We start from the raw sequence: 136505 nt of genomic DNA on the forward strand, positions 1-136505 counted from the left end.
CGAGGATAAACCAGGTTGTACCCATGCAGTGGACATCTCCTTTCCTCTGAGATGTTCTAGACATAGCCCTATACCGTGGGAGTGAGAACTATGTGCATTACCTTCACTTCAGGCTCCCAATTTTCTGCATCTTGCCGGTTGCTAAACTGTCTTAGTTTCCGCCAATTTATCAAAGCCCCATGGGTTCTCCTCTCTCATCTCCAAATGTGTCCCCGTGCTTCAAGACTTCAGGAAGTGCCCACTCAAATGCAAATCTGCCAGGGACAGTTCTGACATTTCCCTCCCCACAGACATCTGTTCCCACAGCTCAAAACTCCCCTCTTCCTCAGTCCTTATATGTAGGTCTCTGGGGGTAACCCAGCCCCTTCCATCCCATTATCTTTCCTGTTGGAGTGAGTGCAGGGAGTGCAGGCTCCCTCATTGGGATCAAGACGCATCTCTAAGATATTGGTCTGCATATTAGAACCACCAACTTGACCTGGGCTTGAGTACTCATGTGATCCATTGGCTGCTTGGTCTCTACTAGTCTGGCTCCCAACCTGAATTTCACTATTACCCTTAGAACTGGAGGAACATGGGAAGGAGAGCAAGAAAGGTGACCTCAGCCAAGTCAGAGAATAGCCTTGGGAATGGCATGGCATATGTAACCAAATACTACAAAAACAGGACAGTGCTCACTAGCCCACGGTCCACCATCCTCTGGGGAGCGCCCCGGGGTTCCTGACTACAACTTGAAGCAAAAAGAAAGAAAAGAAGATAGTAGGGCAATGTTGCAGCTAAATGAGCCTGGCTAGAGGTGGAGAACATTTGCTGAGTATCTGTGACACGCTGGGCACTCGCCATTATTCTCTCACTTAATTTAGTCTTTTTTCCAGGAAAGTCTTAATATGATCTCTAAAGGTCATGTAGTATCCCTCACTGTATGCCTTTTACACGTTATTTTTAAAAGAGTTTAGCCCATAGAAGTGGCTGGGATTCAAACAGTACAAAGGATATGAGAAGAATTCTTTGCTCCCTCATCATTGAAGTATCTGCTCTGACCGATTTGAGATATCCTGCACCTACTCACAAATGCACACATGTGTTATGTGAAATGTGTGTCTAGATGAGAGGTGCTGTTATGTTTCACGTGTATTATAATACAATTGACCATACAAGGATATGTTCCTCTGCACAAATAAGTGTGGATCTAATGTCCCTTCGCTATCACATCATTTCCTTCCATTCTGCACATTGTCCTGTCCTTGCAGCATTGTACTCACCAATAAACAGTGGCAATGGTGTCTTATCAGTGATCCTCAAACTGCCTTGTTGTCTTTAAAGCTGCATTGAGTGGTTATTTCCAGTCTCGTGTTGGCATGCATGTCACCCCTGATTACAGTACCACAAAAACTGCCTCTTACCTCATAGACACTGGGAAGTTAGGGGGCCTGTGGGCGAAGCCCCCATGTCCATGGCTCTGCAAAACTCTGCCAAGAAGAAGGAATAGAGTCCAGTGGATGGTGATGGAGGGATCTTGGTAATAGGAGGTATTTTGCTTGTTTGGATATTTTGGGTTTGGGGCCACACACAGCAGTGCTCAATGTTTACTCCTGGATCTGCTCTGTAGGATCACTCTTGAGGTTAAGGGATGTTGGGGGGACCATATGGGATGGTAGGGATCAAACCCAAGGCCACTGTATGCAAGGTGAGTGCCCACTCTGCTCTGGTCTGATGTGTTGGTATTTTGGTAGTGAGTGGGGCAATGTAGTGTGAAGCACTGTAAACTTCTAGCCCTAAAACAAATAGTCTTGTAAACCAATTTTACAAAAGTTAATAATAATGTAGAAAAGAAATACTGGGGATATGATGCCACCGACAGGTTATCCGGTAATGAGAGGTGAGTACATCAGCAGCCTGATGGTGTCTTCAGGCTTTCTGACACCCTAAAATTGTCTCTATGCCTTTGGCCGGACCCCAAAACTTGGGATCAATTTTACCAAGAAATTAAATGGCCAAATGTTAGGTATGTTGGAGCCATTCCCACAAACCACCTCCAGCTCAGTTATACAAGGTCATTTATCGACCTTATCTCAGAGACCCATAGACAAATCTCGAAAGAGACCAAAAGCCACAATTAATCTTGGACCCGCGCATGATTGAACAAACCGGGATAAATCGGAGGAGGAAAGGTTGGCCTGTGCCTGCCCAAGCAGAGTCCCCAGCAACCACTTGCTTCCACAATCCAAAATCACCACAATACCTCTGGCCTGACTCCACTGTCTCAGGATGGACCTCACCAAGATATAATCTGCTCAAAATGCGGGTATGCCATTTTTATGACTGAAATCTCCATGCTTTCAACAGAGTTGGGGTAGGCTACCTCCCCCAACTTTCCAATACACATGGAAGCGCTTGACAATCACCCCCACCAACCAACTCCAGCACCACCCTGCAAACTCTATTACTGGCCTTGCTTCAGAGATCCAAAAATAAATCTCGAAAGAGATCAAAAGCCAGAGACACAGCATAGAGTCCTAGAAGACACCACAGAACCAGAGATCTCTCCAGGTCCCATACTGGCCCCAGGCCAGTTTCACCTGTGCACCCCAGGTGGAGCAGGTACAGTCTCCCTGTCTACCCCAAGATGGAATCCTGGTGAAGAAGAGCTTCAACAAGCAGGGCCCAGGTATGTGGGTTCCAGGACTAAATCTCCATGCCACATGGTGTCAGCGTGCTGTCCTCCCTGGCCTCCCTCCTGCTTGTTGGACTGGCTGTCACCCCCACAATGTGCCTCCAGGCACCATCTTAGTGCACAAACAGCCCTGGTCCAGAGACGCCCAACTGAATCCCAAAATGGATTAGTGCCCAACAGAAATGTCTCTGGAACCCAACCATTTACAATCTAGGATTCCAGAAGCACAGCACAGTGCTGCGACATCCAAGATATTCAAGATGAGCAAGAGACAATAATTTATCTAGCATCTGCCCCTGGCAGCTGGCTTGAATGGTGGTGGGAAAATTCGAGCAAAGCATAATGCCCAAAAGTAGAGAGAGAGTATTGGGTAAATCGCCTTCCATGGAGGCAGGATGAGGACTGGGATGGGGGATACATTGGGGACACTGGTGGCGAAAAGTGTGCACTGGTGGAGGGATGAATGTTCCATCATTGTACGGCTGAATCTTGAACATGAAAGCTTTGTAACTGTATCTCACGGTGATTCAATAAAAAATAAAAGTAATGTGGAGTTCATGTCCAATTCAATCAGCTTAATCATTGACTGAATAAATAGCAGTACTCCTACATTAAAAATACTCTTTGTAGTATTTATCTATTTTGTGCAAATTTAAAATTATATTAGCATAGAATTACTCAGACTATAATTTTTTCACTTCTATAGCTATAAAAGATATAAATGAAAATGCTATATCAACTTATCATTAATTTACAGTTTTGTGGAAATTCAGGAATTTAGCTTTATTCATCTGTGTGTAGGTATGCCATCTCCACAGTGCAAGAAGAGCAAGATCTGTCTCAGAGGTGGACATAAGGGAACCTAGAGGCGGAGCGCCTGGTCAGTCATCTACAACCAAGACTGTCTCCACATCTAAGCTTACATGTAAGGGGCGATCAGGGGCCCCTTGGGACCCTGGTGCAGGGAAGCGGTGATGGGTGTGTTGGGATGATGAAAAACACAATTAACCATATCATAAATCTCAATACCTCAAAAATGGTATTAAAACTCTTTAAAAACAATATTAGACATACGACCAAAAGAGAAGCAAAGAAATACAGACCCAGGTCCCCTTCCTGTCGAATGCTTCCTGAGGCTGGGTGTCCATATCAGCAGTTTGTTTGTGGGAGACTGTCAGGGCCAGCATTTATGAAAAACTGTGTGGAGAAACCCTTAAAGAGTTTAAAATAAAATTCCCTTATGAGCCTAAAGTTTAACTCCTTATCATCTACCCCAAAAACTCAAAACATAAATTCAAAAATGCATATTCTTTGGGATATAATTTTTTTCTCTTTCCTGGGGAAATATGTTGACCAAAAAGTAAAAAACAAACAAAAAGAAAAAATTGGACTGATAATACAGAAGGTAAGGTTTTTGCCTTGCACACAGCTGAGTCAAATTTCTTTTCTGGCAGCACATATGAAGCCCTGAGCCCTGCAGGAGGATCCCCTGAGTTCAGAGCCAGGAGTGAGCCCCCAAGCACTGCAGGTGTGCACTGCCCTCCCCCTCCCCTCCACAGTACAAAGCAACAACAACAAAACACCTACCTCTCTGGCAAGGGAAAGCAAGAGACCTGAAAGAGCCAATTGAAGACATTTGGTTTTGTGTCCCTGTCACAGGACCCAGGACAGGTGGGAGCCGATAGATGTGGGGCCAAACCTGGCACTGGGTAACAGTGAGTCTGGACCTGCGGCTCCCTCAGATGGGGACAAGAGTCAGACCAGCAGAAGGCTCTCAGACCCTCTGACCCGAGGAGCCTCAAACTGGCCAAATGTCAGAGATACAGGAGGTCTCAGGGCGCCTGCTGACAGCAAGGTCAAATTGGCGCACCTAGCCTCCCGAACTCTGTCCAGCCCCAGAGATCACAGAGAGCAGCAGGGCTGACTTTGATCCCCTGAAGTCTGTTCTCTGCCTGGGGCTGCAGTGGTCACCTTCCAGGGGTACCCCCAGCCCTTCCACAAGAATCCGCCCTCTTCTTTCCACAGTTCTCCCTGCTGGCCAGGCTTCTGTCCTCAAATTGACTTTTCTTGCATCCATCCATCATTCCTCTTCTGTATCTGTCTTTCCTCTCCTTGTATCTGCCCACATTCCCCGCACCCATATCTGTCCATCTTTTCTCCCCCTGCATTTATCCATCTTTCCTCCCCGAGTCTATCCATCTTCCCCACCCTCAGCATCTGTCCATCTTTGCTCCCCCTGTGTCTGTCCGTGTTTCCTCCCTGCCCCTGCCCCAGACTTACAGTGTTTCAGTCAGCCAGAACTCACAGCCAGCACCTTACGGTCCAAGAGGTGTTTTTGCTTCTCTCATGTAAGAGCCAATGAATTCCAGCAGCGGTGTTGCAATCAGCTGATCTTGGTTCAATCCTTGACACTGCATAGGGTCCCCGAGACCTGCCAGAAGTGACTCTGAGCACAGAACCAGAAGTGAGCCCCAATAACAGATCCAGGAATGATCTCTGAGCACTGCCAGGTGTGGCCCTCCCAAAAGAGCCAAACAGAAAGATTCAGAAGAGAAGTCCCACATGATGGAGCCCCGATCTCTCTGGCACAAAAGTTGTGTGGAGAGCAGCACAGTGGGCTGCAGACCGGATTCTTGGGCACACAATTGGGTGACCCCTGAGTCCCATACCCATTGTCCTTCTACTCTCAACTGTCCCTTCCCCTTCCACCTCTCCAAACAGAGGATCCCTCAGCCTCCTCACCTGATCACCTCTGTCCGATGGGCCTGGGGGCACACACAACCCTTCTTCTTCCTTCCTACAGTGTCTGACTTAGGAGTCCAAGGACGGGAAAGCCCCTGAGCCTGTACAGGGAAGGAGTGGTCTGGGCAAAGTCCTCCAAACAGCTCTCAGCCAGCCAGATCTTAAGACAGAGTGAATCCCAATCTCCTCCTCCCGAGGGAACTGAGCTACAACTTCTAGCTTCTCCACTGGGGTTCAGGGAAGCAACAAACCACCCCCTGAGCTTTCACCAATTCAGTGCAGCAGAACTATCCAAAAAATAGGTGTGGGGCAAGTGGAAGCAGAAGGAGGTGAGGGTCAGAGCATGGGGAAGTCCAGGTGCTGATAGATCTGGACCTAGAAGCTAAGCAGAATTGGTGCCTGAGTTCTGAAAGATTCTGGAAGCATCTCATACAACCTTCACGCAGTCCAGACAGAAACACTTCACAGGGCCTGGAGGACATGTTACTTCCTAGGCCAGACTTTCTTTTCTCTCCAGGATTGCTGGATCAGGTGCTGCATTTCCTGCCCTCCACCCAGCCTGCCCTGGGACATCAGCTCCCACCATTCTCCTGTTCTTATTCCGCCCTGGGACATCAGCTCCCATCATGCATACACACATGCATACACATGTGCACACATGCACATGTGCATATACATACAGAACTACCCGAGAACTCCCAAATGAATAAAGCAATTTCTAGGACAGGGGCTGGTGCCTGTAGTAAATGGGGTTAGTGACAACTTTTCCAAGCAGGAGAGGAAGAACCAATGTGTGCGTGTGTGTATATGCATGCATCTATGCACACATGTATGCACATTCATGTGTACCTACAGGCATACTGTCCACACTGTCTACACTGTCCTCCCGTTGTTCATCGATTTTGCTCGAGCGGGCCCAGTAACGTCTCTATTGTGAGACTTCTTGTTACTGTGTTTGGCATATTGAATACTCTTGGTAGCTTGCCAGGCTCTCCGAGAGAGGCAGAGGAATTGAACCCGGCTCGGCCGGGCTGGCTGCGTGCAAGGAAAACGCCCTACCGCTGTGCTATCACTCCAGCCCTATGTGTATGTTGGTGTTAAGCCAGATCATTAAGAATGATTCCTTGGACGCTGCCATGCAAGCAGGAAGCAGAAACAGGACCCCACTATTTTTTTGAATAAAACAAACTTTATTTAGTTGACATGCTGTCCATTTTTTTAATTAAAAAAAATTTTAATAGTGAGACATCTCCACCAGGGCCCAACAGCTGAAGACCACCGAGGCCCAGCCAAGGCCATGCTGAGAGCACTCTCCACACACTTGGATGAGCCTCACGCATTAAAGAACTGACAGAGGAACCCAGGTGTGTGGGACCCGGGACTGAGATCTCCAACCCTATACAGTTTGGGACTGGACCTGCCAGTAACTAGACAGTTACACCCACCAACTGCCGTGTAACTCCAACAACGGCCAGGATCCAGAGATCATCACACTCAGCTCCTGGGAGAGAACAAGACAGAGTCTCCTACCCTATGCCTGACTGTCTCCACCAGGGCCCAACAGCTGAAGACAACCGAGGCCCAGCCAAGGCCATGCTGAGAGCACTCTCCACACACTTGGATGAGCCTCACGCATAAAAGAACTGACAGAGGAACCCAGGTGTGTGGGACCCGGGGCTGAGATCTCCAAGCCTGTACAGTTTGGGACTGGACCTGCCAGTAACTAGACAGTTACACCCACCAACTGCCGTGTAACTCCAACAACGGCCAGGATCCAGAGATCATCACACTCATCACACTCATCACACTCGTGCGACATCTTATCATCTCATTCCTAATTCGGTCAAACTGGCAGGCTACCAAATGTAACATGCCCACACGGCAGAGTCTGGCAAACTCCCCGTGGTATACCCAATATGCCAAATACCAGTAACAATGATGGGTCTCATCCTCCTAACCCTGAAAAAGCCTTGAATATGGCACTTTAAAAAAAAATCTCAGGGCTAGGACGAAGAAGACGTTACTGGCACCTGCTCGAGGCAATCGACGAACAACAGGATGGTCGTGATCGTCGTGATCGTGAGACATCATGAGGTACAGTTGCAGACTTACATATTTTTGTGCTTGGGTTCCAATTATACAATGATCAAATACCCATCCCTCCACCAGTGCCCATTTCCCACCACCACGGATCCCAGTATCCCTCCCACCCCCCATCCCCTCCATTCCACCCTGTCTCTGTGGCAGGGCATTCCCCTCTGTTCTCTCTCTCCTTTTGGGTGTTGTGGTTTGCAAAAGAAACATTGAGTGGCAATCATGTTTGGTCTATATTCTACCCTCAGCATGCTTCTCCCATCCTGGGAGGATCCTCTCAACACCCTTTATTTGGTGTTCCCTCTTTATCTGACCTCCCTTTTCCCCTAGTATGTGTGGTTGGCTTCCAAGTCATGGGGTAAAATTCCTGGTACTAATCCCGGCCATTCTTGGGTGTTAGTTTCCTATTTTGTTACTTTATGTTCCCCAGATGAATGCAATCTTTCTATGTCTATCCCTCTCTTTCTGACTCATTTCGCTTAACATGATACTTTCCATGTAGTACCACGTGTATGTAAATTTCGTGACTTCATCTTTTCTAACAGCTACATAGTACTCCATTTTGTATATGTAACAAAGTTTCTTTAACCAGTCATCTGTTCTTGGGCACTCAGGTTTTTTCCAGATTCTGGCTATTGTAAAGAGTGCTGCAATGAACAAACAAGTGCAGATGTCACTTTGACTATACTTTTTTGCCTCTCTGGGATATATTCCCAGGAGTGGTATTGCTCGGTCAAATGGGAGCTCAATTTCTAATTTTTTGAGAATCATCCATACTGTTTTCCAAAAGGGCTGATCCAGTTAGCATTCCCACCAACAGTGAAGGAGTATCCCTTTCTCACCACATCCACGCCAGCACCGGTTGCTTTTGTTCTTGTGGATATGGGCCAGTCTCTGTGGTGTGAAGTGATATCTCATTGTGGTTTTGATCTGCATCTCCCTGATGATTAATGATGTGGAGCATTTTCTCATGTGCCTTATAGCCATTTGGATTTCTTCTTTGTGAAATTTTCTATTCATTTTATCTCCCCATTTTTGATGGGGTTGAATGTTTTCTTTTTGTGGAGTTCAACCAGTACTTTGTATATCCTTGAAATTAACCACTTATCAGATGTGTAGTTGGCGAATATCCTTTCCCATTCTGTAGGCTGTCTTTGTATTTTGGTCACTGTTTCTTTTGAGGTGCAGAAGCTTTTTAGTTTAAAATAGTCCCATTTGTCTATCTCTGTTTTCACTTGCTTGGCCAGTGGTGTGACATCTTTGAAGACACCATTAGCGTCTATGTCATGGAGGGTTTCGCCAACTTTTTCCTCAATGTACCTTATAGATTCCTGTCTGATGTTGAGGTCTTTAATCCACTTAGATCTTACTTCTGTACATGGAGTTAGGCAGAGATCTGAGCCCATTTTTTGCATGTAGCCATCCTGTTTTGCCAGCATAATTTGTTAAAGAGGCTGTTCCTGCTCCACTTCACTTTTCTTGCCCCCTTATCGAAGATTAGATGCTCGTATGCTTGGGGGGAGATGTCAGTATATTCAACCCTGTTCCATTGGTCTACAGCTCTGCCTTTGTTCCAGTACCATGCTGTTTTAATTATTACTGCCTTGTAGTAGAGTTTGAAGTTAGGGAGGTTGATTCCTCCCATTTTCTTTTTCCCAAGAATTTCTTTAGCTATTCATGGGGGCTTATTGTTCCATATAAATTTCAGGAGTGTTTGCTCCACTTCTTTGAAGAATGTCATGGGTATCCTAATAGGGATTGCGTTGAAGTTATACAGTGCTTTGGTAAGTATTGCCATTTTGACAATGTTAATTCTCCCGATCCATGAACAGGGGATATTTTTCCGTTTCCTCGTATCCTCTTTTATTTCCTGAAGTAGCGTTTTGTAGTTTTCTTTGTACAGGTCCTTTACTTCCTTAGTTAAGGTAATTCCTAGGTACTTGATTTTCTGGGGCACAATTGTGAATGGGATTGTTTTCTTCATGTCACTTTCTTCTCTTTCACTATTTGCATATAGGAAAGCCATGGACTTTTGGGTATTGATTTTATAGCCTGCCACTTTACTATACAAGCCTATTGTTTCTAGAAGTTTCTTGGTAGAGGTTTTAGGATTCTCTAAGTATAGTATCATATCATCTGCGAATAGTGAGAGCTTGATTTCTTCCTTTCCTACCTGGATGCCCCTAATATCTTTTTCTTGCCTAATCGCTATTGCAAGTACTTCCAGTACTATATTGAACAGCAGTGGAGAGAGTGAACATCCTTGTCTCGTCCCTGATCTTAGAGGGAAGGCTCTCAGTTTTTCGCCATTGAGGACGATGCTTGCTGTAGGCTTGTGGTAGATGGCTTTAACTATATTGAGGAAAGTCCCCTCTATCCCCATTTTGGCTAGGGTTTTCATCATAAATGGGTGCTTGTCAAATGCTTTCTCTGCATCTATTGATATGATCATATGATTTTTATCTTTTCTTTTGTTGATATGGTGGATTATGTTGATTGATTTCCGAGTGTTAAACCAGCCTTGCATTCCCAGGATGAATCCTACTTGGTCATGGTGTATGATCTTTTTGATGAGTAGTTGAATTCTATTTGCTAGTATTTTGTTGAGAATCTTCACATCCGTGTTCATCAGGGATATCGGCCTGTAGTTTTCTTTTCTCGTGGTGTCTTTCTTTCCTTTTGATATTAGAGAGATATGGGCTTCATAGAAACTGTTTGGGAGAGTTTCCATTTTTTCAATTTCTTGGAAAAGCTTGAGAAGGACTGGCAGCAAGGATCCCACTTTTAACTAAGTGGGCAAGCTGAAGCTTGTGAGTCTGGATGATGTGGAAAAGTACAGCATGCTCTCATATGCCCACCTGATTATACACTATCTTGGCAGTACAAAGCAGCATTTCCCCCTCTTACACATCCTTAATCTGGTTTGACCTTTAAGTATCAGCATGAAACTTCTCTTTGTTTTTTTTTAATTTTTACTTGTGAAACACCATGAGGTACAGTTGTAGACTTACAAATTTTTGTGCTTGGGTTGAGCATTTTCTCATGTGCCTTTTAGCCATTCGAATTTCTTCTTTGAGAAAGTTTCTGTTCATTTCGTTGCCCCATTTTTTGATGGGGTTGAATTTTTTTTTGGGAGTTCAATCAGTACTTTATATATCCTTGATATCAACCCCTTGTCGGATGTGTATTATTAGGTGAACATCCTTTCCCATTCTGTAGACTGTCTTTGTATTTTGGTCATTGTTTCTTTTGAGGTGCAGAAGCTTCTTAGTTTAAGATAGTCCCATTTGTCTATCTCTGTTTTCACTTGCTCGGCCAGTGGCGTGACTTCTTTGAAGATACCATTAGCTTCAATGTCATGGGGGGGGGGGGGGGTTGCCAACTTTGTCTTCAATGTACCTTATGGATTCCGGTCTGATGTTGAGGTCTTTAATCCATTTTTTCTTCTTATATTTATTTATTGAATCACTGTGGGAAAAGTTACAAAGTTTTCAGGTTCAAGTCTCAGTCATACAATGATCAAACACCTTTCCCTTCACCAGTACTCATTTTTCACCACCAAGAACCCCAATATACCCCCCTCCCACCCCTCCCAATGCCTGTGAGGCAGACGATTTCTATTTAACTCTTCTCTACATTGATTACATTCATTATTTCGACAAAAGATGCACCATTATTGTTTAGAATTTCCACCCCTCCCAACAATCAGAATTGCTGAAAAGACAGTGTGAAATACTTTGTTTTCTACAGCTGGTATGAGAATCATATAATGTCATATAATGATTTTGGATTTCTGCAAAGAGCCAGATCATTATGAGATTGGTTTCTGTGCCTCTGGTGTTATGGCTGTGCCGGAGAACCACTCATGGGGGGCAACTCGTGACCTCAGTAGGGCGCGAAGGATGAGCCGGTACCGCCTCCCTTCCCATGAGACTGCAGTTTCCCCGTCACTGCTGGCTCATACCTGGCTTTCCTATAAGCTCTGATGTGGCAGCCACCTTGCTGCCAGGGGTGGGGGGGAAGGCGGAAGGGAGCAACACTCTTTCCCGCCCGGGGAGGCATGGCGCCATAGTATAACGCATGGTCCATTCACTTTTCTGCCGCAAGCTGCCGGGCTCTGGATTAAGTTCTATTGCCTCTGGAGCCATGGCCGTGCTGGAGAGCCGCTCGTAGGGGGGGCAACTCGTGACCTCGGTAAGGCGTGAAGGACAAGCCGGTACTGCTCCTCTTCCCATGAGACTGCAGTTGCCCCATCACCGCTGGCTCATACCTGGCTTTCCAATAAGCTTTGAGGCGGTGGCCACCTTGTATTCAGTCCACATGCATTTCTGCCAAAAGCTGCTGGGTTTCAAGATTTGTTTCTGAGTCTCTGGGAACATGGCCGTTAATCTGCTTGATCAGGAGCCAGAGAGGCCGTTTGTAGGTGGTGACTCGGAGTCTCGTTGCGATGGGGAGGAAAGGGCCGGTTCCACCCACATCTGGTGAGGCCCCACGTGTCTCGTCACTGAAGGCCCAAACCTGACTGTCCAATGGCCTCTGGAGGATAGCAGTCACCGGGCCTCCAGAGGGAACAGGGCAAGGCACGAAACCTAGTCCCACCTGGATTGGCCCAGCGCCAGTAACCTACTGCAGGAACAGGATGAATTTCTGCCAAAAGCTTTTGGGTTCCGAGATTCATTTCTGAGTCTCTGGGATTATGGCCGTTAAGCAGTTCAATCAGGAACCAGAGAGGCTATGCCTCCAATTATATAGTTGAGCCGGAGGTGGTTTGTGGGTGTGTCTCCCACATACCTAACTTTGACCGTTTACTTTCTTGGTAAACTTTGCCCCAAGTTTTTGGTGTCTAGTCAAGGGCACAGCAGCAATTTTGGGGTATCTGAAAGTCTGACAGTGCCATCAGGCTGCTGATGCACTCGCCTCACAGGTACAGATTGACCTGCTGGCAGCACCATACCCCCTAGGTCTTTAATCCATTTTGATCTTACTTTTGTACATGGTGTTAGGCAGAGATATGAGCCCATTTTTTGCATGTAGCCGTCCAGTTTTGCCAGCACAACTTGTTAAAGAGGCTTTCCTTACCCCACTTCAAACTTCTTGCTCCTTTATCAAAGATTAGGTGATCATATGTTTGAGGGGAGATGTCAGTATATTCAACCCTGTTCCATTGGTCTGCAGCTCTGCCTTTGTTCCAGTACCATGCTGTTTTAATTATTACTGCTTTGTAGTAGAGTTTGAAGCCCAAGAATTGCTTTGGCTATTCGTGGGGGCTTATTGTTCCATATGAATTTCAGGAGTGTTTGCTCCATTTCTTTGAAGATTGTCATGGGTATCCTTATAGGGATTGCATTGAATTTGTACAGTGCTTTGGGAAGTATTGCCATTTTGACTATGTTAATTCTCCCGATCCATGAACAGGGGATATTTTTCCATTTTCTCGTGTCCTCTTTTATTTCCTGAAGTAGCATTTTGTAGTTTTCTTTGTACAGGTCACTCTTTGCTTTTTGTATAACCAACCACAAGAATATGGGGGACATAATCTGTAGAACCTACCTGTCCAGCTCCGTATCTTCCTCTGATGTTTTAATCATGACAACATATCTTTGACAACATAGCTTTGACAAGACAATGTATAACCTGATGTTCTTTTAATGAATGCTTATCATATAACTGCTTGTACTCTTGTTAGTGCTTATTTCTCTGTAATGAAGTCATTACAATGTAACTGATAAAAATGGAATAAAAGGAAGCCTCTGGCAGCTGCTCTTGGCCTCAAGCATGAGCGAGCCTTGGCCCTCTGTGCTTCTAAACATTCCTCTCGTGTGTCTTGACTCTGAGCCTCGACTGAATGATATCACCAGGCAACGCAGGCCCATGTGTGTATGCATGCACATGCACAAATGCATACGTATGTATTTTCATGTGCAGATGAGGCAAATTTCAGCTGCTTAGCTCTTCCATGCTGGAAACCACCAGCACTATCCTTGCGTGTTTGGGGGTATCCAGGGCTAACCTGGAAGTGCTCAGAGCCCCTGAGGTACAAACCCAGATCCTGCACCATATCCCAGCCCCCAGGTTGTTCTCCTGAGTAAGATTCGCTTGGCTTCGGGCAATGCAGAGGGCACTATCATCTAGCCTGAGAAGCACATGTGTCCCTTCCATGAAGATGAGCTGATACCTGAGAGACAGATGGAGAACAGACAGGACCTCCATTTATCCTCACACAGGGAGGCTAGACACAGTCTCAGGCCCCCATCATGTCTTGGTAAAACAGGAAGGTAGGGCTAGCTCTGTGGGTATTCAGGGAGCACTTGGTTCTCTTCTGAGGACCACAGTTATTCATGGAGCTGAATGCCAGGGTTTTGATAAAAGTTTAATCTGAAATAGATTTGATGAAGTGGGCCAGAAAGATAATACAGCAAGTAAGATGTTTGCCTTGAACACAGCAAACCCACGTTCAATCTGGGCACTCCATAGAGAAATCCTAGCCCCGCCAGGAGTGATCCCTGAGTGCAGAGTCAGGAATAATCCCTGAACTCAGCTAAGTGTGCCCAAAAACAAAAAATAAAAGAAAGAATAAAAGAAAGAAAGACAGGCAACACTAGTTTGAGGGGAAGGGCTCACCAAGTGGGAAGCAATCAGAGCTCTGTTAGCATCAGGTACATCAGGATCTAGGAGTCAGGTCAGAGATTTCTCATCTCAGTTTTATTCATAATTAATGGATTCCTTTCTCAGACTAAATACAGAGTCCAGAAGAGCAGCATTTTCAGACCCTGAACCAAGTTTACATGAATTGGAAGAAAGAACAGATATTCCTACAAAAATTCAGAAATTCATATAGATCATGCAAACTCCTTCTGGTCTTGGTCAGACCAGTTATGTCGTACTTGATCTTTCATGCTTGTACCATAAGGTCCTTGATGGATGCATACGATGCCAGTGTACATGCATTGAAAGTACAGACAGTCATTTTTGTCTTTCTTCGTTTTGGCAGCCTATTTCGGCCTTGAGGTTTTATCAGCCTCTCCTTTCTCATCCTTCTTAACGCTGCAGTTTTGGTAGCTCTTTCAGGGTCAGGGGAATGAGTCCCATGGTAATTACTGGTTTTGGCATATTGAATACGCCATGAATAACTTGCTAGGTTCTGCTTGTTCTCAGTAGCTCGCCATGCTCTCCAAGAGGGATAGAGGTTTTTAGGGTGGCCTCTAATCCCCCTTGCAGGTGTTCTCATGGTTCAAACCATATTTGAACCCTGTCAAATATGGTGCTGCAAACCTGAAATATGGGTATTAAGTGTGATTAAGGCATCAATTACATCACGCCATTTTCGACACGGGAGAAGAACTGTTCCTCGGAACATATGACAGAAGAGGCATCGGTGGTGTCGGTGACCTTGTCAACACAACTTGGCCATAAGCATTAATTTATTTGAATGCCTAACAACCCGAATCAGATTATTACATTTGAATAGATGTGGCTCACTGCTGGCAGTTTCTATCTTCGTTGTCTATGCACCTACATCCAATTATGACGAAGGAGAAATTGAGAAGTTCTACATGGAGCTGGAGAAGTTCTATAAAGAAGACAACACTTTCTACAAGATCATTGTCAGTGATTTTAATGCCAAGATAGGACCGAAAAGATCAGCCAAAGAACTCCACATTGGGACCCATGGCCTAGAATGAAAAGAACAAGGTGAGAGACTGTCTGAGTTCATCATGTCGACCAAGACCATCCATGATAACTCACAGTTCCAGAAGGCTAAATCTAAACGTTGGACTTGGGAGTCTCCCGGTGGACAGTTCCACAATGAAATTGACCATATCATATTCAATCGACTGTTTTGTCTGACCGATGTCGCTGTTGTCCCAAAATTCCAAACGGGATCAGATCACAGTCTTCTTCATGCAAAATTCTACTTCATCATTAGTCATCACAGAGATGCAGATCAAAAAAAAACAATGAGATATCATCTCACACCACAGAGACTGGCACATATCCAAAAGAACAAAAGCAACTGTTGTTGGCATGGATATGGGGAGAAAGGGACTCTCCTTCGCTGCTGGTGGGAATGCCGACTGGTTCAGCCCTTTTGGAAAAAAGTATAGACATTTCTCAACAAATTAGAAATAGAGGTCCCATTTGACCCAGCAATACCACTTCTGGGAATATATCCCCGAGATACAAAAAAGTAGAAATGACATCTGTACTTTTTTGTTTATTGCAGCACTGTTTACAATAGCCAGAATCTGGAAAAAAAACCCGAGTGCCTGAGAACAGATGACTGGTTAGAGAAACTTTGGTACATCTACATTCCATACAGTGGAATACTATGTAGCTGTTAGAAAAAATGAAGTCATAAATTTGCATGTAAGTGGATCAACATGGAGAGTATCATGCTAAGTGAAATGAGTCAGAAAGAGAAGGGGAGACATAGAAGGACTGCACTCGCTGGTGTAATATAAAGTAACAGAATGGGAGACTAACACCCAAGGATAGTAGAAATTATCTCTACTAGGAGTATTGCTCCACTACTTGGAATCCAGCCTCACATGCTGGGGGGAAAGGCAGCTGGGATAGAGAAGGGACTACCAAGTAAAGGACGCTTGGAGGTCTCGCTCTGAATGGGAGATGCGTGCTGAAGGTAGACTGTAGACCGAATATGTTGGCCACTTAATTCCTGCATTGCAAACCACAACACCCAAAGGGAGAGAGAGAGTAAAAGGGAATGTGCCTGTCACAGGGGCGGGGGTGGGAGGTATGGGGGTGGTTGAGAGGGCTACTGGGACCATTGGTGGGTAGAGAATGGACACTGGTGGAGGGATGGTTACTCGATCATTGTATGACTAAAATGTAAGCACGAAAGCTTGTAAATATGCAACTGTACCTCGCGGTGAATCATAAAAAAAAAGGTACAGAACACCGGGAGAGCACCCAGCCAGCACGCAGGTGTACAGAGGAAGGTGCGGTGAGGAAGGCTGTGCATAGATGCCCACCAAGCTAGGGATCCCCTTCTCTCTCTGGCTCAGAGTAGACTTGGGGAGCAGAACAGCTGCTCCCTTTCCTCTACTAAGAAGACATTTGTTTCACCCTTTCTCCCCTGAGTTTCAAAGGCCTCTGGGTCAGAAAGTGTAGAAGGGATACTAGCTCCTCCTGGGGACCCCCACCCTGCTTTGCACTGATAAGACCCCATGGAGACTACACAAAAAAGCCATCCCAATCTCTCCCTTCATCACATACTAAGCACACATGCCTAATGGCCTGACTGTTATTTTCTGTCCGTGTGTGTTCCCATATGTTCCTCAGCTACATGGTCACCAGTTTTCCCTCAGGAATATGCATGAATTTCCAGGAAAAAAAATTGCTGAAATAATGCTGAGCCACACCTGCCTTTGCCTCTACCCGGGTCCAGCCTGACTCCCTGTTGGGAGAAGTGGCCACACGTGGCTCCTGCACATTGACACACATGTCCTTGGTCCCTATTGTGTCTGTGTTTGGGTGTTTCCTCTTTAGGGATACAAGGAAGCACACGGTACTGTCAGCCTCAGGAGGTGACGCTGCAGCTAGTAGCTGCACACAGGAGCTTCCTGGCAGGAAGCACTTGCTGTGCGTATGTAGTGCCTCCCTCTACTCAGAAGCAAGTGCTCTGCAGAGCTACTTCATAGTGACCAGGAAGGAGTGGCTCTGGTCAGCTGGGAAATGCCACTTCAACCCTGTTGCTCAGCTCTGTGACCCCTACTAATAGTGAAGGCACTGGGTCCCTTTTGAATCCCTGCACCAGCCATGACTCATGTGAAGTGCACTGATCATAGTATTTGATTTGTTTTTGGAGCCGCACCTCCATGGTGGGACCTTGTATGGTGAGGGTAAGGGCAGGGGTCTGGGAAACCCAGGTCTGCTGCATGCAAGGCCAGGCCTTCCCAGAGCCCTATCTTTGCCACCCTCAGATGAAATGAAGAGAACATCCCCCTGGTGCAGACGCCTTAGAGTTTGCACCACCGCGACGGGCATACAGACAGGGTGGGACAGGATGCAGAACCGTGGCTGCACACAGAGGGGCCCCATCAGAGCAGGCCAGCCTGGCCTTGGCAGCAGGTGGGGACTCGCAGTTCCAAAGGCTGTAGGTGAGCAAGTGCAGCAGGGGCATGACCACCAACTAGAAAATGGCCACCAGCTTTTGGCGCCTGGGCGGGGTGTTGTGGGTCATGAAGCAGCTGCAAGCTACAGGTGGACAGTGCCTTGGCAGCCCTGCGCATGGGCAGCATGGCAGGCAGAATGAACCATAGGGGCAAGGATGAAGGCGAGTGGCAGCCAAGGATGGTGTGCTCAGGCGCACAATTGAAGGCCATCCGGGGCACGGCAGGCAGCTGACGGAGAAAGTGCTCACTGGGCGGCCAGCATGGGCAGAAGGGCAGATGAAACACGGGCAGCTCCAGGCGCAGAGCCCAGGTCCAGCTGGCCAGCACAGGCAGCATGAGCACGTCAGAGGGCAGGGGCCAGGGCACGGCCAGGGAGCGGTCCAGCGCCATGGTGGCCAGCAGGATGGCTTCGGTGCTGCCCAGCGTGATGTCCTGGCTGTGAGCATGTGCGCCAGTGCGTGTGGCTGCATGTTACTCATGTCAGCAGCGCCCAGTAATGGCAGGCGGGCCAGCAGCAGTCAGCGCCACCAGCGTGCCATTGCCCAGAGCGCTGCCCACAGCATGGGCTGCAGGGACAGGGGGGCAGTTCAGCACTCCTGACTCATTCCAGCAGCTAGCCCTGCCCTGAGGGACGGTATTCCAGGGGCCAGGGCGGGGATTAGAACCTGGGCTGCATACCTGGAGTCTATCCTTTGATTTTCTTCTCCCCTTTCTTCTTAGTCCTCCCTCACACCTACTTCCCCCCACCCCCTCTTTCTACAGCCCCTTATCTCTCCCTCAACACACTCACACACACTCACAGGCACCTTCACACAAACACACCCACCTCTTCATGCTCACATACAGCTCACCCACCTCATATCCACTCATACATACACACATCAGTCACTGAAACACACACCCTCTCACATTCACTCTCACACACGCACAATCTCATACACACAGAATCACACACTCACACCCTCTCCCACACACCCCTACAGTCTCACACTCACACCCACACACACTCACACATTTTCACATACAATCTCAAACACACATTCACACTCAAACACACACTTAGACATTCATACACACATTCACATACACATTCACAGACTGACACACTTTCACACACAGACTCGCACACACATTCTCAAACATACACTCACACTAACTCACCCACCTAATCATGGGTAGAAGCCCCCCAGTAAAAAAATAAACTAATCAAATCCAGCTAAAGAGCTAGCACAGCATGTGGGGTGGCAACCTTGCATGCTGCCAGCTCAGGTTCAATTCCTGGCACCCCATATAGTACCCCAACCACTGCCAGGAGTGATTTCTGAGCACAGAGCCAGGAGTAACTTCTGAGCACAGCTCAATGTAGCAAAGAGAAAGAGAGACAGAGACAGAGAGACAGAAAGAGACAGAGACAGAGAAACTAAACTAATATAAAAATCTACTGTCTTGAGCACAGCAAGGCCATGGGGGGGTGGGTGTGCAGAGGCCATGGGGATCTTTGGGGTCTTCATGTTGACTTAAACAAACAAACCTGCCCTTGGGGTCTGCAGCTCACAGTCCAGAGCCAGGGGCGCCACAGCTGGAGATGTACCTGCACCCACGTGTCCTACCTGCTCCTTCCCCATTAGGCAGCAAGACCCAGCCAGAGTAGGGACATCAGGGGCTCCCCAGGCCCAGAGGAGGGGGGCAGGAGGGAGCAGAGAAGCAGCGGGAGGGGGAGAGGTGGCCACGAGATAATGTGTTTCCTGGTTCTTGTCACCTGGAGCCAGAGGCAGTGCCAGGCTGCTCCATGCTGAGCCAGGCCCAGGTTCTGGGCACCCATGCTCCCCGCGGAGCCCTAACTGGCTGCCACTAATGAGGCCTGACAGGGTCCAGGCCCAGGAGCACTTCCTCCCTGACACCAGACCTCCCTGCTCTCTGCATGCATGCGAGCCTGGAGGTCACTGGGGTCTCTCTGCCAGGCCTCTCCAGGGCTCCTCCTCCCAGCGCTCCCTAGGAATCCGGCCCCTTTCTGCCAGGGGTCTCCCTGTCCCTTCTCTCCCTTCTGCCTTTCCTCCCTTCCACTTTCCCTCCAAGCTCAGGAGATTCAGGGGACATGCTGGTGAGTCTCAGCTACCTCGCTCACATTCAGCTCAAAGTCCAGATAATGTGATGCAACCTGGGACCTGTGGTGCTGGGCAATCCCTGGATGTGCCCAGTGCTGGCAACCTGGGTGGGGTGACTCCTAACACTGTGCTGCTCCTGTCCCCCATGGCTGATCTTCATGCAGAGACCTGGGTCCCCTCGGAGCTCTACCCCCTTTCTGATCCCCATACTTACAGATTTAACAGTCTTGGAGGAATCATTCTATTTTTCTCACATACCCAAAACAATGATAATAGTGATTGAAATCCAGTTCCCTCCCCAATACGGGAGGGCATTGGTGCCAGGATTCTCAGCTTTGATTCTGCAGACCCTCCACATGCTCCAGGCCTGGGCAAGGTCTGACTCCCCACTGTGGAAGCTAAGTCTCCAGTCGCTCCAGCTGGCACCTGCACTCCCATCACCCTTCCCTGGGGTTTGATCTAACATGCTTCCCACTACCTCCTGCCCTAGCTCCAGTCACTGTCTGCCCTGCTGTCTGCCATGCCACCAGACTGTCCTGTCCTTGACCAAACCGACTGCCCAGTCCTTGTTCTTTCTGTCTGCTATTTCTCTCATGAGTCCCTCAAAGTCTTGCCAGGGGTGTCAGCCTGCTGGTTCTCTGTAAAAAAAAAAAATATGCACACACGCGGAGGGGATGTGTTGATGTGTGTGTTCGTGGGCTCTCCAGGCAGCTTTCTCTCTTGCCATCCACATTTGGTGCTCTTGAGACGCTGTGTATAAACTGGATCGGATGGCTGTTGGTAATGCGCAGGCTAAGGAAGGAACGATGGCCAGGCTGGTCAGTGTCAATTGCAGTTTTTTCCAATCTCCTCTCCATTCTCCTATGATTCCCCTTCTGCTTCTCTCTCTGGAGCCCCCTCACCTGCTTCGTGCTCCGATGACTCCCTGACTCTCTTTTCTACCTCCCACTCTGACCCGTTTCTCACTCGCCTCAGATCTTACAGTCTTAGTTTATATAACAATAACATAGGGTGGTGATACAAAGGTGGGTAGAACATTAACAAATCAACAAAGAGGGGTAAGACCACTCCTCCAGGAGATTAACTCAAGGATAAAATCTCATCTAAGGAGATTGCTCCAGATTACTAGGAGATCTGCTCAACAGCGAGATCCCACCCGGGGTATGTTGCTTTCTTCATTCCTCAGCTAGTAATCCACTTAAATAGTTGTAGTAAATCTGCTTTTAATATTTCTAGCAATGTCATTCTGCATGAGCATAGTAAGAAATATATCAACTTAGAGTTTGGTTCTTCCTGAAGACATCTCACTATATGTTCCAGACCACAGTCCTAAGGCAATGTTAGTCTTCCTAACACCAGCAGGGTCCTAATCTCATGGTTACCTTTGGATCATGACAGAATTTGCCCATGACCATGCTTTCAACTTATAGTTGAGTATTGTGGCACTTTGACCTGGCCCATTTCAATGCCAGGGTAGCTCACAGTTTGCCCTGGGTCCAATCAGTTCCTCGTTAGAACCCTGCTTTGGGGGTGCTAGGAACTAAGGGCAACTGAGTCTAGAAAGCAGATGCCCAGGAGTAAATATTATTCGGAGTCAATCAACTCCCAAAAGCATAATATTAACTGTCTTCCTTTGTCCATACAGAAGGGACATCGCTCTAAGGAAAACCAAGTTCCCCATGGCAAGGCAAAAAGGACGAACCCAATGCTATCCTACAGTTCTCCATGTCACCCTGGGTCTTTCAAGCAGCCTCTGAACCCAGTGCATTTCCCCGGGTGCATCCAGCAGGTACTCAGTAAGTGCATGTGCACTTGGAACAGGAAGATCTTGAAGGTGAAATGTGACTGAGAAATCATGGGCTTGTGTTGATTTGCAGCCATGGAGGGCACAGGTTGTGTGACTTGGGAGGTCCGTTCAGTGGACTGGGACCAGGGCAGGGTCTGTGTGGGGACAAGTTTAAGGAGGCACAATACAGAGGAAGGAAGGTGAAGGAATGATGAAGGGGTGTTGAATCGAGCCTGCGGAAATACTGAACATCCAGAGTCTTGATGTGCCTCTCACCAGATCTCACTTTCCCTCTTTGGGAACCACTGCCAGCAGGATGGCACTGGGCAGTGCTGAGGTTCCCTGCAGGGCCCTTCCACTCAATGCCTCAGAGGGCTGCCCAGAGCCCTGCACTTTATTCTCCCTATTTTTCCAGGGACCAGGCTCACAGCCCCTCGCCTGTGCTGCTCTCAGGGACAGTGCTTCTGTAGGGTGAGACGCCGGTCAAGGCCCCCAGCAATGGTGTCTTTCTGGGCTCCCGGTTATGCTCAGCTGCCAGCTGGGTATGCTGGGCACAGAGAATCTCTGGGATGTATATATAGTTGTGAGGCAGCACAGCTCTCACTCAGGGCAGGAAGCTCCAGGGTTGGACCATGAGACAAGGACTAGACAGCAGCACCATGTATGGGCTCGCCGGGTGACAGGTCATATCCTGCCAGGTGTAACCTTTTTCCAGACAACATTTGTTTGTTTTTGTGTGTATGTTTGTTTTGGGGATACAGAATAGTGTTCTGATGGGTATAGCCCATCACTCCTGATGGGGTCTGGGACCATAAGGAATGCCAGGGATTGAACCTGGATTGGTCACAGCAAGGCAAACACCATACCCACTGTACTATCGCTCTGGGCCCAGGTAACATTTTTAAGCTTATAAATGTGCATTTAAATGTAATCTCATGCAGATCAAAACAACAATGAGAAGTCGGGTATATCGTGCCGCCAGCAGGTCAATCTGTACATGTGAGGTGAGGGCATCAGCAGCCTGATGGCACCTTCAGACTTCCAGATACCCCAGAATTGCTGCTGTGCCTTTAGCCAGACCCCAAAAACTTGCGGCAAAGTTTACCAAGAAAGTAAACGGCCAAAAGTTAGGTAGGTGGGAAATACCCACAAATCACCTCCGTCTCAGCTATATAATTGGAGGCAAGGCCTCTCTGGTTCCTGATTGAACTGCTTAATAGCCATGATCCCAGAGACACAGAAACAAATCTCAAAACCCAGTGGCTTTTGGTAGAAATGTGTCCGGTCCCTGCAGTAGGTTACCGGTGCTGGGCCAACCCAGGTGGGAATAGGTTTTGTGCCTTGGCCGGTTACCCCTGGCGGGCCGGTGGCCACCATCCTCCAGAGGCCACTGGACAGTCAGGTTTGGGCCCACAGTGATGAGAGCCGGTTCTGTCCCCAACCCAACGAGACCCCAAGTCATCGCCCATAAACGGCCTCTCTGGCTCCTGACCAAGCTGCTTAATGGCCATGATCCCAGAGACTCAGAAACAAATCTCAAAACGCAGTGGCTTTTGGCAGAAATGCATCCGGACCACACAGTAGGTTACTGTCGCCGGGCCACCCCAGGGGGGAAAGGGTGCTGTCCCTTCACCTGCTCCCCCTTGGCGGCTCAGTGGCCATCATCTTCCAGAGGCCATTGGACAGTCAGGCTTGGGACCACAGTGACAAAACTTGTTGGGCCTCACGGGATGGGAGTGGAGCTGGTCCTGTCCTCCCTGTCCCAACGAGACCCCAAGTCATTGCCCACGAACGGCCTCTCTGGCTCCTGATCAAGCTGCTTAACGGCCATGATCCCAGAGACTCAGAAACAAATCTCGAAACCCAGCGGCTTTTGGCAGAAATGCATCTGGATCCCACAGTAGGTTACTGTAACCATGCCACCCCAGGGGGAAAGGGTGCTGTCCCTCCGCCTGCTTCCCCCTGGCGGCTCAGTGGCCGTCATCCTCCAGAGGACATTGGACAGTCAGGTTTGGGCCCACAGTGATGAGACATTTGGGGCCTCACAGGAAGGGGGTGGAGCCGGTCCTGTCCTCCCAATCCCCACGAGACCCCAATTCATCGCCCACGAACAGCATCTCTGGTTCCTGATCAAGCTGCTTAACGGCCATGATCCCAGACACTCAGGAGAAAAATCTCAGAACCCAGCAGGTTTTGGCAGAAATCCTTCCAGATTTAAGTGTTAAAATTTCGGAATTTCAAAATTGCGTGGCCACTACTGCAGCCACGTGACATCATATGTTATTCATAACCAGCGATAGAAAACAAATTGTCTACTGTTGACTTTTCAGCAGATCTGAGTGTTGGGGTAAAATCTCAAATAATAATGGTGGGTCTGGTGTCAAAATGTTTAATATGATCAAAGTAGAGAGAGAGTAATGTGGAAATCATCTGCCCCACAGGTAGGGGGAGGGTGTGAGATGGGGGTATACTGGGGTTTTTGATGGTTGAGAATGGGCACTGGGGAAGGTACGGGTGCTTCATTGTATGACTAAGACTTAGACCCAAAAGCTTTGTAACTGCTCTCACGGTGATTCAATAAATAAAATAATAAAAAATAAAAAGTAAGGTGGAGTTCATGCACAATTCAATCAGCTAATCAGTGGCTGAATAAATAGAAGTACTCCTACATAAAAAAAAACAATTAGATGTCATCTCACACCACAGAGACTGGCCCACATCCAAATGAACAAAAGCAACTGGTGTTAGCACAAATTTGGGGAGAAGGGGACTCTTCTCCACTGCTGGTGGGAATGCTGACTGGTTCAGCCCTTTTGGAAAACAGTATGAACAATTCTCAAAAAATTAGAAATGAGCTCCCATTTTACCCAGCACCACCACTCTTGGGAATATATCCCGGAGAGGTTTTAAAAAGTAGAGTAGAAATGACATCTGCACTTGTATGTTCATTGTCACACTGTTTACAATAGCCAGAATCTGGAAAAAACCTGAGTGCCCGAGAACAGATGACTGGTTAAAGAAACTTTGGTACATCTACACAATGGAATATTATGCAGCTGTTAGAAAAGATGAAGTCATGAAATTTGCATATAGGTGGATCAACATGGAAAGTATCATGTTAAGTGAAATGAGTCAGAAAGAGAGGGACAGACATAGAAAGATTGCACTCATCTGTGGAATATAAAGTAACAGAATTGGAAGATAACACCCAAGAATAGTAGAGATAAGGACCAGGAGGTCTGCTCCATGGCTTGGAAACAGGCCTCACATGCTGGGGGGAAAGGAAGCTCAGATAGAGAATGGAACACCAAGCAAAGGATGTTTGGAGGACGAATTCAGATTGAAAGATGTGTGCCGAATGTAGGCTATAGACCAAACACGATGGCCACTCCATACCTCTATTGCAAACCACAACATCCAAAAGGAGAGAGAATAAAAGGGAATGCGCTGCAGCTGAGGCAGGGTGGAATGGTGGGGGATGGGGTGAGGGTGGTGGGAGGGATGCTGGGAACATTGGTGGGGGAGAATGGGCACTGGTAGAGGGATGGGTAAACGATCACTGTAAGACTATAATGCAAACACAAAAGTTTGTAAGTTTGTAACCATACCCCACGGTCATTCACTAATAAAAAAGGGGGGGGGGAATAAATAAATGTGATCTCATTCTCCTCAATCCCCAACAGAATTTTTTTTGAGATCTTATCATTCCTTTTTTTTTTTTTGCTTTTTGCGTCACATCCGGCGATGCACAGGGGTTACTCCTGGCTCATGCACTCAGGAATTAATCCTGGCGGTGCTCAGGGGACTATATGGGATGCTGAGAATCGAACCCAGGTCGGCTACCTGCAAGGCATACACCCTACCCGCTGTGCTATCGCTCTAGCCCCAGTCTTATCGTTCTTAAAGAAACAGAACTGGGGCTGGAGCGATAGCACAGTGGGGAGGGCGTTTGCCTTGCACGCGGCCAACCTGAGTTCAATCCCCAGCATCCCCTATGGTCCCCCAAACACCACCAGGAATAATTCTTGAGTGCAGAGCCAGGAGTAAGCCCTGAGCAACGCCGGGTGTGACCCAAAAAGCAAAAAAATTTTTAAAAATTTTAAAGTTTTAAAAAAAGGAAGGAAGGAAGGAAGGAAGGAAGGAAGGAAGGAAGGAACAGAGAGCCCAACCATGAGATGGGACTGCAGACCTTCAGTTCTGAGGTCTGAGGTACAGGCTGGTGTTCCTGAGGGCAGATCATGCTCCTCTTGAGGGTCCTCACATGGGCACCTGAAGCAGGTAGGTTCTCTATGGAGGACAGTGAGTCTGGAGTGTCTATTGCAACCACCCCCCCTTTTTTTTTACAGTACTATAGTTTTTTACAGTGCTACAGTGCTTTGGGCTGGAGCAATAAATAGCACAGTGGGTAGGGTGTTTTCCTTGCACACGGCCAACATGGCCGACCCAAGTTCGATTCCTCCACTCCTCTTGGAGAGCCCAGCAAGCTACCAAGAGTATCTTGCCTGCACGGCAAAGCCTGGCAAGCTACCCATGACATATTCAATATGCCAAACACAGTAACAACAAGTCTCACGTTGGAGACATTACTGGGACCGCTCAAGCAAATATCGATGAACAATGGGAGGACAGTGTTTTTTTTTTTTTTTTTAGTGAATCACCATGAGGTACAGTTACAGGCTTACAAACTTCCGTGCTTGCATTTCAGTCATACAATGATCAGGTACCTATCCCTCCACCAGTGCCTATTTCCCACCAATGGTCCCAGCATCTCTCCCACCACCACCACCCCATTCCCTCCACCCTAATCCCCACCCCTGTGGCAGGGCATTCCCTTTGCTCTCTCTCTCTTTTTGGGTGTTGTGGTTTGCAGTCTATTGCAGCCTTTGATGGGTATTCTTTTCATCTAACTTCGGGGGCCTTCCTTGCAATTCTAGGCCAACTGTGCTGGCAGGTCTGAAGGTATTACTTGGGGTCCCTTGGACACCCCAGGGGCTCTGTGTTTTTGCCCTGCCTGGTTTGCAGGACACCAATGTCTTTCACACCCCTGATGAAGGGTCACTTGTCATGCAGGACCCAGAGAGAGGCTGTGAAAGAGCAAAGGCAACAGCTTCTGGCCCCCTCTCGTGTGGGAAGCTGGCCCTTTAACTAACCAAGAGCCTATGTGCCTGTGCTAGGTACGGCTATCCTGACCTACGTGATCCTCAGCAGGTGAAGCCTGTGGTATGGTAATCCTCACCTACGTGACCTTTGGCAGGTAAAGCCTGTCCTATGTATGATTATCCCGAGAAAACAATTGTCATGGCTGTAACTGACAATGATTAACTTAGTATAAGCTTTGTAATGTATGATAGGTCAAACTTATAGACTCTGTAACTTTCCTAACCACATTTGAGCATGACCCTTTGTGTAGTTGCCTCACTAATATATACCCCCATCACCCTCAATAAAGTCTGTCCCTTTTTCTCTTTGTTTCTAAGCTGCATTCTGTCTCTTGTGTCTTGTGTTCATTCGGTCAGTCCTTCCCTGCACCTACGGATCCTAGGGCCATTTCTGCGGGCCAGAGAGTGGTCTGGCAGGGCCCCCCACACTCTTGGAACCTTCCGAGGCCCTGCTCTGTGGTAATGGGACAGGAGAGGAGGCAAAGGTGAGGCTACATCTCTGGAACATGATGCAGCAGCCACCTCTCCTCCTGCCCACTTCAGTCCCTGTCAGCCACTGCATGTCCTTTCCATGGACCACATGCCGGAAATCCAGTGGCACTGAAATGCCACTTCCCAAGGGGCCAGAACGACAGTACAGTGGAGAGGGGTCTTGCCTTGCATGCCACCAATCCAGGTTTGATACTCGGTATCTACATTGTTCCCCTGAGCACCAGCAGGAGTAATTCCTGAGTACAGAGCCAGGAGTAATCCCTGAACATCATCACTAGATATGGCCCCTAAGCCAGAGAGAGAAAGAGATTGAAGGGGTCCTGTCATTCGAGCTATATAAGTGGGTCAGTATTCAGGAACACAAGTCAGATTGATAAAGAAAACCACACAATCTTATTCATAGGTGGTAATATTTTTAATGTAAGAATGAATAAAACAAAAACAAACAAACGTCATAAACAAATAGTGTCTGATACTCACTGTGGTGGGGTTATGGTAAAACACTTCAGTGAGGAGCCCCAGGGTGATACAGCCACTAGTGTCCGTGTCTGTCTACATAAGACAGCTCTTCCGGAAGATACAGAACGAGGAGTTGGTGCCTTTCCAGCCCCCCTTGGTCTTTTTAAAGGCAGAGGCTGGACATCCCTGATGCCAGGTCATCCCACTCCCTCCAGTACACAGGGCTGACAGCCTGTACACTGCCACACCACACCTGAGTCCATCAAACCCTTAAGCACATGAAGACAATTGGAAAAATCAGAAACTAGCAACACTGCACAGATGACAACCACACAATCCCACTCACCACCCACACCTGGAGGAAGGTGTCCAGGAACATGGACCCACACATGTGACACCCTGCACAGCCCGGAAGCAGCGGAACCTGGGCAGTTCAGCTGACATCTGTGTGGCCCCACTATGAGGACATGCAACTGTTGGAGTCACTCTCGCTGTGGTGCTGTGACTTGAGCAGGCCTGGGGCTCAGCTGTCCCTCAATTTCAAGAGCCAGGAGCTACCTCGGGCATCCACACACCCAAGGAGGGACATGGACACTCTGAGGAAGAATGCAAGTAGGCAGGCTGTGTGTCTGAAACCCCGTCACGAACAGGAGCACAATCACTGACTTCACTGAAGGGAAAGGAGTAGAAATACAAAACAACATACACAAAATACAAAACACAAAATGTGAATATATAAAGTACTCATACACATATAACATATTACTATGTACTATTGTACATGGCCGATGCAACATGCAATACATACACCATTTCACATAGCTTCATTTCATGGCATATGTGGTTCTGTGATTCCAGCACATGTGTAATATTACACAGCACATGTGTGGATCTGTCAACACCAGGTGGTAAGCCTCACCAACCAAGCTCTACTATATACTGGAGAATAAATTGAACATGGAAACAATCTTGAATAAATTCTGCTCATGAATCATTCAGTAGACTTATTACAAGTATTTTGGTAGGTCTCACTGTAAATTGGGCTGGAGCAATAGCACAGCGGGTAGGGTATTTGCTTGCACACGGCCAACATGGCCGACCTGAGTTCGATTCCTCTGCCCCTCTCTGAGAGCCCAGCAAGCTACCAAGAGTATCTCGCCTGCACGGCAAAGCCTGGCAAGCTACCCATGATGTATTTGATATGCCAAATACAGTAACAAGTCTCACAATGTTACTGGGCCCGCTCGAGCAAATCGATGAACAATGGGAGAACAGTGACAGTGACAGTGACACTGTAATTAAATTTAACATCATATTAATCTAAGAACAGAGCAAACCCACTTTAAGAGTTAAGTTCAAGGGCTGGAGAGAGCTCAACAGACAGGGCATTTGTCTTGCACACCGACCTAAGTTTGATCCCTGACACTCCATATTGCCCTGGAGCCTGCAAAGAGAGATCCCTGAACACAGAACCGTTAGTAAGCCCTAAGCACCACTGGGTGTGGCCTAAATAAATAAATAAAATATCAGATTAAATGAAATGTAGCATTATGCTAACAAACATATGCACATCAAATCCACATTACCACCAGCTCAGGACCTGAGCGATAGGACAGCAGATAGGGAGCTTACCTGGCACAAGGCCCACCAAGGTTTGGGCCCTGGTACCCCATATGGTCCCCCCAAGCACTGCCAGGAGTAATTCCTGAGTGCAGAGCCAGGAGTAATCCCAGAGCATCAAGGGGTGTGACCCCCCAAAAAATAAACAACAATAACAACGACAAAAAAAAAGACCAGCCCAAGCAAATGCAATTTTCCTCTGAGCCAATTCTCAGCATGAGGCTTCTGCGGGTGCCATGTCCATGGAGAATGGACATGGGTGATCATGGACCCTGGACCACACTGCACCCCCAGCTGCTCCTTCCCTCTGCGGCCTCGCTGGCCTGCCTTTGCACAGTGATGGGTGCAGTGGAGCCTACAGTGTTGCCCAGCACACAGTGGGTAGGGCATTTGCCTTATATGCCCCTGACCGGGATTCAATCTTCAGCATCCCATTTGGTCCCCCGAACACGTCTTAAGTGCAGAGCCAGAAATGACCCCTGAGAATCGCTGGCTGCTGTGACCCAAAAGGACAGAAAGAAAAGAAAAGAGGGGCCAAAGCGATAGTACAGCGGGTAGGGAGTCTTCTTTGCATGCAGCTGACCTGGGTTTGATCCTCGGCATCCCATATGGTCCCCTAAGCACCACCAGGAGTAATTTGTGAGTGCAGACCCAGGAGCAATCCCTGAGCATCACCAGGTGTGACCCAAAAACCTAAAAACTCTCCTTCTTTCTGCCTTTTCCTCAGTCGTTTCCTTTAAATGACACCAGGGTACACCAGGTACCCACCAGATGCTGACATCAGGCACCTGCCTTCCTGGCCCTCCTTCCTGACCCTCCTTCCTGGCCCTCCTTCCTGACGCCACAGCGCTGCTCCCCCACCATGGCCACGCAGAGTCAGTGCTTCACACTGAGGTCCAGTCTGTCCCCCCACATTCACACAGGTGACACTTGGCTTTTCTCCCACCAAGTTCTCCTGCAGCCACCTGTCTGCGCCTGTGGCTCCGTGGATGCCATGATCACCATCAGCGCCCTGGAATATCCAGCTGCTTCAGTGTGTCACACACGCACATGCACTCAAGTGAGCTCAGAAAATGGGTCTGGAGAATTCAGTTTCCCATAGAAACCTCGTTCTGCTACAGCCCCCAATGCCACTGCATCTGGAGTGGAAAGTGGGGGCAGGAAGGGACCCCCCAACACAGGGTGTCAGGTGGGCAGCCACAACCAAATGCCACCCACTGGGGACAGAAGAGGGGACTGTTCCTGCCAGAGCTGAAGTGGGGTCACCTTTAGGGGGCAGCTCTGTGCTCAGCGCTGACTCCTGCCTCTGTGCTCAGGGATGACTCCTGGCTCTGTGCTCAGAACTCACTTCTGGCTCTTTGGGAGGGTGGGGGATTAAAATGCGGTTGGCCATGTATAAAGCAAACTGCCTTACCCTGCCTCTACTATCCCTCTAGCCCTTTGTAAATTTTTCAGGTTCATTACATTGGGCCATATTGTCCTGTTGAGGTCACAGGGACCGTGGGAGATAGTTTGGGGCAGATGCACACAGGACTGAGGGTGCCCCCAAAGAACGCCCTCAGCCCTTTCCTGGTGGCACAAATGGGGAACTGTTTGGGTTATTCCTTTCTTCCTCTCAGCAGGGTGAGGAGACAGCAATGGGAGCAGCGGAGAAGGGCCTGAGCAGGGTCCTTCCGGTGGGTCCTTGGCCCCGGTGCCACCAGAGAGCACGCGCACACAGCAGTGGGGACTTCTGAGATCGCCCCTGAGGAGTCACCTGGATCGATGGCACCTGGTACCTTTCCACGCTCCGTTTGTCCATCCTCAGACCCCGACTTTGGCCCCACGGAACCCAAGCCCAGAACAGATCACTGGAGGTCACACAGGAAGAAAGTCGCATTGAGGGCCCACCACTCTGGTCCCTGCTGCACCCCAGATTCTCATAGCACCCTGCTCTCAAATCTATAAATGAGACACCCTAGTCGACCAATCTCACCCACTAACAACCAGCACTGCAGAGCAGGGTGCCCTGGGTCGGGGCCAATATCTATTTGACACATCCAAATTAGAATGTGATGACATTTATTGAGCGCCGACTTTTTTTTTCTGTTTGGGAATTTTTATTTATTTATTTATTTATTTATTTATATTGAATCACCATGACATAGTCACAAGCTTTCATGTTTGAGTTACAATCACACAATGATCACACCCATCCCTCTACCAGTACACATTCCCTACCACCAATATCCTGGTATACCCCCCTTTCCCACCCTCCCACTGCCTCCATGGCAGACAATATTCCCCATACTTTCTCTCTACTTTTGGGCATTATGTCTGTGTGGGAATTTTAGCCTACCTATTGAAATGTAATTGTGGCTTTGTTATTATAAGGCATTTGTAAAGTGGGCTAAATCAAATTGCCACAATTACCCCTCTGCTTTTGCCTTCTCAACATTTTTTTAAATTTATTTATTTATTTATTGAATCACCGTGGGAAAGGTTACAAAGCTTTCAGGTTTAGGTCTCAGTCATGCAAATATCAAACACATTTCCCTTTACCAATACTCATTTTTTACCATGAAGAACCCCAATAAAACCCCATCCCCCACCCCTCCCAGTCCCTGTGGGGCAGATGAATTCTAGTTAACACTCTATCTGCTTTGATTAGATTCATTGTTTCAATAAAAGATTCACCACTATTATTTAGAGTTTACCCCCCCTCCCCAAATCAGACATGCTGAAAAAGCATTGTGAAGTGATTTGCTTTCTACAGCTGGGTTCAAGAATTAAATGTTAGTTTTGAATTTCTGCTATTTTACTTATTGACCCTGGAAGTATTTCTACTGAAAGTCAGATAGTTAAGAAATTGGTTTCTGTGCTCTGGAGTCGTGGCCGTGCTGGAGAGCCGCTAGTGGGGGGCAACTGGTGGCCTCGGTAGGGCGTGAAGGGCGGACCGAAACGCCCCCCTTCCCATGAGGTTTTAGTCGCCCCCAGTCCCTCGGCTCATACCTGCTGTCCACAAGGCTCCCATGCGGCCGCCATCTTTCTTTCCAGAGAGGAGAAGGCGACTGGGGCAACACCCTTTCCCCTCCGGACAGACCTGATGGCCTGGATTAACGCATAGTCCGTTCACTTTTCTGCTCCAAGCTGCTGGGTTCTGCAGACTTTTAAGTCTGGCTCTGGGCTTGGTGCTTATGTACAACCAAAGTGCCAACGACATAACGATGCTGACTTACATGCATCAGGTCACACAGCTGCTGAATACAGAAAGCAAAGATGATTGTTCAAATAGGTTTGCAGTCATACTAACAGAGGTTTGCATAACCTGGCTGGTTTTTGACAGACATAGTAGAGAAAAGAAATACAAGACATGAATAAGTAGTGTAAGTGTTAAGATTGACAACTGATAGACATGGAGAATTTTTATTCTACAGAAGGAAAATATATGTTCATTCTAATTGACTGTAAAATGTGGACAAACAATGAATATGACCTTGGCCACAATTCAAGCTTTTCAAAGCAGATGTATTATATATGATGGTACAGGAATCTAAGAATTAAAGTATATTTTAATAAGAAACAACCAAATGACTGAATTCCAGAATGCTTTTTTAGAAATCTTATACTATTTAAACAAAATAAATTGGAACATGAATTAACAAATTTTAAGGTGTGCCCAAAGCTATAACCAGAAATGCTTTTATAGGATCAAGCATACTGTGTAGCAAAGCATTTTGTAGAAAGATAATATAAATAAAGTCCACTGTCCACTGTCCTCCCACTGTTCATCGATTTGCTCGAGCGGGCCCAGTAACGTCTCCATTGTGAGACTTGTTGTTACTGTGTTTGACATATCAAATATGTCACGGGTAGCTTGTCAGGCTTTGCTGTGCAGGCAAAATACTCTCGGTAGCTTGCCAGGCTCTCAGAGAGGGGCAGAGGAATCAAACCCGGGTTGGCTGCATGCAAGGCAAATGTCCTACCTGCTGTGCTATCGCTCCAGCCCATAAATAAAGTATTCAAGCTAAATTTTTGTGCAAAGCATTTAAATACTTTTTTAAAAAAACTATTCATAAAAATATTAAAAAGATAGAGGGGGAAATGAATATAAATAAATGTGAGTTTAGTTCTCAGGAAAAATGATAGCAGATGAATAAAATTTTGAAAAAAATCTGTTAATAGCAAATCACAAACAGAAATTGTAAGTCAGAAAGACCACGGGCCCAAATAAAAGAAAGAGCTTTGCTAACTGGCAAAATAGTAAAATAGTACAGTGTCACTAAACTTTATCAATTGAAACATCACAGGAGAGTGAGCATTTTTTAGGAAACAAAGAATACTATCAATCACAAAAACTCATGAGGTAGAAGAATGAACACCTTGCCAAGGGAATGAATGTGTGTGGCTGGCTCCTGGGCTGGTTTGCTTCAGGCAGACTCTTCCCAAACGTCTAGGCATGGACAAAACTCAGGGTGCAGAGACCAGTCAGAAGCACCCAGGAGGATAAAATCTTCCCTTCTTCGCATACTGAGCCATGAAGCCAAAACTTAACAAAAATGAAGCCAATCCCTCACAGGAAGACATACATACGGACCCTGTGTAATAACATCAAGAAGCAAAATTCTGCCTCTGAAAACACGGTGTGCCACAACCTGAGGAACCCAAAGATCCTCCAACAGGAAGACAGCTGACAGATGTCAATGCTCTGGTTACCTTCTCTAAAGCCAGCGTGGATCTGCTACTTGGTGGCATCTGACCATTAAGTAACATTTTTCCTCAGTGGTATAGAAAATACCAGGCATCTTGCAACTCACAAAGTCTTCAGTTCAATAAAATATGGCAATGTAATACCTCATGTCAGGAAAGTAAATTTTTAAAAAATCAACTCAGAAGGGGTGTCCAGGGCAGCGGCCACTCTCCAGCATGACCCTGGATACACCAATGGTGACTGGACAGTTAGAGCATCAGCATCATGGGCATCCCCGTCAGAACCAGGAACAGGAAGAGCACGCAAACGGCCAGCATGACGGGCAAGTGCTGTGCTGCTCTTGGCCACTCCACAAAGCTCTGCAACAGAGAGGGATGGACAGAAGTTAGAAACAGGGTGTCACCACTGTCTTCTGGAGAACACAGGAGAATATTAGGCTGGGAGTTCATGAACACAAGGGTTGGAAACTGTGGGCGACAGAGCCTCAGGGGGAGCAGCCTGGCAGGAAGAAAAGACACAAAGGATCATGGCATCGAGCTGGAAAGCACTTAAAGACAGGGTGCTTTCTCAGAAAACGTGTCAGCAGGCAATTTTTCCACTGTGTGATTGTCCCCATGGTGATCACACAAGCCTGAAAGAAGTGACACAGGCTTAGACATGGCTCCATGGTCAGTTGACGGCACAGTTGCATGCCTGGGCCCTCACAAGGACACACTTCAAAGGGCAGATCTCCAGCCCATGATGTAGAGATAAAAGTTTCCAAAGGCACATGTGGGGGCACTGGCTCGCCCCTGGGGGGCTATCAGCCCCCAAAAGACCTTTATGTAACAGGCTCCCCAAACTTTAAATGTAAACCCACCAAGGGCTGCAGGGGACACTGGAGAAAAGGGCCCAACTCACCTGGTGCTCCTCTAGCTCCTCCTCCTCCTGCTCTTCCTCATCCTCATCCATGGGGCTACACTCCTGGGAGAAATCTACCTCCTCAGGAGACTCTGCCAGAGGGAAAGGAGAGTTAGTGGGACTGGAGAACAAGCCTCTGGGTCCCACCTTCCTTCACCTGGTTCACCTGCTCCCAGTCACACAGGTAACACAGCTTCTTCCAGGCAGGCCTCCATGATAGCTGTCCCCCAGACTCTGACCTGGGGCTCAGCACATGAACCGACCCCCCCAGGTCTAACCCTCTGATCTGCCCTCCCCAGCTCTGCCCACCCTGGATCTGCCCCTCAGTTTTGGCCCCCAGGTCCTGCCCTGTTCTCACTGCTGTGCCCTCACCTTTGTCCTCACTGTCACTGACGCCCACTTCCACAGCCACCCAGTCATGAACGAAGGTGCCGCGCTGCCCCCAGGCCTTGCTTTCCTGAGGCAGCAGCGTCTGGATCCTCTCTGGCTCCAGCAGTCCCCGGAAGTGTTCAGGCCTGAGGCTCTGCATTTCGGTCTGGCCTGTCTGGGCCCTTCAGAGCCTGAAGGGGACACACACCGTATCAGTCACTCTCCAGCCCTGCAGCGCAGCCTGAGAGCCCATGAGACACCAGCACAACTGAGGGACAAGTAACAAGAAGGAAGGTACAGGGATTTCAGTCACACCTGTGCAAACACACGTTTGCACATACAAATACACATGTGCAGACACACATTTATGCAAATATACATGTGCAAATACAGAGACATTCACACAAATGCACACATGCAAACAGACACACATACACGTAAATATATACCTATGCTAACAGACACACATATAGACACACACAGGCATGTGTGCAGAGACACACGTGCATGCAAATACACACATATGCTAGCAGACACACAAATACACATATGCACAAGTGCAGACACCCATACATGCAAGTACACACTTGCTAACACAGACATACACACAAATTCAAATGTGCAAACATACACACATGCTAAAACAGAGGCAAACAAATACACATATGTACACATGCAAACAGACACAGATATGCACACACACATACAAACAAACATATGAACCTAAAAATGCATTCATATGCATAGGCAAACACATACATGCACACAATAATTATATGACATGGAGGGGCTCAAGCATCTGAGTCTGGTCTGCATGTCCCAGTTTGATTCCCAAAACATTACCTCACACTCAGGTGGTGGCTCCTGAGTGGCAACAGGTATGACCCAAAACACAAAAACACAAAGGAGGAGGAAAATGAAAGTATTTCTGAGTGCCTTGTTTCCCTCTGCACCCTGTGCGGAAACAGATTGCCAAGGTGCAGCATGGGCTTGGGGCAGGGGTTTGCTGGTGCAGGAGTGGGACAGGTGTGTGTTGATTCAGCCTTTTGGGAAACAATCTGGTAATGTTGATGAAAACAAAATATTTAGCCTTATTTAGACAACCCCTACCCCAGGAGAAAGGAGGCCTCTGGTGCAGACATGCTGCAGCCCAGAGTAGGGGTGGCCACACACTGCAGAGCCCTCCACTGCAGAGCTCATCCACTCCTGTTAGCTGGTCCCTCCCAGAGCTCATCTGCTGCCCAAAGCCCTCCACTGCAGAGCTCATCCACTTCCCACAGCTGGTCCACTCCCCAGAACCCATCTACTGCCTAGAGCCTTTCACTGCAGAGCTTGTCCACTGCCAGGAGCTTGTCCACGGCCTAGACCTGGTCCACTGTGCAGAGTCCATCCAATATAGAGCCCTGTCCACTTCGAGAGCCAGCCCACTCCCAGAGTCTGTCTACTGAAGAACTCATCCATTGCACAGCCAAGCAACTAATGAGCAAGTTTACTGCCCAGAGCTGGTCCAATGCCCAGAGCCCATTTGCTATAGAGCCTGTCCAGTGCAGAACCAGTTCACTTCAGAGCCCATTCACTGCAGAGCCTGTCAACTGCAGAGTCCATCCATTGCTGAATCTTTCCATTGCAGTATTTGTCCATTGGAGAGCCCAATCACTGCAGAACCAACCCATTGCAGAATCTGTCCACGGCAGAGCAAGCAGCATGCAGGCAGCTTGTTACATGGGTCACATAAGCAAATAGATGCTCAATGACATGGATGAATTTTTTTTGTTTTGTTTTGGGGTCACACTCAGAAATGTTCAAGAGTTACTTCTGGCTCTGCACTCAGGAAGTACTATACTCCTGAGAGTGCTCAGGGGACCATATGGGATGCTGGAGATTGAACCCAAGTGGGATATGTGTAAGGCAAATGCCCTACCCACTGTACTATCCTCCAACCCCCAGACATGAGAGTCTGCAAGGCTGCACAATTTTTCATGACAGAGCCCACAGCAGGGACAGCATTGTGGTGTGTAGAGTGGCAGACTAAGACAGAAGGCCAGGAGCCTGCACTGTCTGAGAAGTAGCACCTGAATGTGCTCAGAAGTCACTGAGTCTGGGCACATTCCACCTGGCTTCACAGGGCGCTGGGGGGTGGGGGAGGAGGCTGGGTGAGGCTCTGAAGGGAGAAGTGAAAGTGGTTGGGAGTTGCCACAGGGCAGGGGGCGGTACTTGGGGCTGGAAAAGAGCTCAGAAATGGACTGAGGCGCTTCAGTGATGGAGAATGGGGGTGCCATGGGTGAGGAACCCCGGAACCCTTGAGGGTGCCAGGCATAAACTCTGTGCTCTGTAGTGCTTCTGTGCTTCAGGAGAATCCCAGAACTATGTCAAGTAAGGATGCTGTGCTCTAGCCCTCAGAGGCTCCTCCTCGGAGGTCAGTATGGGAGTACTCTGGGGTTAAGGACTGGAGACTCCAGCTCTGCCATTAGTGGAGGAAGAGCTCCAGTAGCCTGGAGAAGCTTCTGCCAAAGCAGAATTAGGCTCTGTCCATGGTCCTGATTCACCCACAAGGCACAGCTCTGAGGCTGCTGGTCCCTGTCCATGGTGCTGAGTCGCCATTTTCACTGTCAGTGGTGGGGCGGTTCGGAGTTCTGTCTGTGGTGCTGAACTGGTTGCTGGTGGCCCTTCCATTGGTGCTAGCCTCCCTCTACCCTCCTGGTCCGAGGGATGCTAAGACTCACAATCTCTGTTCCCTTGTTCTCTACCTTTAGTCGCTTTTTCAAAGAACACATATGCTCAGGGGCCAATGCCCCGTGCAGCCTAGAAACAAAGTGCCCTGGGGCCTAGGAAGCGTGGGATGAAAGCAAAGACGGATAGAACCATGGGTCATTGAAGAGGCAGCTTTGGCTTTGCGGACAGCAAGTTCTGAGTATAGTTGACTGAGGTTATCATCATGAGGTTTCAGAACATCTGTGTGGGGAGAGATGTACAGAAAGGAAAACAGGGAACGTGCATGAGACTCTTGGATTGTGGGGAGCAAGACATGGGGTTCTTGTGAGCTATTGACAAGATTATGGTTGTGTGTGTTGGGGGCTGGGCTTTGGGGGCAGCGTTGGAGCTGTTTCCAACTCTGTTCTCAGGGGTTGCTCCTAACAGAGCATGGTGATAACGCAGTGCCGAGGAGCAAATCAGCCTCATGATGCAAGGCGCGTACTCAGCCCACTGACCTATATCTCAACCCCAATGGCCATAGTTTTCATGCAGCAAGGTGGGAGTCACAAGAAGAATATTATTATAAACATATAATATACTTTGCCTATATTTTATACTGGATTGGGGAGATAGCACAGGGGGTAAGGTGTTTGCCTTGCATGCAGCCGACCCGGGTTCAATTCCTCCGCCCCTCTCAGAGAGCCCAGCAAGCTACCGAGAGTATCTCGCTGCTTAGCAAAGCCTGGCAAGCTACGCATGACATATTCGATATGCCAAAAACAGTAGCAACAAGTCTCACAATTTGTTGTGAGATGTAACTGGTGGCTGTTCGAGCAAATCTATGAACAATGGGAGGACAGTGACAGTGATTTATATTTTACACTAATTTGAAATACAAACACTTAAACCATGAGTTTGGTGGAATTTCCTGGAATTTTCAAGAATCCTTGAAACTTTAAAATTAGTTGGAGCCAGAGTGATTATACAGTGGGTAGGATACTTGACTTGCATCTGAGTTAGGTTTGATTCCCTCAGCCCCCATTTGGTCTCACAAGCCCACCAAGTAATTCCTGAGCACTGATCCAGGAGCAAGCCCTGAGCACTGCTGAGTGTGGTCCAAAATCAAAGTAAAATTACTTTATAATACACCCTTTCTAATATCACTATTGTGCATTTTGCAAACTGTTGTTTCAGCATCACTGTCATTAGTGGGTAGACATGCCAGTCATGCTTTTTCAGTTAAAACCTGTCTTTCCTCGTGTGGCATTTGAACTGCGCAAAGTCTTCAGGAATGAGTCCCTGGCATAAGATTCAGCCACTCTGGCCTAGAGAGACAGTACAGGGCTGAAGACACTAGCCTTGCATGCAGCTGACTCGAGTTCAATCCCTAGAACCATATATGGTATCCCCAAGCTCTTTCAGAAACAGTCCCAGAGTGAAGATCCAGGAGTAAGCCCTGAGTACTTCTGGGTTTGGCCCCCACCCTAAACTCTGAATCTAACCACTATGGCATCAGAAGCTGAATGACCAAGCTTGTTATTCTCAAATATTATGATAATCAAGTAACCCAAACCTGCCTCCATAAATTTGAGAGATACTTAGAAAGCACCTACTACATGCTGAATATTCCAGGGGATGCTTTGAGGTATATCAACACTCCCTAAAGAGAGTAATTTCCAGACTCTAAGGGGAAGATAGCTTTGAATCTCTGATTTCAACTCTGATCATCCAGAACCACTGCAAAACTATTCTAGCCATCTTCCTGAGATTACAGACTCAAAAGGAAATAGAACTCAATTGCTATTTAGTTCTTGGTGTTGTCTGCCTTGCTTCTCTAATGTGGACTTTGATATTGGCCATGACTGTTTCTAGTTCATCTATGAACCATCCCTACCTAACATTTCTCAGCACATATTAGATCCTTTGAGAAGTCTGATGTTATTTTGGAAGGACTGAACGAATAAAACGTGACATCTGATTTAAAAAAAAAAAGATGATCCCAGCATCTTAATATTGGCAACTGATTGCATTATAAACAAGAAGAGTGAGGGACCAATGTGACAGTATAGCAGGCAGGGTGTTACTCTGCATGAAGATTGGCCAGATTTGATCCCCAACACCATATATGAACCCCCTGAACAGAGTCAAGAGTCAACCCTGAGTACCACCAAGTGTGGCCCAAAAACAAACAAAATGAAGAGTGAATCGGAGCCAGCCCTAATCTGAGCAGTCAAGTCATAGAAGACCATGTCATACAAGACCACAGCAGCCCTGTGGAGCAAGACTCTGCCACAACACTGATCCAAGGCTACGTGTCCTGGCTCCCTCCTCTGATTCATCAGCTCTATCCAGAGACAAGAGTCCTGCAAGGCAGAAAGCCCATCAGTAAGGATTATTCCACAGGAAATAAGTCAGCCAGTGAGGCAAAGTGAAGTTCATCATGCTCACCTCCTCACCATGGCCTCTCCCCAGGGGCACATAGCTTCCATTAGATGCTTAGATTTCCAAACACTGATTTCTTGGGGCCCCAAAGTCCCTTGGGAAGGACTAAATTCAACTTGTAGATGGCAGTGAGAATTTATTCCAGGATTTTCTTGCCTCACTAATCCTGAAATTTTGTCTGTTTATTCAGTAAAGGGGTAAAATAGATACTTCGGGTGAAAAAAAAAAAACAAGATTGCCTAAAATCTTTAAGTATTCAGTGTCGTGGATATCTGGGATGAAATAATGAAATTTCAAGTCTGATAAGAGACACATGTGTTCTCTCTCCCCCACCCCATTCTATGGCACTTTTCTACACACCTATTGATGGGACTAGTGTTGTAAGGATAGATCTTTATAAATTAAGTAGCATTTATTGAGAGCTTGTTGAGTCCTGACCAAGATGAAGTCAGTTAAAAATGTCATATCCTCATTTTGCTAAATAAAATAGATCTTTGTAGGCATGGAAAGATCTCAAAGACATTGCATGAGGGGGATGAGGGCTGGCTGCGGATAAAAATGAAAGCCTGCTTCCACTCAGATAAAGCCCCAACAGCACTAACTTATGCCTGTTAAATGCTTGCCAGACTAAAAACACAAAAGGTGTTTAAAAAGAAAATGTGGGGCTGGAGCAATAGCATAGCGGGTAGGGTGTTTGCCTTGCACGCAGCCGACCTAGGTTTGATTCCCAGCATCCCATATGGTCCCCCGAGCACCGCCAGGAGTAATTCCTGAGTGAATGAGCCAGGAGTAACTCCTGTGCATCACTGGGTGTGACCCAAAAAGAAAAAAAAGAAGAAAAAAATGTTCACAAGACTGCCATATTTAGCAAGGTCCTATCTGTTCATGAATAGTGGAAGCTCATCATTTTGTGAAGTGATAATTATGGCCAGAAATTTCATAATATATCTCGAAATCGCAGCATGGCAAAACTCAAGAGATAAAATTGCTTTTTCTATGGATTGAAGGCTTACAGGAAGGGTTTAATTCTTTGGAAACCAGAACTAGACAGGGAAGCCCTGTGAACATTAGATGCAACCAAATTTTCCTCCCTCACCATGGTGCAGGATAAATGTAATCAGTTTGCCAGCATGTGTATTGCTTATACACATATTCAAGCTATAAAAAATATTAAAATATAGTTGCTTATAATATATCGTTCAAGCTATAAAAAACAAGATATTTAAAGATATGGGTTATTATAAGACACACTGTAATGATGCTAGGATGTAAAAAACAAAACCTGTACATCTGGGGGCTGGAGCAATAGCACAGCAGGTAGTGCTTTTGCCTCGCACGTGGCCGACCCAGGTTCGATCCCCAGCATCCCATATGATCCCCTGAACACCACCAGGAGTAATTCCTGAGTGCAGAACCAGGAGTAACCCTTGAGCATCACCCGGTGTGACCCAAAAAGCAAAACAACAACAACAACAAAAACTGTGCATCTGAACATCAATGAAACATAATATACAGGTTTAACTGCCAGAATTTGTGTAGAGGTACTATTACATACCTCCTGATATGCGACTGATACATTCCCAGTATTGTCAATACAGAAAGGATACTATTAGGCAGGCTCATTCTATGGATATGGAAAAGAGTCAGAACCTGCATATTCTACAAAGGTATGCACAGATCACCAATACATATGGAAATGGAAAACTAGAAGCCACCCCCCACCAACACACCCCACTCCATATGATTACTCACCCTGCAGTGCAGACGGCTGAGGCAGTGAGGCCAGCAGGAGATCTTGCCTTGTTTGGTATGTTCTGACCGCTGACAAGAACATGCAGTTACAAACTGTCAGGAACAAAATAATTTTAAAAGGGCTGCAGAAGAGCTGAGACCCCTCTGAGTGACAGGATCAGAGCGACAGGATGCTCCCTCCTGAGTCCCAGCACCACGCATGCAGCAACACCACCACTGGGCAGAGACACCTAGTAATCAGCTCTGCCAGCTGCTACTCATACCTGACCTGCTATCTCTGCACTACCCAGCGAGGGAGGTGGAATGACTGATGCACAGCGTTCTATCAGATTGGGATCACCAGTCAGCCTGTCTTTTCTTTCCTGCTGTGAGAAAGCACTGGTTGCCATGGAAACCCAGATAGCCTCTATGGGTGTGGGAGTGGGGAAACTAGACTCTCAGTGACAAGAAAGAATCTGCTGGCTCGGCTCCCTTGAGAGATGCGTGCAGGCACATGTGTGTTTTCGTGTGTGCACGTGTACGTGTGTATACGTCCCTGTGTGTGAATGTGTGTGCATGCATGTGTGTAAATGTGAGCATTTCTTAAAAGTTTCCAAAGAAACTGATAACCCGGGAGGAGGGAGTTGGAAGATGAGTTAACCATCTCTAAAAGAAAATGGTTCTCTTATCCTTGATGAGTTTTGTACGAAGGAAGTTCCTGAATGGGCCTTGCATGCAGCTGATCCTGCTTAGATGCTAGCTAGGAGTGATCCTGAGCGCAGAGCTGGGGGGCCCTGAGCACGCTGAGGGGATTCAAAAGAGCCACAAAGCCGCCTTCTCATTGCCCCACCCCACTACAAAGCTGAAATTTGTCCACACCCCACCTCAATGGCCTCCATCACACCCCGGAGTTATGAATTAGAGGGGGAAAGTGCTGGGGAAATGCTCTCACCTGCCTCCAGCTATGAGTCTGTGCACCGGAAAACAAGCACCTCCCTCACCCCAGCTCGCTGGGTAGAACCCGGCCCCGGCCGGGAGGCAGGTGGCCCCGAGAGTTTTCGGATCTAATTGCCCCCTGAATATTCCTCCCTGGTCTGGGGAGACCAACGCGCTCTGTGGAGACTGTTTCGAACCTCAGGCCAGAGTGCAGTGTGGGACCCCCTAGCCCAGGGAGCAAGAATACAAGTCATTCGTGACGATGACGGTGCAGTTCTGGACGCCCGGCCGTCATCAGTTCCTCGACAATAGCTAGTGGAGGATTCCCAGACATAGATGAGAACGCCAAGACACAGAGATGAAGTCCCTTCTCAGCGTTCTCTACCAGACCAGCGACAATGGGATCCAGTGGGAGCTCAGCGCAGCTCTCCTCCCCTCCTCCCATCCTTTCCCACCCGCTCCTCCCTCCTCGACTCCCACTCCCCCCATCCCCTACTCGATCTCTTCCCTCCCGCTCCATCCCTCCTCCCGGGTCCTCCCCTGGCGCCCTAAGCCCCCTCCACCCTTCCTCCACCTCCCCTCCAACTTCTTCCTCCCAGCCTCTCCCACCCACCCTGGACAGTTCGCGGAAGCTTCTGGGAGCGCGCAGGGGCGTGGCCTCAGCAGAAGAGCCGCGCGCAGGCGCAGTCCGCCTTCTCCCGGGTCACGTGCCCCGGCGCTGCTGTCGCCCGGGGGCGCCTACGAGCCAGCCCTTCTTTAGTCCTCGGTCTGTCGCCGCGATTTCTCTTTCTGGACCGGCACACGGGGCAGCGTCAGCCGTGTCCGAGTCCGTTAGTGCCATGTTGGGGCGGGGTGGGAGGGGGCGCCCTGCTAGGCCAGCATCTTCATACCCGACCCCCGCGGACGGCAGATGAGTAAACCGAGGCACAGGAAAGCAAAGCCCCATGCCACCCCAGAGGCGCGGCTACTCGGCGGTGGGGAAGGGCCCGTCACTGGGGCGGCGCGGGAGGACCCGGGCCAGCTTTGGTTGGGAGGAGGGAAAGCGAGAGAACGCTGGAGGGCGGTCAGGCCGCGTCGCCTACTCCGCGCCTGCTCCCGGGAGACCCAGACCTCTGCCCGAGGCACTGGGGCGGAACCCGGAGCTGGGCAGCGACCAGAGAGGCGTGTCCCCACCCGCGGTCTCCCAGTGTCCTTTAAGTTTCACTTATAAACGCACCGCCAGTGCCTTAAACTCTAGTATATAGCCTCTGTCCTTCCCTTCACACAGGGCGCCCGCAGGGAGCAGGGAGCCGGGCAGGGCGGCGTCTGCCTTTCGCAGTTGGATACGTAAGAAAAATTCAGTTTCCCGTAAGTAAACGTTTTACTTCTAAAACTCTGGGGCACTTTGGCTTTTAGAGCACTTTTTCCCTGTAATTTACTGAAAAATAAAATGAAGCCAAGAGGTTGTTGCCTCTCAACTTGCCCCCTTGGCCCTATAGACAGGTTAGGGGGGCGGGGCGGGTGTCCCCATGCCTCCCCGCCTCTTGACCAACGAGGAAACAGACCCCAAGGTCCGCAGCGCTTGGGAAACCGATGATCTGGGACCGTCTAGGTGCCCGGGCTCAGGTGTGAACGCGCAGGTGGCGCGTGAGGTTGGTGCTGCGGCTGAAGCAGCGGCCGCACTGCGCGCAGCTGTAGGGCTGCTCGCCAGTGTGCGTGCGCCGGTGCACGGTCAGCGAGGAGTTCTTGAGGAAGGCCTTGCCGCACTGGCCGCAGCGGTAGGGCCGCTCTCCGGTATGGATGCGCTGGTGCTCGATGAGGTACGCGCTCTGCCCGAAGGCCTTGCCGCACTGGCCGCACTGGAAGGGCTTGGCGCCTGTGTGGGCAGCCTGGTGCACAGCCAGGGACGAGCGCCCCGCGAAGTGCTTGTGGCACACGGGGCAGACGTAGGGCTTCTCGCCCGTGTGCACGCGCCGGTGCTGCACCAGCGCCGAGTTTTTGCCGAAGGCCTTGCCGCACTGGCCGCATTCGAAGGGCCTGGAGCCCAGGTGTACACGCTGGTGCTGGATGAGGTAGGAGCTCTGGCTGAAGGCCTTGCCGCAGTCCCCACACGCGTACGGCCGCTCGCCAGTGTGCACGCGCCGGTGCAGCGTGAGCGCCGAGCTCTTGTTGAAGGCGCGGCCGCACTCAGGGCAACCGAACGGCTTCTCGCCCGTGTGTGTGCGCCGGTGCTCAGTCAGGTGCATGTTCTGGCTGAAGGCCTTGCCGCAGTCCCCACATGCGTAGGGTCGCTCACCCGTATGTGTGCGCCGGTGCACGACGAGGTGCATGTGCTGGCTGAAGGCCTTGCCGCAGTCCCCGCACGCATACGGCCGCTCGCCCGTGTGTGTGCGCTCGTGCTGCACCAGCGACGATGCCTTGCGGAATGCCTTACCGCAGCGCCCGCACGCGTAGGGCCGCTCGCCCGTGTGCGTGCGCCGATGCACCACCAGATTCATGCGCTGGCTGAAGGCCTTACCACAGTCCCCGCAGCCGTAGGGCTTCTCGCCTGTGTGCACCCGCCGGTGCGTGGTGAGCGCTGAGCGCTCGGAGAAGTGTTTCCCACATGCAGTGCACTCGAAGGGCTTCTCCCCCGTATGCGTGCGCCAGTGCTTGGTCAGAGCCGAGCGGCAGACGAAAGCTTTGCCACATTCCGGGCAGTCATGCGGTCGCCTCCCCACGGGGAGCTGAGCCAACGCAGCCCACGTCAGGGGCACCTCTGTGGAGGCCCCCTCATCAGGTCTGGGGGACAGCGTCGAGGGGAGCCAGCCACACCAGGAGTCTGATTTTGGGGAACGCTCCCGCGGGGCCCCTGCAACCACCCGCGGTCTCTCCACCCCGCCCCCCAGGGTCAAAGTGCCCCCACCGACGGGCCTGTCTTCTGGAAAGTCCTCCTCCGGCTCTGGTGCTTTCGTCTCTGGTCTGGTCTCCAGGTCTGGGGGGACAGAGAAGGTCTTTAAGCAGGGATTCGCGATCAGGGTTGCAGAGCGGCGCAGGGTGTTCTCAGACAGTCATTCGGGGTCTGCTGTGGATGTGGGGTGGGGGTATGCCCTAGCAGGAATCTGCACGAGGGCTGCTGCAGCAGAGAAAGTGGAGTTGGGGTGAGGGCCCCAGCCCACACAGGAGGCAGAAGGCGCTGCAGTGGCAAGGTGGGTGGGGGCAGAGGCACACTCTGCCAGCCACACCCAACAGTTCCCCCACACCTGTTCTGCCCCTTGCCACCCAGCCTTCATCACAGGAGCCACAGCTCCATCACCCAGCAGCCACTGATGTCACACTCTGCCTCTCCTGGTATGAACCTGCGCGCAGCTTGCTTCCCCAAAGCCCGCAGGGGTAGGGGGCCTGACCATGAGGGCTGCAGTGCATCCCCCATCTGGCTCTTGGGGTAGTTCCCACCCACCCCAGCTCATTCAGGTGCATGTTCTGGCTGAAGGCCTTGGGGATACTCAACACTGCCACCCTCTGCAGGTGATACTTGTTACATCTCAGTGGAGGACCCCCAAATCTGTTTTGGAGTCCTGTCCCAGACTCTCTCCTCCAGTAGCCTGACCCTGCAGGACAGGCCACTCCTGTCTTTTGTAACATCCCCTCACAGACGGCAGTTTCTACTCTTGCAGGCTCGCCCAAGGTCCTGATTCAAAGCCTAAGGGATTCCTCCCAAACATCCTAGTGAACCCACAAACACCCCACTGGGAAAAACTGGGGGGAAGGTGGAGACAGAGACATAGTACAACAGGGAGGGAGCTGGCCTTGCACGCGGCAACCCATGACATTCCATATGATCCTCCCAACCCACCAGGAGTGATCCCTGAGTGCAGAACCAGGAGTAAGCCCTGAGCACAGCTGGGTGTAGTCCAAAAACAAAAACAAAGATGCCCTGGCTAGAGTGCCCTCTCTCCTCCAGTGCCCCCGACCCTACCTCTGGAATAACCCCTTCCGCCCTCACAATCCCTTCACCCTCCCATCTCTTCCTCTATCCCTTCACCCATCCATCCATCCCTCATGTGATCTCTATTATTTTCCCTAGGGACACTTTATGCGATTACAATTCTTTTTTTCTTTTGGGGGGGGAGTGTCTTCCCAGAAGTGCTCATGGCTGGTGGTCTTGAGACCAAGCCAGGGCTGTGCAATCCACCCCCATATCATTGCCTAACCCCAAATGACAACGCTGGAACTGTGATCCACATGGCCAACAGTGCCCAGCAGTTCAACTCTAGCTTCAGTTGGCTTGTTTTTGTTTTTTGAAGTTTTGACTTTCTACACAGCACAATCTGCCCCTCTGCTTTCTTTCCAGGGACAGGTGGCAGTGGTTTGCAGGCCCTCACCGAGTGAGAGCAGGTTCTGGAAGTTCTCCAGCATCACATCTCTGTACAAGTTCCTTTGGGCAAGGTCAAGCTGCTGCCACTCCTCCTTGGTAAAGTCCACGGCCACGTCCCTGAAGGTCACTGATTTCTGTGAAGAGGAAATGCACTAACCACTCACTGAGCAAGGCCTGGAGAAGTGGCCAGAGTAGCCAAAGGGATTTCAGGAGGGCTTGAAGGGTACATGTGACAGACCCGGCAGGGACCCTCAGGGATGACAGGAATGAAAACAGCATGATGCTGCTTAGTGTCCAAAGCCCCAGACTGAGAAATGGGGAGAAAGAGTCCATTGGCTGCCATCTATTACCTGCCCCATGTAAGCAGCTGTCACAAATACCCACTTGCCACTTTTGTCCAATGTGCACAATCACTACCCAGAGGTAGAGAGGTCACCTGGGCCACCCCAGCTGTGCTCAGGGGCGTCCAAGGCCTCCCCTACTGGTTTTTAAGGTCTTCCAGGACTGCCCCTGGCAGGCTCAGGACCCTAAGGTGCTGGGGATAGAACCAGGTAGGACACATGTACTATATCCTAGCTCCTACAAAAATGATTGTTTTTTTTGTTTTGTTTCGTTTTTTGGTGGCAGGGGGTTTTGGGGCTAGGGTGGTAGTGCTCAGGGGGCTTACGCCAGGCTCTATTCTCAGTAGTCACTCCTGAAAGGCCTCAGGAGACCATATACAGTGCTGGGGATCAAAACTGGAGTGACTTGTGCAGGGCAAGTGCCTTTCCCACTGTACTCTCTCCACCCCCCTAAAGGAAAAAAATTTAAAAGCTCAAACTCAATGACTGTACAAACTGATCATGCAGTCAAAACCAGTGATAGTCAGGGCTAGAGCAACAGCACAGCTGGTAGGGCATTTGCCTTGCACGCAGCCAACCCAGGTTTGATTCCCAGCATCCCATATGGTCCCCCAAGCACCACCAGGAATAATTCCTGAGTGCAGAGCCAGGAATAACTCCTGTGCATCGCTGGGTGTGATCCAAAAAAAAGAAGAAAACCAGTGATGGCCATCAAGTTCTTAAGGCAAGGGAAATCCCTTTTGCAGTCATTGGATGGGGATTTAAAAATGCCTGTGCTAATACATAATTTTCAAAATCAACCATCAGAGCAGATGCATGAATGCAGAAATGCCTCCCTTGTCATGTTTGGGTGGGGACAGCTCCATCTTACCACCAGTTAGTGATGGTCAAAAAACAAAAGGCCCAGGTGGGTCACATTCTTCCATTAAATATGCGTGACATAAAGACAAGTTCAAAGGAAAAGACCACAAACAGACACACAGCAGGACTACCTGGCTACAGGGTCCTGGCACAGCCATCACTTCCTGGGTACCCACCCATCTCCAAGAGCCCCCAGGATGGTCTGAGCTATTCAGTCTCCAGGTGTAGGCTAGAAGTTAGGGACAGAACAGGGGAAGAGGCATATAGGTCAGCAGAGCCACAGAGACACCACACCTCCTGGGCTGGGGCTGCAGGTCAGGGGGGTCCCTCAAGATGAAAGCCCCACATTTGGCAAGACTCACCGAGGCATTGATGGTCAGCAGCTGGGCCATCACTCCACAGGATGGGCCTGGCAGGAAGAGAGAGTGCGAGGGAGCAGCTGCACGGACACATGCACCACAAACAGGCAGGGGGCAAGAAGGAACATGCACATCCCCAAACACAGAGAGTACACATGGCAACGTTAGGAGCCACTTTACTGCAAAGCTCAACTCCTCCCCACACCCCCCATGAAGGGGCATTATATGCCCCCTACCGCCCATGTCACAGATGTGGAAACTGAGGCCAGAGAGTGAAGCTACAGGGACAGGAGAGGGGTGGGGAACCTGTGTGCTTGAAGGAGTCAACCCCCTAGGCAGGTCCCCAACATGAAACCCATACACACATACTGTACAGACGTGCACACGCACCTGCACAGATCCACAGGCACACCTGCACTGACAGGCACACACACACCTGTAAAGACCCGCATGCACTGACAGCACACACACCTGCACAGACTCACAAGCACACCTGCAAAGAACTGCACGCCACACCTTGCACACACATGTACAGACAAGCTTGGCCATAGGTACACTCACCTGCTCCCAAGCCCAGGGCTTCACAGCCCCCCTCCCCAGTTTATACTCCCCTACTCTGAGCCCTACCTGGCTGCACCCTCTCACGCTGGGCTGGGGCACAACCAGCTGGGCTGGGGCACAACCAACTCCGCCAGGCCTCCGGAGTTAGGGCGGACACGCCCCTCGGCCCTCCCACTCCCTTTTACACCACCATCCCAATCGGGCCTCTCCCGTCGGCCCCCGACCCTACACTGTGACGGTCAGACAGTCGTACCCCTTACCTGGGTCAGGCCCCTGCTCCAGGCCAGGGTCACGCCTGACAGCCCAAGCGCAGGGGCGCCCCGAAGCTCTCCTGGACAATGATCTGCGCCGCCAGCCCAGTCCGACGCAGAGCGCCTGCGCGGACGCTGGACTACGCTTCCCAGAAGCCCGCGCGCTCTCCCTACGGACGCGCCTCGTCTCCCAGGGACCTTCGCAGGGAGCGCGGCCGAGCGTGACTGGCCGGCGCTGAGAGGAAGGAGGAGCTGGACGCGGGTGTGTATGCGAGGGGGGGGGGGGGGGGGGGGCGGAGGGAGAGAATGGCGAACGGAAGCAGAAGGGAGGGAGGAGAGAGAAGGGTGAGGCGCGGAGGAGCAGGAGGGCAGAGTGTCACTGGGCTGGTGGTGAGAGGACGGTCGGAACAGGAAAAGAGAAATGGGTGATGAAGGAAATTCAGCCAGTGGAGACGTGGGAGCTGGCGAGGCAGCAGGGGGCTAAGGCGCTGATCTTGCGTGCAGCTGAGCCCAGCAATGCATGTCCACCACCAACACCCTCACAGATTTGGAAACTGAGGCCAGAGAGTGAAGCTACAGGGACAGGAGAGGGGTGGGGACCTGTGTGCTTGAAGGAGTCAACCCCCAGGCAGGTCCCCAACATGAAACCCATGCACACATACTGTACAGACGTGCACACGCACCTGCACAGACCCACAGGCACACCTGCACTGACAGGCACATACACCTGCACAGACTCACAAGCACACCCTCCTTCCCCCGCAGGGCAGCTCTATGCAGGCCCTATCTCCGCCCCCTCCCCCCCAAAAAAAGAGAAAGAAAAGGAAGGAAGGAAGGAAGGAAGGAAGGAAGGAAGGAAGGAAGGGAGGGAGGGAGGGAGGAAAAGGAGGAAAAGGAGGAAAAGAAAGAAAAAAGAAAGAATAAGAAAGAATATCTTGGTCTCTTGGGAAACCAAGAAATGTGATGCAAACAGAATAGACAAGAGGGACCGAAAGATGGCAAAGCGGGTCAGGCATTTTTGCCTTAAAACGGCTGACCTGAGTTGGATTCCAGGAATCCCATATGGTCCCCAGAGCCCACCAGGAGCGATCCCTGAGTGGGTGTGTGTCCAAACAAAACAAAACAAAATTTTTAGAAGAACGGAGAAGGGAAGGATTGAAGAGGTTAGAGGAAAAAACTGAAGAACTACAAGGAAAAGGGAATGTGGGAAGAGGAAAGAGGGTGTAATTGGGTTTGGCAAGAAGCTGGGATGCGGAGGGATCCCGTATACATGGCAAGCCCTGTAACCCTGTCCTCTACTCCAGCCCAGGAGACACTGTCACTGTGGTGCTAAAGGGACACACCCATTGTCCTAGTGTTCACACTCACCTGGGCATTGCAAACAGTGGGGCTCACAGGCTCAAACAACAGTTGCCACGATCAAACTCAGCACGTGTACCAGAGGGTTTAAAACTCAGGGACTTACACTTCAGCAGGTGCTCTAAGTAATATGTGCTCCTCCCGGGCCCTCAATAGTACCAAAGTATATGAGAGGAGCCGAGCCAACTACAGCAGGGAGCGCCTCGCATGCACCCCACCTGGGTTCCATTCCCAGCACCCCATAGGGTCCCCCAAGCCCTACCATGTGCGATTTCTGAGCACAGAGCCAGGAGTAAGCTGGGTGTAATGCCAAAACCAAAAAAATTAAGTACACGAGAATCCAAGTATGTGCCTCTACAGATAGGCATGTACATGCACACAAGCACAATTTCCTGTATTACTATCGTACAGTAAAGCGGTACATTAGGATTGATGAGTACATCTTGATGCATAAGCATGATGCAAAGTGCACCAAGGTGTACTTTGTTGTAAAGGCCCTCCCGTTGATCGTCGATTTGCTCGAGCGGGCCCAGTAACGTCTCCATTGGAGACTGTGTTGTTACTGTGTCTGGCATATCGAATACTCTCGGTAGCTTGCCGGGCTCTCCGAGAGGGGCGGAGGAATCGAACTCGGGTCGGCCATGTTGGCCACTTGTAAGGCGAACGCCCTACCCGCTGTGCTATCACTCCAGCTCCTACTACTTTGTTGTAGTCTGGATTTTGATAACGTATGTCAGGTATCCAACGTTATAGTATACAGAGCAAACTTCTTCCCAAATTCTCTGCTCTTATTACAAATCTTTCCCCTTATCCCAACTCCTTCCTGTCAAGTAGTTATTTTTTAAATATCTCCATACTTTTTGTATTCCAAAATGTAGTAATCTTTTCAGACTGGATTCTCTCTTAGCTAGGTGGATACTGTTCAGATAGTAACCCAAAATAACAAAAACTCAAGTTTTTAATTAAAAAAAAATCCTCAGGTCCTTCTCAGGCCTTGGCAGAGTTTAATGCTGTTACTCAAGGTTTCACAAGCTTCCTTTCAAATGGTACTTTTAAAAGGGTTCTTCGAAAATGAGTTAATTAGATTGCTGAAATATTAAATAGACGTATTAGAGAAATAGTTCAATGAGCTGAGTACAGCTTTGCATGCAGGCTGCCCTGGTTCAATACACAGCACCACATGGTTGCCTGAGAACTGTCACATGCAGCTCAAAAACTAAAAAGTCCCAGGTTAGGGCCCAAGTATGGAACACAGTGACAGAGTGCTTCCTTGAAGGTGCAAAAACTTAAGTTTGAATTTGACCTGTGGCCCCCTGCCACACTGCTGGGCAAGATCTCTGGCCCCACTTCTGAGATCTCTGCTCCAGGGGGTACGGTCTTTGGTATACCACAGCCAAATAAGTAACTCTGGCTATCATAACTCAGGGAGATGGCTCAAAGAAGTAGAGTGAACAAAGGCTTTGTATGAGGATGTCCCAGGCTCAATTACCCCCACAGTGCCCCCCCAAAAAAATAAATAAAGGGAAGGAGGGGAATTGTGTCAAGCTAGACAGATCACACACTGTCAGTGAATTAATCAACTGTCATAAGCAATTATCAACTGTCAATTAGTACAAGTTATTTCCTCACCTTTCTGGAAAGAAGTCCAAGATAGGCTGCTAGTAGGACTGGATTTAGAGTGACCTCTTTTCCTAGCTTACAAATGGCTATTTTCTAGTTGTAGCCTTAAATGGTCTTTCCTCCGTGCAATTTTATCCCTATGGCCTCAAATAGCGTAAGAATTCTTTCAAAACTATCACACAAAATCCTTTGATTGAAAAATATTTTTCTTGATGCAAGAAGTTCAAGATCTGAATTATGCAATTACCCAGGCAACTGCATCAAGGGTTGGAGAGGCATGATAGAAAGAGCATTTGTCATAAGAGAAGGAACACATGGAGGGTGCGGGATCCCGGAGGAAAAAAAAAAAGAAAAAACAGGTTCCAAAAAGAGCCGAGACCACCGGCAAGTTCCAGATGGAGTAGGTGCCGCATCCCGCCTCCCCCAGATGGAACCCCGGTGACCAGAAGCCTCTACAAACACAGCTCGAGTATGCGGGAACGAGGACTTTTTCTCAAAAAGACATCTCTCTATATACAAAGTGATCAATGAGAAGTAAACCACCCAATCTTTCTCCCTGAAAATCAGAGTTAAGTTTGGAGCACGGCCACAGCCCCAGAAACACAAGGACTTAATGCAGAACCCAGCAGCTTAGAGCAGAAAAGTGAATGGACGATGCGTTAACCCAGGCCATCATCTCTGCCCAGAGGGGAAAGGGTGTTGCCCCATTCGCCCTCTCTTCTCTGGAAAGAAGGATGGCGGCCGCATGGGAGCCTTGTGGACAGCAGGTATGAGCCGGGGGTGTGGGGGGCGACTAAAACCTCACGAGAAGGGGGGCGTTCCGGTCCGTCCTTCACGCCCTACCGAGGTCAACAGTTGCCCCCCATGAGCGGCTCCCCAGCACGGCCACAGTCCCAGAAGCACAAGGACTTAATGCAGAACCCAGCAGCTTGGAGCAGAAAAGTGAAAGGACTGCGTTAATCCAGGCCATCAAGTCTGCCGGAGGGGAAAGGGTGTTGCCCCATTCGCCCTCTCCTCCCTGGAAAGAAAGATGGCGGCCACATGGGAGCCTTGTGGACAGCAGGTATGAGCCGGGAGTGTGGGGGCGACTAAAACCTCATGGGAAGGGGGGTGTTTCGGTCCGCCCTTCACGCCCTACCGAGGCCACCAGTTGCCCCCACGAGCGGCTCTCCAGCACGGCCACAGCCCCAGAAGCACAATGACCTAATGCAGAACCCAGCAGCTTGGAGCAGAAAAGTGAAAGGACTATGCGTTAATCCAGGCAATCATTTCTGCCCAGAGGGGAAAGGGTGTTGCTCCCTTCCGCCCTCCTCCCTCTGGAAAGAAAGATGGCGGCCACATGGGAGCCTTGTGGACAGCAGGTATGAGCCGGGGGACTGGGGGCGACTAAAACCTCATGGGAAGGGGGGCGTTCCGGTCCGTCCTTCACGCCCTACCGAGGTCAACAGTTGCCCCCCGCGAGCGGCTTTCCAGCACGGCCACGACTCCAGAACACAGAAACCAATTTCTTAACTATCTGACTTTCAGTAGAAATTCTTCCAGGGTCAATAGGTAAAATAGCAGAAATCCAAAACCAACATTTAATTCTTGAACCCAGCTGTAGAAAGCAAATCACTTCACAATGCTTTTTCAGCATGTCTGATTTGGGGGGGGGGGGGGGGGGTAAACTCTAAATAATAGTGGTGAATCTTTTATTGAAACAATGAATCTAATCAAAGCAGATAGAGTGTTAACTAGAATTCATCTGCCTCACAGGGACGGGGAGGGGTGGGGGGTGGGGTTTTATTGGGGTTCTTCATGGTAAAAAATAAGTATTGGTAAAGGGAAATGTGTTTGATGTTTGCATGACTGAGACATAAACCTGAATGCTTTGTAACCTTTCCCACAGTGATTCAATAAATAAAAATTTTTTAAAAAATCACCAAAAAAAAAAAAAAGAGCATTTGTCTCGCACACACCGACCCAAGTTCAACCCCTGGCATCCCAAGCTTGGTTCCCCAAGCCCCGCAGGAAGTAATTCTTGAGCACACAACTAAGAGTAAACAGTTGGATTTTCCCCTGAAGTGAAATCAACAAGAACATAAAAGAAGAGGCTGGAGCCAATAGTACACTGGGAGGGTGCTTGCCTTTCGCTCGACAGACCCCAGTTTGATCCCTAATATGCCATATGGTCTTCCAAGCACTCCAGGAATGATCTACGAGTACAGTCAGGAATAAACCCAGAACATCGTTGGGTGTGGCCCCAAAATAAAAAATAACACACACACACAAAGGCAACATACTCTTTGCATTTAGCATTTCTCATCCTTTTTAATTATCCAGAACCCTTGATCTGTACATTCATTTCAGATGACACTAATTGTGTGTCTGTCCTGTGCACAATCTGAGTTAATTTACCTAGATCAGAAAATACACAAGGTCTGGGCTAGCCAGATAGTACAGTGGATGAGGCACTTGCCTTGCATGCTGCCAACTCAGGTTCCAACCTCAGCATCACTTATCCCCCAAGCCCATCAGGAATGATTCCAGAGCCCAGAGCTCAGCACTGCTGGCTCTGGCCCAAAAACCAAAAATGAAAGAAAACAGAAAAGATGGGAGTATTACTTGCCCCATCTCACATAATACCCATTTTCTAACACCTCAAATTTTTCAAGGATTCTATTGTCAATACCAATGCTCATACCAAATTTTGTATTTTATTGCTGAGAAAATGAGTAATATATGCTGAAAATGAAATCTAAGAAGGATTAATGGATAATTTGAAGAATTATAACCTTATAAAACACAAAATTAGTGTTTAAGCCCCTACAATCACAATCAGGAGAACATCATTATCCCTTTAGAGAGCTGCTATTAAATGACACACATCCTTTCAAACTCCAAAGAGAATTTGATCTGACTGGCTAGTACATTGGAACCACATGGGAGGGTACATTCAGTTCCTCAAGGGAAAAGAAGGATGGTGTAGTCATAAGGAGGAAAGAAAAAACTAGGCAAAGAAAATATGCCATATTTTACTTTCAAAATTATAATAATTAGAATACAGCTCCGAAAAAATCTTCTGTTAGTACAGCATAGCTCTTTTATGGCTCTATACAATCTTTAACAGCAATATATAATTAAATGAATATGGCAAATATGCTCACCCCTTAACCCCTGCCTCTAATAATGATTTCCAGTGGATTATCATTATATTGTTTTCTGTCGTTACACCTTGGTCAACCACAATACACTTTGGTTTTTAATAAGCATACTCAAATGGTGTACACATGTAGCCATTCTGCAGCTCCTTTTTAAAGCTCCATTTCTCATCATGATAGGAATATATCCTATTATTTCAACTTTTGGTCTTTTCCAATTAGATCTTTAACGGCAATAACAATACATTTTCATATGTACCACACAGGACAATGCCTGGGTCAGTGATACAGTACTGAGGCAGCAATGCTTAGGAGAGGGAGTCTGGAAGTGGTTGGGATCAAACTCCGGGTATTACACATGCTTGGTATGTATTCTACCACATGAGCCATATCCACCCCCAAAGGTGTATAATCAAAAAATAAATAAGTGAGGCACTCTCCTGCCACGTGAATTTGGTGGCCATGAGTTGCTTCACCACTCAGCCTGCAGACACCACCACAGATGCCACCAACAAATGCATGGAGGAGGAAACAGGGCCGCCAGGCTGCTTGGTGATCAGTCGCCATTTATTCCAATCTCTGCCCCAGCATTTATTCCATTCTCCCCATGCACTTATTTCAATCCCACTGCGCACTCCATTCCAGTCTCTACCTGTCTCACACTCCACTCATTCCCGTCTCTACCTGTCCCTCATGCTAGCCTTAGTCTAGAGCTCAACCACCAAGAATTGGGGGTAACAACTAAACAATAGCACAATCAACACTGTAAAGCCCTTCCCTTCCTTCCCAGGAAGCTCTTCTTAAAAAAAGATCTGCTAGAAGATCCGCTCAAGGGCAGAATATAAGGCAGAATACATAAGGACATACTTCTCCTTTCTTTAGGCCATAAACAATCATCTTAGATTTACTTAATAATCTTTCTAATCATTTTGTATGGACACAATAAGATATAAAGTTTGTAGGGTGGCTCTCCTAGGGAAATCTTGCTATAGATCCCAGACTACATCCTCAGGCCAGATTAGTCCTTCCTAACCCTAGCAGGGTCCTTGTCCAGTCACTTCTCTTTGGGTCATGACAGAATTTGTTCACAACCATGCTCTTAACTTATTATAAGTTTTATGGCACTTGGCCTGTCCCATTTCGATGCCAGGGCAGCTTCCAGTTTTCCCTGGGTCCATCTAGTCCCTTCATTGGGACACTACTTCTGGGGTGCTAGGAACTAAGGGTAACTGAGGCCAAGTCGAGTAAATATGACATGCCCAGGAATAAATATTATTTGGAGTCAATCAACTCCCAAGTTACAAAAGCACAGCATTAACTGTCTTCCTGTGTCTATAGAAAAAGAACACTGCTCTAAAGTGAACTATGCAAAGGACATAAGGAAAGGAGAAAAAGCAATTATTTCACTTACAAATACAAAATCCAGTCTCCTTAGAAGGATCTGACCTTACAAGTTACGAGGTCTGATTAGGGGATAAGTGATTAACAGATAGAGAAAGCAAAGCTCAGAGAAGTTAAAGATGAATATCGAGGAAATGGGAGTGCTTCAGGATCATTGTGATGGGTGTAACCCAATAAACCTAAGCTCCTTGTGGCAGAGGAGAAAACACAAACCAATGTTATCCTATATCAGTAATATACTGGAATTTTTATTGGATATCAATAAACTACATATTTAACAAGAGGAGAAATGTCTTTATTAAACTGATTTTTACTCAGAGATACATCTAATTCCCTTAAAAATACTAAAGGACTGAAGAGATAATATAGTGGGTAAGGTACTTACCTTGCACACTGGTGCACAGGTTTTGACCTCCAGAAATACATATGGTCCCCCTAGCCCTTCCAGGAATGATCCCTGAACACAGAAAATCCCCTGAACACTGACACATGTGGCTCCCTCAAAAAAAATTTCTTTTCAAAAGTCTAACTTTTGCATTCTAAAGAGAAGTATGTATTTTCTCTTACAGCATCATTCTTACAAGTTTCACAGAATAAGATGTGAAGATTTCCTGTGTTCACTGTATGGCTCTGAATGTTTTTCATGCCTTTTACACCAAGGACTGGTATTTGTCTGAGCACATTTGTTACTAAACAGTGTGGTACAAGAATTCTCTCAACCTTTTTATAGCTGTAGACAGGCAGCGGTGCAAGAACCAGCAATAGAAAACTACTGCCTTGGAATTTTCCCTTTTTACAGTGCTGGGGGATTGAATTCAGGGCCTTAAACACATAAGGCATGTGCTGTACTAAGCAACATTCTCCTAGACTCTGGAAAGAATAATGTAAACAGAAAAGAATTACTTATGATATTTTTTCACCAAAAAAAGAAAACAAAGTGTTGAGCTGTTTTCAGGTTTTTCTCCCCCCCATTTATCTATCACGTTTTCTAGCTTGTTAGCTTTGCTTCTAATAGTATTCCCTGGTTAGTCCTAAATTCTACCAAATGTTTGCATTCCAATAGGGCTATTCTCACCTCCAAATGCCAGCTGAAGTGAGAGCTCCTCACCAATAATACTCCATGTTTTCAACTGTGGTTATCTTGCATAATATTAAAATCCCTGCATTCTGAGTAAGTTACTATTTTGTGCCAAAGGGACAGTAAAAAGCCCTCTGTCTATGCTTAAATCTGTGGTTTTCTCAGTCTTGATCTATGGCTCATTTATTTACAGATGAACTTGAATCTAGTACCTTACCTTGGCACTAATTATAGGCCAAGAATTGTATGCTAAATCCTTTACATAGATCATCTGACACTGCACTCATCAAAATAATATTTTAATTTGGAAAATATACTGTACACTATTTTTAAAAAATAGTAAGTTGGCTAGTGTTAAAAATCCACTTGACAAAAAAAATAAAGAAAAAGATTACATTCATATGTGATAACTGACTGAAACAATGATGGGTCATAAACTGAAAAAAAGAATATTCTAGAGGTATTTAGAAGACTGAAACGACACAACCTGGTGGTTTGGGTCTGAGAAAGGAATAATTGTGGTTAAATTGTAGTTAACTCTTAAGTATGAATGTGCTGATGATGAGCAAGGTGTACACTTTGCCTGAAGGCTTTCCCACAATCTTTACACTCATAGGGCCTTTCTCCAGAATGAATTCTCTTATGGAGTGTCAAATGGGCAATCTGACTGAAGGCTTTGCTACATTCCTTACATTCATAAGGTTTCTCTCCTGTATGTATTCTTTGATGTAAAGCAAGGGATTTAGGATGGCTAAAGGCTTTCCCACAAACATTGCATTCATAAGGTTTCTCACCCTTATGACACCTTTGGTGACAGATCAAAGAAGCCCTCTGCCTGAATGCCTTTCCACATTCAGGACACTCATAGGGTCTCCTGCCAGTGTGCAGTCTTTGATGTTGAACAAGATAGGAGCCATCACTAAAGGCCTTCCCACATTCAATACATTCATAAGGCTTCTCACCAGTATGAACCCTCTTGTGTTGAACAAGGTGTGCAATTTGACTGAAGGCTTTACCACATTCCTTACATTCATAAGGCTTCTCTCCAGTATGTGTTTTCTGATGCTGGGAAAGGTGAGCATTCTGGCTGAAAGTTTTGCTACAATCCTTACATTCATAAGGTTTCTCTCCAGTATGAATTCTTCGATGATGAGCAAGGTGTGTGCTCTGCCGAAACGCTTTCCCACACTCCTTACATTCATAGGGTTTCTCTCCAGTATGAACTCTCTGATGAAGGGTAAGTGAGCCACGGTGGCTAAAGGCTTTTTCACAAATACTGCATTCATAAGGTTTCTCTCCTGTATGAATTCTCTGATGCACAGTAAGAGATGAGCCATGGCTAAAAGCCTTTTCACACATACTACACTTGTAAGGTCTCTCTCCAGTATGAATTCTCTTATGCTGAACAAGCCCTATGTGATCTGTGAAAGCTTTCCCACAATCAATACAATCAAAAGGTTTCTCTCCAGTATGAAAATACCTCCGATGACGTATAAGAGAGGCATTCTGTCTGAAAGCTTTCCCACAGTCAATACATTCATAGGGCCGTTTCCCAGTGTGAATCCTTCGGTGATGAGCTAGGGATGAACAATCACTAAAAGACTTCCCACATTCAATACATTCATAGGGTTTTTCTCCAGTATGAACTCTCTGATGTTGAGCCAAATGTGCAAGTTGGCTGAAGGCTTTATTACACTGCATACACTGATATGGTTTTTCTCCAGTATGAACTCTCTGATGTTGAATAAGATGTGCATTCTGGCTGAAGGCTTTCCCACATTCAGTACACTCATAGGGTTTTTCTCCTGTATGTATTCTTTGATGTTGAGCAAGGTGGGCACTCTGGCTAAAGGCTTTCCCACATTCAATACATTCATAGGGTTTCTCTCCAGTATGAATTCTTTGGTGAAGAGTAAGCGTTGAAATTTTGCTGAAAGTTTTCTCACAGTCATTACATTTCAAAAATTTCTTTTCTACATAAACTTCTCTGTGATTTTTTGCAAACGAAAGAGTTTTTAAACCTTTCTTATCTGTGTCAAAATTATATACCCTCTCATCCATAGGCAATACCTGTTTTATACAAGATAATGAATTTAGGTGGAAAACTGTCCCAGATTTGTTAATAAGGTCCCTTTCCTCAATAAGAGTATTTATATGAGTAAGAGTCTCTTGTCTAAAGTGCATATTATGACTTACCATCTCCCTCTTAAACTGATCTTCACACTTCCAGTTTTCTCCTAATAGGGAACATTCAAGGTCAGAGCTTGACAGTCTTCCCATAACAGTATGAGATAATTTTTCTTCATAAATATCCTGCCTTGAAGGAATTTCCTTGAATATGTGGACACACTCCAAGTCTGAAAAATATGAGTAAAGCATGTTCTTATCCCATTCCAGAAAAATAGAAGCCTCTGAACTGAAAACATATTAATCAAAGCAGCTAAAACCAACAGGTTCTTTTGACAGTTCTAAATTACACATTAATGCAATCATTCTTGCACTTCTGTAATCCTCATTTGCTATGACTTTTTTGATTTTTCACCATTTAAAATTCAGATTTGTGAGGACAAGGAGATAGTATAGCTTGCCTTGCACATGGTCAATCTGGTTCAATTTCTGGAACACTATGGCTCCATGAGCCCCACCAGGAGTGACCTCAGAGCACACAGCTAGGAGTATTCCCTGAGCAACACCAAGTGTGCCCCCCCAAGAAAATAGTTATGCTGTCATTTTTTTTTATTGTATTACTTTTCATTTATTAATGTACATCTTAGGACTCTCAGGTATATATGACCTTGAATCATCATTTTGGAACTGAGAATGAAGGCAGAAAAAGGCCCCACAAAAGATCATAAAACAAACTAACCAACTAACTTGAGGCTCTTTTCCCTGTCATGTATTATGCAAAGGCTAGATTATGAAACTAGAAAAAAACGCTTTCAAATAACACAGGGAAGCCGATAATCCCAAAAACAAGTGGGTAGGTGATGGCCAAAGAAAAATGTTGGAAATGCCTGAGCCCCTTGAGATGGTAACAATGGGCTGATTCAGGTCTGGGAATTGACTGCAGAAGTGGAATCATTGAGCATAAGAAAAGCCCTGTGCCTCCCCGACTTGGGAAAGGCCCCCCACCTTGCATCTTTCGATTGGCAACTTGATGCATTATGGTGGTTAACAGATTAACTAAAAAGTGATTGTATGTGACTGATGACAAAGAAGGAAATGTTATGTGATTTATTATAATAAGATAATTGCCTTTATTAGTAGTAGGAACTTGGTTTTCTGATCATGAAAAGTATATATCCACTGATGATTTGGAATAAAGACACTGCATGCTGGACATGTAGTCATCTGTCCCCTCCTAGCACACTGCGCCATCCCAGGTCCCACATCCTCTTGAGATGGAAAAGCTGGCACCAGAATAGGGAGCTGAAGGATCAGTTGGTGGCGCTAATGAGCACTGCAGCAATGTGAATTAACTGGACTCTCCAGGATGGGACAAACAACTTCTCACACTTCTACTTTTGCTTTGCTTCTACGCCAAATTCTTTCTGAACAAGGGGCTAAAGTGCCTCTCAAGAAAATAATTAAGTGCTTGGAGGTTGTCAAAGAATACAACCCGTGGTTCCCAGACGAAGGCACCATAGACCTTGCTATCTGGGAACGAGTGAAAAATAATATAGAAAATCAGCATAGACAGGGGCTAAGATATCCCCAAAGTTTTAGTCTATGTGGGCCTTGATTCAAATTTAGATCTCAGCTGCAGATGGTAGGTAAGCTCTCACTGAACACGAAAGAGCTGAACTGGATAGTCCAGAAATCACTCCTGAGTAGGAGCTGGATGTTGATACTCTGGCTGAGGCTAAGTCAAAGCCAAAGAATCCTTATTCTCAAATCAGTGACTTAAAGAGTTGCGGAGGATGCAAGAGGAGGAAGGGCCTTTTCACTTTAAATTAGGCAAAAAGGGGGGGGGGGATCCCTATTTCAATTTTAGCAACTGTATAGGCGGTTTAAAATTTTCAAGAGATGAATAATGAGGAAAGGTTAAATGCTAGAGGCACCTTTCCCTCAACCCAAGCCAAACTGCCCAAGTTCAGCCTTACATTCTTTCAGTCCTGGTTAATTTGTGGAGACATGATATAGAGCAGCAGGTGGTTATTTCTCTGGTAAGGAATAGTGGAAAGAGCACATAGTACATTCAATAACTTTTACTGTATCAATTTAAAAAATGAGGGGGAATTGTCCCCCAAATAACAAGAATTTTACAGATTCTATACACAATACCTTATTTTTAATTTTCTGAATCTGCCTGTTGAATCACTGTTCTGTCCTGTATCTCTGAGGTAACTTCCTGGGCCTATACTCCTCACCCCTACCACCCAAACCCCAAACCCCATTTCCAGTAGTGGTGAACTGGGGACAAAGAAGACCCACTGTTCTCACTAACAACACCAATCACATGCTTGGGCCAAGGAGGAACCTAGTCATCCGAAAGAGGAAGGCTTAAGCATTAATCTTACTGTGGGACTGAGTCCCTGCCTCTTTGTGTGGGTCTTCTTAAGATGTCCTCTTGGAGACGAAACAGAGAAGGTTAAAAAAAATTTGGGGGGTGGGGGGTGGGAGGTATGGTGCCGCCAGCAGGTCTGTACCTGTGAGACGAGTGCATCAGCAGCCTGATGGCACCGTCAGACTTTCAAATACCCCAAAATTGCAGCTGTGACTTTGGCCAGACCCCAAAAACTTGGGGCAAAGTTTACCAAGAAAGTAAACGGCCAAAAGTTAGGTATGTGGAAGACACACTCACAAACGACCTCTGGCTCAGCTATATAATTGGAGGCATGGCCTCTCTGGTTCTTGATCAAACTGCTTAATGGTCATGATCCCAGAGACTCAGAAACGAATCTTGGAACCCAAAGGCTTTTTGCAGAAATGCATCCTGTTTCTGCAGTAAGTTACTGGTGCTGGGCCACTCCAGGTGAGAATAGGTTCTGTGCCTTGGCCTGTTCCCCCTGGCGGCCTGGTGACTGCCATCCTCCAGAAGTCACTGGACAGTCAGGTTTGGGCCTGCAGTGACGAGACACACGGGGCCTCACCAGATGGGGGTGGAACCGGCCCTTTCCTCCCCATACCAACTACACCCCGAGTTGTTGCCTACAAAAAGCCTCTCTGGCTGCTGATCAAGCTGCTTAATGGCCAAGATCCCAGAGACTCAAGAGACAAATCTCAAAACCCAGCAGCTTTTGGTAGAAATGCATCTGGACCGCATACAAGGTAGCTGCCACCTCGGAGCTTATTGGAAAGCCAGGTATGAGCCAGTGGTGATGGGGCAACTGCAGTCTCATGGGAAGGGGGACGGTACCGGCTCGTCCTTCACACCCTACCGAGGTCACGAGTTGCCCCCCACAAGCGGCTCTCCGGCACAGCCATGGCTCCGGAGGTAAAAGGACTTAATCCAGAGCCCGGCAGCTTGCAGAAGAAAAGCGAATGGACCATGCATTAAACCACCATGCCATGCCTCCCTGGGAGGGAAAGGGTGTTGCTCCCTTCCGCCTCCCCCCCCCCCACCCCAGCAGCAAGGTGGCTGTTGCCTCAGAGCTTATTGGAAAGCCAGGTATAAGCCAGTGGTGACAGGGCAACTGCAGTCTCATGGGAAGGGGGACGGTACCGGCTCATCCTTCATGCCCTACCGAGGCCACGAGTTGCCTCCCATAAGTGGCTCTCTGGCACGGCCATGGCTCTAGAGGCAAAAGGACTTAGTCCAGAGCCCAGCAGCCTGCGGCAGGAAGTGAATGGTCCATGCATTAAACTACAGCGCCATGCCTCCCTGGGAGGGAAAGGGTGTTGCTTCCTTCCGCCTTCCCGCCCCCCACCCAGCAGCAAGGTGTCTGCCCTCTCAGAGCTTATAGGTAAGCCAGGTATGAGCCAGCAGTGATGGGGCAACTGCAGTCTCATAGGAAGGGGGGGCAGTACCGGCTCATCCTTCACACCCTACCGAGTTGCCCTCCGTGAGTGGCTCTCCAGCACAGCCATAACACCAGATGCACAGAAACCAATCTCGTAATTATCTGACTCTTTGCAGAAATCCAAAATCATTATATGATTCTCATAACCAGCTATAGAAAACAAAGTATTTCACAATGCCTTTTCAGCAATTCTGATTGTTGGGGGGGAAATTCCGAACAATAATGGTGCATCTTTTGTCGAAATAATGAACGTAATCAATGTAGAGAAGAATTAAGTAGAAATCATCTGCCTCACAGGCATTGGGAGGGGTGGGAGGGGGGGTATACTGAGGTTCTTGGTGGTGAAAAATGAGTACTGAAGGGAAAGGTGTTTGATCATTGTATGACCGAGACTTAAACCTGAAAGTTTTGTAACTTTTCCCACAGTGATTCAATAAATAAATATAAGAAGAAAAAATAAATAAAATTATGAAAAAAAAAGTAAGGTGGAGTTCATGCCCAATTCAATCAGCTAATCAGTGGCTGAATAAATAGCAGTACTCCTACATTTAAAAAAAATTTTTTTATAAATTTATTTATATATAATAATTAACAGCAACAAGAAAAAAACAAGACTAAATTTTTTAATTTGATAAAAGTTTTGATAAAGAAGGAATGAATCCTCAGCGCAGAGTCAGGAGTAGCCCCATTATCACAAGGCGTGACCCAAAAACAAAAAGAAAAAAGAAAAAGAAAGAAAAATATTTAAATCAGATACAATTTGCTTAAAGAATTTGAGCATTTGAGAAAATTTACTTAAAGAATTTAGAACTGCTGAAACTCAGGGATGAATATAGTACTAGAACATAACTAGGTGGATTTCTGTAGAACAAAACAAAGTTCAGAAATAGGCTTGGTACTTGTAGAAATCAGTAAAAATAAATGTGGCAAGTTATACCACTGGAGAAGAGAAGAACCATTAAAAAAATATGGTGCTTCCACATTTAATCTTTTTGGAGGGGTGGAAGGACCATATAGGATGCTGGAGATTGAACCTGGGTTGGTCGGGTGCCAGGCAAAATCCCTACCTGCACCTGCTGTACTATTCCTCCAGTCTGCAAGTTTAGATTTGAGTGAAATTTTCAGGTGTTTTCTAGCAAGCATTAGAAAGAAAAGTCAGGCTCACAATAGTTTTGCAAGCTCTAGTCATCTTGAACTTACCTGGGTACAGACCTCTTATTATCTCTCCTTTCATTATCCAGGGGTCTCTACCTTGCTCCAGTAAGGAAATCACATTGGGTTTAGAAATACAAAGACCTAAATATAGGGGGGGGGAAAAAAATATATATATATATATGAGAAATGGCTACATTGTGAATATCCCAGAGTTATGACCCAGTTCGAACCGTATAGGGAAGAGGGACAATGTATACATGTTAAAGGCCTGAAAGAGGTAGGAAGACTCCTCTAGAGAAGTGAATAGTAAAAGATATTCTCACCCACAGAAACCAGGTTCCTGTAGTTTTCCAACATCACCTTCTTGTACAAAGTTCTTTGTGCAAGAGTCAGCCATTCCCATTCATCTTGAGAGAAGTCTATAACCACATCAGTAAAGCACACCAATTCCTGAAGTGACAAACATAATTTTGATCAATTCACTTGATGACTTGACTTCCTGTAAATCGTTGATTTGCTCGAGCGGGCGCCAGTAACGTCTCCATTTGTCCCTGTCGTGTGCTAGTGTAGCCCAATGGCGTCTGTTCGTTCTAGGAACACGAAGTTGATCAATTAGTATTCAAAAATTCAACCCCCCATTTAGCTGGCTCTGGACTCTGGACTCAAAGAAACCCAGGAACAGAGATCCTCTGCCTGCTTCCCCCAGTCTCCAGTGACTCAGGGATCACACCCATAAGCCACAACCTGCCAGCACCAGATAATCTCCTCATCGGCCACCCTCCAGACTCACGGATGCTGTTTCCAGACAGGAGTATAAAATGAGGCTCCCAGAACCATGCCACTGGACTCCATGCCAGACTATAGGGTGGGGAGAGCCCTCCCCACCCCAAGGGACCCAGCACCACTACCAAACCCCCGCCACACTCCAGGCCACGTTCCGGACAGCACAGCCATGAAGACACATTATAAGACACTTCCTACCCATTTTCCACAATTACTACACCATATCTGATGGGGTTCAGACAGTAGGCAACAAATCATAGAGTGAAATATATTAATATATGTCTCTTGGAGAGCCCGGCAAGCTACCGAGAGTATCCCACCCACACGGGCAGAGCCTGGCAAGCTCCCAGTGGCGTATTTGATATGCCAAATACAGTGACGACAATAGGTCTCATTCCCCTGACCCTGAAAGAGCCTCCAATCATTGGGAAAAGATGAGTAAGAAGAAGCTGCTAAAATCTCAGGGCTGGGAGGAATACTGGTGCCTGCTTGAGTAATTCGAGGATCAACGGGATGACAGTGACAGTGACAGTGTTTTAGCTGGCTCACAAATGAAAAGTTACGCTATTCATATTTTCAGATTAAAAAAAAAACTAAGTAACTGCACTGTAGTCTAAGTGATCTAGGTAAGGCAGTTAGTGGGTTTTTCTACTGAGGTAATCTGTATATATTAGGAGAAAAACAAAAACAGGAGATGGGATCAAAGAGACAGTACAGCATGTAGGGAGCTTGCCTTTATGTGGCCAACCTGAGTTTGATCCCCAGAATCTCATGTACTTGTATGTATGTAGCAGCACTGTAGCACTGTCCTCCCGTTGCTCATCGATTTGCTTGAGCAGGCACCAGTAACGTCTCCATTGTGAGACTTCTTGTCACTGTTTCTGGCATATTGAATACGCCACGGGGAGCTTGCCAGGCTCTGCCGTGCAGATGGGATACTCTCTCTAGCTTGCCGGGCTCTCTGAGAGGGACGAAGGAATCAAACCCTGGGCCAGCTGTATGGAAGGCAAATGCCCTACCCGCTGTGCTCTCGCTCCAGCCCCATGTAAGTAGTACAAAGCTTAATAGTGCAAAAAAAAATTAAAAACAGAACTAACAGTAGGTAAAGGTGTATTACTGATAACCTTTCAGTATCTGTATGGCAATTCATAATGCTTAAAGGAAAGAGAGGAGAGAGGGAGAGAGGAAGAAAGAGAGGGGGAGAGACAGAGGGAGAAAGGGAGAGAAAGGGGGAGAGGGAGGAGGAGGAGTGCCTGCCACAGATGCAGGGGTGCAGGGAGGGAAACTGGGAACACTGGTGGTGGGAAATAATACACTGGTGAAGGGACAAGCATTGGAACATTAACCCAATCATAAATAACTTTGCAACTGATTAAATTTTTTAATTAATTTTAATAAACAAAGGAGAAAATAGAACTAACGTTGAAACACACACCACTGATTAGAACTTGCAGTGTGTTTGTGTACTTAAGTAAAAAGAGCTAATGTTGGGGATGGAGTGATAACACAGCGGGTAGGGCATTTGCCTTGCACATGGCCAACTCGGGTTCAATTCCCAGCATCCCATATGGTCCCCCGAGCACCGTCAGGAGTAATTCCTGAGTGCAGAGCCAGGAGTAACCCCTGAGCATTGCCAGGTGTGACCCAAAAAGAAAAAAAAAAACAAACTAATGTTGAAACGTGCCCCACTGGTTAGAATTTGTAGTGTGTGGGGGGGGGGGGGGGGATGCACACAATTGCGCGCACACACCTGTGACTATAAATTACAGGTCAATACATACATGGGCAAATAAGTATAAGCTCAAGAGCTCATCATTAACTTTATACAAGAGATTTTTCAAAGTCTGTTCTTTGTGATCTGTCTAGTGTTCTATATTTCCCTGTGGTTTCCATTTGGGTCTTCTGTTCAGATAACTTAAACTCACACAAAGAATACTTATGTATTCTATTCCATGATATACTTCCCATGACTACACATAACACTGGTGGCAGAGTGAAGACCAACTAGGAAAAATAAATAAAATGAGGTGAAGGTTTACCCCACCCTCAGAAAAACACAAGTTCTTCAATCACAGAGTAAATTTCTCTCCCTCAGATGTTGAGTCTCCTGCAGAGAGTCCGACTATAACTGCTGGGACAAAAGAAAGCAAATACTGTTTAGGAAACTTCCACCCTTCATCTCCTCCCTCAATTTTAAATTTCTTTCCCACTTTTTTCTTTTTTTTTTCCTTAAATTTTTATTAGTGAAACACCATGAGGTACAGTTGCAGACTTACAAATTTTTGTGCCTGAGTTTCAGTTATACAATGATCGAATACCCATCCCTCCACCAGTGCCCATTCTCCACCACCACCAGTCCCAGTATCTCTCCCACCCCCCTCTTTCCCACTTTTTGAGTCTGAATTAAAAGAGCCTTTTTTTCTGTCCATGTCCATACCTACTCATGGTATTTGGACTCTTGAATCCATGCTAACAAATACTGGGAGGAAAACAAGAAACAGTCAGAAGGGGTTTTGCTTTGAGTAAGTTGCTCATTATGTCTTTCATATAAGATAAAAACAAGGAGTGGGCTAGAGAGGTAGGCCAGCAGGTTGGGTTCTTGCCTTTCACACAGCAGACTTGGGTTCAATCCTCAGCATCTCACATGATCCCGAAGCACCGGCAAAGTAATAAGTAATTCCTGAGTGAGGAACCCAGAAGTACCGCCTGAGCACTGTCAGGTGTGGCCCAAAAAAAACAATATGAAAATAAAAATTTTAAAAACATTGGGGGAAAGGGGGACTGGAGAAAGAGAGTGCAGAGTGTAGGGAACTTGCCTTGCACATGGCCACCCAGATTAAATCCCTGGCACCCTGAGTAATTCCTGAGCAGAGTCAGAAGCAGGCCCTGAGCACCAACAGATATAGCCCCAAAACAATAAAAGCATGAGGTTAAAGTGATAGTAGTAGAGTTAAGATGATTGTCCTGCATGTGGCTGACCTACGCACCACATATGGTCCCCTCTGTACTCACAATTTTCTCTGTGAGTGATCCCTGAACAAACAGCCAGGAGTAAGCCCCAAGTATGACCAGATATGGCGCAAAAACAAAAACAACAAATTTAAAAAATAAAATTAAGCAACCATTTCAAATTACTATTTTTAAGTTTATAAATCAAATTCAACAATTTCTTATAATAAATTTGACAGTTTAGTATTTTAATCAAACCATAAGTTTTAGCTCTTAAGCTCCTACTGTTAATCAAAACACAAATTTTAAAATAAGAATGTTTTAGGGCTATAGAATTAGTACAGTAAGTAAGGCATTTACAGGAGTAAGACACTTTCCTAGCACATGGCTGACCCTGGTTCAATCCCCAGCACCTCATATGACCTGAGTCCCGCCAGGAGTGATCTCTTAGCAAAAAGCCAGGAGTGAGTCCTAAATACTGAAACAATTGGCCTCTAAATTAAAAATAAATAAAATAAAAATTTTAAATGTCCTGATGTAGAATAAATCTTCAGAAACTTAAGTCAAAATCAGTAATAAGGGTCAAAAACATTATATTATAAGGATGATCACCACAATAATTTCTATTGGTCACTGTCAATGTCCTCCCATTTGTTCATTGATTCGCTCAAGCGGGCCCAGTAACATCTCCATTGTGAGACTTGTTGTTACTGTGTGTTTGGCATATCAAATACATCATGGGTAGTTTGCCAGGCGTTGCCGCGTGGGCGATACTCTCAGTAGCTTACCGGGCTCTCCAAGAGGGGTGGAAGAATTGAACCTGGATTGGCCAGGTCGGCCGCATACAAGGCAAATGCCCTACCGCTGTGCTATCGCTCAAACAGCAAAACTTTAACAACAGTTCATCTGTTGAACAAGACATTGATTGTTGTATTATCCTCTAAAAAACAGAACAGGATGTAAAATATTCTTATGTATTTTAAGATGCCTTTGGATCCACAGTAAAGTGGTACATACTCTGGTCAGAATGCTTCCGCCTCACCTGTGCCTGCAGCTCTCCTCCATTTCCTTCCACATGCACCTCAGGAATCACTAACTCTGTGAGATTTCCTCTAGCAATAAGAATATGATTGTGCAAACTATACTATGTGAAAGGATCTCTCACCAAGGAAGCATGGAGAAAAAATAAAGAAAAATCCTCTTGCCAGACTGCCTGGTCTGTCAGAAATAATGATACAGAGAAAAGAGAGCATTTTTCTAAATCCTCCAATGGTTTGGATATGGGGGATTAACAGCCCTCCCCACCTACTCCAAAGGAAATCTATTCACCACCTGCAGCACCTCTCAGATTGTAAAGAAATGTTTGCTGGAACAGAGATGCCTTAATGGACTAAGTACCAGATCCAATTTCTGGCAATGTGTGAACCCCTGAGGACTGCAGGCATGATCAAAGAGTGCTGGGAATAGTCACCAAGTACCACAAGATGTGGGCCATCCCCCTTCACCAAAAAAGGAAAAAAGATGACTAGAAATATTTGCTATTTCACTTCTCCAGACAGTAAACTCACTGAGACCCAGGGCTGTGGCCAAAGGGTCAGCCAAATAGTGACTTTCACATTTTCCAAAAAAGAATGTGTTTCTGCCTTTTTTTCCAAGCTGTGTTCTCTCTTGAACATGTATTTTTCTTTCTATCCTTTGCATCCCCACTTCTGAAGCCCATCTTCTTTCCTTTCTTCCTCTTTCTTTCAATGATAACTGTTCTGCTTCACTTAAAAAAGGGGGGAGAGGGGACAGAGCAATAGTACAGTGGATAGGCTGTTTGCCTTGGATGAAGCCAATCTGGATTAAATCCCCGGCATCCCATATAGTCCCCACAAGCACTGCAAGGAGCAATTCCTGAGTGCAGAGTCAGGAGTAATCCCTGGGCATCATCAGATATGCCCCCCTCCCCAGCCCAGCCCCCAAAAAAGTGTGTTTCTATACTAAAAGATGCTTATGAATAAAATTAGGCACAAGAGAAGGGCTCAGATAGTCATTTCTTAAATGAAGAATAAGCAATAATAATAATATGCAGAAGCTCTGCAGAGGTACTAGGCTGTCTGAATCTGTCCCTATCTCTCACTCTTTAGAAAGGGAGGAAAATAGGACCAGATTCCAGAAAAGACATTGTACAAACTTAATTTTCAGAAGGGCACATTACCAAATTCCTCAGAACTACATTTTAGATAGGACAGAGGAAATACTCACCCGGCACATGACTTTAAGATGCTCAATTCCTGTCAACTCATCCTCTTCCTGGCTCCTCATTTGGAGAAGGCTTTGTCTTCATTGGCCAGCCTGGGGGAAGAGAAAGGAGAAGCAAAAGACTGAGGAGCTCTAACAATCAAAGCACACAAATTCCCTTTCCCCTTCAGTCCCTCTGTTCTCATTCCTCCTGCACACAACACATGCCCTAAGTTCAGGCACTGACTGAAACAATTGAAACGTACCTCTGGGTTTCACACTGTCCTGGATATTTTGTTGTTTGGGGGCCACAGGAAGTGGTATTCGGGGCTGACTCCTGGCTCAGTGCTCAGGGATCATTCCTGGTGGGCTCAAGGTACCCAATCTGGGTAGACCCCATGCAAGGCAAATGCCCTTCCCACTAAACTACTGTTAAGGCCACTCTACATGGATTTTAAGGTTAAGTACAATCCCTTTCCTCCCAAGCCTACCACTGATGATGAAGAATTTACTAGCTGTGCTGCATATTGCAGTAGTAGTTTAATCTTCTCAATTCTGTTTAAAAACACATACATAGGTGGGACAGAGGGTAATTAAGATAGACATAGAGTGTTTCAACATCCATCCCTCAACCACTGTACATTTCCCAGCACCAGTGTCCACAGTTCTCCTCCCATCACCTCTCCCTAACACTTCAGCCTCCCTAACACTTCAGCCTGCCGCAATAGCAGACAGGCATTCTCTTCCTCTCCCTCTCCCCCTCCCTCCCCCCCTCCCATTTCTTCTCCCTCTCCCTTTTGTGGTTTGCATCAAAGATACTGAAAGGTAGCACTGTAGCACTGTCTTCCCCTTGTACACCAATTTGCTCGAGCGGACACCAGTAACGTCTCCATTGTGAGATTTGTTGTTACTGTTTTTGGCATATCGAGTATGCCATGGGGAGCTTGCCAGGCTCTGCCGTGCGGGCAGGATACTCTTGGTAGCTTGCTGGGTTCTCTGAGAGGGACAGAGGAATCGAACAGCTTTGTAAAGATCTCACAGTGATTCAATAATAAATCTTAAGGAAAAAAAGTTAATTTTTTTTAAATGTAGGAGTACCGCTATTTATTCAGTCACTGATTAAATTGCTGATAATTTTGACTTTGAGACAAATAATCGGAATAAAAATTCTGAAATCTTGAGTGTCAATAAATATTTTAAAATATTTAAAAATAAAACCATACACACAGAACTTGGATGCTATGTCACAAAAGAAAGCTCTGCAGAGCCCTTTGCTGTTGTAAGTAAGAGCCCAACCACAATCTAACCTGCCTCACTCTTGTTCTACATGTTATACTACAAACATGCTTTATTACCACAATTAACTCTGTCCTACAAGTTGTATTACAAACAACATGTTATCACACAGACACAACAGAAACTGTGTCCTCTGTGTTAAGAATCTGATCAAATCTGAGATAAGTTCCTTGGGAAAAACTCTTTCCTGAGGAGGTGACACCCTCAGTATAACAAAGTCTATGTGGCTGACGAAGTAACAGGACAAAAGAGTTACAGGCTCGTTCTGTGGGAGCTGAGGTCGCCCGCACGCGGTTCACCAGGGGTCAAATATCATCATCTGCAAGTCACGGGCGACCCCGCGGCCAGACGGCCAAGAAGAGGAGTTGTTCGGGGCGCTCTGAGGATCCGGCCAGGGGCTCCCGTGTCCTGGCGACCGCCTGTCCCAGGCCCAGGGGAGCGGCTCCGCGGCCAGCCTGGAGACACGACCCACAGGACATGGGGTCCCCTCTACACCGGGGCTCCCCAATTCCAACCTGGTGACGGAGGAAGCGGTGTGTCCCCCCCAGCTCCATGCTCGGTCCACGGAGAGACCCTCCGAAGACCCAAGCCCCGCGACTCCCGCCCCGGCCCAGCCCACGAGCCGGGGACGTTCTGCTAGGACGTTCTGCTAGGGCCCCGAGTCACGCGTTCATTCGCAGCTACGCGGCAGAGTGGGCGATTCTTACTGCTCCTCCCGCCGCACTGCCCTCCCGACGGGAACGAGCAGCGGCCACTCACCCCGCCAAGCTCAAACGAAGCCCGCACGGCGAACTCGCCGACGCGCCGGGTCCTGCCTGCATCCGCGCCGCCGCACTCCGCAGATCCTCAGAGCCGGGACAGCGAGGCTCCTAGGATGCAGCCAATGCTGGCCAGAAGTGCGCGATGCCCCGCCCGGCCCGCCGCAAAGCGCCCTGGGAAATGTAGTCCCGGGCAGGAGCCCACCAAGAGGCAGGGTGGGCGACCAGACGACCAGACACGGCTCCTCTATTGGATCAGCATACTCTCTGTCATCTACAAACCCTCCTTCTTCAAGACAGAATTTCCTATGAGCCTCTCATCGCCGACTCGGGTTCCAGAAGTATGGAACCCTGACGAATTGAACCAAGCCCCAGAAGCTTCTGGGAGCCATCGCCCTGCGCAGGCGTAGCTGCCAGATTGTGCCCCTGAGAACCCGGCCTGCTGGATACGGGCGTGCGCAGGCGCATTGGATCCAAGGCGCAGTCACCGACAGTAGGCGAGGCTGGAAGGTGGTGTGGGGACCGCCTTCGCGGCTGACGTTTGGTTTTGTGTGGTCTGTGCAGGGTGTTTTGTGACCTACCTGGCGTGTGTAACCTGTTTTCTTTCATGCCAACTAGTTATTTATGAAACTGAAAACATTTGTTAGTCCTATTTAGAATTGTGCCGTCATTGAACAAGTGTTTTGCACTTAGTTTGGGTTAGTCGGTTTTTCGTTTAAGCTACACCGGGAGGTGTTCGGGGATCACTACTAGCGGTTGTGGGTACTCTATATGGTGCTGTCAGGTACACGGCAAGCAGCTTAATATCTGTTCTATCTCTCCGGTATCTAGAGTATGGTTTTAAAGAGCTTTGAATCCTTTTTGATATCCCAGTTCGTACAATGTAGATTCAAATCATTCAAATCATTCCCAAGAATTAAATATAACTCACGTGGTAAAGACCCTTGGGAATCTCGTTAGCGTCATAAATCAGCAGTTAACTGTACCTACCGGTCCGTTTGACTTTAAACAATTGCAGTACCTGATTGGAAGTCGTGAAATGTTTGCCGATAAATTAATCAAAAGGCATTACTTTCAAACATTTGTTAAGACCAGAATTTCATGTGGCATTTTACTTTTGTCTAATTCCATAATAGACATGGGTGACGTATACTTTTGGAACATTCCTCATCACCTTTACTTTTTGGTAAGAACCATGCAGTGGCTGTGGCAGTAAGTTTATGATCTGCTGCCCAAAAAAATGTCTTATTCCATCGCCTTAATAACCAATCCTTATGGGGGAAGTGCCCTTTAGCAGCGCTAAAAGTCTGGGTCTCCTCCTTATGCTATTGGGACATCTGAGAGGGCAGTGCAAGACTGGAGGAGGATTGCTTCTTAGTGGCTGCGCTGGGGGCCTCCACGGCTGTACCCAGTGATGCTCAGGAGTGTGTGATACTGAACTTGGGTGGGACACATGCCCTATTTCCTGTCTCCATCACTTAATAATTTCTAACGCTTTGCTTCACTAGAGCTTGATAATAAATTCTCAGCTTCAACACTGGCTAGAGTCCTTCAGGTGGGAACAACTTTCAACACTGGCTAGCTTCTTTCAGGTGGGAAAAAAATGACTAACATAATTTGGAATTTAAATTTTGAAAAATAAGGTACTATGTAAGTTTAAAGAACAAAAATTAAGATGTGAAAAAAGCAAGAGATAATGGATCAGGGAGAGATGGAAAAATTATTGGCAAATATGGGTCGATTCCAACTATTTACAGTTCAGGAGTGTAATCCCACACTGTCACCTCGTGTGAGGGTCCCTATCAAGAAAAAAATAACACTAACTTGAAAACCTGTTTTAACAACATTCAAGATTGTATTTCCAATTCTGACTGGCATACTAGGAGTCATGTGTGAATGGAGTTGACCAGAACCCAATGCAAAATGAAAAAAGTATTAACATTAAAAAACAGTAAAGCAAATATTTAAAATGTACACATATAATTTCACATATATACACATACATACACATATATACCTGTGTAAGCACCTCACTGTAGTTGTGTAAACTCCTTTTACCCCGGTGTCGTTAGGGGTGATCACACATTAATAGATGTTTGCGAACTCTCCATATGGCTCTCTCACCGCCCTCCAGCCGCTTCCCCACCAGGGATGGCTATTGCTTGGACGGACAAAGGAGGAAAGAGGGCCAAGCTGGTTGGTGATTAGTTGCCATTTATTCCATCTCTCATCTCACCAAACTCTCTCCCCAACTCTCACAACTCCCTCCCACTCTCCCAGCTCTCTCCAACCCACTCTCTTAACTCGCTCCACAACACTCTCTCCAACATGCTATCTCCAACACACTCTCTCTCCAAAACGCTCTCTCCGCGGATCTCTCCTCCTCTCCCCTCACTCTGTCTCAACTCTGTCCTACCAGTCTTCGTCACTTGGCCTCTGTCTATCTTCTTTTTATTCTCTGCAGCCAACACTTTTACCACCTCTTCTCTAACTATGCCTCCCAAACCACGCCTCCCCCAGGAAGCACGAACAACATATTTTTTAAGCCTTCCTGACCACGTGCAGCCCATGAGGGCAAAACAATCACTTAAGGTGTGTTTCTTCTCTCTTTAAACCCGTAACCTAAGATTTTAATTCAACTTCCTAATGCTTGCCATTGTGTATGGACAGAGTAATAGACACAATTAGGCTTGTAGGGCGACTCTTCTGGGGACATCTTGCCACAGATTCAGACTACAGTGCTCAGGTTTGATTAATCATTCCTAACCCTAGCAAGGTCCAAATCTAGTTACTTTTTGGAACATGACAGAATTTGTCCATGCCCATGCTCTTAACGTATAGTTAAGCATTATGGCACTTTGGCCAGGCCAATTTTTATGCCAGGGTAGCTCACAGCTTTCCCTGGGTCCATCCAGTCCCTCGTCGGGCCCCTGCCTTTGGGGATTTAGGAAGTAAAGGCAACTGAGGCTTAAGTCAAGAGAGCAGATGTCCAGGAGGTAATATTATCTGGAGTCAATTAACTCCCAAGTTACAAGCTTATCTTCCTGTATCCATACAAAAAGTAATTGCTCTAGGGGGTATGGTGTCGCCAGCAGGTCAATCTGTACCTGTGAGGCAGGGCATCAGCAGCCTGATGGCACCGTCAGACTTTCAGATACCCCTAAATTACTGCTGTGCTCTTGGCCAGATCCCAAAAACTTGGGGCAAAGTTTACCAAGAAAGTAAATGGCCACAAGTTAGGTATGTGGGAGACACACCCACAAACCACCTCTGGCCCAGCTATATAATTGGAGTCATGGCTTCTCTGGTTCCTGATTGAACTGTTTAATAGCCATGATCCCAGAGACTCAGAAAGGAATCTTGGAACCCAAAGTCATTTGGCAGAAATGCATCCTGTTCCTGCAGTAGATTACTGGCACTGGGCCGCTCCAGGTGGGAATAGGTTTTGTGCCTTGGCCTGTTCCCCTTGGCGGCCCGTTGACCACCACTCTCCAGAGGACACTGGACAGTCAGGTTTGGGCCTGCAGTGACGAGACACGTGGGGCCTCACCAGATACAGGTGTAACTGGCCCTTTCCTCCCCATCGCAACGAGACCCTGAGTCACCACCTACAAATGGCCTCTCTGACTCCTGATCAAGCTGCTTAATGGCCATGATCCCAGAGACTCAGAAACAAATCTCGAAACCCAACAGCTTTTGGCAGAAATGCATATGGACCGCATACAAGGTAGCCGCTGCCTTAGAGCTTATTGGAAAGCCAGGTATGGCCGGCTGTGACAGGGAAACTTCAGTCTCATGGGAAGGGGGGCAGTACCTGCTCATCCTTCATGCCCTACCAAGGTCATGAGTTGCCCCTCACAAGCGGTTCTCCAGCATGGCCATGGCTCTAGAGGCAAAAGAACTTAATCCAGAGCCCGGAAACTTGCAGCAGAAAAGTGAATGGACCATGCGTTAAACTAGCACCATGCCTCCCCAGGAGGGAAAGGGTGTTGCTCCCTTTACCCCCACCCCCCTGCAGCAAGGTGGCTGCCACCTCAGAGATTGCTGGAAAGCCAGGTATGAGCCAGCAGTGACGGGGCAACTGCAGTCTCATTGGAAAGGGGGAGGTACCAGCTCGTCCTTCACGCCCTACCAAGATCACAAGTTGCCCCCCACGAGCGGCTCTCCAGCACGACCATGGCTCCAGAGGAAAAGGGAGTCCAGAGCCTGGCAGCGTATGGCAGAAAAGTGAATGGACCATGCGTTAAACTATGGCGCCATGCCTTCTATGGCGCCATGCCTTCCTGGGAGGAAAGGGTGTTTCTCCCTTCCACCTCCTCCCCCCCCCCCAGCAGTAAGGTGGCCACCACCTCAGAGCTTATTGGAAAGCCAGGTATGAGCCAGTGGTGACGGGGAAACTGCAGTCTCATGGGAAGTGGGGAGGTACAAGCTCGTCCTTCACGCCCTACTGAGGTCATGAGTTGCCCCCATAAGCAGCTCTCTGGCACAGCCATAACATGAGACGCACAGAAACCAATCTTGTAATGATCTGGCTCTTTGCAGAAATCCAAAATCATTATATGATTCTCATAACCAACTATAGAAAACAAAGTATTTCACAATGCCTTTTCAGCAATCCTTATTGTTGGGGGGGGGGGGGGGAATTCTGAACAATAATGGTGCATCTTTTGTCAAAATAATGAATGTAATCAATGTAGAGAAGAATTAAGTAGAAATCATCTGCCTCACAGGCATTGGGAGGAGTGGGAGGGGGGTATATTGGGGTTCTTGGTGGTGAAAAATTAATACTGGTGAAGGGAAAGGTATTTAATCATTGTATAACTGAGACTTAAACCTGAAAGCTTTGTAACTTTTCCCACAGTCATTCAATAGATAAATATAAGAAGAAAAAAATAAAATTATGTAAAAAAAGTAAGGTGGAGTTCATGCCCAATTCAATCAGCTAATCAGTAGCTGAATAAATAGCAATACTCCTACATTGAAAAAAAGTAATTGCTCTGAAGTAACTATGCAAAGGACACCAAGGAGAAGAGAAAAACAATATTTATGAGTCAGGAGAGTCTGATCAGGAGGCAAAGGTAATTGACAGGTTGGGTGAGCAATCAACAAACCCAAGCTCCCTGCAGCCAAGGAGAAGGGCGAACCAATGTTATCCTACATATACCAAATATTTTGACTATGAATATAAGATCATTACACACATAAGGCTCTTCAAATTACATATTTAACTTAATATATTATAGAATGTCAACACTCCTTAGACTCATACCTCGAGTATAATTACTAACTGAACAATAATACAGTATTGAATAGTCACATTAATCCATCTGTTTTGCAGAAGACTAAAATCCTGTATGTCATGATTAAAACAATTTTGCAGCAAACATTTATTTACATCCATTTGTTCCAGTGGGATACAACTCCTAGATCTAAAATTATTTTTTAAGACCACACATATATGTGATGCCACAGCATCCAGAACATAGAAAACCAATTTTATACTGCTAACGGGCACCTGCTCAGTACATAACAACCACGCCAGAATTATGCAGGGTAGGTTTGACTCCATTGACGGACCATATAATCCAATTTACATTTTTCTGATTCACAAGCTTAAGAGATTTTGTTCATTTGTATCCGTCATCAGTGGCATGACTTGATATGCACTAATTTTCTTAACAATTTAAATGAGTGATTATCATTTGTTTTATTATACATTGCACAGGTGCTGTCACTAGTCTTGACAAACTTTTGCCTCCCCTCTTCCCTGTCTTCTAGGGTTCTATGTCTTCGTGAAGCTTTCTCACTCTCCCCTTAAGTATTTATTCATGATCAGATATTAAATACAAATGTATAGGTTTCTCTAAGTGTGCTTCAAATTCTGAGGGTAAATAACTAGTTTTCCAAAATATTGCCCCAATCAAAGATAATTATATATACCAAAATTCAGGGACTGAAGTGACAGTATAACGGGTGAGGTGCTTACCTTGCATGCAGTCAACCTGGGTTCAACCCCTAGCATCCCATATGGTCCGCCAAGCTCACAAGGAGTAATCCTTGTGTGCAGAGCCAGGAAGCCCCTGAGCACCAGAGGGTGCGGCCCAAAATAAAACAAATAAAACATAAAAACAAAATTTCCTTTGCAAAGAACTTATCAAAAATTTTCTCGCTATTCTTTCCCAAGAATTCCTTCCCACTTACGTTGTTTTAAATAAAACTGTCCAAGTAAACATATCCTACTAGGATTCTGTGAATAACAATTTCCAAATATTTTGGTAGTATTGTCAGCAAGAAAAATATTTTCTCCTTTTACAATATATTAATATCAACTCTTCATGAACTGTTTGTAGTTTTGTTTCTGAGGTAACATCTATATTATGCACACAGATGAGTAGAAACTTTATCTTTTTTGTGCTAGAGCAAGGATCTGTAAAACACTTTCCCGAGATACATAGAAATATGTGTTGCTTTGTAGGTCAAAATGCCAAACACAGTAACAACAATGATGAAGACATTACTGGGCCCGCTCAAGCAAATCGATGAACAATGGAAGGACAGTGCTACAGAACAGCTGCAGGGGCCGCAGCAATAGTAGAGCAAGTAGGGTGTTTTTATTGCAAGTGGCCAACCAGTGTTCCTCCCCATGTGGTCCCTGGAGCCTGCCAGAAGTGATCCCTGAATATAGAGTCATGAGTCAGTCCAGAGCATCATGGGTGAGTCCCAAAACCCAAAAAATAAAAATAATAGTTGTAGCCACTCAACTCTTCCACTGCACAGGGAAAGCAGCCATAGGCAATATAGAAACAAATACGTGGCTGCAATTCAATAGACCATTATTTACAAATCAAAATTTCTGAAAATTTTGTGCTGTCAGAAAGTAATTTCAGATATGCAGCGATTTAAGAATTTTTTTTGCTTTTTGGGTCACACCCAGAAATGCCAGGGGTTCCTCCTGGCTCTGCACTCAGGAATTACCCCTGGCAGTGCTCAGGGGACGATATGGGATGCTGGGAATCGAACCCGGGTTGGCCGCATACAAGGCAAACGCCCTACCTGCTGTGCTATTGCTCTAGCCCCTTAAGAATTTTTAGAATTTAGATCACACAGGCAAGCACAAAGCGCTAGAGTGCATGCTTTGCACACAGGGGCCCTGGTCCAAATCCTGTCACCTCAAGGTACACCAAGCACCACTGAAGCACCAAAAAGTGTTTAGATTAAGGCTATACAATAGTGTAGCAGGTAAATCACTTGCCTTTTATGAAACTGACCCTCAATCCCTGACATCCCATATGGTCCCAAGCCCTTCCAGAAGTGATTCCTCAGCACAGAGCCAGGAGTAACCTTGAGCACCAAAAAAACAAACAAAAATATTAGATCACAGATCACAACAAAACAGTGGAATTTTGGCTATGAGTCATAGTTTACTAATCCCCACTCACCTACTGTTTCCTTAGATATTCCATGGAATTCATAAGCTCACATGAATTGAAACAACACATCTCATTGGCTTTCCCAATTCCAAAGCAAATGCCAATTGAAACATTATGCATATAACCTTTTATTTCACTGTTTTTGTACTTTTGCCCAAAGTGTCCTACTCGTGTACTCTCTAGACCTATTGTTAAATATGCAATCAAAAATCCAATTTTCTCATCAACAAGGCCATATACCTTACATTTACACAGATAAAGTAGAAAGTCACAATAACCCAACTTTATGAAACCTAATTTTACATCAACATAGGAATAAAATATCTTGATTATCTTGAAACTCCAGTTCCTGATTTAAAATCTGGTTTCCCATTCTCTTACTCTGAGAATGAGAAAGACAATGTTAACCCAGAAAATGTTAACCCATCATTTACTTACTTATCAGTGACTGAAATAATATATTTAAAGGCTAATATTACTAAACACTTAGAATGGACCAGGCATTGTGCTAAGCTCGTACTAACCAGTTAAAAGATCTCAACACAAGTTTGACATGAATGAATGACAGTGACCCCCCCCCCAAGAAAGAAAATTCAACAAATTAGAAGAACAAACGTGTTAAAAACACAACCGAGAAAAAACCCAGTTTTCAGACTATTGAGAAGTTCTAGCTAACATGTATAACTCCAACTAGGATGATGGCAGTGAGGATGAACTCCAAAGGAATTTGGGAAACAGACCCACAGGGCTTGGTGTGGAAGGGAAAGAGGGGTGGGCTGGCAGTGCTTCGGTATGGCTTCTCAGATGAGCAAAGTGCACAGGCGACCTAAAGACTCTCCTGCCTCTCTTGTAGTTACAGGATCTCTCTCCAGAGTGGACTCGTTTGTGCTGGTTAAGGTGTCCAATCTGGATGAAGGTCTTCCTGCACTCCTTGCATTCATATGGTTTCTTCCCAGAATGAATTCTCTGATGGACACTGAGAGACTGGCGGTGGCTGAAGGCTTTGCCACATGTGCTGCATTCATATGGTTTTTCCCCAGTATGACTTCTGCGGTGACAGATAAGGGATGATTTTGTCTTGAATGCCTTCCCACAGTCAATGCATTCGTATGGTCTTTGGCCAGTGTGAAGCCTCTGATGCTGTGTGCAGGATGAGTTGTCACCAAAGGCCTTGCCACACTCAGCACACTTATAGGGCTTCTCCCCAGTATGAACCCGCTGGTGCTGAACAAGGTGTGTGGTCTGGCTGAAGGCCTTCCCACACTCCCTGCACTCATACGGTTTCTCACCTGTGTGTGTTTTCTGGTGCTGTGCCAGGTGGGCCTTCTGTGTGAAGGACTTGCTGCAAACATCACATTCATAGGGCTTCTCTCCCGTGTGGATTCTCTGGTGAGTGGCCAGCTGAGAGCTGATGCTAAAGGACTTTCCGCACTCACCACACTCAAAGGGCTTCTCCCCAGTATGAATCCTCAGGTGACTGGCTAGGTGAATATTCTGCCGAAAAGCCTTTCCACACTCTTGGCACTTGAAGGGCTTTTCTCCAGAGTGTACTCTCTGATGCTGCGTGAGCGAGGCGTGATGACCAAAGGCTTTCCCACATGCATCGCATTCATATGGTTTCTCCCCGGTGTGGATCCTCTGGTGCACAGTAAGAGAGGAACCATACCTGAAGGATTTGTCACACACGTTGCATCTGTAGGGCTTCTCTCCCGTGTGAATTCTCCTGTGTTGATTGAGTCCTATGTGGTCACTAAAGGCCTTGCCACAGTCAGTGCAACCAAAGGGTTTCTCCTCCGTGTGGTAGTACCTCCAGTGACGAAGCAGAGATGTGTTCTGGATGAACGCTTTCCCACACTCCATACACTCATAGGGCTTCTTACCAGTGTGACATCTTTGATGGCGAGCAAAGGATGAACCATCACTAAAGGCCTTCCCACATTCCTTACATTTATAGGGTTTCTCTCCAGTATGAATTCTCTGATGAACTGTAAGGGAGGAGCTCTGGGTAAAAGTTTTCTTACATTCGTTACATTTGAAAAGCTTTTTTCCTGCATAAACTACTCTATGTTTTATGAGCACTGAAGTTTTGGAGAAACTGTGGAGGGAATCTTGATTCTGAACACTCTCTTCTGAGCCAATCAATTGGAACCATCTTCCAGGTTTGTTATAGGTACACTCTCTTTCCAGAGCAAGGGACTTGTTATCAGTGATTGTCCCTTGGCAGAATTCTATGTTCTCACCTACCAGCTTCCTTTCAAAGGAACCCACAGAAGACAAATGTCTTTGAAACATAGATGATTCCACAATAGTACTTAAAGTTGTGTCTGTTACTTCATCAAATAAATCCTGCTTAGGATATAAATCCTGGATCTCACGTACAGACAGTTGGCCTGAAAACATATCAAGGAAACAAATATTTACTTTATCATATACTAGAATAAAAGGAATCTAACAGGAACACTGTGGTAGAAACTCACTTATTGGTTAACTAAACTACAAATTATGGTCCTTTATAGGCTTTTCCACTTGGGTCAGGGAGATGACTCAAAGGGCTGAGTATGTGGGAACCCTGAGTTCCATCCATAGCACCACTCGGAGTTGCCCCTCAAAACTTGAGAACTGCTAGGTTTGTGTCCCCACACAAAGCAAAGGCTGATGGGGGCTGGAGCAATAGCACAGTGGGTAGGGCATTTACCTTGCACACGGTTGACCCAGGTTCAATTTCCAGGATCCCATATGGTCCCCTGAGCACCGCCAGGAGTAATTCCTGAGTGCAGAGCCAGGAGTAACCCCTATGCATTTCCGGGTGTGACCCAAAAAGCAAAAAAAAAAAAAAAAGGCTGATACACAAAAGCAGTCTTCAATGTCTATAATACTGAATTCCCACAGGAACCTTGGCCAGGGAGTAGAATGAAATATATGAGAAACTGGGTACAAATATTAAGCAAAGAGTCAAAATAAGAGCAGTGAGGAAAATCACCCCAATCCCTACCCCTAAAAGACAGGACACGACTCTGCCTTTAGTCTCATATTCTTGTCTGCCCTGCCCGGGATGGCAGAGTCATTCCAAGCACAAAAAATGACACCTAGGTTGTCATTTTCTCTAAGGTGCCCTTCAGATTTAGCTCAAGACACAGTTATATTCCTACCACCAGAACATGTTATTTTTGTGAATCGTATTTCATCCAAGAAATTTCACCAAAAGCTGTATCACCAATTGATTAATGAAGATTAATTCTACATTAACCCACTTTCTCATACAAGCCTGACAAAATTCCTAACTTTTCTAGCCATTTATTAAGGATAAGGTTCTGTACCTTAGTAAATCGATGAGTAACGGGGTATCAAGTGGTCAAGTGATCAAGGTTCTGTACCTTAATTTCTCACTCTCTATTTGGGAGGTGGAGGGCAGGGGTGACACCTGGTGGTGCTTGGGGGTCTACTCCAGGTTCCATGCTCAGGGGTTATTATAGACTATGTCTGGGGGGGACCATGCAATGCTACAAGGCAAGTGCCTTAACCCCTGGAGAGATAGTACTTTCTGGCCTTTTATATTACAGTAAGTGCTGATAGTCTACCAAGTGGTATCCACATGTATATTACTAAACAGATATGTATCTGATCTCAGACTATAAGCTTACAGGAAGAAGCAGAAAAATGTCAGAAATCCTCTTTGCTAAAATTTGCCAAAATATACTATAGTTTTATGCGTGTATAACTCTACCACTCTGTAGAATCAAATTATTGGGAAGACAATATATTAGCTTGTTTTGGCTTTTGGGGCTACATCCTGTGGTGTTCTGGGCTATTCCTGTCTCTGTGTTCAGAAGTAACTGCTGGTGGTGCTCAGAAAAGCATGTGTGGTGTTGGGGATGGACACCATTCAGTAGGCAGGATGCAAAGCTGGAGCCTTAACCCCTGTACTTTCTCTCTGGTTCCCAGATGATGCTAAAAAGGGAAAAGGAGCAAGATCAGCAGCAGAGTACACACCTCAAACATGTGAGGCCCTGCGTTTCAGACAGGCACCAAGAACAAAACAAAGGGAGACGGAAAAATCTTATTTTTAAAAACACAAAAAGCTTCCTTCTCGGGTGAGTAAGTACTAATGATGTCTGTTTTCATGGCTCCCACTCAACCCAGTCCTGGAAGTTCAACACAGCAAGAATAATCAGAAACATAAGTTAGGCATCAAAATTAGAAGGAAGAACTGCAAAAGTCCATATGTAGAAAACCCTGTAAGAATTCACAACATAGGACAGGAGTAAAAACACCTGATTTGTATGTAGCTGGTCCTGATTCAAATACCTGGTTCCTCAAGCACTGTCAGGGGTCACTCCTGGGCAGAGCCAGGAACTGGTCTGCACATTGTTAAGTGTAGCCCAAACCCCCTCCAAAAAAATTAAAAACCCACAATAATAAATAATCCATGAGAAAAGCTCATAAATTTCATCATGAAAATTATTGCAGGCTATAAATCAACATAAAAATCAGCTACTTTTCTATGGAATGGGAATTAATTCAAAAATTATAAATTAAATTACATTTAAAAAGGCTTTAAAAGAATAAATTACTTAATTCCTGGTCTAAAGAAGAAAGAAGATGAATGGAACAGACTGAGAATTCTGAAATAAAATCTTTTGTTGAGGTTCAATTTATACTCATTAAAAAAAATCAGTCTTGGCCACTGGGCAGGGTCCGTGGCCTGGCAGGTCCGAGAGCACCCGTGCTTCTCTGCGCACTTGGGAGGAAAAGGCAGTGGTGGGGTGTGGGGGCTTGTCACATGCCTCGGCCAGAGTCCTGGGGACAACGAGGGCATACCGGAGAGGCCATGCCGGGAGTCCACCACTAACTCACACAGGCTGGTGGTGGCCACCATCATCATGACTGGCATAGACACACCCCCTCCCCCACTCCCCCCCCCAAAAAAAAATCACAGTCTTATTTATTGCATTATTGGGCAGGGTAATAACTTGATCCCACTTAAAATTAACATCCTATCCATGTACTTATTTTTCCATGAGGGTGCCAAGAACATTCAATGGAGAATCAAATGGCACCAGGAATATTGGATACCCACTGGCAAATGAATGAAATTATACAAACCTCACACCATTAGCAAAATTTAACTCTAAATGCTTACACATACATACATACACACACACACACACACACACAGAGGCATATATCTACACCACCCCTAATCTGGGAATGGGTTCTGTCATATAACACCAAAAGTATAAGCAAAAAAAATAATAATAAACTGGATAAAAAGAAAAGAAAAAAGAATAAAAAGAATAATTCATCAAAATCCAACACATATGCAGCTGGGCAGGAGACACAGATAAAAGAGCTTGTGATTATACCCTCAGGGCAAGAGACCCAGATTCATCTCTGGACCACCTGTTCCACACACTCTCCAGGAGTAACCCTGAGCACCTGGAGGTGACCCAAAACAAAAAACTCAAGCCCCCTATAATACAAATCAAGGGAGCAAAAGATGAAATCCAATGCACACAAGAAGATAATAATGATAGCCATAGAGCAGAAAACATATTTGCAACTGATACATGTAACCCAGGTCTAGTTCCTCAGTAATAAAAGATAAACTGAACTGAAAAACAAGCAAAGAACTTAAAAAGACATCTCTGCAAAACATATCATCACTAATATGTGAAAGATGCCATTAGTCATTAGGGAAATGCAAGCAAGTGCATCAGTGTGATGGCTAGAGTTTAAGAGAAACATTAATGAGGAGCTGACAAGGTTGTGGACAACAGAATACCTTAAATGCTGCGCTTGTGGGTAGAATGGTGTAGCCGCCATTGAAATTGTGGTTCCTCCACGTGGAATGATCAGAATTACAATCCTTGGTGCATAGCACAAGTAATTACAAGTGGACACCAAAATAAAACACTGCACATAAATGTCCACAGCAGCACAGAACTAGGTCCCACAGCCAAAAGGGACCTAAGCAAAGGTGCATCAATGGGAGAATAAATGGACAAACAAAATGTGATTCATTCACACAAAGATTACTAAATCACAAAAAGAGAACGAATTGCACCTTTGGGAATGTTTGAGAACCTCATGTGGGAACCACCAGACCAAGGCAGAGACACAGCAGTAGCGCAGGGTCAATTCAAGGTCACATGAGGAACCACGCCCCAGAAGCACCAGCTCTCAGAGCCTGAGGGATGACTGGCTCCAGAGAAGGGTGAGGAAAGGAAGAGACTCATTGGGAAAGCTGGACTCAGATTTTCTCTCCAGATCTGAAAAACTTGCCGACACATTCCTGTATACACTATTAAGCATCAGACTTTCATGATGAAAATAAGACTCAAATCTACAAGGGCTTGTCCACGCCAGCCCACCCGGACTCACCTGAGACCAGGACTTTTGTTGATTCTCTTTTAACCACCCAGGGATCCTTCTTCCTTTGCTCCAGCAGAGAGACTAGGTCTGGCTTAGAAACACAACATCCTACATTTGGGAGAATGTGGGGGGCAGAACAGCTTGTCATACTCTTGGCATTCATTCTGGGGGAAGGGGAATTGGGCCACACCCAGTAGTTCTCTGGGTTCATGCTAGCTCTGTGCTGAGGTCAGTCCTAAAGGTGCTCAGGGGGTCACATGTGGTGCTGGGGGAATCCGGATCAGCAACATGCCAGGCTTCCTCACTGTGCCCCACTGTGCTCCCACTCTTGGCATCTTTAAACTGACAACCAGTTCCTTGGTTTTGGTTTTCAACAGGGAGGAGCAAAAACAAGGCATGTGTCTGAACGACACTGAAGACTATGCTTCCAACATAAAGAAGAAAACAACTTACAATCTACAAATGATGCTGAAATTCAGAAATTCACTGCCAACCCTTGGGAAAACCCAGCCCCTTCCCTTCTCCCACAATTCAAATCCGAGGAATAAAAAGGAAACTCATGAAGGCTGATTCAGATTTGAGGGTTTCTGATTTTATTTTTTGAGTGGAGGTAGGGAGTGGCCAAACCCAGAGGTATTTAGGAATTGAACAAGGTTAGCTGCATGCAAGGAAAGTGCCTTAATGCCTGGACTATCTCTCAGGCCCAACTCTGATCTAGGAGAGAGGCACACCCTTACCAGCTGTCCCCAGGTCACCAAGGCTGTCCCACAGCACACTCTTACAGCAAGTGCTCAGGGCTGGGTTACACTTCTCCTCGAATTCTATGAAGTTATTGGTGATGGTCACCAGGCCCTAAAATGTACAAGTATGTTTTTTGGTGAAACCCATGCTTGGGATCCTAAAATAGTTCTAGAGGGAATCACTCATTAGACAATGGTATCAGGATTTTCCCACATTCAATACTCAGTATTCTTTAAGTCTAGAGGGTTCCTTCTTTCTGTGTACAAAAGCTGACCAGAACAGTTGGGATACAGGATGAAGCTCAGTGGTAGGCACATGAAAGGCCCCCCTCTCACACACACTCACACCCACATTCACACACACATTCACATACATATTCTCACACTTATCCACATTCACATATCCTCACACTACCCCACTCACACACACTCTCATACTCACTCACACATTCACTTATCCAAATTCACACCCACACACATGTACTCACTCCCCCACTCATACACATACACACTCACACACATACACTCTCATACTTATGCACACTCACACGCTCACACTTATCCAAATTCACCCCACTCACACTCTCCCTCTCACACATACACACTCCCACACACACTCTCATACTCACACACACTCACACTCCCCCAAGCTCACTCTCTCATCCACACTCATACACTCACCCAGGTTTCTGTATGTAACAAGTTGTGTACTCTTTCTTCTGGGAGACAGCAGTCTGTTCATAAGAAGCATCATATTCTTTGTCTTTGCTTTGGGGCCACAACCAGCAGTACTCAGAGTTTACTCCTGGTGGGGCTTGGGGACCATGGGGAGTACCAGCGATCGAACCTGGGTCAACTGTGTGTGCAAGTCAAGTCCGCTCCCACTCCACTACTGTTTTGGCCCAGGAAGATCATCTCCATTATTGGTGCATACCACAAATAATTGCAAGCGGACACCAAAATAAAACACTGCTCCAGAAGAGAGACTAGGTCTGGCTTAGAAACACAACATCCTACATTTGAGAGAATGTGGGGGCAGAACAGCTCGTAATACTCTTGGCATTCATTTTGGGGGAAGGGGAATTGGGCCACACCCAGTAGTTCTCCGGGTTCATGCTGGCTCTGTGCTGAGGTCAGTCCTGAAGGTGTTGAGGGGACATAAAATTTCCATATTTTCTGAGTCACAGCCTCTGTCCTCAAGGCACCCTTACCAAGTGTATTGCATGTCCCAACTTACCAGCTGCCTCTCAAACAGAGCTCTGAAGCCCCAGTACTCCCCTAACACAGAGTAGTCCAGACTCCGGTCCATCACTGCCTGGGCCCACCGCCCTTCACAGAAGTCCTGCAGCACTAACTCCTCAATATCCTTCAAGTCTAAAAACGTGTTAAGAAATTAATTATCTCTTTTACTATGGATTGGATGAAGAACATTGCCAAAAGCACAATGGATGAATTAAAATCTCCAAAATACACACGTTATTTTTCAAAGCTATCTATATGACCAACAGACATCATATTCCCAAATCTGTTCAGTAAATTCCTGAAGGAGGGCTGGGGAGACAGTACAGGGGTCAAGGTGCTCGCCTTGCACATACATTGAATCCAGGTTCAACCTGGCACCCCATAGGTTTCCCTGAGCCCCACCAGGAGTGATCTCTGAACACTGTCAGGTGTGGATCAAAGACAAAAAAACCAGCCATCTAAGTTATATTCATGTCTCATCTCCCCACGAGCTGGTTCACTTGGGAGGTCAGGGCTTCCCAAGTGCTCAGGAGGTCAGGCGCCCCAAGGACCAGGAGATGTGATGCTGCTCGGGTTCTGTGGTGCCAGGGATCCTCAGACCACCCAGGGGTGTTGTACCTGGTGGTGCTGGGAATGGACCCTGGGGCAGGCACATCATGTCACCACTGTCCCAGCTCCCGGCCCAGCACTAGAAGGGGGTTCTCCACATGTTGTTAGTTTGGTGTTAGCTACCAAGCAGCAACTGATGGCCTGACTCAGGACGGACATGAAAGGTCAATTCACCAAACGAGATCTAACACTGGACCACCACCAGCCTTGGTTTAGGTTATGTAGGTCTGAACAACAGTCTAAGAAAAAGAGAGTGGAAAGGGGGGAAAGAGAGAAGGGAAAAGTGGGATACCCAAGCTCAGAGGCCTCCCGCCACTCTCCAGCCTGAGGCAAAGCCCAAGATGCACCCAGGGAGCCTGCAAGGCTGTGACACTCAAACCCCAAACTCACCAGGGCGCCCACCCCAGGCCACCAGCCATGGCTCCTTCTTCTGTTCCAACAGGGAGATCATAGCAGGCTTGGAAACGCAGAGTCCTGAATGGGCAGGAAATAGGGATAACCATGCAGTGGTCAGCAGGCTCTGATGGCAGAGGGGGAATAGGACACGTGAGGGGCCAGGCTATATGAAAGGACAGAAGGGGGACAGGACACATAAGGGGACAGAGGAAGGACAGGGCACGCAAGGGGCCAAAAGGGGGATGGCATGCGAGGGGACGGGGGGAACTGGGTACACAAAGGGACAGAAGGGAACAGGGCATGGGAGGGGACAGAGGGGAACAGGGCATGGGAGGGGACAGAGGAGAAAAGGGCATGGAGGGGACAGAGGGGAACAGGGCATGGGAGGGGACAGAGGGGAACAGGGCATGGGAGGGGACAGAGGGGAACAGGGTATGGGAGGGGACAGAGGGGAACAGGGTATGGGAGGGGACAGAGGGGAACAGGGCATTGGAGGGGACAGAGGGGGGACAGGGCCAGAGGGGAGACAGGGCCACGAGGGGCCAGAAAGAAAGCAGAGACAGAGGGGGAACAGGGCACATGAGGGGACAGAGGGAGGACAGGGCACATGAGGGGACAGAGTGGGGACAGGGCATGTACAGTAGGGGCAAAGAGGGGAAAGGACACGTGAGGGGACAAAGGAGAGACAGGACATGTAAGGGGCTGGAGGGGTAGGATACCCGAGGAACCAGAGGGGTCAGAACACATGAGGGGCCAGAGTGGGGGTAGGACACGCGAGGGGCCAGAGGGAAGACAGGGACAGAGGGGGAACAGGACATGTGAGGGGACAGAGGGGGGACAGGACACATGAGGGGACAGGGGAAGAGAGTGGGACAAGGCACACAAGGGGACAGAGGGGGACAGGATATATGAGGGGATCGAGGGAGACAGGGCACACGAGGGGACAGAGGGGGGATAGGGCTCGCAAAGGGACAGAGGGAGACAGGGCATATGAGGGAACTGAGGGGGGACAGGACACCTGTAGGGATTAGCCAGGCAGTGGCAGCGGTGAAAGGAGCTCACCCAACGGGAAAAGGGGTTCACCCGGAGACTCGGAGACTCAGTGGTGAAGGGACTCATCCGGAGACTCAGCAGGGGAGGGGCTCACCCAAAGATTTGAGGCTCCTGTAGTTGTCCAGCATCACCTTCCGGTAGAGACACCTCTGGTCAGGGTCCAGCCACTCCCACTCCTCTGGGGAGAAATCCACAGCCACGTCGCCAAAAGTCACTAGACCCTGAAGCATAAAACAGTGTTCTTGCTCACTGTGTGCACCCCCCCAAAACTGGGATTGCTTGGGGGCGCACTGTGTATTGTACCCCCAACTCACTCGTTATCTTCAGCCCCAGGTTCTCAGAATGCAATCTCTATGGAAGATGAGACAAGCTTTTAAAAAGGGGGGGGGGGGAGGTGTCGGAGAGACAGAACAGGGGAAAGGTATGACCGTATGTGACGGAGCAGAGTTCCATGACGGCACCAATGTGATCTACGGGCATTTCTGAGCACCACCAGGGCTGACTAACCTCCCCACTCAAATAAACCCATTTCCCAGCACAAGGACACTCAAGAGACCAAATGCCCACATAACAGGGGCAGCAGAGCTGGAGATGAGCCTGCAAACACAACTTCCCCACTGTGGGTTGCAAGGGTTAGGTTCCAATTTGTCTTTACCAGTGAGTAGTCATAGAGAAAAGAGAAAAATTTTTCTCTTCTGAAATAAAGCCAAGTGATACCAAGAACAACCAACCATCATGGGGGCTGGAGCGATAGGATGGTAGGTATCATGTTTGCCTCACACACAAAGTCCAGCAGGGTTCGATCCCCAGCATCCCATATGGTCCCCAACCCCCTCCAGAAGTGATCCCTGAGAACAGAGCCAGAGGTAACCCCTGAGCACCGCTGAGTAAGTCCCAAAAATACAATTAAAAAAATAAAAGATACCATTAAGTTTCTCATAAATGCTTAGAATAAAGGAGCCACCCACAGACACAGGAGATATCAGGAGAGGCAATGGGGCGCACATTGGTGATGTGGGCAGCTGTGGTTTCTGTTTTCAGGGTGCAATTCAGATACGTGCAAATGTATTTTTCTCCAGGGGCTACCCAGTGCAATGACCAGAGCCACCAAAACCACACAGCTCCCAGAGGAAAAACAAACTTTCTCAAACCAAAGCCTTTTGCAGCCAAACTCATTCAAGCACCAAATATGCTCCGACGCACGGTTCAGTTTGCTTCCTGCCTCTACCGTATAAACATCCAGATGTCAAGTGGAGTCTCCACAGCCACGCTGACCACCACAAGGGCAGGTACAGCAAGTATTTCTGACAGACCTTAGGTGCTCTCAGTCTGGGCAGGGTAGAGAGAGACCCTGCAAACTAGCTAAGAAAGCACTTCTGCCCTTTTTTTTTTTCTTTTTGGGTCACACACAAAAGGTGCACAGGGGGGTTACTCCTGGTTTTGTACAGGAATTACTCCTGGCGGTGCTCAGGGGACCATATGGGATGCTGGGAATCGAACCCGGGTGGGCCCCATGCAAGGCAAATGCCCTACCCACTGCGCTCCAGCCCCGCACTTCTGCCCTTAGAGAAAAGTGTTTCTGCTGTTTCATCCTAAGTCCTCTCAGATTGTTCTGATTCCGGAACACAGGTCACGCTCCTGCTGCAGGTTCTCCACTCCAGAGGCCAGACCCAACTTCTCTAGGGAGTGGGGAGAAGGAGTGTGGGAGGGGAGGACGGAGCGGCACTCACCCAGGGCACAGCCTCCTGCGGAGACCTCTTTGCAGGTGGCACTGCGGGGAAAGAAAACGGGTTCTAGGGCACTAGAACCCGGCAGGCGACTCCGAACCCCCCACTCCCATTCCACTAGCTTTGCACAAGGTGGACCCACGGTAGGTGGATCCGCGGCAAGTGGGGTCTCGCGACAGGTAGGGTCCCACTACAGGTAGGGTCTCGCGACACGTTGGGTCCCGCGGAGGGTGGAGTGGTGCAGGTGGGATCACACATCAGGTGGGGTCCCGGGGCAGGCAGGGATACGAGGCAGGTGGGGTCACCCGGTAAGGTGGAGCTGCGAGGCTCGGCAGGAGCCGCACGGGACACTGTGAAGGGGCGTCCAGGGCGCGCGGGGAGGCCCGCAAGAGGGCGGGTGGCCGCGGAGTGACCGCAGGGCTGAGCCGGGCGGGACTGGAGCTGGAGTCCGTGCTTGATCTTGATGGCTCTTTCAAAAGTTGAGTTCTCAGAGCCCCAGTCACGAGGCCCCGACGGCCCGGCCCGAGGCCTCTGCCGAGGACGCCGAGCCCCGATGGACACCTATCCTTCTCACCTCTGGTCTCGAGGCCCGCTGTCACCGCACCACGCTGGTCCCTGGACTCGAGGCCCCAGCGGGTGCGCGGCCGCCCACGGGCGGGGCGCGCGACAGCCGCCGGACTCCCGGCCGGGGCCCTTGTGGGGCCGCCGTGCCGCGGTGGGTACCCCAGCCCGCGGGCCCAAGCTCTCCCGAGCCCCGTCATGTGGCTATAGTGCGCGAACACGCCCCGCGCCGGGCACCTGCCGCGCCCCACTGCCCGCCCCGCGGCTTGCAGCTCCGAGAGCTCGTGCCGGCGGAAATGGGCGTGGCCGTATCGCCGCGCCTCCTGGGAAATGTAGTCCCGGCGAACCGGCCGCGGAGCGAACGGGGGCAGTAGGGGTCCGGGACAGCGCGCAGCTCCTCCCTGTCCATCCCGGCAGAAGGATCGCGGCCGCGCAGGTGACGTTCTACATCGGACTCGCACTGGAAGGACAGGCCACTCGGAAAGACAGAACCCCAGAGTTTCCAGAGCCCCCGCAGCGTTCGAAGAGTTAAGACGCAGCCCGAGGGCGGAGCCAGACAGCGGTTGGGGGGGCGTCTCAGCCTGCGGAGGCGACCGGAAGAACCTGCCGCCGTCCAGGTCCAGTGACCCCGGGTCGCAGTATATAGTGGGGATACGGAGGGCACGTCGTCGCCGATAGTGGTCTTGGACTAACCATTTACAGTGGGAGTGTGTATGTGTGTCATACCCAGAAATACTCAGGGGCTGTGTGTGTGTGTGTGTGTGTGTGTGTGTATTAGGGCATACCCACAAGTACTCAGGGGCTGTGTGTGTGTGTGTGTGTGTGTGTATTAGGGCACACCCACAAGTACTCAGGGGCTCTTCCTGACTGTGGTTGGGGGTTACTTCTGGCAGCGCTTGGGGAACCCCGCAGTACTGGGGCTAGATAGGGGACCTCCTGCAAGTAAAGCTTGCACTCAGCCGAAGAGATGATTGAGCCAGTCCCCATGAATGTATTTTATTCTTAAAGAGATCGGGACCTCATAGAATAACAACGTATTTCCCGACATATTTCAACGGTGGAAACACCTTCATAAAATGTTTCAAATCTTGCTCAGTTTATCAAGTGCCTTGAACTTTGCATCATGCTTTGGTATGTGGGATGCTCAAGTTCAATTCCTGGTATAGCATGGTCCCCCCAGCATGAGTAGCCCCTAAACACCACCAGGTGTGCCCCTACCATACATAACCAAAAAGAGGTGAAATTTGGACCCAACACTTCCAGTTGGATGACTGTCAAACATCACTTAAATAATCCATCTCTCCACTGGTAACCAAAAAACACACTACTTTTGCATAAATAAGTTCAGGTTTTTTCTTTGTGATATTTGCCTAATTGGTATTATACATGATTTTCAAAACAGGGCTGGAGCGATAGCACAGCGGGTAGGGCGTTCGCCTTACAAGCAGCCAACATGGCCGACCCGAGTTCGATTCCTCCGCCCCTCTCGGAGAGCCTGGCAAGCTACCGGGAGTATTCGATATGCCAGACACAGTAACAACAAATCAAAACAGACTGTCAGTATAAAAATATCCTACAAGGACTTTGAGTGGAATGGTGTGGATGCAAATACCTTTACAGAACTCTCACCAGCTTCAGGGTTAATAGAAAGAAACTATATTCCTTTTATTAAATCAAGCTTTGAGCATATTACAAATACTCATCATTAAAGTTTCAGCTCCAAAATGGTTATAAGCCCTTAATACTGATGTACTACTTTCCAATGTTCACTGCTTTAAAATAATTTTTAAACAGACTTAAGAATCCTATCTAGGGGCTGGAGCGATAGCACAGCGGGTAGGGCATTTGCCTTGCATGTACCCAACCTGGGTTCAAATCCCAGCATCCCATATGGATCCCTGAGCACTGCCAGGAGTAATTCTTAAGTGCAGAGCCAGGAGTAACCCCTGTGTGACCCAAAAAGCAAAAAAAAAAAATCCTGGTCTAGGGGCTAGAGAAATAGTACAGTGAGTAGCATTGCATGCCACTGACCCAGGTTTGATTCCCCAGCATCCCACATGGTCCTCTGAGCTCTGTCTGAAGTAATTCCTGAAGGCAGAGCCAGGAGTAACCCTTGGAAATGCTGCTGGGTGTGGCACCCAGACAAAAACAAACAAAAGAATCCTGGATTCTGAACATATAGTACAGTCATAGCCCTGCACTTAGCCAACATGAGTTCAGTGTGATACATAGCATCACATATGACACCCCCCCCCAGGAGTATTGCCAGAAGTGATTTCCTGAGCACAAAGCCAGGAGTTACCCTGATAATCACTGGTTTTGTGACCCAAAAACAAACAAAAAGGATTCCTGATCTATCATTTGCTGAGTACTAATTCTGGATCACGTTCTATGCTAAGCTTTATACATATCTAGTAAAGTTTTCTAACAAGAGCGTTTTAAAACTTTTATTAATATTTGGGCTTGGGGCCACATAGCAGTGCTCAGAGAACTATTAGTTCTGGGGGCAAAAACTGGGTCTCCTACATGGAAAGCATGCAATCAGCCTGCTGCACTCTCTAGTCCAAGTTTTGAGAACAAAGTTATATAATTCCATTTTAAAATATCACCGTGGCAGGACTACAAGGAATGCATTTGATGGAACAGAGTGATAGGACATTGGGGAGGGTACTTGCCTTGCATGTAGCAAGCCTAGGTTCAATTCCTGGCACCCTATATGGTACCCTGAGCACTGCCAAGAGTAATTCCTGAGCACAGAGCTAAGAGTAACCCCAGAGCATTGCTGGGTGTGTCCCTCCCCACCCCAAAAAAGAATGCACTTGAAGGGACTAGTAGGATGCAAGAAAAACTGTTTAAACAATGGTTCCACTGTATTTTTAACCCTGGCATTAAAATCAAAAGAAGTGGATGAATATCAACTGTTTATCAGGTACAGCCAACAGTGGTGACAGAGAAGGTGAGAGCTGGATGCCTGAAATGACTCTGACTTTTCTAATGATAAAATATGCGCTTTAACTGAAGACTCACACATTCATAACATTAAGGAGCTCTCTTCCCTATATAAATTATATATTAACCTGCTCAAAGGTTTTTCTGAATTCCTACATATGCTTTTTTTTTCCTGAAGAATGAATTCTTTGATCAACAGTAAGAGACTGACAATGGCTGAACTTTACCATAAATTTTATGCAGTACACTCAAAATGTTTTTTCCCAGAATGACATCTGTTGGGGTGCCAGGAACTAAGGGCAATTGAGGCTTAAGTCGAGTAAATATGACAGATGCCCAGGAGTAAATATTATTCAGAGCCAATTAACTCCCAACTTTCTGGTCCCCTCTTATTCAAAGCTTAGTATCATAGAAATTATGAAGGATGGGGATACACAAAGGTGGGGTTGAACATTATCATAACAATAAACAGAGGTAAAGCTACTACTTCAGCAGATTAACTCAAGGACAAAATCTCATTTGAGGAGATTATTCCAGATTACTAGGATATCCACTCAAAGGGCTCAAGGGCGGGATTCCATCCAAGGTGTATTGCTTTCTCCTTTCCTCAGCTAGTAATCCATTTAAACAATCTAGTAAATTTACTTCTTATAATATTTCTAGTCATTTTGTATGAACACAGTAAGAGATATATCAAGCTTAAAGTTGGCTCTTCCTGGGGACATCTCACTATATATTCCAGACCACTGTCCTCAGGTCAGGTTAGTCTTTCCTAACTCCAGCAGGGTCCTTATTCAGTGACTTTTTTTGTCCATGACCGTGCTCTTATAGTTAAGTATTATGGCATTTGGCCTGGTCCATTTAGATGCCAGGGTAGCTCAGAGCTTGCCCTGGGTCCATCCAAGTCCCTTGTTGGGACCCTGATTTGGGGGCGCTAGAAACTAAGGGAAACTGAGGCTTAAGTCAAGTAAATATGGATTCCCAGGAGTAAATATTATTTTGGAGTCAATTAACTCCCATGTTATGAAGCATAGCATCAACTGTCTTCCTGTGTCTATACAAAAAGGACATTGCTAAATAAACCATGCAAAGGACATAAAGGAAAGAGAAAAACAATTTGGATTATTAGTGCTTGATGGAATTGGGTGTCCCTCAGGGGCACTGTTGTGGGAGTAACTCAATAAACCTTAAGCTCCCTGAGGGAGGAGAAAGGACTGCCCAATGTTATGTAACTCTATATGATCCAGCAATTCCACTTATTGGCATCTATTCTAATACATGAAACATTAATTCAAAAAGGATATATACACATCTATGTTCATCACCACACTTAGTACAATATTCATGATATGGTAACAACTCAACACCCAACTATAGATGAATGGATCAAGAAATTGTGGTATATATACACAATGAATAATATGCAGCTCTAAGAACAAAATCATGCATTTTGAAACAACATAGATGGAACTACAGGATATGCTGACTGAAAGCAGTCAGAAGGAAAGGGATAAATATAGAATGATCTACTTATATGCAGAATTTAAAGATACACAGCAAAGTAACAATAAAGGTGAAAGGCAATAAAATGGGAGAATTGATCCACATAAGTGAGTTTGAGGGGGACTGAGAAGGAGGAGTCTTGAGGTCCTTGGGGGAGGAAGGAGGTACACTGGTGATGAGTGTATACGCATGAGAAACATTACGTGCATTATTAATAGCATTGAAAATCACTGAATCTCAATTAAAAATACTTGGAGGACCATACCTGATTTGCTTACTCCTAGCTCTAGCTCAGAAACACTTCTAAGCACTCAGAAGACCATTTGAAGTGCCAGGATCAAACCCAGGCCAGCTGCAAGGCAATCACTCTACCTGCTGTACTATTGCTCCTGACCCACAATAAACAATTTTTTAAAAGAATCTAGTGGGGGCTGGAGTACAGCTGGCATTTACCTTGCATGCAGCCAACCTGGATTCAATACCTGGCATCTTATATGGTCCCCCAAGCACTGCCAAAACTAATTCCGGTGCAGAACCAGGAGTAATCCCTGAGCACTGCCAGTGTGGCCCAAAGACAAAAACAAACAAAAAGAATCTAGTATATAGAGATTTGAACAAAGTTCATCTAAAGAGATGATTCCTCATGCATTCTTTGAATAGAAGTTATTACTTGCCCATTTAAGTTGAAACCCAACTCACTGTAACAGATAATTTTCATTCCAAAGAACAGAAGTCAAATCATTTCACAAGTATTTAACAATAATAAATAATACAATCTTGTGCACCAATGGGTGTGAGGTAAAAAAAATCCTTATAAGGTGAGAAAAGGGGATCAACAGGGTCTTGGAGCCTTGTCACCCTAAGTCTCACATATTATATAGGCAGTTGAGTTTGGACAGTATCCTCTGGGAAAAGTGAAAGCCAGGAGCTTGGACAATAGTTATCCCAGAAATTATCAAAACATCATTGTATAATTGAAACCCAAGCACAAAAATTTGTAAGTCTACAACAGTACCTCATGGTGTTTCAGTAATAAAAATTTTAAAAATAAAATAAATATAAACACACATGCATAAATATATACATATGCAAAAAAAGAAATTATCAAAACAAAGATGCATTGCTAGGGGCTGGAGCCATAGTACAGCGGGTAGGGCGTTTGCCTTGCACATGGCTGATCTGGGTTTGATTCCCAGCATCACATATGGTCCCCCAAGCACCGCCTGGAGTAATTCCTGAGTGCAGAGCCAGGAGTAGCCCCTGTGCATTGCCAGGTGTGACCCAAAAAGAAAAAAAAAGCATTGCTAAATTTTAAACAGCAAGATTCTTTTTTTTTTTGAAAATGACAATAACAGCTCACTTGGGGTATGACTCGTACTAGTTTCACAGTCATTTGGCTTTCTCTTGTGACATGCTTGCTTGGTATCAGCAGTGTTCTAGGAAAGAAAGCTGGAGAAAGGAGCATGAGAAAAGAGACCTTCTACCTCCCCCAGAATTACCCACAGAGTTTAGGTCCCAAGTGCAATATTTTTCCAACAAGGGTCTTTCAGATGGGAGAGACAGTACAGAGAGGAAGGCACTTGCCTTTCATGCAGCCCACCCAGATTCCATCCCCAGCACCCCATATGGTCCCCTGAGCACAGAACCAGGAGTAAGCCCTGAGCACAGCTGGATGGGGTTCAAAACAACAACAATAATAATCAAAAAGCAAATATCCAAACAAATCAAGAGGCCTTTTCATTCTTTGTTTACTAGAAAATAAGATGCCCTGGGTCCTGTGCCTATATTTTTTTTTATTTCTAACCCCTTTAAAAGCTATCAGCTCACATTTCTAGGTGAACCTGGATTGCTTCCCTTCTTGCACCTCTGGTCAGTCTAACTAGATGGTTTGGAAAATCTCCCAAACGCCCCAGAGGTCAGATGAATCCTCCTTTCACCAACGACATCCCCACAACCTGTGGGACTTCATTTTCTCCTCCACCAGGGTCAATGGATCTTGTTGTCACCTTCGTCCTCTGGTCTCAGCCCATTTGGCTGGCGTCTTCCTCTTTTGGTCACCCAGAACTGAGGGTTCGTCCTGGTCCCTATCAGGAGTTTCCACTGGAACTCTGGGACTAGGGAGCGCTGGAATGTGGGGGGATTCTACTCCCATGTCACGGGACCCCAACTGCCGTGTGAAGCACATGCTCCCACACGGAGCCCACAGGGTCGCCACACACGGTCACTCGTGAACCCCCGGGTCAGGGAGGCCACGAGTTTTCTACCCCCTGCGACTGAGAGTGCCCAGTCTCTCATGTGGGACAGGCAGCAGCCACAGGGGCGACAAAACTGGCAAACCTGGTCTGTCTCCCTTTTCCCCGAAAGATGGGGACAGATATATCCAAACGCGCCCGAGCGCGACAGCCCGGCTGCCAATCAGCCTCTGCCTGTCCCGCATCCGTCATCTAATCTGTCAGTCCGACAGTCGGTCTGTCAGTCTTTTCATTTGTCAGTCCCTGCATCTGTCTTGTCAGTCCGCCCATCAGTCACCGTCGGTCAACCAGTCTGCTTGCCATCTAGTCCGTCTATCAGTCCGCCCGTTAACCCGTCTCTGCCAGTTCATGTTCCTGCACCAGCACCCCAAACCGGCACTCTCTCCCGCCCCGCGCACCTCAGTGCTGGCGGAGCCCCGGGCGCCACCGCAGATCTGCACCTGCTCGGGCACTCGTACCCCTACACACGCGCCGATCTCACACATGCGCACACGCGCGCGCAGGCCTCTGGGAAATGTAGTCGGTACGGGGCTCAGCTCAGAGAGGCCCACGATCCACCCCGCCACCCACCCGGAACGCCCCCAAAACACTCCGCCCGGAGGCCGCCACTCGCTTACACTATGGTGAGTGCGCAGGCACGTTCGAACCCTCCGGGGGCCGGGACGGTGGACCGAGGGGGTGGGCCCGGCGGAGAGAGGCGTGCGCTCAGGCATCGGGATGGGAGGTGCCGAGGAGACCGCGTGTGCGAGCTGCCGCTGAGACCGCACCGCGTGGGGCGTGGCGAGGAGCTGAGCTTCTAGGTGAAGGCCCTGGAGACCGCAGCGTCCCTAGTTACCGAGCTGCCTTTACCCTGCTGGGCAGCACTTCCTCTTCTGAGACAAGAGCAAATCTGACGGTGAGGGGCGGCTTTCTTTCTGGACTGCGTTCAGCTACTACAGCAGATCGGTGCATTTCTCATCTGCAGCTGGGGATTTCGTTATTATGATCACTCGAAGGAGATCGCGGATTTCGTGGACGTCACATACCCTACTCTGCCCCAGTCCGAGTGGGAAGCGCCTGTTGGGCGCACTGAGAACAGGGACTTAGAGAATTGGGACATACAGGTAGGGGACAAAATATTCCATGGGACAGAGCAGACAGAAGCAAAGCAGATGAGAACTCCTGCCTTGTCTAGTGACCTTAATGTTTAGTTCTGCCCCCTAATCACACTCTCACGTTTCTCACAACAACACACTCATACTTTCTCACATGTGCTCGCTCTCTCTGTCTCTCTCTGTCTTTCTCTCTGTCTGTCTCTGTCTCTCTCTCACACACACACATTCTCTCACTCGCAGTCTCACACACGTGCCCACCTTCTTGGAGACCTTAGGGGTCCTTCCTGTTGTGTTGTTCCCATGGAGTGGGGGAGAGAGCATGGGGCCACCCACTGAGACTGAAGACTGAGACTCACTGAAGCCTTAGTCCCTCTGAGCTCAAGCTCTTATCCAGCACTCTCTTCTACTTGTGTCTTTTTCTTTATTTGATTTTTGGACCACACCCAGTGGTGCTCAGGGTTTCCTCCTGTCTCTGTGCTCAAGACTATTCCTAGCTCTCTCTCAGAGTTTACTCCTGGCTAAGCTCAGGGCTTACTCCTTGGCTCTGTTTTTTGTTGTAGTTTTGGTTTGGGGTTGGTTTGGTTTTTTTATTTTTTTGTAGGGGTGGGGGTGGGGGTGGGGAGCACACCTGGCGATGCTCAGGAGTAATTCCTGGCTCTGCACTCAGGAATTTGTCCTGGCGAGCTCAAAACACTATATGGAATGGGAGGGCTTCTACTGGATTCGGTCATGGAAAAAAACAAGCACCCTACCTGCTGTACCATCTCTCCAGCCCTCACTCCTGGCTCTGTGCTCAGAATTACTCTGGCCCTGTGTGGTGCTCACCCTGTGACATCTTTGTACTCTGCTATAACGCTTATCTCTGTTCAGCGCTTACACTAAGGTTGATTTCCTGTAATGCTGCGCCACCTGCTGGACAGATGATGTAAGAACAAGAGACTTGGCCTTAACGCCATCTTTTCAAGTGGCGGTGGTGGTTCTTAGGAATATCCCGTTCCTTTGGTCCTCCTAAAGAACCAGCTCAAATCTTTTGATTCACAATGCCTGGGCCTGACTCCAGGAGCCTGGGGCAAGAGGGAAGCTGATGGCACTTGTCAGACGCAGGGAGCTGCTCCCAAAGAATCCAGCAGTGAAGGGTCAGTTCAGGGATGGGGTTGGATGAAGGACCCCAGCCAGGAGCAGAGGGTGCAAGGGAGAATCTGCAGGGGTTGCTCACCCAGCGCAGAGCTCAGACAACAGGTCTAACTTCAGCTTCACTGTAAAATTATGGCTGCTGCTGCCTTCTAGGAAATGCCTCGCATTTACCAATCAGTATGAGCAGGCACAGCCTGTGGAATATGGGGTTTGGGGAGAGGACTTTTCTCCCCAACTGCCAGAACTCAATTTTCATGAGTGATCCCTCAGCACAGCATCAGAATTAATCCCTTGGCACTTCCAGGTGTGGCCCCAAAAGCAAAAAAAAAAAACACACAAGAAATCCATTGTTATACCAAATAAAAATGTCAACTGCCCTATTATAGAAAAACTTTTTAAATAAGGAACTAAAATGCCTAAATTTGAAATTAAATAGGTGGGCAATAATAAGTCAGGGGCCAGAGCAATGGCACAGAGGGTAAGGTGTTTGCTTTGCATGTGGCCAACCTGGGTTCGATTCCTAGCATTCCATATAATCCCCTGAGCACTGCCAGAAGTGATCCATGAATGCAGAGACAGGGGTAGCCCCTGAGCATCGTCAGTGTGGCCCAAACACAGGTGAGCAATCCTGAGTGTAGCATCCACAGACAGAAATAGAATATTTGCAGGTCACCCAAGTTCTGTCAGGGGCCTCATCCACTTGCGACTGATCTACTTGTGCCCAAGAAATCTCTGTTTACCCCAGTGTGTCTGCACATAAAATAGGTATGTGAATCATATATTTAATAATATCGAGGAATTTATTTTAAAATGCTCCACACATTAGTCACATTGAACTCACAGGGTTGTGCCCCCCGGCTTCAGCAGCCCTAGTCTACTAGACCATCAACACAGGTGTCAGGCTGGTGGGGTTATTCAGCTCTGCAGCTGGAGTGCAAGAACAGACGGAGACACTAAGTGAAGATCTACAATGGCTATGTTCCAATAAAACTTTACTGACATGAGGGTCAGGCACATTTGGTGTCTGGCCCCTATACTAGACACAGCAGAAAGCAAAAGAAGGTGTAAGTCACGAACAGAGATCAAGTCATACAGGTCAATCTACATAAAAAGAAAAAAACTAAAATTCAAGATCTTGGCTTTAAAAATATAGAATTTTATTAAATTCTGATCCAGTATATTAAATTATATCATAACATGTAAATTTTATCATTTCAGTCCAGTGATTTAAATCAAGCTTTGTATCAAAAGAGAGTAAATTACTTTTCAATGTCATGGTATGTTGGATTATAGTTCTAAGTATTTTAGATTTAACTTTGAACTGTCCTTGCTCCTCCTGCAGGGAGCCTAAGTTTACTGAGTTACTCCCACCACAGTGCTCCCAAGGCACACCCAATTCCATCAGGCATTTCCAATCCTCTTTATCTTAAACCTCTCTTTGTGCTCTTCTTTCCCTGTTAACCACTTATGTCCCCAAATCAGACTCTGTAACTTGTAATGTCAAAACCAGAGGGCTGTGGGTTTTGTATATATAATTGAAATACTGCTTTTCCCTTTCCTTTATGTCCTGTATCCTTTGCATAGTTTTAGTGCAATGTCCTTTCTGTATAGATACAGGAAGACAGTTAATGTTATGCTTTTAATACATGAGAGTTAATTGACTAGGAATAATATTTACTCCTGGGCATCAATCCTATTTACCTGCCTTAAGCCTCAATTACCCTTAGTTCCTAATATTCCAAAAGGGAAGTCCTGGCAAAGGAAAAGGATGGACCCAGAGCAAGCCATAAGCTTTGATGCCAAGCTACTCTGGCATCAAAAAGGGACAGGCTAAGCACCATAAGTATAATAAGTTATGAACACAGTCATGGAACAAACTGGCATGACCCAAAAAAGAAGTGACTGGATTAAGACTAACCTGACTAGAAGACTGTAGCCTGGAATATACAGTGAGATGTCCCTAGGAAGAGCTACACCTTTTATATATCTCTTACTGTGTCCATGCAAAATGACTAAAAATAATATTAATAAGTAAGTTTAAGATGACTTTCAATGGATAAGGAAAGGAGAAAGCAGTATGCCCTCAGATGGAATTCCACCCTTGGGCTGATCTCTTAGTAGGGATCTAGAGTGCTGAGCCCTTTGATGAGATTTTGTCCTTGAATAAATCTTCTAGAAGAACTTCCCCAAAAGGAAAGGCTTTATGTCTGTTCATTGTTCAACCACACCCATATGTAATTGCTAACCCAAACCCTTCATGGTTTCTCTATAACTAACACTGTTAGACTTGAATAAATGGCCACTGATTACCAACCAGCCTGGTGGTCCCCATTTCTTCATTTGCCCATCACCGGTGGCTGGCCAGGGGAACAGTAATTGTCTCTAAATGCTCTAGGGGACACTCGGGTCACCAAGGGTGAGCTGGTGACACCCAGGAACAGCAGCAATGATACACATACAAACTTAAATCCTGTTCTTTGCTGTAAACATCAAATTTTAAAAAGTATGTTTAGGGTATGATGCCTCCAAGACGTCAATCTGTACCTGCGGGGTGAGTGCCATCAGCAGCCTATGGTGCCTTCAGGCTTCCTGACACCCCAAAATTGCCGCTGTGCCTTTGGCCAGACCCTAACTTGGGACCAAGTTTACCTAGAAATTAACAGCCAATAATTAGGTATGTGGGAGCCATGCCCACAAAACACCTCCAGCTCAGCTATACATGTTCATTTATTGGCCTTATTTCAAAGACCCATAGATAAATCTCGAAAGAGATCAAAAGCCACAGTTAATCTCAAACCCGCGCATCGATGTACAGACTAGGGTAAATCGGAGGGGAGTGGGTTGGCCTGAGGCCTTCCCAAGCAGAGCCCCCAGCAGTCACTTGCTTACACAATCCAAAATCGATGTCATACCCCCGGCCTGACTCCTCCGTCTCAGGATGGACCTCACCAAGATATAATCTGTTGAAAATTCTGCTATGCGGTTTTGTGACTGAAATCTCCAGGCTTTCCCAGAGTTGGGGTGGCTACCTCCCCCACTTCCCAATACTCATGGAAGCACTGGCAGTCACCCCCACGAACCAACTCCAGTGCCACCCTGTAAGCTCTACTACCCACCTTGCTTCAGAGACCCATAAATCTCTTTCAAAAGAGATCAAAAGCCACAGATAAGTTTGGGCCTGCACATGGCTGAACAGACTGGGGTAAACTGGAGGAGGGTGGATTGGCCTGTGCCTTCCCCAGCAGAGCACCCGGCAACCACTCGCTTCTACAATCCAAAATCACCGCCATACTCCTGGCCTGACTCCACCATCTCAGGATGGACCTCACCAAGATATAATCTGCTGAAAATTTTGGTATGTGGGTTTTGTAACTGAAATCTTCAGGCTTTTTTGGGGGGGATGGGCTACCTCCCCCCACTTCCCTGTACTTCCAAGAAGCTTTGGCAGTCACATCCAGACCCCAAAGCTGCCACCCAATTTAAAAGCTACTCCAGCCTTACTGTCTCCCAATAAAAATACTGAATGCCCTGAAAAATACCATAACCTCTTAGCATCTGTATTGCAAACCATAATGCATAAAAGGAAAAGGCAAGAGAGAGCAAGAAGGAAAGTGGCTCCCATAGAGGGAGGCTGGGGGTAAGGGGATGAGGAGCAGGGGGATGGTGATGGGAGGTGTGCACTGGTGGAGGGATGGGTGCTGGATCATTGTATGACTGAAACCCAATTATGAACAGCTTTGTAACTATATCACAGAAATCCAACTGAAAGAATTTTTTTAAAGTAATGTGGAATTCATGCCCAGCTCAATCAGCTTAATCAATGGCTGAATAAATAGCAGTACTCCTACATTTTTTTAAAAAAAGTATTTTCCGGTCATATTTACCTATTATGCTGCATCTTTAGGATGCTTTTGTTCACAGTGACTTGAAGGAAGCAATGGTTAGGGTTCTTCCTCCAAAGGCAACATGACAGCCAGAGCCTGTTGCAGAAATCAACCTTGGGGCTCAGTATCCTAAACTTCTCCTAGGCCCAAATTTCTCCCTTTCTTGGTCCCAAGATGACTGTAGAAGGTCCTGACATCACATTCTCACAGGAAAACCTCCGAAAGCAAAAATGATGGAAAGGGGACCTTCTTCTAAATACTTTTCCTTGGTGAGAAAAATCTCTCCCCACGCAGAGTTCCCATAGATTTCTGGAAAATCCTTTCTCTACAAGGGGAACACTTGACCACTGTGAGCTTTGAAGGTAACTGAGAATCAGTCGCTGACATCTTCAGATTCTAAAGCAAGACACATTCTGTTCAGAGGAGGAGTGCTAGGTCTAGGTGCTAAGGAGGCAAACATTTGTTCCTGCCAGAAACTATATGACCTACCAAACACCTAAACAATACAAAAGTTTAGAAACAATCCTGAAGAAATCATGAAGATCATGAAGAAATAAAAATAGGCCACTGTGAAGATAATCACCTTTTCACTGTGTTCATTTTTATTTTCCATTCATTGTTTCCCTCAATATTTGGGTACTGGACATTCTTTCTGGCTTCTTAAATAGTACTTTTAGTACATTTGAGGACAATTTTTCAGATTTTAGTGCTTTAAATATCATCTAATATCCATCTGATAAGGGGTTGATATCAAGGATTTACAAGGCACTGGTTGAACTCTACAAAAAGAAAGCATCCTGGGGCTAGAGCGATAGCACAAAGGGTAGGGCATTTGCCTTGCAGGCGGCCGACCCAGGTTCGATTCCCAGCATCCCATATGGTCCCCCAAGCACTGCCAGGGGTAATTCCTGAGTGCAGAACTAGGAGTAACCCCTGAGCATTGCTAGGTGTGAACCAAAAAGCAAAACAAAACAAAAAAAAAAAAAACCACATCCAACCCCATCAGAAAATGAGGCAATGAAATGAACAGAAACTTTCTCAAAGAAGAAATCAGAATGGCCAAAAGGAACATGAAAAAATGCTCTACATCACTAATCATCAAAGAGATGAAGATCAAATGAAGATCAAAACAACAATGAGATATCATCTCACACCAAATAGACTGGCACACATCCAAAAGAACAAAAGCAACCGGTGTTGGTGTGGATGTGGGGAGAAAGGGACTCTCCTTCATCGCTGGTGGGAATGCCGACTGGTTCAGCCCATTTGGAAAACAGTATGGATGCTTCTCAAAAAATTAGAAATTGAGCTCCCATTTGACCCAGCAATACCACTTTTGGGAATATATCCTGGGGATGCAAAAAAGTATAGTAGAAATGACATCTGCACTCATATGTTCATTGCAGCACTGTTTACAATAGCCAGAATCTGGAAAAAACCTGAGTGCCCGAGAACAGATGACTGGTTAAAGGAACTTTGGTACGTCTACACAATGGAATACTATGGAACTGTTAGAAAAGATGAAGTCATGAAATTTGTATACAAGTGGTTCTACATGGAAAGTATCATGTTAAATGAAATGAGTCAGAAAGAGAGGGACAGACATAGAAAGATTGCACTCATTTGTGGAATATAAAGTAACAGAATGGGAGACTAACATCCAAGAATAGTAGAGATAAGTACCAGGAGGATTACTCCATAGCTTAAGAGCTGGCCTCACATGCTGGGGGGAAAGGCAGCTCAGAAAGAGAAGGGACCACCAAGTAAAGGGTGCTAGGAGGACCCGTTCAGGATGAAAGTAAACTATAGACCAAACATGATGGCCAGTTAATACCTCTATTGCAAACTACAACACCCAAAAAGAGTCACTGTCACTGTCCTCCTGTTGTTCATCAATTTGCTCGAGTGGGCCCAGTAATGTCTCCATTGTGAGACTTGTTACTGTGTTTGGCATATTGAATACGTCACAGGTAGCTTGCCAGGCTTTGCTGTGAGAGCGAGATACTCTCAGTAGCTTGCCAGGCTCTCTGAGAGGGGTGGAGGAATAGAACCCGGCTCGGCCAGGCTGGCTCAAAGAGAGAGAGAGCAAAAGGGAATGCCCTGCCACAGAGGCGGGGGGGGGAGGGTGTGGAGGGAATGGGGTGGGGGTAATGGGAGGGATGCTGGGACTATTGGTGGTGGAAAATGGGCACTGGTGGAGGGATGGGTACTCATTGTATGACTGAAACGCAAGCACGAAAGTTTGTAAGTCTGTAACTGTACCTCGTGGTGATTCACTAATAAAACATTTTTTTAAAAAAAAATATAATAATCATCTAAAAGTCATGAAAATCCCTCAAGAAACTTTTACCATCTCCCACATCTCTTGACATGTAAAATTCCCTTATTTTCATCACCATTTCAGAGTAATTTTTGTAATTTTGGCCACACATAATGTGGCCAAAACTTCAGGACTAATTTCTAAATCTTCACTCAGGGATCAATCCTGGAAGGACTTAGGGGACAATATAGGATGTGGTTGATAAAGCCCGGTTAGCAGCATGCAAGGCAAGTGCCCTACTCATTGTACTGTCTCTGGCCCAATAATTTTGCATGATTTTTTGTTAATCCAAGAGTAATCTGGCAGGATTTTCCCCCCCTTTATTATTTCCCAGAAAATTAAAACTTTTTAGGCAAAAAGTTTTTAATGATAGTGTTAAATGATAGTGTGTTTAGAGAACACAATTCCAGAATTTATCAGAAACCACTTTTTCAATGCCTTGTTTCCTTGAAGACCACAGTCTAACACAATTTATAAGCCCAACCCTTCTCTTCAGCACAGATCTTCTGATTTTGGCCAGCAGTGAGCTGCATCCTCACCTGCATTACATTCTCCAGACCTGCTCCCTGTCAGAGGTGCTGCAAGCAGCCTAATGATGGGCTTCCGTCATTCCCACTCATGTGGCTACTCGCAAGCATCAACTCTCGGATAATGAATAAGGGGGTAAGAACTGACAGGCTTGCCAGTGTCCACTTTGTCTATCCATGCTTCTCTCCTGTGCTGACTCAAGGCCCTGAAGTCCTGGCATTCGTGAGAATCACCAAGTCGGTGCTGCACAAGCTGAGGATGGTGACCCAATGCCTTCCCAGAGACCTGGTTTGAATAGTTTCTCTGCGATGTGGACCCGCTGGTGCCTGACCACACACCCTGCACGGGTAAGGCTTCTCACCAGTATGGACCTGCTGGTGCAGTGAAGTGTGAGACCCACTTGAAGGTCCGACCACACACCCTGCACGGGTAAGGTCTCTTCTCACCAGTATGAACCTGCTGGTGCTGCTTCAGCTGGGAGCTCGCCCTGAACATCTCACACACCTTCCAAGTGTAGGGCTTCTCCCCAGTGTGGATGCGCTGGTGCTGCAGCAGAGTGGAGCCCTAGCTGAGGGCCTTCCCGCAGCCCGCACACTCATAGAGCATCTTTCCCATGTACATGATGCAGTGCTGCAGCAACTGCAACAACACTTCAGTACAGTGCTGAAGCCCTCTTGCACTCCTAGCTCGAGTAGGACTTTTCACCCGTGTGGATGTGGCCATGCAAGATGCGGTTGAAGGCTTCCCACACTCCTTACACTGGTAGGTTTCTCACCCATGTGGATCTGCTGGTGCTCCAACAGCTGTGAGCTGCAGCTGAAGGCTTTGGAATACTCCTTGCACTCGTGGACCTGCTGGTGCTGGATAAAATTCGAGCCAGAATTGAAGGCCTTTCCATACACCTTGCACACATATACTTCTGACCAGAATGGATGTTCTCATGCTGGACCAGGCGTGAGTCACACTTGAAGGCCTTCCCACACTTCTTGCACTGGTAGGGCATCTCATTGGCATGTAAACACAGTCTCTTGCCAGAAACCTCCCTCCAGCTGTCATACCCACAAGGTCTTTCTCCAGGATGGATTTCTTGATAAAACACCAGGGATACCAGGGGCCCAGAGGGGGCATATTCTCCTGATGTCACTGTCCATCGGATGCCCCTGCCACCTGCATTCCCAGTCAGCATGAACACTAGGGCATGGCAATCCATGACAAATCAGGCTTCCCCGTACCTCCCATGGGAGCGACTGCGACTCAGATGAGTGTGGCTCTGAAGGTGACATCTGAGGGCCGTGCCTGGACTCAAACACTGAAAGAGAACAAAGAACAAGGCTGTATCTCTCTGCTTTTGTCCCAGAGAAGCACTGACAGCAAATACTGGGGCATTCAGATTCACAACAAAATGTGAGTGTGCCCAGAGACCACAGGATGGACAAGGAGGCTGGACAGAGCATGTAGGGTGGGCACTCATCTGCATGCAGCAATGACTGACTGGCCAGCGCTGCAGCTGGCCCCGATATGGACATGAATGGAGAAGCAGCACCACACTGGGAGGCACAGAATCCATCCGCAGGGACTGGGTTGGACAGCGAGAGAACAGAAACATTGCGGGATGAAGCTACTTTCATCTAGCACTGCTATGGGGCCAAGGAAGATGCAGTCGGGGACCAAGTGCCATACCTGGCGTCATGGAGGGAAGATTTCCTGAGGAGAGGAGCCTCCTCCTTCCATGCCAACTAGCAGGGGTTTCCCCAACACACAAACACACACACACCCTCTCACCTGGGCACAGGCCACCTGCTGCCATCCCCACCAGCCAGGGCACTTTCCCTTGCTCCAGGAAGGAGATCACATCTGGTTTGGAAGCAGCGAGCCCTAGGAGGGAGAACGTGATACCCAGTTATGGAGGCGGGGATCCCAGAGCCAGCAGGGAAGGCTGTAGAACAGGCGAAGAGGCAGCCACAGCTCGGGGCCTCATCAAGGCAGACAAAGTGGCTGGAGGTCTCCTGCATGACATCTCGGTACAGGAACCTCTGGGTGGGTTCCAGCTGCTGCCACTCATCCTGGGAGAAGACCAGAGCCACATCCAAGCAGCTCGGAGCCTTGGGAGAACAGGCAGGTTACAGGACAGGGACAAAGGTCTGAGGGGGTCAGGGGAGATCTACAGAATGTGAAGCTCTGGTGACCATGAAAGCTAGAGCTGACAACAGAGGTGACGAGAGGTAACCAGAGAGGGTTACAGGGGTTGAAGAAAACAGTAGGTGTAAGATGTTCTAGAATGTCCCTGTGGAGAAGAAAATCCCACTAATGGAAGTTTTCTCCTGAATGACATGGAAGAAAGCGCATTTCCTCCCATCTTTGGCATCTAGAAGAAAATAGAAAGATGAGGCTGTGTGAAGGTTTGGGGGCTCAGGGTATCCAGACCCTCCCAATGTTTGGGCTGGTGATACAGCGAGGTGCTCAGCAGTGGAGAAGGCAGCCCTGGTGGTTAGAGGGCTGCAGGGGGCTGGGGTGAGGACTCGGATCCTAGGATGGGCTAGGCACACATTTCTGACCCTGACCACTGAAAGCCTTGCCAGCCCTGCCCAGCATCATGGAGCAACAGCTAAAGATTTTTATTCTTTGATGCCAGGGATTAAACCTGGGGCCTCATTTTCGTGTATACCATTGTACTACAGATGTTACTCAAAAAACACAACAATATTCTTTATTTTCTGGGTGGTGGGGGTCTCCCAAATGGCGCTCTGACCAGAGACTCCTATCAGTGATTCATGGGTGAATGCGTCAGGTGGAGGCCTGAGAATGTGTTGCTCCAAGTCCTGGCCACTCCTGCAGTGCTCAGGGACCAAGGATGTGCCCAGAATTGCTGAGAACTGAATAAAGGCAGGGAGCAGGCCAGGGTCTGCTGCAGCAAGGACACTGCTTGACACACTCTCAGGCCCAAAGGATACAGTTTCTGATTGGATTTGTCCCAAGCATTTTTGTTCTATTTTGTTTGGGGGCCACCCCTGGTGATGTTCGGGGGTTACTCCTGACTCTGAACTAAGGAATCATCACTGGTGGTGCTCAGTGGATCATATGGGTGCCATACAGTATGATTAAATTTAAACCCAGGTTGGCCACGTGCAAGGCAAGCGTCTTACCCACTGTACAATCTTTCTGGTCCCATACTAAGCATTTTTTTTCCTTTTTAATAATTTATTTATTGAATCACCGTGAGAGCAGTTACAAATATTTTGGGTCTAAGTCTCGATCATACCATGAAACACCTGTACCTTCACCAGTGCCCATTCTCCACCCCCAAAACCCCAGTATACCCCCATCCCACACACTCCTCCTATCTGTGGGGCAGATGATTTCCACATTACTCTCTCTCTACTTTGATCACATTCAATATTCTTTTTTTTTATTTATTTTTTTTTGCTTTTTGGGTCACAGCTGGCAATGCACAGGGGTTACTCGTGGTTCTGCACTCAGGAGTTACTTCTGGCGGTGCTCAAGGGACCATATGGGATTCTGGGAATCGAACCCAGGTTGGCCGCGTGCAAGGCAAACGCCCTACCCACTGTGCTATCTCTCCAGCCCCAGATCACATTCAATTTTCTGACACCAGACCCACCATTATTATTTGAGATTTTACCCCAACACTCAGATCTGCTGAAAAGGCAACAGTAGACAATTTGTTTTCTATTGCTGGCTATGAATAACATATGATGTCATGTGGCTGCAGTCGTGGCCGCGCAATTTTGAAATTCCGAAATTTTAACACTTAAATCTGGAGGGATTTCTGCCAAAACCTGCTGGGTTTTGAGATTTGCTCCTGAGTCTCTGGGATCATGGCCATTAAGCAGCTTGATGAGGAGCCAGAGAGGCCGTTCATGGGCGATGACTTGGGGTCTCGTTGGGGTGGGAAGGACAGGACCGGCTCCACCCCCATCCCATGAGGCCCAACATGTTTCGTCACTGCACGCCCAAGCCTGACTGCCCAATGGCCTCTGGAGGATGACGGCCACCGAGCTGCCAAGGGGGAGGAGGCGGAGTGACAATACCCTTTCCCCCCTGGGGTGGCCCGGCGACAGTAGCCTACTATGGGGTCTGGATGCATTTCTGCCAAAAGCCGCTGGGTTTCGAGATTTGTTTCTGAGTCTCTGGGATCATAGCCGTTAAGCAGCTTGATCAGGAGCCAGAGAGGCCATTCGTGGGCGATGACTTGGGGTCTCGTTGGGATCGGGAGGACAGGACCAGCTCCATCCCCATCCCATGAGGCCCAAAAAGCTTCGTCACTGCGGGCCCAAGCCTGACTGTCCAATGGCCTCTGGAGGATGACAGCCACTGAGCCGCCAAGGGGGAGCCGACGGAGTGACAATACCCTTTTCCCCCCTGGGGTGGCCCGGTGACAGTAACCTACTATGGGGTCTGGATGCATTTCTTCCAAAGGCCACTGGGTTTCGAGATCTGTTTCTGAGTCTCTGAAATCATGGCCGTTAAGCAGTTTTATCAGGAGCCAGAGAGGCCATTCATGGGCGATGACTTGGGGTCTCGTTGGGGTGGGGAGGACAGGACCGGCTCTGCTCCCATCCCGTGAGGACCAAAATGTCTCATCACTGCGGGCCCAAACCTGACTGTTCAGTGGCCTCTGGAGGATGGCAGCCACTGGGCCGCCAGGGGGAACAAGCCAAGCACGAAACCTATTCCCACCTGGGATGGTCCAGCACTGTTAACCTACTGCAGGGACCGGACGCATTTCTGCCAAAAGCCCCTGGGTTTTGAGATTTGTTTCTGAGTATCTGGAATCATGGCCACTAAGCAGTTCAATCAGGAGCCAGAGAGGCCATGCCTCTAATTATATAACTGAGCCAGAGGTGGTTTGTGGGTGTGTTTCCCACATACCTCACTTTTGGTCGTTTACTTTCTTGGTAAACTTTGCCCCAAGTTTTTGGGGTCTGGCCAAAGGCACAGCAACAATTTGGGGGTATCTGGAAGTCTGAAGGCACCATCAGGCTGCTGATGCACTCGCCTCACAGGTACAGAATGACCTGCTGGCGGCACCATACCCCCGCATATTTAGAGAGTATTTCCTAGGGCTGGCCAAGGAGTTCAGCAGGACAGCACCTCCCTTAGACAGATACAGTCCTGGGTTCAATTCCCAGCACCAGGGGGAAAAAACTCTGTCATAGAAAAACAGCATTTTCATTTAAGTCAAAATTGTTTTAACACACAAACTCATCATAACAGATATTTTTCCTAGTGTGAAAAATTCTGAATTCTTTTTAGCTGCAGTTTTCTATCTAGTGAAAAAAGGATGTGCACATTCTCCTCTTTGCTGATGCAGAGGCTGGAGCAAGTCCCTCTTGGCTCCCCCAATCCAGAACCATTCACCTCTCAGAGTGGTTATCACACGACACCCAGCTCCACACTTATCTAGTTCCTGAGCTGAAGATAACACAGTGACTGAAGTCCAATGTTCTGTCCAGTCTCCAGCTGAACCTCCCTCTGATATTTCAGTTCTCGTGGATTCCTTCCCATGCCCCTATTATGTACTCAAAGATCAATACCCTGTCCAAGCAGATCAAACAGACCAATACCAGCTCCCCGGCTTTCACAAGTGACCTCTCGTAAGGACACATCTGATTTCACTGAACTTTGGTTCCCTTTAGGGATGCACTGGTTTTATACAGGACAATGGATTTCTGCTCTATCAACATACTAGGGAACTGTGCTGAGTGTGGGATTGCCACCCCTCCCCTGAGTGTACATATAAGAACCCTTGGGTAGGGGCCAATAAACGGAGAACTGTTTGACCACCAGACTGCCCCACTTTGCTCTGTTCTTTCTCAGCTGGTTTCTCACTGGGGGGTGGGGGGAGGCAGACAGCAGGAATCCTGTGGTGAGCAGAAGGCCAGCAGAGGCTTCTCCCCTACCCACTCCCTCTCCTATAGGGAGTAAGTTCAGCAACTTCAGGGGTTCATACTTCGGGGGTTCATACTCCAGGTTGCCAGGGTCAACTGGCCAGGACCCCGACACTTCCCTAGGCCATGATGTAATGCTTCTTGCACCCCGCCCAGGTCCTGCCATCCTGAGCCAACAAAGAGTACATAATTGGAGGGGGTGCAGATCAGAGGAGGCCCTGAGCTCCATCAGCACAGTCAGGTACTGAGGCGCAGGAAGTGACTCCAGAAATGATAGAGTGACAGGGCAAGTGACCAGATGGCTCTCTCAGGCCAGTAATCCTCTTTGATGGAGGTGCAACATCAAAGAACATGTAAGACAACATTAATTACAATAAAAGTGAGCTACAAGAGATCCTCTGTGAAACATCACAGGTCACAGGGAAGAGATGTGCCCAGGTTAAGGGGATGGCCTTGAACTGCAGCTGACCGGGGTTCAATCCCACAGGGTCCCCTCAGTCCCACCAAGAATGGGCCCTGAACACCTCTGGGTATGGCCCCCCAAATCTCCTGAGCCAAAAGAACGCCACAAACATACAAGTATTGTAACATCATTTCTTGAGTTAATCATTAAGCTTTATGAAGGCACTTAGAGCAGTACCTGGCGCTTTAAAACATACATTGATGAGGGGGTGGATAGGACAGCGGCTAGGGCACTTACTTGTCTTGCACACGTTTGAGATAGAATTGATCCCTAGCTCCGGGTCCTGGCAGCTCTGCCAGGAGTGATCCCTGAGCATAGAGCCAAAAGAAAGCCCTGAACACTGCCGAGTGTGGTGAAAAAAACTAAACAGCAAAACTCTGATGTGTAAGTGAAACAATAATCGATGTTCCCGAATGTTCCTTAGTACCAAGGTATAGGCATTGCACCAGGCTGTCTCAGTTCCATCTGCAATCGCAGGACACTCTCACTGAGTGGGTCACGACAGATCCTTATCTACCATTCCCCATTGGTGAACAGACACTCCAGAGGGCATCTAAGAAGTTCCCAAGGTCAAGTCTCTTTGTAAACGGGGGAGGGAGACTCCATAGCTTTTGGAACTTAGCAACTCAGAGAATTTCATGAAACAGAACTTCGGCCAGAGGAAGAAAACAAACTTTAAAAAGCACGCAGAGGAACGAGTTATGAAAACACCGGCGTGTTCCCCCAGAACAGGGATGAGGGCGTGGACGGGGGCAGGCAGCACCTCCATTGAAGGGGGTTACTGGCTGAAAGCCACCCAGTCATTTGCCCTGTCACTCCGCTGGGTCCCGAGCCAGAGACGCACAGAGACGCTGCCGCCGCGCGCGCAATCCAGGTTTCTGCCTGGCGACGTGCGCTCCCACACAGACCCCGGCGCCCGCCCCCGCCTCCTCCTCTGGTCGTGACGCTGCCCGGATGCGCCACCCCGCGGCCAGGGTGCGCGGCTCCTCGGCCTCCTCGGCGGCGCAGTCGCTTCTGGGAAATGTTGCTGCAGCCTAAAGCTTGGGGGCCTGATGTGTCGGGGGCTGTCTGGCCGCTGGGGAATGGGCGGACGGGCCGGTGTCGCGAGGCTGTGGGGACGGGTAAACGCTGCTTCTTGATACCTAGAGGCTGGCCGGAGCTGAATGCCGTGGGGGGCTCGGCGATGACGGGCCGGCGTGTGGCGCCATGTCCTCCGGAGTCCGCGAGCCCTCCGGTAGCGGTAGCGAAGGGTCGACCCGTCCGTGCCAACGGAGGCGGGCTCCAGGGGGCGGGGCCGGGGTGGGGCCGGGGCGGGGCCGGGGCGGGCCGGGCCGGGCCGGGGCGGGGTGAGAGCGTCGCTCAGCTCCCGAGCTGGCTCCGTCCCTGTCCGAGGTGCTGCACACGGCCGCCGCCGCCCGGGAGTCTGGTCGGGTTTTGCAGGGAATCAGAGCTGTGGCTCCTCTTCCTGAAACCGCCGCTCAGAGATTCGTTCACACCCAAGTTCTTTGGAAATGATTAAAATATGGGCCGTGACCCAATGAAAGAACACTAATACTGCCTCCCGCGTAGACATGGTGAGTCAGGGCAGGAAAGAGTACCGCGTGTTAAGCCCAAAAGCAAAGCAAAAAAGAAACGACAAGTTGAGACTGAAGCTCCAATGGGAACAAGCAAGGGCAGCTAATGATGCTCTGAAAGAGAAAAAAGCTGAGGGTATATAGCTCCCGTTCTCCCGTAAATATGTAGTATAGGTTCGTCAATGTCGGATCCATAGAAGAAAACAGAAAATTCAGTAATTAGTATAGAGGGGAGCTTATGTTAATAAGGATGGCAAGTTACATTAAAATTTGGATTCTTAGGGGGCCGGAGTGATAATACAGCGGGTAAGGCGTTTGCCTTGCATATGGCCGACCCAGGCTTAGTTCCCCGATATTCCATATGGTCCCCCAGCACCACCAGGAGTAACTCGTGAGTACAGAACCAGGAGTGGCCCACAAAACTAATGAACAAACAAACAAAAAACGTCAGGAATCTCACCACCATTACTATTTACAAGTTATATAATAAATTGGGGCTGGAGCGATAGCACAGTGGGTAGGGCATTTGCCTTGTACACGGTGGACCCAAGTTCGATTCCTCCGCCCCTCTCAGAGAGCCCGGCAAGCTACCAAGAGTATCTCGCCCGCATGGCAAAGCCTGGCAAGCTACCTGTGACATATTTGATGTGCCAAACACAGTAACAAGTCTCACAATGGAGACGTTACTGGGACCACTCAAGCAAATTGATGAACAACGGGAGGACAGTGCTACAGTATAAATTGAACTTACTGCTATTTAATTATAACCATTTTTTATAATTTTTAATTGAATCACCATGAGATAGTTACAAAGCTTTCATGTGTGAGCCTCAGCCATACAATGATCTAACACCCATCCCTTCACCAGTGCACACTTTCCACCACCAATGTCCCCCTCCCTATCACAGTCCTCACCCTACCTCTATGGCAGACCACTTCCCCAATACTCTCACTACTTTTGAGCATTATAGTTTGCTTGAATTTTCCCACCACCATTCAAGCCTGCCTGTCAGGGGCAGACACTAGATGATTTATTTTCTATTGCTCACTTTGAATATTATGAATATCAAAAGCTGCCAGTGAGCTTCTGGAACTCTAAGACTGTAAAAGGTTGGGATCCAGAGACATCTCTGTAGTGCGAATCCATTTTGGGATTCACTTGGGAGTCCCTGGATCAGAGCTGTTGGTGCACTAAGAAGGGCGCCCAGAGGCAGACTGTGGGCCTGACAGCCAGCATGCCAAGCGGGCAGGCAGGGAGCCCAGGAGGAACAGCCTGACTCTTCTACCACAGCCCGTGTGGCCTGGAGTCTCAGTCCTGGAACCCACATACCTGGGCCTTGCTTCTGGGAGCTCCTGATCTCTGGATTCCATATGAAGTGGGTGGGGAGAGCACACCAAGCACACCTGCTCTATCTGAGGTGCCTGGGTGAAACGGATTCGGAATGGGGCTGGAAAGATCTCTGGTGACTGTGGTATCTTCCAGGACTCACTGCTATGTCTCTCAATTGTAACAAATTTACAATTGACATTTTGTTACTATAAACAATGTTCCAGGGGCTAGAGCAATGGCACAGCGGGTAGGGTGTTTGCCTTGCACTCTGCCAACCAGGGTTCAATTCCCAGCATCCCATATGGTCTCCTGAGCACCACCAGGAGTAATTCCTGAGTGCAGAGCCAGGAGTAAGCCCTGTGCATCGCCGGGTGTGATCCAAAAATTTTTTAAAAATTAAAAAAAAAGTGTTCCAAACAGTGTAGAAATAAAACTTCAATTAACTCTGTAAATACCTTCAAAGGTTTCATTACTCCTGGCGGTTCTTGGGGGACCCTATGGGATGCTGGGAATCAAACACAGGTCAGCCGCGTGCAAGGCAAACGCCCTACCTGCTGCGCTATCGCTCCAGCCCCTCATGGGTGGTTTTAATGGTAAATACGAGATGTGTAAGTAAATTTTGGAGACACGAGTGGGAGTTAGAGAATATTTTCAAGAGTCTAAAGTCTATGGACAAGAGGATCAGGCGCAGGAGCTCTGCTTCACTTTCCCGCGCACATGAGTGTCCTCCCCGACGCCCACCGTGAAATCTTTCCCACTAGAGAGTCTACACTGGGAAGGTCTGGGCAGCTCACAATGTGTCCCCAGAGCTCACAACGGTGTCCTACCACACCGTGGGTGCTCAAGAACGTCTGTGACAGGAGAGGAGATGCAAAAACAAAGGAAGGAGAAAAGTGTTGTGTTCTGCACCTACCTGATGCTCCGGGGTTCTCCAACCACAAGCCAAACCCGCCAGGTCAGTTTCCCAGCGCGGTCCGGGGCGGCTCGGCCGCCACGCCTGCGTACTAGAGCCGCGCCCGGCGCCTGCGCAGTGTGGCCTGGAGCCGTGGGGCGCGTCGCCCGAAGGACGGGGTGGGCTAAGGGCGGCGACGTGCGGGTGCGGACGGCGCGCCCGGCGGGGAAGAGGCTGCATCCCCAGCGGGCCTGTAGCGACAGTGCCCAGGACTCTCCGCGCTGCGGGCGGCCCAGGACTCCACTTCCCAGCGGCCCCCGCGCCTCGAGCCCAGGGCCCCTCAGAGCGCAGACGGCAGCCAACGTCGACTCTCCGCCCGGCCCGCGGGGGGCGCTCGCCGCCGGCTCCTCGGGCGGCCGCGCCGGGAAACTCGTCCGCGAGAGCAGGCGGTGAAGAACTGGCTTGTGAGCGCGGGGCCGCGAGCGCGGGACACCCTGTGTGAGTCCGTGTGAGCGCGTGTGGCTCTGCGTGTGGGACACGGTGTGTGGGGAGGGGCGAGTGTAAATACGTGTGACAGGGCGAGACCTGTGTTAGAGATAAGTGGCCATGTGTGACAGCGTGATGTGACAATCTGAAGTTGGCATGTCATGAGCGTGACCAAGTGGCCAGTGGGGAGAGAGGCTATGATGGGGTCAGTAGGCGGGACTATGCCGTGCTGGGGACCCCGGGTACTGGCGGGCTATTGGGAAGATGACGACGGGGAGGAAAGGTCAGAGATGAGAGGAAGGACAAGCTCAGTCGTAGTTCAATCTCTCCTTTACAGCACAATCGGAGTCATAGTTTTGGTGGTAGTCATCATAGTTCCATCATCCTAGTCCCCCTTTTCCCCTTACAGCATATTTATATAGAAATCATGAAGGGTGGGAGTACACATAGGTGGGGTTGAACATTGTGATAACAACAGAGGTAAAGCCACGCCTGCAGGGGAAGTTCTAGGAGGTTAATAACTCAAGGACAGGATCTCATCTAAGGGTTCAGCATTCTAGATTACCAGGAAATCCTAGCTCAAGGGCGGGATTCCATCCAGGGTGTATTGCTTTCTCCTTTCCTCAGCTAGTAATCCGTTTAAACAATCATAGTAAACTTAGTTCTTATAATGTTTCCAGTCATTCTGTATGAACACAGTAAGAGATATATTAAGATTAAAAGTTGGCTCTTCTTGGGGACATCTCACTATATATCCCAGATCACAGTCCTCAGGCCAGGTTAGTTTTTCCTAACCCCAGCAGGGTCATTATTCAATTACTTCTTGTTGGGTCATGACAGAATTTATGTCATGACCATGCTCTTAACTTATTATACTTATGGCACTTAGCCTGTCCCCTTTCGGTGCCAGAGTTGTATACAGCTTGCCCTGGGTCCATCCAGTCCCTTCAACAGGGACCCGCCTTTTGAGAGTGTTAGGAAGTAAAGGCAACTGGGGTTTAAGTCAAGTAAATATGGATGCCCAGGAGTAAATATTATTTAGAGTCAGTTAACTCCCATGTTACAAAAGCATAGCATCAACTGTCTTCCTGTGTCTTTACAAAAAGGACATTGCTAAATAAACCATGCAAAGGACAGAAAGGAAGAGAAAAGCAATATAGGATATAGCACAGCAGTAGGGCATTTGCCTTCCATGCAGCCAGCCTGGTCAACCTGGGTTCGATTCCTCTGCCCCTTTCGGAGAGCCTGGCAAGCTACCAAAAGTATCTCGCCCGCACGGCAAAGCCTGGCAAGCTACCCGTGATGTATTCAATATGCCAAACACAGTAACAAGTCTCACGATGAAGATGTTACTGGACCCGCTAGAGCAAATCGATGAACAGCGGGAGGACAGTGACAGAAATTGGGAGTGCCTCAGGGGCACTGTTGTGGGAGTAGCTCAGTAAATCTAAGCTTCCCTCAGGAGGAGCAAGGATAAACCAATGTTATACAACAATTAAGGTGCAATTTTCATAGCAGGAGCAGAAGCAAGTTACCCTTGACTCCAGACCACAGGAGCCCTTTTGAAGCCAACTCTTGTAAACATGGTTTTGATGCAGCATTTGTTGTAGACTTATCTCTCACTTTTGTAGAAGGGATGGGGTTTTTTGTTTGTTTGTTTTCAACATTGTCATCTTGTGAAAAGAGCAAAAAGCTAGACCAGGATTTTAGTTCGACTCATTTGTTACTGTAAAAGCTTGAGTAATCTTCATGTGTTAAAGAGGGGAATCTTCATGTGTTAAAGAGGGGAAAGGATCCTTACTTGATAGTGACATTTTAAGGATAAATGCTATAATTATTTGTAAATGAGAAGGTGACTTAGATGCAGAAAGCTTATATTGCATTCTTGATATATAAAACACATGGAAAAAAGAATCATAAACTTAATAGAAACGACCAATTCAGTGACACCTCTGGGGGCTGGAGCAAGTACAGCAAGTAGATCTCTTGCCTTGCACAAGGCCAACCCAGGTTCTATCCCAGTACCCCACATGGTCCCCTGAGACCACCAGGAGTGATTCCTGAGCACCACTAGGTATGTCTCAAAAACAAAATAATTCAGTGACATCTCTGGTCTATGGCAAAAATGGAAAGATTTGGCTTCTAGGCTGGTTTTACTGGGAGTTTCAGGGTGAAACTGGCATCTGTGATTTCTTTCTCTCTAGCTCTTTCTGTGGACCTTGCCCTTCTCCCAGACACAAGCCCAAAGGAAGAGAGTGATCTTAAATCCTTAAAGCCATGTCTGTGGTAAGGAAGCATCTCTTCTCTCTTCCCTAAAATGCCTGGTTTTATAGTGCAAGATATGTGTTCTAATGTGGAAAAGCTTATGCACCCCTCCCCCGCCTGACCAGGAATGATTCCTAAGCACAGAGCCAGGAATAAATCCTGAGCACTGTGGGTATGGCCCAAATCCCCACTCCCCCAAAAAAGAAAAAATAAATATTTGTAGCATTCTAGTGAAAAGATTAAGATTCACTTAAAAAAAATAAGCAAATTGGTTAGGAAATAAGACATGGCATATATATATATGGATATATATATCCATATATATATATATATATGCCAAGTAGTATTATCTAACAAGTGAATCTATAAGTTAATATGCATAAATAATGATAAACATCTGATTAAGGAAGTATTTTGGGGTTTTGTTTTTGTTATTGAGCCATACTTGTTGGTTCTCAGGGCTTATTCTCCTATCTCTGTGCTCAGAGATCACTCCTAGTGGGGCTCAGGAGACCATATGAGGTGCCAAGGATTGAACCCAGGTTGCCTTACCTGCTGTACTGTTTCTGTGGCCTTAAGAAAATATTTGGATTAATATGTGGCCTTGGGCTGGAGCGATAGCACAGCGGTAGGGCATTTGCCTTGCATGCAGCCAACATGGCCGACCCGAGTTCGATTCCTCCGCCCCTCTCGGAGAGCCCAGCAAGCTACCGAGAGTATCTCGCCTGCACGGCAGAGCCTGGCAAGCTCCCCGTGACGTATTCGATATGCCAAACACAGTAACAGCAAAGTCTCCAATGGAGACGTTACTGGGCCCGCTCGAGCAAATCGATGATCAACGGGAGGGCCTTTACCTTTACCTTTTAATATGTGGCCTTAAGGAAACATTTGGACAAATATGTACTTAAAAATTTTTTTGTTTATTTTGTTTTATGGCCATACCCAGCAATACATAGGGGTTACTCCTGGCTCTTTGTTCAGAAATTATTCCTGGCAGTACTCAGGGAACCATATAAGATGATGGGTATCAAATCCAGTTGGCCACATGCAAGAAGACAGATGCCCTACCCACTGTACTTTCTCTCTGGTCCCTGTACTCATTGAAGTTTTACTGTTTCTAGATCTTGTGAAACATTTGAGTAGCTCTTCGGGTATGTGCCATTTAGTGCCACATATATATCAACCCACTTTAAGAGTAAACTTTGAGAAGCAATATATAGTATGGCAAAAAAGTGCTTGCCTTGCACATGCCTAACAAAGGTTCCATCCCCGGCACCCCATCTGGTTCCCTGAGCCTCACCAAGGAGTGATTCCTAAGCTCTGCCAGATGTGGCCTGAAAAGAGTAGGTTTCGTCCTGTGATGTGTCAAACCCAAAAAGCATTTACCAAACCATACAGAGCCCGGCAAGCTACCGAGAGTATCTTGCCCACACGGCAAAGCCTGGCAAGCTCCCCGTGATGTATTCAATATGCCAAACACAGTAACAAGTGTCACAATGGAGACGTTACTGGGCCCGCTCGAGCAAATCGAGGAACAACAGGAGGACAGTGACAGTGACAGCAAATCCTGATAGGACTTCAGCAGGTTTTATCCTGTCAGGCTGAGTACCTAACTATTATGACATTTTAGGAAGTAAACTAGGTCTTGTTTCATGTTATCATTAGGAACCATAATTTGGGGTCAGAGAGAATATAAGTGGGTAATGTACTTGCCTTGTACATAGCCAATCTGGATTTGATCCCTGGCATCCCAGATGGTCCCCTAAGCATTATTGAGTGCAGAGCCAGGTGTAACCCCTGAACATTGCTGGGTTTGGCCAAAAAACATAACTCAATATGAGTTAGAAGTATATGAATCTTTTGTTCTGTCTCCTAGCATGATAAGGTACCAACTATTTTTGAAACTTAGTGGGCTTATCAAGAACTGTTAGATATATCTTTCTGCCCTATCTTACTTCCTTGAAACTTTACTGTTTCATTCTGTCCTAATTTTCCATACCAAGAAACAGTCTAACATTTAGTGTGAATATTTATAATTTTACACATATTTGTTTACAGTGTAGTTATTGCCCAATTCTTGTGTTGTAAATCTTCTCTTCATCAGTAGAGTTTCTGACACTGTACATTTTTGGAGATAATATCAAACAGCACAGTGAAGTAATCTAACAATTAATGTGTTGCTTTGAACTTAAGATACTGCCAGAAAATTTCACTACATGTAGTTTTTCTCTCCAAAAGTAGTTTAATTCTGCAAAGTAAGCCCTGTGAAGGTAAGAATACTTGAGCAAGAATGTGTTTATATCATTTTAGGACTTGGTGACATTCAGGGATGTGGCTGTAGATTTCTCCCAGGAGGAATGGGAGTGGCTGACTCCTGTTCAGAGACAGCTATACAAGAAGGTAATGCTGGAGAACTACAGGAGCTTGGTATCGCTGGGTAAGGATGTATCCTCATAATTCAGAATCTGTACTCAGGGCTGGTCTCCAATTTAAGTTTTGGAAAGCCTCTGATATACTTCAGTAAATTCTAGCCTCTGCTCCCACAAATAGGCTGGATTTTGTAGAACTGGCAGCTTTATTAGCTTATTCTTCAGAATTCTTCACATTTTTCTTAACTCCCTCCTACAACATTCTATCTTTCTGATAACAAGGTACTTGATCTGATTGAATCCAAATAGGCCATATGCAAGGCAGACACCCTACCCACTGTACTATCTCTCCAGCTCCCTTGATCTGATTTCTCGACCTGGCTAATTCCCCTTTTACTTCTTGTAAGCAGGAGTTTCCATTTCTAAACCAGATGTGATCTCATTATTGGAGCAAGGAAAAGAGCCTTGGATGGTGAAGGAGAATGCAAGAGGTACATATACTGGTAAGTGAAAGAAAACTAGGGAGATAGAAGCAATTTTAAGGAAAACTTCACTGTTTTTAAATGGTTCTTGCTCATAATGGATGTTTCATAATGGACATAGCTTAAAGGCTTAAGCCTGGGAAGAAACACTGAGATATTGATACTATGAGCTCCCTAACTTATTCTCATAATTTATATTCTCTCACATGTCACTATCTTCTCTGATAACCTCTTTGTATAGCCTCAGTCCAGATATTCAAAGTGTTTCTTTACTTTTGCACATGTTGTTACATTGAATATTTAAAGGAATCCAGAGATAATGTTTTGTTCTATTTTTTTTTAAGTTATTGGGCCACACCAGCAGTGCTCAGGAATACTTCTGGCTCTGCACTCAGGAATCACTCCTAACAGTCTCAGGGGAATCATATGGGATACTGGGGATCAAACCTGGGTTGCCAGCATGCAAGGCAAGAGTTTTACCTGCTGTACTATCTCTCTAGTGATAATGCCTTTGTGTGTGTGTGTGTGTGCGGCGGGGGGGGGGGGGGGGGGGGGGAGGTTGTCATACCTGGCAATGCTCAGGGATTACTCCTGGCTCTGCTGTCAGGAATCACAACTGGTGGTGCTTGGGGGACTGTGTGGGATGCTGGGAAATTGAACCCTGGTCAGTTGTGTACAGGACAAGCATTTTACCTGCTGTACTATCTCTTAGGCCCCAAGAGAGGGAGATTTCTAAGGAAAGGAATGCACAATGCACTATTGTAAATATGTGACAATTTGAAGGGAGAAAAACTCTGAATTAGAGATGATGATAGTGTCCAGGAATAAGATCACTGATTTAAAAAGTAAAGGAAACCCTACCTGGTGAGGAATTGGATTCTTAGTAACTTTATCAATCTCTCTGAAATTTCTGTCTTGAGTTACACTTTCATTTTTCTACATAGTCATGCTTTTTTTTTTAAGATTGTCAGATTGATTTCCATGAATGTGAGCAAAGGAATCTCCTTCCTCCCTCCCTCCCTCCCTCCCTCCTTCCTTCCTTCCTTTCTTCCTTCCTTCCTAACTTCCTTCCTTCCTTCCTTCTTAATAACATTGGTACGTTGTTTCTCCTTGGTCTCATAGAGCTTAGGTTTATTGGGTTACACCCATTACAGTGCCCCCGAGGCACTCCTATTCGTCTGGGTTTATCTGTAACCTCTTTTTTGTGCTCTGCTTCCCCAACCAGTCAGTCACCTTTATCCCTGAATCAGACTCTGTAGACTTGTGAGGTCGATCCTTCTAAGGACTTTGGATTTGGATTTGTAAGTGAAGTATTGCTTTTCTCTTCTCCCTATGTCATTTGCATAGTTACTTTAGAACAATGTCCTTTTTGGATAAACACAGGAAGACAGTTAATGCTATATTCACTCCTAGGCATCTCTTTTTCTCGACTTAAGCCTCAGTTGTTCTTAGTTCCTAACACCCCAAAAGCAGGGTCCTGACGACAACTGGATTCTGCCCCTCTTGGATAGCCCTGCAAGCTACCGAGAGTATCTCACCTGCACGGCAAAGCCTGGCAAACTCCCTGTTGCATATTCAATATGCCAAAGAACAGTAACAAGTGGAGACATTACTGATGCCCGCTTGAGCGAATCAATGAACAACAGGCGGACAGTGCTAACAGTGCTAACAGGGTTAGGAAAGACTAATCTGGCCTGAGCACTGTAGTCTCAGATCTATAGCGAGATGTCCCTAGGAAAGCCACCCTACAAGCTTAATGTATCTCTTACTGAGTCCATACAAAATGGCCAGAAAGATTATTTAGAAGTAAGTAAATCTAAAATGGTTGTTGGACTAAGGAAATGAGAAATACACCCCAGGTGGTATTTTGCCCTTGCGCAGATCTCCTGGCTGCTAGAGATCTTTGTCTTTCTTAGAAGATCTTCCCCAGGAAGGAAGGGCTTTCACACTTTGATTGTGTTGCCTCACCTGGATGGAGTTGCTACCTGGAATGCTTGGAGATTGGGTACAAGACAAAGGCAGCGAGATGGAGCATGGAGAGACTAGAATGGGGAGCAGGAGGAGATGGGAATGAGTGATAGTGTGAGATTGGAATGTGGTGCTTAGTGAGACTGGAACAGGCACACGGGGAGAATGGAATAAATGCAACTGATCAACTAATCAGCAACCAGCCTGGCAGCCTGTTGGCGGCTGCAGGCTGGGGTGGGGAAGCAGCTCATAGTCACTGGGATTCCATATGGAGTAGGCGGGGAGACTGTACCTGCTCCATCTGGGATGCTCCAGTGATATTGGCTTGGTATGGGGCCCTGAGAGATCTCTGGCGCTATGGTGTCTTCCGGGAGTTTCCACAAGCAAGGTCCAGGTATGTGGGTTCAGAACTAAATCTCTAGACCACATGGTGGCAGAGGAACCAGGCTGCCCTTCCCTGGATCACCACCCACCCAGAAGACTGTCTGTCACGCCCAAAATTTGCCTCCAGATTCCATCTTAGTGCACCAACAGCCCTGGCTCAGAAACTCCCAATTGAATCCCAAAAGGTATTAGTGCCATACAGTGATGTCTCTGGAACCCAACCATTTACAATCTAGAAAGTTACATTTACAATCATGGCCACAAGAGTTCTCATGATATTCTAAATGAGCTATGAAAAATATATTATCTAGCATCTACCCATGGCAGGTAGGCTTGAATGGTGGTAGGAAAATTCGAGAGAGATTAATGCCCAAAATTAGAGAGAGAGTATTGGTGAAATTGTCTGCCATAGAGGCAGGGTGAGGACTGCGATGTGTATGTGTCTGTGTGTGTGGGGGGGGGGGGGAGGGATACTTGGGACATTAGTGATTAAAAATGTGTACTGGTGGAGGGATGGGTGTTCCATCATTGTATGGCTGAATCTCAAACATGAAAGCTTTGTAACTCTATTTCACGGTGATACAATAAAATAAAAAAAGTAATGTGGAGTTCATGCCCAATTCAGTCAGCTTAATCAGTGGCTGAACAAATAGCAATACTCCTACATTATTTTTTAAAAATGCATGTGTCAGGAGAGGGAGAGGGAAAGAGGGGAGAGAGAGAGAGGAGAGAGAGAGAGAGAGAGACCAGTACTGCAGCAACCACCAAGCTCACTTATTTATTTTGAGAGGGAGTGAGAAAGAGAGAGAGAGAGGAGAGAGAGAGAGAGAAAGACACTGCCACTGCCACCACCACACTCATTTGAGAGAGAGAGAGAGAGAAGAGAGCCGCCACTGCCACCATACGCTCACTTATTTTGTGATCCCATACCTTCCTTCCTTCCTCCCTCCCTCCCTTCCTTCCTCATTCTCTCCCTCTCATCCTCCTTTCTTTCCATCCTTCCTGTTTAGGGCCAAACCCAGTGGTGCTTAAGCACTCCTAAACCATGCTTAGAGGATTATATCCTGCTGGGGACTGAACCTGGCCTCACATACAATGTATACTCTCCAGTGCTTTGAGACATTTCCCTGGTGCTGGTTTTTATCTCATGTATGACTATCATAGTTTGCAGTTTTAATTTCTTACTTTATATAACTACAATTTTTGTTTTATCTTGTTCTGGAGGCACACCTGACTATGTTAAGAGATTACTCTTGGCTCTGTGCTCAGGCATCACTTGTGGCAGGCTCAGGGCACCATATTGTGTGCCAGGGATTGAAGGTCAGCTGTGTGAAAGACAAGTGCTTGCACTCTCTCTCCAGCTCTTAGATAGCTTTTTTTAAAAGCATGTAAGGGGTCTGGAGAGATAGTGTCAAGGATACTCTAGGTATCTCCCTTTTGATACATTGCATTCCCTTATCCTGTTATTCCATAGATAAGTGAAATTATCTGGTATTATCCTTCTTCTGACTCATTTCTCTTAACATGATGTCCTTTAGTTTCATCCAAGTGATACACTACTTTTACTAAAGGTTTTTTATTTGTTTGCTTTTGGGCTACACCTGGCTGTGTTCAGATCCTGACTCTGCACTCTGGGATCACTCCTGAAGGTCCTCAGGGGACCATATGGGGTGCCCAGGATTGAACCCAGGTCTTGGCCACTGTAAGGCAAATACCCTACCCACTGTGTTGTTACCACTATCCCAAAAGGTTATATTATGCTCATTTGTGTTCATGAGCTACATTGGTCTCCAAGTTTACTTAGTTTTAGTATATAAATCATTGCTAACCATATGAAAATTATTCGAAGTGCTTTTGCCCTCTTCTGCTATCTGAAAAATTTGGATAGAATAATACTATTTCTTTCTGATGATCTAGAGGCCCTTTTGTCATTGTTATATGCTCCCCTTTACATTTGGTACTACTTTGTTTTGAAGTCTTTCTGATACGAATATAGTCACTCTAGCTTTCTTAGGCATGCAGTTTACTTAGTACACTTTTCACTATTATTTACCTTAAGAGTGTCCTTATATTTAATGTATTTTTAGTCATTGTCACTGCCTTCTCCTTGTTCATCTATTTGCTCAAGTGGGCCCAGTAACATTGTGAGACTTGCTGTTACTGTGTTTGGCATATCGAATACATCACAGGTAGCTTGCCAGACTTTGATGTGCAGGCGAGATACTCTTAGTAGCTTGCTGGGCTCTCTGAGAAGGGCCGAGGAATCGAAGGCAGAGGAATCAAACTCGGGTTGGCTGGGTGCAAGGCAAACGCCCTACCCGCTGTGCTATCACTACAACCCATATTTTTAGTAGAAAGCATATTATTAGGTCTTCATTTTATATATACATTTTTAATGAATCACCGTGAGATACAGTTACAGATTTACAAACTTTCATTATTACATTTCAGTCATACAATGATCAAGTGCCCATTCCCCACCACCAATATTTCCAGTATCCCTCCCACCACCACCCCATCTCCCCCTCTTCCTCTGTGGCAGGAATATTCCCTTTTACTCTCTCTCTCCTTTTTGGTAGTAAGTGGCCATCGTGTTTGGTCTAGAGTATACTTTCAGCACACATCTCCGATCGTGAGTGAGTCCTCCATGCATCATTCACTTAGTAGTCCCTTCTCTATCCCAGCTGCCTTTTCTCCCAGCATTTGAGGCCAGCTTCCAAGCCATGAAGCAAGGTCTTCATTTTTATCCATTCTATCTGCTTTTTAATTATTTATATAATTTTATTATGTAAATAAAATGGGTTTGCCTTTTGTTTCTGGTTTGTGCATTCTTTTACTTTTGTTCCTTTGGTCCTCCTTTTCTGCCCTTTTTTAAAATTTTGCTTTCAGGGTCACACCCAGAAATGTTCATGGGTTACTCCTGGCTCTGAACTCAGGAATTAGTCCTGGCAGTACTCAGGGGACCATATGGGATATGAGGGATCAATCCCAGGTCGTCTGTGTGCAAGACAAATACCCAACTGCTGTACTACCGCTCTCGCCCCTTTTCTGCCTTCTTTCATATTACTTAAATGTTTTTTAGAATTCCATTTTATCTACAGAACTTACAGAAGCATTTTTTGCATTACATTTAATTATTGTGGTAGAACAGTAAATGCTCAAAATGTGGTCTTGAGACCAATAGTATAGTTGCTAGAGAGATAGCTCAATGATCTAGCACATTCTTTGTATGCAGGAGGGCCCAAGATTTATCACTGGCACATAGTCACCAAAGCACTGTTGGGTGTGACCCAAAAACAAAACAAGGTAAGTGATATATCCTAAGAATTCAGAAATGCAGATTCTTTTTTTAAGTGAATCACCATAAGATACAGTTACAGACATACAAACTTTTGTGATTATGTTTCTGTCATACATACCCTGATCAAGTACCCATCCCTCTACCAGTGCCCATTCGCCACCATCAATGTCAATGTTACCAGTATCCCTCTCACCAGCCCCATCCCATCCATCAGCACCCACCTCTGTGGCAGGCACATTCCTTTTTACTCTCTCTCCCCTTTTGGGTGTTATGTTTTGCAATACGGGTACTAAGTGGCCATCATGTTTGGTCCATAGTCTACTTTCAGCATGCATCTCCCATCAGAAATGCAGGTTCTTGTATCTTTTATTACACCTTAATCAGAAACTCTGTGTATGGGACACAGTTTTGTCAACTTAATTCTGGGTTTAACTAGATCAGAATTCTTTACCACTCATTTAATAGGAATTATTTATCTACTAATTGTTAAAATTTTATCTTGTGTGCTGGAGCAACAGTACAGTAGATAGGGTGCTTGCCTTATACTTGGCTGACCTGGATTCAATTCTCAGAACCTCATATGGTTTCTTGAGCCTGCCAAGAATAATCCCTGAGCACAGAGCCAAGAATAAGCCCTGAGTACTGCCAGTGTGGCCCAAAATCAAAAACAAATATTCCATCTTCATGTTGATTCTATGGGCATTGTGAGTGTGATTTATAATTATTTAAATGATAGACAGAGTTTGAAAGGGCACTGAATTAGGGTAGGACAGCAGAAGTTTACAATCTTGTAATTAAAATGTTTTCTTCAGATTTTATAATTCCTATTCAGTGATAACTGTTCATTTGATTTCAGCCATTCCACTCATTGAATTCATCATTAAGCAAACCATTCTAATAAAAATCCCATGTATTATATAGTCTCTATTCCAATAAGAGTTCCATGTACTAGTGTGTCCTACACTAGACTCTCATGTACTATTAATAGTACATTACTTATGTACTATTGATTCACCATTTTTTTCAGATACTAAGTACCTTCCATCCACCTGAGCTTTTCTAGGCACTGGGTGTACAAGGATGAAAAACAGAAGTTCCTGCACACGAAATATTACAATGTAGTGAGGATGGGGAGTAAACTAACAAATAATAGGTCAAATAAATTAAATGTTCAAAGTAATATAAGGAAAGAAAATGATTTCAGGGACTGGAGAGATATTACATGAGTTAAAACTTACACAGAACTTCACACATGCAATGCAAGTGTCCTACCATTTAAGTCCCTTATTGCGATTCTTTATGATCTCATACTTTTTAGACTATTTTAACAACTGTTAAATCCCCAAATTTTTTTTTTTGCTTTTTTGGGTGACACCCGGCGATGCACAGGGGTTACTCCTGGCTCTGCACTCAGGAGTTACTCCTGGTGGTTCTCAGGGGACCATATGGGATGCTGGGAATCGAACTCCGGTCGGCCACATGCAAGGCAAACACCCTACCCGCTGTGCTATCTCTCCAGCCCCTCCAAATATTTTTAAGTTTACTTTTCTTGAGGAGGTATTTTGGGACATACCAGCAGTGCTCAGGGGGTCATATGCAGTCCTGGGGATTGAACCAGGATTGTCTGCATACAAGACCTTACCCCCTTAATTATCATTCAAGCCAAATTGTTAATTCTTTTACATATTTTATTTACTTATTTTTGTTTTTTTTAGTTTTCCCTTCCAGTGCATAAATACAAGAGACAGTTGTTTCCATGTTATCTTTTAGATTGGGAATATTCATTTACAAACAGTGAATTTTCATCAAGTCAAGTCATTTATAAAGAATTACCCAAAGTAATGAGAATGGGAAGAAGCCATCTCATTTATACCTCTGACTGCTCCAGTTTCAGAGAAGACTATAAAAATGAGAAGAGGTGTGAGAACCATCTGGAAAATCAGAAGGTATATTCTAGTCAGTTGATCATTACTCATAAAAAAATTCTTGCTGAAGATCAAGATAATGAATATACTAAATCGTGGCAAACTTTTCATCAGGATGCAATACTTGATATAAAGCAGTGTTTTCCCACCAAAGAAAGAATTAAGTGTAAGCCACAAAAGAGAAGTTACCAGAAAAAAAAAGTTAAAATGAAACATAAAGTTTATATAGAAAAGAAACTTTTAAAATGTAATGAATGTGAGAAAGTCTTCAACCAGAGTTCATCTCTTACTCTTCATCAGCGAATTCATACTGGAGAGAAACCCTACACATGTGTTGAATGTGGCAAAACCTTCAGCCAGAGTGCAAACCTAGCACAACATAAAAGAATACATACTGGAGAGAAACCTTATGAATGTAAGGAATGTAGGAAAGCCTTCAGTCAGAATGCACACCTGGCTCAACACCAGAGAGTTCATACTGGAGAAAAACCTTATCAGTGTAAAGAATGTAAAAAAGCCTTTAGCCAGATTGCACACCTGACTCAGCACCAGAGAGTTCATACTGGAGAGAGGCCTTTTGAATGTATTGAATGTGGGAAGGCCTTTAGTAATGGCTCATTTCTTGCTCAGCATCAAAGAATTCATACAGGAGAGAAGCCTTATATATGCAATGTGTGTAGAAAAGCCTTTAGCCATCGTGGATACCTAATTGTACATCAAAGAATTCATACTGGAGAAAGACCTTACAAATGTAAGGAATGTAGAAAAGCCTTCAGTCAATATGCACACCTGGCTCAGCATCAGAGAGTTCATACTGGAGAGAAACCCTATGAATGTAAAATCTGCAGAAAATCCTTCAGCCAGATTGCATACCTTGATCAACATCAAAGGGTCCATACTGGGGAGAAACCATATGAATGTACTGAATGTGGGAAGGCCTTTAGCAACAGTTCGTCATTGGCACAACATCAAAGAAGTCATACTGGAGAAAAACCTTATATGTGTAAGGAATGTAGAAAAACATTCAGCCAAAATGCAGGCCTGACCCAGCACCAAAGGATTCATACTGGAGAGAAACCTTATGAATGTAATATTTGTGGCAAAGCCTTTAGCTATAGTGGATCTCTTACTCTACATCAAAGAATTCATACTGGAGAGAGACCCTATGAGTGTAAGAATTGCAGAAAATCTTTCAGACAGCGTGCGCACCTTGCTCATCATGAAAGAATCCATACAATGGAATCATTTTTGACCCTGTCTTCTCCCTCACACTCATACCCAATCCACTGCCGAGACCTATAGGTTTTGCCTCCTAAATATGCCCAGATTCTGAATATTCCATTTTCATACCATCATTTTTGTCCAATATAAAATAATCTATTTGACCTGAGTTATGGAAATAGCTTTCTAGCTGGTCTTACTGTATTTGCCATTTTCTGCCATTTTTCCATATTGCAGCCAAACATGAATGTAACTGTTTGATCATATGCTGGAGAGATGGCCAAGATTAAATAAAAATGAGAAACTGATTTTCTTGCAAAATGTTTATTTGATTTCTACACTTCTGGTGAAGATAAATTATAAGGGAAAATTCTAGTGAATATAAAATGATAGGGAAAAATATTTTCATCTTAAATTTTAAAAAGAGGGCTGGAACGATAGTACAGCAGAAAGGGCATTTGCCTTGCACGTGGCTGAACTGGGTTTGATTCCCAGCATCACATATGATTCCCCCAACCACCTCCACGAGTAATTCCTGAGTGGAGAGCCAGGAGTAACCCCTGAGCATTGCTGGGTGTGACCCAAAAAAAAAACAAAAAAAATATGTAAAAAGTGGACAAAAATACATGAAATCTTCATGTTCAAGATAAAAAGCATCCAGAAATGGAAGAGCTCTAGGAAATGGCATGAATGTGGTGAGCACTATGTTTTGCCCCTGATAATTGCATGTAAAACTTCTGGACTGTGATCTTCCAGAGTTAAGATGAAACTAGGAGTTGGAAGACCGAAGTAGCTAGTTTTCTGTTGCACTTTGTTTAGAGTCATGCCTGGGTTGGCCATGTGCCAGGTAGGGAGATACTTATGAGTTTGGTGAACACATTGTTTAATCTTTGAAATTTTGCTCACTTCTACTATTTCCATTTGTTATAGCTCTAGTATGCTTTTTTAAAATTTAATATAGGGGCCAAAGAGATTGTACAGCGGGTAAGATACTTGCCTTGCATGTGGTTGATCTGTGTTCAATCCCCAGCATTCCACACAGTCCCATGAGCACTACCAGGATTGAGAGCCATTACAGATAAATTGCATTGTCTGTTTAGTTTAATTAGAGAGTTCAACTCTAAACTAGGCCAAAGGCAACTATTTTCAGGAATCTTAAGAAAATGTTCAAGATTATGGAATTTTACCCAGAGGACAACGATCACTCAGTTCCCTTTTTATCCTTTCTAAAGACAAAACTCATTAACCAATCAGTGACTTAATAGCTCCTGGTTATGCACTCAGGCAAAGTAGCTTAAGAAGTTAACACTAACCAACTCCTTTTTCCTTACCACTGATCTCATCTTCATATTTCCTCCCATAAAAAATTCCTAACTGCTTGGAGGGCCCACTCAAGATGGGAGATGCAGGCTGAAAGTAACTATAGACCGAACATGATAGCCACTTAATACCTGTATTGCAAACCACAACACCCAAAAGGAGAGAGAGAGCAAAAGGGAATTCCCTGCCACAAAGGCAGGGTGAGGTGGAGGGGACAGGGTCGGGTGTGGAAGGGATTCTGGGGCCATTGGTGGTGGAAAATGGACACCGGTGGAGGGATGGGTACTCGATCATTGTATGACTGAAATGCAAGCACGAAAGTTTGTAAGTCAGTAACTACCTCACGTTGATTCACTAATAAAATTTTTTTTAAATTCCTAACTGGGGGGCTGGAGCAATAGCACAGCGGGTAGGGCATTTGCCTTGCACGTGGCCGACCCGGGTTCGATTCCCAGCATCCCATATGGTCTCCTGAGCACCGCCAGGGGTAATTCCTGAGTGTAGAGCCAAGAGTAAGCCCTGTGCATTGCAGGGGTGTGACCCAAAAAGCAAAAAAAAATTCCTAACTGGAATGACAGTGCAGCAGGTAGGGCATTTGACTTGCATGCTGCCATCCTGGGTTCGATCCCTGGAACCACATATTCGACCCCTGGTACCTGAGCCTGCCAGGAATGATCCCTGAATTCTGGAGTAAGCCCTGAGCACCACCAGGTATAGTCCAACTGCCTCCCAAAAAATATTCTTAACTTTGACCCTCATTGATACAGTCCATAAGTTTTCCACTTGATCTATCACTCCAGATTATAATTCTTTCATAAAAATCCTAGTGTCTTTTTTTGGCTTTTTTGGGTCATACCTGGCGATGCACAGGGGTTACTCTTGGCTCTGCACTCAGAAATTACCCCTGACGGTGCTCAAGGGACCATATGGGATGCTGGGAATTGAACCCGTGTTGGTCGTGTGCAAGGCAAATGCCCTACCCGCTGTGCTATTGCTCCAGCCCCCAAAATCCTAGTGTCTTAGTAGTTTCTGTGCATTAGGTATGCAGCCATGGATTTGGTATGGCCAGAAAAGACTGGCAGGAAATGAACAAAGAAGAGGGATATACGTGTGTACCAGAAAATGGAAGAGAGAAACCACTAGCAGTTGGGTGTGAGCCCCCCAGAAATAGCTAGTGTGGAAGGAAGTCTAATACAGAAAGAATAAAACTGCATATAACTCTATCACCAAAAAGTTTTCCAGGTTTTATTTCTTACATAGTTTGCACAACCTGAAAAAAAGCAACTAAAAGTTACATGGTAAACAGGTAACAAGAAAAGACTTTGGTTGGTATGTAGAACCATAAATTAGCTAAATACA

At 46.9% G+C, this 136505-nt stretch overlaps 4 protein-coding genes and 1 long non-coding RNA gene across 8 annotated transcripts; 1 reads left to right on the forward strand and 4 right to left on the reverse strand.

The window, feature by feature from the left end:
- Positions 1–34152: 34152 nt before the first annotated feature.
- On the reverse strand, positions 34153–42193 carry SMIM17 (small integral membrane protein 17). Its single transcript, XM_056137033.1, has 4 exons — positions 42115–42193; positions 35230–35417; positions 34858–34949; positions 34153–34316 (listed from the first exon to the last, which is right to left on the reverse strand). Exons 2-4 carry the CDS (start codon positions 35384–35386, stop codon positions 34206–34208), a joined length of 360 nt encoding a protein of 119 aa, XP_055993008.1. The 5' UTR covers positions 35387–35417; positions 42115–42193; the 3' UTR covers positions 34153–34205.
- Positions 42194–44630: 2437 nt separating this feature from the next.
- ZNF71 (zinc finger protein 71) lies at positions 44631–49823 on the reverse strand. Its single transcript, XM_056137210.1, has 4 exons — positions 49741–49823; positions 48930–48976; positions 47373–47499; positions 44631–45982 (listed from the first exon to the last, which is right to left on the reverse strand). The coding sequence occupies exons 2-4, from the start codon at positions 48957–48959 to the stop codon at positions 44631–44633; spliced, it is 1509 nt and encodes a 502-aa protein (XP_055993185.1). The 5' UTR covers positions 48960–48976; positions 49741–49823.
- A 9044-nt stretch (positions 49824–58867) lies between these two features.
- Positions 58868–91518, reverse strand: LOC130044324 (zinc finger protein 470). Of its 4 annotated transcripts, XM_056137022.1 has the most exons (5): positions 73465–73520; positions 71434–71523; positions 65778–65904; positions 65500–65595; positions 58868–60693 (listed from the first exon to the last, which is right to left on the reverse strand). In XM_056137022.1, the coding sequence occupies exons 2-5, from the start codon at positions 71491–71493 to the stop codon at positions 58877–58879; spliced, it is 2100 nt and encodes a 699-aa protein (XP_055992997.1). In that variant the 5' UTR covers positions 71494–71523; positions 73465–73520; the 3' UTR covers positions 58868–58876. The 4 variants fall into 4 exon arrangements, with proteins under 4 accessions (XP_055992997.1, XP_055992999.1, XP_055993000.1 ...); XM_056137024.1 differs by lacking the exons at positions 65500–65595; positions 65778–65904; positions 71434–71523; positions 73465–73520 and adding an exon at positions 81879–82893 and having other exon boundaries at positions 58868–59766; positions 59932–60266; XM_056137025.1 differs by lacking the exons at positions 65500–65595; positions 65778–65904; positions 71434–71523; positions 73465–73520 and adding an exon at positions 81751–82893 and having other exon boundaries at positions 58868–59729; positions 59817–60318.
- Positions 91519–99386: 7868 nt separating this feature from the next.
- Positions 99387–100158, reverse strand: LOC130044333 (uncharacterized). The gene is made up of 2 exons (XR_008795387.1): positions 100052–100158; positions 99387–99494 (listed from the first exon to the last, which is right to left on the reverse strand). It is a non-coding gene; the product is annotated as an uncharacterized LOC130044333 (long non-coding RNA).
- A 21792-nt stretch (positions 100159–121950) lies between these two features.
- On the forward strand, positions 121951–134116 carry LOC130044332 (zinc finger protein 583-like). The gene is made up of 4 exons (XM_056137034.1): positions 121951–122197; positions 124487–124613; positions 124956–125048; positions 132451–134116. Exons 1-4 carry the CDS (start codon positions 122189–122191, stop codon positions 133905–133907), a joined length of 1686 nt encoding a protein of 561 aa, XP_055993009.1. The 5' UTR covers positions 121951–122188; the 3' UTR covers positions 133908–134116.
- Positions 134117–136505: the final 2389 nt, after the last annotated feature.

The sequence above is a fragment of the Sorex fumeus genome, unplaced genomic scaffold, assembly GCF_029834395.1.
Source record: "Sorex fumeus unplaced genomic scaffold, SorFum_2.1 ptg000122l, whole genome shotgun sequence".
Classification (NCBI taxonomy): Eukaryota; Metazoa; Chordata; class Mammalia; order Eulipotyphla; family Soricidae; genus Sorex; species Sorex fumeus.

What these genes read in the sequence shown, in the direction of transcription:
- SMIM17 (XM_056137033.1), bottom strand. Translation starts at nt 35,386, where the DNA reads ATGCAGAGCCTCAGGCCTGAACACTTCCGGGGACTGCTGGAGCCAGAG. An exon ending in CAGTGACAGTGAGGACAAAG is followed by an intron (nt 34,950 to 35,229) that starts GTGAGGGCACAG and finishes TCCCTCTGGCAG; the next exon opens with AGTCTCCTGAGGAGGTAGAT. An exon ending in AGGAGCTAGAGGAGCACCAG is followed by an intron (nt 34,317 to 34,857) that starts GTGAGTTGGGCC and finishes TCTCTGTTGCAG; the next exon opens with AGCTTTGTGGAGTGGCCAAG.
- ZNF71 (XM_056137210.1), bottom strand. Translation starts at nt 48,959, where the DNA reads ATGGCCCAGCTGCTGACCATCAATGCCTCG. An exon ending in TGCTGACCATCAATGCCTCG is followed by an intron (nt 47,500 to 48,929) that starts GTGAGTCTTGCC and finishes TCCTCTTCACAG; the next exon opens with AAATCAGTGACCTTCAGGGA. An exon ending in CCAGAACCTGCTCTCACTCG is followed by an intron (nt 45,983 to 47,372) that starts GTGAGGGCCTGC and finishes CTGTCCCCCCAG; the next exon opens with ACCTGGAGACCAGACCAGAG.
- LOC130044324 (XM_056137025.1), bottom strand. Translation starts at nt 82,753, where the DNA reads ATGGAGTGTGGGAAAGCGTTCATCCAGAACACATCTCTGCTTCGTCAC. An exon ending in CCACTCTGGAGAGAGATCCT is followed by an intron (nt 60,319 to 81,750) that starts GTAACTACAAGA and finishes ATCACAGAGAAG; the next exon opens with TTTATGTAGAAAAGAAATTT. An exon ending in TCTCTTATACGTCATCGGAG is followed by an intron (nt 59,730 to 59,816) that starts GTATTTTCATAC and finishes TCAGCATAAGAG; the next exon opens with AATTCATACTGGAGAGAGAC.
- LOC130044332 (XM_056137034.1), top strand. An exon ending in CAGGAGCTTGGTATCGCTGG is followed by an intron (nt 124,614 to 124,955) that starts GTAAGGATGTAT and finishes TCTTGTAAGCAG; the next exon opens with GAGTTTCCATTTCTAAACCA. An exon ending in TGCAAGAGGTACATATACTG is followed by an intron (nt 125,049 to 132,450) that starts GTAAGTGAAAGA and finishes GTTATCTTTTAG; the next exon opens with ATTGGGAATATTCATTTACA.